At 44.6% G+C, this 144179-nt stretch overlaps 2 protein-coding genes and 1 pseudogene across 2 annotated transcripts in view; all 3 read right to left on the bottom strand.

Annotated features, from left to right (window-relative positions):
* LOC138429712 (frizzled-3-like) overlaps positions 1-3597 on the bottom strand; it is a gene marked incomplete at its 5' end in the record, with an annotated part of 15459 nt that extends 11862 nt beyond the window's left edge. Inside the window, 3 exon segments of the mRNA XM_069571442.1 lie at positions 2587-2817; positions 3099-3389; positions 3391-3597. Coding sequence (XP_069427543.1) covers positions 2587-2817; positions 3099-3389; positions 3391-3597 — 729 coding nt within the window.
* A 41777-nt stretch (positions 3598-45374) lies between these two features.
* On the bottom strand, positions 45375-125639 carry LOC138429711 (liprin-alpha-1-like). The gene is given in 18 exon segments (XM_069571441.1): positions 45375-45583; positions 46867-47039; positions 47883-48034; positions 53881-54103; positions 97197-97420; positions 100118-100253; positions 103157-103236; positions 104999-105475; positions 105709-105879; positions 105972-106235; positions 107427-107587; positions 107590-107694; positions 107738-107897; positions 107899-107931; positions 108403-108443; positions 108707-108776; positions 109561-109801; positions 125473-125639. Coding segments are annotated over 18 exon segments (2934 nt in total). The 3' UTR covers positions 45375-45527.
* LOC138429055 (frizzled-3-like) lies at positions 60640-64036 on the bottom strand (annotated as a pseudogene).
* Positions 125640-144179: the final 18540 nt, after the last annotated feature.

The raw sequence follows: 144179 nt of genomic DNA, 5'->3' as shown, positions 1-144179 counted from the left end.
GATAAACGGTTGCACCATTTATATGAAAAACTAAAATTGTTACTCATAACATAGATAAAAATTAATTTCAAGAGATTAGAGTCGTGAATTAAAAGATCAAATAGAAAAAACTGCTGGAAAAAAACGGCAGACCATTTTCATGATTTTTAGAGGCAGGCAGGGATCTCTGAAACACAAAAGGCAAAGAAAACACAAAGTGAAAAGACAAGCTAGGGAGCAGGAGAAGATAATGCAAGTAACTGAAGAAGAATTAAAACAAGAATAACAACAAAAGGCAAATAACCTGACAGAGCAGAGGACAAAGGCAACAAATAGGCCAATCACAGAAGACAAACCCCAAACAGCCAATAAACATATGCAAACACCGAGGCACAAGGGAAATAAAAACAAAAATCAAGACAGGCTTGAGATACTGTCTCAAAGGTTGACAAAAACTCAAAAGCCTGAGAACACCAAGATGGGGTGCAATGGGGAATTCCAACTCTATACTGCCAGTGGAAATTAAAAGGACCACTTGAGCTGAAGATGCCTGTATATTAAAATGCCACGACTACACTTTTAGGTGTACACCCCATGAACATTCTTGGTGATGTACAAGGAACATAGGTATCACAATAGTAAACCACTTGGAACTCTATGTCCCTCAGCAAAAGAATGAGTAAAGGCATTAAAGTACATTTGTCCATTAAATCTCTCTACTGCAGTTACAATGAACAAGTTGGTGGTACACACACTGTCATGTATATTCTCAGTAACTTCAACATGGCATTTGCTAAAGTTTCGTACTGAATGGTTTAAAAAACAATTTATGTACACACGTGTGTGTGTAAATACCAGTAACAGCAGCAACAATAAATGAAAAAATGAGTAACAGGACTAACAGTCGAGCACTTCTTATACAGAAGGCACTCTTCTAACTGCATGCAGAGGAGACAGATTCTACTACTGTTTCTATCTAACACGATTTCTCTTTTATTACTATGAGATTCCATTACTCATTCTACAGATGAGCAATTGAAGTGGAAAGAGGTGAAGCTGATCAAAAACTATAAAACTAGTAAATAATAAGAGTGAGATATGAAGCCAGGATTCCTGACCCAGACTTTATACCTTAATAACTCCGTTAGTTATTATACCATTTTCTATTCTTTCTAGGATGTTGGAAATCCAACATTATTTCTGTAAGTTGGAAATTAAAACCATTTATAGAAGCTATGACTGTAAACAAATGAATACACACACAGATTTTTATATAGCTCAAACTGGTTCTAAAGATGCTAAAGATTCTTAGAAAAGTCGTAGTGTCACAACTACTCCAATTTACTGATTTACATGTTTGAGGTCTGGTATTTTTCAGATCATTATTTCAGAGCCAAACATTATTTCTTTTATAGTCCTAAGATAATATATATTTGGAATCCTAGAAACCTTACATGGAGAAGCACATGATGTAATTCAATCCTCTCTTTCTCTCTCATAGAGGCAAAATTTGATTACTTAGCTTCAGGCCTGAAAACTCATATTCAGAGTTTTTAATAAGCAATTCTATCAAGAAATGTACTAAAATTTCAATTATTCATTTTTTCTGGTCCCTTAATTACAGGTTTTTTAAAAGCCAGCAGCGAATATTTGTAATATTATAATATTATATTATATATAATATAAATGATGATGATATAATAATTAAAATGCAATTTTGTGTAGAATTATTTATACCACAAAATGAAAAAGGAGATGGCATTTTCAGTCATGAAGTATTTACAAGAATTGACTATGTGCTAATCACACACTCCTGTTTCCAGGAAAACTGGAACGTTTCTGAAAAATGTCTTTTCTTCTCAATCTACACATTCCCATTCTCAGTGCCATCATCTACTAACCTATAAAACATGCTTTGAAAAACATGTTCTTGCGTTTAAAGAGTTCACTGTCTACTAGGGGAAAGAGACAAGTAAACAGAAGTTATCTATAATGCATAAGTACTTTAATAAAGTAAGCAAGCCACTTAACATTTCTAAGCCTCAAATGAGACAGATGTTTAAGAACTCTAAATTACAGAGGGAACTGGAATAAATCATCTCTCAGGTCCTCTCTAGATCTAAAATTCTATGATTATCCGATCTCTTTAAATTAAAAGGTAAATCACAAAATATTCAGTATGCAAAAAAGAAAAACTAAGACCAACTAAGAGATGAAACTGTTTGTACAAATGCATTCGAATGTTTTCCAAAACTGTTAAAACTCCTGTTCTAAGTATCAGTAAAATTTCCACAGACACTGTCTTTTAATCAACATCTTCCCCTCAAACCTGCAGACTTCTAAGTAATCAACAAGCAACTATTTTGTGATATCAGAAGTAAACTGCTTAAAAGCCCATGACTTGGACTCAAGAAAGTGATCTTTTGAAAGGAAGATGTTAACAGAAACGAGTGTATCACATTCTTACCACAATAAATTTGTTCATTAACTTCACTTTAAAATTTTAAAGTTCAGGTTTTTCATGAAGAGTTAAAAAAAAAAAAACAAGCTAAGATGAGCTCTGTTCACTGTTAAATATTTTGAAATTTAGAACAAGGTTTCCCTAACCTGATATGGACATGGAATGTGATCTTCTCTGCAGCATTCTTGTATCCATGTTGTTTCCCAGATGCCATGGTAAGTTTGCTCATAAAAGTAGCATCCAATTACAACCCTGAGTGGTTCAAGATACAGAGTGCTGAAAACACTAATCCGGATCAGAAACTTCACCAGTTTATCCTGGTTTTCCTTTTCTAATGGAATCTCAACTCGCACTCTATTCAGGGATATAATGCCGGAGGCAACGGCACCCCACTCCAGTACTCTTGCCTGGAAAATCCCATGGATGGAGGAGTCTGGTGGGCTGCAGTCCTCGGGATCGTGAAGAGTCTGACACGACTGAGCAACTTCACTTTCATTTTTCACTTTTACTTGTCACTTTCATGCATTGGAGAAGGAAATGGCCACCCACTCCAGTGTTCTTGCCTGGAGAATCCCAGGGACAGGGGAGCCTGGTGGGCTGGTGTTTATGGGGTCGCACAGAGTTGGAGACGACTGAAGCGACTTAGCAGCAGCAGCAGCAAAAGGAGTGAAACCCCAACTACCACACACAGGCAGAGGGGTGCAAGAACAAAATACCTCAGGGCATCAACATCGCAGAGGCCAACAAAACACATGCCACTGATACCGTCACCTTCAATTTTATTCATCGCTGAGAGGATGACGGTCAGCGTTCCAGGGATGCCCCACGCACTGGCATGAAAGAGCAAGGCTTTCTTCTCGATAGCTTCACTACACCACTTTGGCACAGCTGCCAAGAACCACGTGATGGTAAGAATCACCCACCAAATGCTGGCAGCCATAGTGAAAAAAATAGAGTATCATAAAAAGCATGATACAGGCTTTGTTATGAGATCCTTGAGTCACTGTGGAAGCCTTATACTGTGCAGGGCTGGATGCACTGGAAGCGACACGGTCCTCAAGCAAAAACCCAATAAAGAAAATTAATGACACCATCATGTAGCAGACGGCATACATTATAATGGGGCTTTCAGGATAATGGAAACTTATCACATCAATCAAAAATCAATAGATGTGTATATTCCATTATTTTAACTATTATTTGCCTGATTTTGTAACTGCCATTTGTCTGGGGTTCATCTTTGGTTTCTCATTGTTGGATATTTGTTTTAATCTCACTTAATGCCATAACAAACCACTTGTGGAATCTTTGTTTCTGACCAGAGATCAAGTCCTGAACCTCTGGAGTAGGAGCACTGACTCCGAGACCCTAGACTACCAGAGAATAGCCGTAGGGAGTATCAAATAGTGAGAATCACACACAGGAAACGACTTGAACACAAGATCCAGCATCGCCCAACCACCAGCAGCACCCTGTGCAGGACGCCTCAGCTAAACAACAAACAAAACACAAGTACAAACTCAATCATCAGCAGATAGGATTACCACCTCACTCAGCCTTACCCAGGAGAGGAAACACAAACAAACAGAAACTCAGCACAAATCTCACTCTACACAAAGCTTACACAACCACTGGACCAGCCTTAGGAGGGCAGAAACCAAAAGAAAGAATTCAACCTTCTTCAATGAAAGAATTCAACTTCGCTTGAAGCCTGGGAAAAGGAGACTTCAAACACAACAAGTTCAGAAAAAATTATGAAAAGGCAGAGAAATACTACACAGATGAAGGAGCAAACCAGAAACACAGAATTCCAAATAAATGAAGAGGAAATAGACAAACTACCTGAAAAACAGTTCAGAATAAGGATAGTAAAGAGAATCAAAAACCTTGAAAACAAAACGGAGAAAATGCAAGAATCAATTAACAAAACCTAGAAGAATTAAAAGAAAGAAAATAACCGAGGATAGTCTCGGAGACCTCTGGGACAACAGCAAAGGCACCAACATTCAAATTAGAGGGGCCCCAGAAGAATGAGAAAAAAAGAAAGGGTATGAGAAAAATTTTGAGAGATTATAGTTCAAAACTTCCCCAACGTGGAAAAGGAAACAGTCAATCAAGTCCAAGAGGCTCACAGAGTCCCATACAGGATCCACGCAAGGAGAAACACGCCAAGACACACACTAATCGAAGTAACAAAGACTAAACACAAAGAAAGAATATTCAAAGCAGCAAGGGAGAAGCCACAAGTAACATCCAAGGGAAACCCCATACACTTGACAGCTATCTTTCAGCAGAAACTCTGCAGGCCAGAAGGGAATGGTAGGATATATCTCAAGTACTGAAAGGGAAAAATCTACAACCAAGATTATTGTACCTGGAAAGGATCTCATTCAAAAGTGATGGAGAAATAAAAAGCTTTTCAGACAAGCAAAAGTTAAGAGAATTCAGTACCACCAAACCAGCTTTACAACAAATGTTAAAAGGACTGATACAGTCAAGAAATAGAACAGAAGAAAAAAGATCTAAAAAATCAACCCCAAACAATTAAGGAAATGGCAAGAGCAACATATAGAGCAATAATTACTTTAAATGTAAATGGATTAAATGCTCCAACCAAAAGACACAGACTGGCTGAATGGATAGAAAAGCAAGACTCATATATATGCTGTCTACAAGAAACCCACTTTAGACCTAACAACACATATAGACTGAAAGGGAGAGGATGGAAAAATATATTGCATGCAAATGGGAAGGAAAAGAAAGCTGGAGTAGCAATCCTCATATCAGACAAAGTAGACCTTAAAATAAAGACAAGTACAAGCGATAAGGAAGGACACTACAGAATGATCAAGGGATCAGTCCAAAAGGAAGACATAACAATTATAAATATCCATGCACCCAACATAGGAGCACCTCGATACCTAAGACAAACACTGACAGACACCAAAGGAGAAACTGACAGTAACACAATAGTAGTAAGACTCTAATGCCACACTCACACCAATAGATAGATCATCAAAGCAGAAAACTAATAAGGAAACACAAGTCTTAAATGACACATTACATGAGATGGATCTCATTGATATCTTCAGGACATTCCATCCAAATGCAGAAGAATACACGTTCTTCCCAAGGGCACATGGAACATTCTCCAAGCTAGACCACATCTTAGGTCACAAATCACACCTCAGTAAATTTAAGAAAATTGAAATCGTATCAAGCATCTCCTCCGACCACAATGCTATGAGACCAAATATCAATTACAAGAAAAAAACTGTAAGAAACACAAACACACAGAGATAAACAACATGTTTCTAAATCACCAACAGGTTACTGAAGAAGATAAAAGGGAAATAAAAAATTCCTAGAAACAAATGACAATGAAAATATGACAACTCAAAACATGGGATGCCACAAAAGCAGCTCCAAGAGGGAAGTTCATGACAAAACAATCCTACCTCAAGAAACAAGAAAAATACGGACTAGACAGCCTAACTTTACACCCAAAACAACTGCAGACAAAAGAAAAGCCCCAAAATTAGTAGAAGGAAGGAAATCACAAACATCCAAACAGAAGTAAATGAAAAAGAAATGAAAAAAAGACAATAATAAAGATGAATAAAACTAAAAGCTGGTTCTTCAAGAAGATAAACAGAATTGACAAACCTTTAACCAGATTCATCAAGAAAGAGACAGAGAAAAATCAAATCAACAAAATCAGAAATGGAGAGGTTACCTCAGACAATTCAGAACTACAAAGGATTATGAGACTATTATGAGCAACTATGGTCATGAAATGGATAACCTGGAAGAAATTAAAAGATTCTTAGAAAACTTCTATCTTTCAAGACTGAACCAGGAAGAAATAGAAATTATGAACAACCTAATGGCAAGCACTGAAATTGAACCTGAGATCAAAAATCTCCCAAAAAACAAAAGCCCAGGACCAGATGGCTTGAAAGGAGCATTCTATCAAACATTTTGAGAACATCTAATACCTATCCTTCTAAAATGCTTTCAAAAATTGCAGCGGAAGGAACACTTCCAAACCCATACTACAAGGTTACCAGCAACCTGATACTAAAACCAGAAAAAGACAATTAAAAAAAAACAACAAAACACTCTAGGCCTATAGTACTGATGAACAGAGATGCAAAGTCCTCAACAAAATTTTAGCTAACAGAATTCAGCAACACATCAAAAAGCTCATACACCATGATCAAGTTGGCTTTATACCAGGAATGCAAGGATTTTTCAATATATGCAAATCAATCAATGTGATACACCAGATTAACACATTGGAAAAAAGATCTTTATCTCAATGGATGCAGAAAAAGCCTTTGACAAAATGTAGCACCAATTTATGATTAAAACTCTTCAAAAAATGGGCACAGAAGGAACCTTCCTCAGCACAGTAAAGGGCATATATGGTAAGTCTACAGCAAACATTCTTCGCAATGGTGAAAAACTGAAAGCATTCCTGTCGGGAGCCGCGTTAGGCATTACTGACAAAATGGAGGCACAGCCCCCAGCCCCTCTCCTCATTCCGCAGGCACAGACCTGGGATGAAGGAGGTAGGCCTTGTCATTCTGACTTCTCTTTTCCTTTCCTCCGCTGAGTTGACTGAAAAGGAATATTAAGGTGCTTATTGTTCTTGAGAGGAGCATGAGAAGGCACAAAGCCTTCTGCAGCTGTGCTCAGAGAATAATTCATAAAGTTAATCATTGACATTTGTTTAAGGACTTACAAAAGAGTGTTCCAGGATGACCACATAGGCCGAGCTTGAGGCCATGGGAGGGATTGCTATCTGAAGCTTAATTGTGAGGAAAATGTTTATGGCAAAGGAGTTTACTGAATTTAGGGCTTCAGTTCAGTTCAGCTGCTCAGTCGTGTCCGACTCTTTGCCACCCCATGAATCGCAGCACGCCAGGCCTCCCTGTCGATCACCAACTCCTGGAGTTCACTGAGACTCATGTCCATCAAGTCAGTGATGCCATCCAGCCATCTCATCCTCTGTCGCCCCCTTCTCCTCTTGCCCCCAATCCCTCCCAACATCAGAGTCTTTTCCAATGAGTCAACTCTTTGCATGAGGTGGCCAAAGTACTGGATTTTCAGCGTTAGCATCATTCCTTCCAAAGAATTCCCAGGGCTGATCTCCTTCAGAATGGACCGGTTGGATCTCCTTGCAGTCCAAATGACTCTCAAGAATCTTGTCCAACACCACAGTTCAAAAGCATCAATTCTTTGGTGCTCAGCTTTCTTCACAGTCCAACTCTCACATCCACACATGACCATTGGAAAAACCACAGCCTTGGCTAGACAGACGATTGTTGGCAAAGTAATGTCTCTGCTTTTCAATATGCTATCTAAGTTGGTCATAACTTTCCTTCCAAGGAGTAAGCATCTTTTAATTTCATGGCTGCAGTCACCATCTGCAGTGACTTTGGAGCCCCCCCAAAAATAACGTCTGACACTGTTTCCACTGTTTCCCCATCTATTTCCCATGAAGTGATGGGACTGGATGCCATGATCTTTGTTTTCAGAATGTTGAGCTTTAAGCCAACTTTTTCACTCTCCTCTTTGACTTCCATCAAGAGGCTTTTTAGTTCCTCTTCACCTTCTGCCATAAGGGTCGTGCCATCTGCATACCTGAGGTTATTGATATTTCTTCTGGCAATCTTGATTCCAGCTTGTGTTTCTTCCAGCCCAGCGTTGAAGAGATAGGAACCTGGACTGTCAGGTCCATGAATTTAGGGCTTAGAAATAATTAAAACAGTTAGAAGTTAAAGATTTTAAGGAATGCTGTAAAGTTAGCACATTTTACTATCGCTGATAGAAGTTAGGAATTTTTAGAGACACTACACCTAGAAGCCTTTTTAAGAGATAGTGAGCTCAGGATGTTAGGGGCAAACAGGATTTAGGAAGATAAGTAGTAAACTGAGGAATGTAGCATGAGTTACAATGTAGCATGGGTTAACTTGTGATTAGCATGTAATCACACGTTAACTACAGGACATATTAGAGGAGGTAGATAGTAGATGATAAGCCTGATTCCCAGGGAATCACTGAAGCAGGACTCTGTTTGAAGAGCAACAATGATTTATGGAGATAATAATCTGGGAGAGGGGGATCTGAAAATGTCAAACCTCTGGTCTAATGTTTTTGTAAAAGAATAAAACAGAATCTTAAACTTGAAATAAACAGGCAGTCCAAAAGAAAACTGAGAGGCTGTCTCATTACTCTCCAACACCATCCATCTCTTCAGGTTGATTCCCCGGCACATTCCCCCTAAGATCACGAACAAGATAAGGGTGTCCACTTTCATCACTATTATTCAACAGAGTTCTGGAAGTCCTAGCTACAGTAATCAGAGAAGAAAAAGAAACAAAAGGACTTCAGATCAGAAAAGAAGTCAAGCTCTGTTTGCAGATGACATGATACTGTACATAGAAAACCCTAAAGACAGTATCAGAAAATGACTAGAGCTAATCAGTGAATTTAGCAAAGTTGCAGGATACAAAATCAATCCACAGAAATCACTTGCATTTCTATATACTAACAATGAAAAATCATAAAGAGAAATTAAGGAATCAATCCCATTCACCATTGCAACAACAAAAATTAAATATCTAGGAATAAACTTACCTAAGGACACAAAAGAACTGTACACAGAAAAGTGTAAGACACTGATGAAAGAAATCAAAGATGACACAAACAGAGGGAGCCATCTTCCATGTTTCTGGGTAGGAAGAATCAATATTGTGAAAATGACTATGCTACCAAATGCAATCTACAGATTCAACGTGATCCTTATCAAATAACCAATGGCATTTTTCACAGAACTAGAACAAGATATTTCACAATTCATATGGAAACACAAAAGATCCTGAATAGCCAACGCAGTCCTGAGAAAGAATGGAGTTATCAACCTTCCTGACTTCAGATTATACTACAAAGCAACAGTCATCAAGACAGTATGGTACTGGCACAAAAATAGACCAATGGAACGAGATAGAAAGGCCAGAAATAAACCCGTGCACCTATGGGTCCCTTGTTTTTGACAAAGGAGGCAAAAATTTACAATGGGGCAAAGACAGGCTCTTCAATAAATGGTGCTGGGAAAACTGGACAGCTACACGTAAAAGAATGAAATTAGAACACTTCCTAACACCTACATGAAAATAAACTCAAAATGGATTAAAGCCCGAAATGTAAGACCAGAAACTATAAAACTCTTAGAGGAAAACATAGGCAGAACACTCGATGACATAAATCAAAGCAAGATACTCTATGACCCACCTCCTAGAGTAATGGAAATAAAAACGAAAGTAAACAAGTGGGACCTGATTAAACTTGAAAGCTTTTGCACAGCAAAGGAAACGACAAGAAGGTGAAAAGACAGCCCTCAGAATGGGAGAAAATAATAACAAAGGAAACAACTGACAAAGGATTCATTTCCAAAATATACAAGCCGTTCATACAACTCAATGCCAGAAAAACAAACCACCCAACCAAAGAGTACGAAAAAGACCTAAAGAGACATTTCTCCAAAGAAGACATACAGATGGCTAACAAACACATGAAAAGATGCTCAACACTGCTCATTATGAGAGAAATGCAAATCAAAGCTACAATGAGATATCACCTCACAGCGGTCACAATGGCCATCATCATAAAATCTACAAACAAGAAATGCCCGAGAGGGTGTGGAGGAAAGGGAACGCTCTTGCACTATTGCTGGGAATGTAAACTGATACAGCCACTATGGAAGATGGTATGGAGATTCCTTAAAAAACGAGGAATAACACCACCATAGGACCCAGCAATCCCACTCCTAAGCATATACCCTGAGGAAACCAAAGTTGAAAGAGACCCATGTAGCCCACTGTTCATTGAAGCACTATTTACAAGCGCCAGAATATGGAAGCAACCTAGATGTCCATTGACAGGTGAATGGATAAGGAAACTGTGCTACATGTATGCAATGGAGTATTACTCAGCCATCAAGACGAAGGCATCTGAGTCAGTTCTGATGAGGTGGATGAACCTAGAACCTATGATACAGAGTGAAGTGAGTCAGAAAGAGAAAGAGAAATATTGTATTCTAATGCATATATATGGAATCTAGAAAAACAGTACTGAAGAATTTATTTATAGGCCAACCGTGGAGAGACAGACATAGAGAAGAAACTTATGGACACGGGGAGAGGGAAGGAGAGGATGAGACATTCTTCACCACTTCAAATCCTGTTTTATTATGCTTGTGTTAGAGCCCAAGAAATCTGCATTTTGACAATTTTCCAGACTTGACAAAGCATCACACGCACAGTACAGAAAAACCCAGGACGTGCTGCAGACACACTCACATGATCGGAAGTAGTGTTCTCATGAACTTCCTGCATTTTCAGTTTTCTTGGCAGCACCAGTTTCTAAGCCTTCAGACTCCCATCAACAAGATATTCAGTAGTTACATGCATCAAATAGTTTCCAAGAAACTGTCACTGATATTAAGTTTGCCAAATACAAGTATAAGCGTAGACTGAAGCCGATTAATACAAACCATTTTCTTCACAAGGCTTGGATTATAAAGCCAAATGACAGAAACATTGCACAGAGGCATTTATTAGAACTCTGCAGTAAGCCAGGGCTTTAAGAGAAAAACACCTAAAAAACACTCTATCCTTGAGTCCAAAAGAAGGCACCAACTTGGAACACAACACAAGATACAGCAGCATGATGTATGAAGCAATCAAGATTGCTGGGAGAAACACCAATAACCTCAGATATGCAGACGACACCACCCTTCTGGCAGAAAGTAAAGAGGAACTAAAAAGCCTCTTGATGAAAGTCAAAGAGGAGAGTGAAAAAGTAGGCTTAAAGCTCAACATTCAGAAAACGAAGATCATGGCATCTGGTCCCATCACTTCATGGGAAATGGATGGGGAAACAGTGGAAACAGGGTCAGACTTTATTTTCAGGGGGCTCCAAAGTCACTGCAGATGGCGACTGCAGCCATGAAATTAAAAGACGCTTACTCCTTGGAAGGAAAGTTATGACCAACCTAATAGCATATTGAAAAGCAGAGACATTACTTTGCTGACTAAGGTCTGTCTAGTCAAGGCTATGGTTTTTCCTGTGGTCATGTATGGATGTGAGAGTTGGACTGTGAAGAAGGCTGGGCGCCAAAGAATTGATGCTTTTGAACTGTGGTGTTGGAGAAGACTCTTGAGAGTCCCTTGGACTGCAAGGAGATCCAACCGGTCCATTCTGAAGGAGATCAGCCCTGGGATTTCTTTGGAAGGAATGATGCTAAAGCTGAAACTCCAATACTTTGGCCATCTCATTAGAAGAGTTGACTCATTGGAAAAGACTCTGATGCTGGGAGGGATTGGGGTAGGAGGAGAAAGGGACGACAGAGGATGAGATGGCTGGATGGCATCGCCGACTTGATGAACGTGAGTTTGGGTGAACTCCGGGAGTCGGTGATGGACAGGGAGGCCTGGCGTCCTCCAATTCATGGGGTGGCAAAGAGTCGGACACGACTGAGCGACTGAACTGAACTGAACTGAGGACTAAAAATATTGATCTAATACTAATAAATCATGTTGGTATGTGTGGTTGTCGGATAGGATTCTCGGGAGACTTAAATTCACAGTTGTTGACGTAAAGGATTAATTCTACTTAGCTTCTTCATGAATCTACACCATGAGTATTCCACTAAGGGAATGACAAGGATGATAGGCATCATACTATGCTTCCACTCATGGATTTCTAGGCATTGCTCACAATACAGATCTGATTTTCAACATTAGGATTCTTCCAGTGTTCTTCAACGGCATTTGTTTTTCTGTTCAGTTCAGTTCAGTCACTCGGTCATGTCCGACTCTGCGAGCCCAGTGAACCGCAGCACGCCAGGCCTCCCTGTCCATCACCAACTCCCAGAGTCTACCCAAACTCGTGTTCATTGAGTCGGTGATGCCATCTCATCCTCTGTCGTCCCCTTCTCCTGCCTTCAATCTTTCCCAACATCAGGGTCTTTTCACATGAGTCAGCCCTTCGCATCAGGTGGCCAAAATATGGGAGTTTCAGCTTCAACATCAGTCCTTCCAATGAACACCCAGGACTGATCTCCTTTAAGATGGACTGGTTGCATCTCCTTGCAGTCCAAGGGACTCACTCTCAAGAGTCTTCTCCAACACCACAGCTCAAAAGCATCAATTCTTCGCCACTCAGCTTGCTTCACAGTCCAAATTTCACATCTATACATAACAACTGGGAAAACCATAGCCTTGACTAGATGGACCTCTGTTGGCAACGTAATGTTTCTGCTTTTGAATATGCTATCTAGGTTGGTCATAACTTTCCTTCCAAGGAGTAAGCGTCTTTTAATTTCATGGCTAAAATCACCATCTGCAGTGATTTTGGAGCCCACAAAAATAAAGTCTGACACTGTTTCCACTGTTTCCGCATCTATTTCCCATGAAGTGATTGGACCAGATGCCATGATCTTCATTTGCTGAATGGTGAGCTTTAAGCCAACTTTTTCACTCTCCTCTTTCACTTTCATCAAGAGGCTTTCTAGTTCCTCTTCACTTTCTGCCAGAAGGGTGGTGTCATCAGCATATCTAAAACTCCATTAAATCTACACTTAAGAGGATCATTTCTTTATGTCAGCACAATCTCATTAATGAATTACACATGATATGCAGTTTAGGATCCATCTACATTATGCTTATAACTGCATGCTGCTGCTGCTAAGTCGCTTCAGTTGTGTCCAAGTCTGTGCGACCGCATGGACTGCAGCCTACCAGGCTCCTCCATCCATGGGATTTTCCAGGCAAGAGTACTGGAGTGGGGTGCCATGGCCTCATCCTGTAACTGCATAGTGATACACCAATTCAACTTACTGCTATGGGAGAAAAACACCATTTAATGAGACATGAAGACAAAGCACAGACCCGACAAGGGCACACACGCTGTGGACCATAGCACGGCCATGACCAGAGCAAGTGGGGGATGGGGGAGGGGAGATGGATGGGAAACTACCGCCTCAGCGGCGGGGGAGGGGTCTGGACTGACGACGACCAAGCAGACAACAGGATGAGACAGGAAATCTAAACCAATGATGAAAGCAGACACACCGCCAGAGAACTCCAACAGCGAGGAAAACATACAGAACTGTTCTGTAACAAATATTCCGAAAGAAATCAAGCATGAAACCACAGAGAAATCCTCAAAGAGTTTTAAATGGCAACTAATTAGCCAATGATGCAAATTATAAAAACAGTGTGTCAAAAGACCACAAAATGGACTAGTTACTTCACAGGCCGCTAAAAGGATTCACGGTTAATTTAATTATAAGCTGACTAACAATGCAGCTAACATGAAATGGGTGGTCACAGAAAAAAGAGATAATACAAGTCCAGTTACAAAGCAGAGTGTTGTACACATGATTTCACAGGGTAAACAGCAATGCACTTACAAAATCCAAGCTAAACACGCAAGAAACTAGAACACGTGCTTTAGAGCCACACACTCTGTCACCAAAAGCCCTAGGTCGTCATCCCATTTTTAGACTCAGAAAAGTGAGGCAGCCCAACCTCTTCCCTGGGGCCCTGGGGCACCAGGCTCTTAACCTGGTTTCACACGCAGGGCTGGCCTGAGCCCGCGGCCGGGTCCATCAGCAAGCAGACCATGGAGATTCTTGGTTTTGTTCCCACCGCATGCCCTGCACCCTGCAGCCAGGCAGCCCCAATGGAACATGTGCTGCACCGCTTTCCCACGCCATGAAGGCTGCCTATGGTTACTTTCACGAAGCAGTCTGCTCCCTGAGACAAAAACTTCCCTGCAGCTGCTGTGCCCAGCACAGGCCAGGCTCAACGTTACGGAGGCAGGCTCTGGCTGAGTTCATGATGTCGGGCTAAGCCCGTGGTCCAAATATCAAGAATAATTTGTCACTGTGGAATGACTAAAGACTAGGCAGTTTAAAAACTTTTAGACCTCTAAGTGTAGCAAGTGTACCTGATTTTCTTATGGGTAAAAAGAGAAAAACCAAAAAAACGAACAAACAAAAGAAAACCAGGTTCCTGGGGAAAGGATGCTGCAGAGAGGAGGCAGACACACACCACAGTCGTAATGCCCAGCTGGTCTCCCTCCCGGGCTGGGCTGTGCTGCCTCCTTCAGGGCTTGGAGTGCCCACTCTGGGGCTCCCAGGAGCCGGCAAGCAGGTTGAGGGAGCTCACCGATTTAAAACGACGGAGGCTGCCTAAGCTCCCCCTGCCCTCCCTGCTCTCAGTCTCCTCGGCCCGCTGCTTCGTGTTCTCCTTCTCTTCTTCCATCAACCTAAATAGAATAAAACCTGTCACCTGCCTTTGTCAGCAGAGGAACGTGTCCAGACAACAAATTTGGGCTGCCATTCTGTGTCACGATTAGCAAATTCCAGAAACACTTGCTCAATTAACATCTCAGCCAAAAGGTTCGGCTTTTCCTCTTTTGAATATTCTCAAACTTAGAACTAACTTAGCATTGAGTCTTACAAACTGGCCCCTGATCATTCACGCTTGATTTCACTTCTTTCCTCTAACATTCTGAAGGGGCCCTGGTGGCGACGCTCTTCCTGTGAGGAGATACCTGATGTTGACAACCTTTACCTCCCCGCTCTCAGGGCAGAGATGCACGTCAGTGCTGCAAGTCTTTTCCACTGGGAATCGGGAACTGGGTACAATCAAAACAGCAATTCACGAACAAGCTGGAGCAGACCAGATGAAGTGCTGAGTTGATCTTTTTTTTTTTTCTTTTTAATGCAAGGTTGAATATGAACAAACACATCACTTGAGGAAGTTCTGCACCAGCTTTGTGTGAGTTTCTGGATTCAGGTCAATGTGCTGCATTAACCTAGAACTCACGGTTTCTGCTCTTCTCCCCTAATGTGTCGTGGATGATTTTATATAGCAGTTTAAATACACGATGATGCAAATAAAATGATTTGCAAATTAAAATACAAGATTCTTACAGGAAGTAAACTCTCCAGCTTCACTTCTACTTATACATCTCAAAAGTTTTTCACTGTTGATAACAAGTTGATGGACAGAATCTAACATTTACATGAAGTCAACTTGTTGCATAAGGAAAAATCACATTTACATGACAACTTGCTGTAAAATAAAATATTAATATATAACTGTACCATACTTCCTGCGGGGACGCAGACAGACCATCTTTCTGAGCTTGTATGTGCTCCAACACGGCCTAGAAAGCCGTCTGTCTTGGCGTCAAATGGGCAGGTGGCACCAGCTGCGTTTGCTGGTTGTCCCATTCCCCCCCCCCTCGCCTTTTCCCCAGCCCGCCGCGCTCGGCTGACAGGAATGGGCACCTCGGCCTGGGCTGATGTGATGAGAACAGTCTGAGCAGCAGCTCTGCCTGGTCCTGTGCAGGGTCATCGGCCTGCGGCCACTCTGAACGTGGACTCGGGACACGGGCACAGCTGTGCGGGTGTGGCACCAGGCAGGCCTCCGGGCCCCCAGCCACCCGGCTGCACCCAGACCCAAGGACCCCTGCTCACCATGAGGCCAGCCATTGGATTCTATCCCATTTTGTAAATTGTTATAACTGCCAAGATGGTGTCTAAAGAAAACAACTTAAATATACTGATGAGATGAGAAAAACTCAAACACACGTCCTTGGACCACTGTCTTACAACAAACCAATCTTCACACTGTATTAAGTTAAAAAGGAAAATGCAGATCTGAGTGGAAATTTGCCAACCCCAAAACCCCAGCTTTCACTAGATGGCTTTTCACCAGAACATGGGGGACTCCAAGGGACACAGGAGGTTACACGGGCCACAGGGGACACCGCCTTGGCACCACACCCACCTTGGGGCTTAGAGCTGGGGGGAGCACCCCACAACACCGCCCCCCCCACAGAGTGCTGACATCACACTGTAGACAGAACCCCCTGGCTGACTGAGCTCTATAATCAAGGGCAATCGTAAAACTGAAAATTCCTGAAGCAGATCTGAGGTCATGTTTCTTACCATGGAACAATCAGACCTCTCTAGGAGAAGGCAGCTCCTGAGAGAAATCGAGTTTCCGGGGAGCTGAGTTTGGGATCACCCACCAGATCTCTTCGTTCATGGCGTCCAGCAGCTCCTGCAGCCTCACACTCAGAATCTTGGCATCGGCCTGCCCCCTGGGCGACAGCTCAGTGGCCGAGCTGAAGAGGGTGACCCTGTCGCCCTCGCTGTCAGACGTGCCCTCGTCACTCTCGAACACCCGGGCCACGTCGGCCAGCACGCTGGCTTGCTGCGCACGCTCCCAGTCCTGCTCCTTCAGGTCTGCACCTGGGCACAAGAGGACCATGTCTCATCAGCGACATTCAGGGCAGCTCAAGTCTATCAGGAACTGAACCCAATTTTACATGGAAGCCCTGACTGTGGATAAATGTGGATAAACCAAAAAACTGAATCAGACTAAACAAATAAGCAAAACTGCAACTGGAAAAACTCAACTCGAAACTGAAAACACAACATAAAAAGAAAATACATGGGGATGCTATCCATCCCGAATACCACCAGGTGATTAGAGTCAGAATTTGTCTTCTCCTGGACAAAGGGGTACTGAAGACATCCTGCAGTGCTGAGCCACAAGGCTAGTTTACTAGTCATTAAATAACCGAGGTGGGCGGGTCCTCAATCAGAAAGAGAAATAACACCTGGTGCCCACCACTACAGCCTTCATTCTTTCTTAAAATGAAAAGATTCAAACGACAAACCCTTAACTGAAATTACAGGATGACTGATCAAACTTACCTCTTTATGTGCGGGACCTAATTCTTCTTCTAACAAACTACATCTTTCAAGTGCTATGCATAACCGCACTCTCAACTCAAATAAAAGGGGCCGAGACACTGTGTGTTGATGTGTGTATATGCGTTAGTACACTCTTAGTGTATACTCACCCTAACACATGGATACTGTAACAGAATACCTTTAATGTCTCTCACTGATCTTAACGTCAAGAAAATCTGCTTGTTAACAGCTTTACATTCTAAGTTTGAGAGAACAAAATGTTATCCTAAACTAATTCTATTACCCAGTTTTTCACTGCAAGTTGATATACAGAATATAATAAATCTCGAGACATTCATGCCAAGTAATACTTTTTAACTGGGGGCATCCCAGGTGGCTCAGTGGTAAAGAATCTGCCTGCCAATGCAAGAGGGCAGGATCGATCCCTGGGTTGGGAAGATTCCCTGGAGTAGAAGATGGTACCTGCACAACCTCTTACAAGGTAAACTGCTGGGGTCGATCCTGCCCATTAAGGCCAAAACACCCTGGCGGTCACAGCCCACAGCATGATAACGAAATGAAACACAATCCCGACGCTTCACCGGGTGAGGGCCAATCCAAAGGGCCCAGCCCCAGGCTGCTCTCACTTTGTTGAGGTCCTTTAAGGACCGGAACCTGGTGGTCCAGAGTTGGCGATAAGAAGGTAAAGGAGAGAAAGAGGATGATATTCCTTGGTTTACGCGGAAAGCCAATAACGTCACTGACATGGGACTTGCTCTGTTCATGGAGGCCTCAGGCGCCCACTCGATGGAGTGAAGATGCAGAGCACCTTCTTGAGAGGGTCTTCGAAGCCCAGGCAGGAAAGTGAACTCAGAGATCCAAGGGATCAGCCTGAAAAAGAGAGACAGAGAGAAAGAAAGACACGGAACCAGAGCTCTGATGGAGCAAAGGTGTTTTAATCAACATGGTGTGGGCATATATACTGTCTTACAAGGTAGTTATTCTCAGCAAAGATAAAGATTAAAATTCCAGACTTACAAAACATAGGCGATCCATATTAAAGAGAGAGAGAGTTGAAAACAAATCACTTTTAGTGTATGGTTCACAAGAAGGAAGAGGGTACTAATCACTGTATAGAAAAACTAATGAAGGGAAATGCCTGGATTCTTCAACACCCGGGAGAGGCTTGCCTCTCAAGGAGCAGAGAATTTCTGACAGATCCAAAACAGCACACAGGAAGCCTCCTGTTACATGCTTCCTGACAATTCCCCATAGTTTATTACATTTGCAAAAAAAAGGTCTTGACCAAATAAGTTTGGTATTAACCTATCTTATAGAAAGGCAAAGATAAACAACAAATATAATTATCAAGACAATCACCAAAGCTACAGTTCTAGACTAGATACTGTGGGTAATACTTTGAAACCATCCTCGTGGATCTAGCCCAGGTAATTTGTTCAGCTAAAGTTTCCAAATTAGGGGAAGAGGGCAGGTTTTTAGAAAAAGTTTTAAAGATTTTCTTTTACAGTAATTGTACATCCAGAGAGGCATGATCATGTATATTTTGTAAATGAAATTTGATTTGTTCCCAGTCGTAGGCACAATGATTGAATTGAACAGGAATAACACAAAATCGAGTAGCTTAAAGAAATAGAGGAATTAATACAAGTATATAGCTTGCCAACATCTGCTGGATCATGGAAAAAGCAAGGGAGTTCCAGAAAAACATCTATTTCTGCTTTATTGACCATGCAAAAGCCTTTGACTGTGTGGATCAGAATAAACTGTGGAAAATTCTGAAAGAGATGGCAATACAAGACCACCTGATCTGCCTCTTGAGAAATCTGTAGGCAGGTCAGGAAGCAACAGTTCGAACTGGCCATGGAACAACTGACTGCTTCCAAAAGGGAAAAGGAGTACGTGAAGGCTGTATAGTGTCACCCTGCTTATTTAAATCCTATGCAGAGTACTTCATGAGAAACGCTGGACTGGAAGAAACACAAGCTGGAATCACGATTGCCGGGAGAAATAGCAATAACCTCAGATATGCAGATGACACCACCCTTATGGCAGAAAGTGAAGAGGAACTAGAAAGCCTCTTGATGAAAGTGAAAGAGGAGAGTGAAAAAGTTGGCTTAAAGCTCCACATTCAGAAAACGAAGATCATGGCATCCAGTCCCACCACTTCATGGGAAATAGATGGAGAAAGAGTGGAAAGAGGGTCAGACTTTATTTTGGGGGGGCTCCAAAATTACTGCAGATGGTGACTGCAGCCATGAAATTAAAAGACGCTTACTCCTTGGAAGGAAAGTTATGGCCAACCTAGATAGTATATTCAAAAGCTGAGACATTACTTTGCCGACTAAGGTCTGTCTAGTCAAGGCTATGGTTTTTCCTGTGGTCAGGTATGGATGTGAGAGTTGGACTGTGAAGAAGGCTGAGCGCTGAAGAATTGATGCATTTGAACTGTGGTGTTGGAGAAGACTCTTGAGAGTCCCTTGGACTGCAAGGAGATCCAACCAGTCCATTCTGAAGGAGATCAGCCCTGGGATTTCTTTGGAAGGAATGATGCTAAAGCTGAAACTCCAGTACTTTGGCCACCTCATGCAGAGAGCTGACTCATTGGAAAAGAGTCTGATGCTGGGAGGGATTGGGGGTAGGAGGACAAGGGGATGACAGGGAATGAGATGGCTGGATGGCATCACTGACTCGATGGATGTGAGTCTGGGTGAACTCCGGGAGTTGGTGATGTACAGGGAGGCCTGGCATGCTGCGATTCATGGGGTCGTGAAAAGTCGGACACGACTGAGCGACTGAACTGAACTGAACTGATAGTTTGCAATTAATACAAGGTACAGAACGTAAAAGTCTCATTAAATTGTAAATTTTCTATGGCTATAACAAAAGGAAGTGGGACACAGGCCTGTATTAAACATGACTGATTATAGTGAAATAGCCCATATTGGAATTTCTTCTTGCCTATGAAATGTCCGGTCCAAGTTCCTAGTTCTTCCTTGCTCTGGTGCTCGCAGCAGGTTTCCAAATGGCCCATTGTTCAGGCCCACTCTTTATCGAGGACGATCCTAGGACGAGGTGGGGCTAATCCATGGTCACGCCACTCAAGAAGTCCTTTGTCATAGCAATGTTCCATCGAGGGTCAGTGACCTTCCATATCACACACAGTGTTGTTAATATCATCTGAGCAGTCAGATAACCACATACCATGGGGTCCCCAATCAACAACTGTATGATTAGCCACAAACATTGTTTTTCTTGATTTGGTTTGACATTTATCCCAAGGAATGGGAGTATAAGTAAAGTTTTTATAAGTAAATCCTTTGCATAAAGTTCTTTGTTCTTTCCCTAACTCTTTCCCTAAAGTTTCAGTAGTATAAACATGGTTTACAGACAAAGAAAGGGCAGTAAGTAATCCAAGCAATGTCTGAAAGTCTTCTTTTGGAGGCAGGACGAAAGCCCAAATTTGTTGGCTGGCATTTATGCACAATTTTGCTGGGCCCACGCACAAGGGAAGGACTTCACAGCCTAAAGAAACGTTCATTAGTTTTCTTTCCTGCCCAGGGTGTGAGGGCCCTTTCATGTACTAGGGAGGAAGCATATGTATAGAGTCATTAGTTGAAATGATTGGTCCTCTCTCTGTCCATCCGACCACCTGTAATAGAGGGGGGTTGGGTATTAGTCCAAGCTCGAGCCGGGGGAGGTACTGGCCTAAAGACTAAACATTGCCAGGAGAATGTATTCAGGACTCGGAGGCAATCCCTGTTGAGAGACCAAATTTTCAGCTTGACTAGTAGGGTTTTTATTCGTCTCCAAGTGAGGAGATCATCGGGGTGATGCCGCCGAGGGTGGTGCTTTCTGGAGTTCTTTAGAGCAGACATAGCCCATGTTGGAATTTCTTCTTCCTAGGGTTCTTGTTTCATCTCCATTTTGAACGCCTGGGGCCCCCTTGGCTCGAATCTTAAGAAGAAGTTAAATTGAAAAATAAAGCTGTATTAACAATAGTTATAGGTTTAGAAAATATGTTAGAATCTAGTAAAGTCTGCTTTAGATAAGGAAGACAGTAGTGTACCTGTGTATTCCCCCTTTTTAAATTTTTTTATTTGTAACTTTCGTGTGTGACGTGTTTGTTTTGACTATGTCTTGTGTCTGTGGATTATAAGGAATACCTGTAATATGTATTTATTGATAGTATTACAACTTTATGAGGATCGGAGCCAATTAGAGTTTTAGTCCTAATTCTGCCATTGATAATGATTAGAGCAATTCAATCAAGGTAGGGTGTAAGTGACTTTATTTCCTTAAAACGGGTATACATCCATTCTACTGGGTGTTCTTGTTGGGCAATAAGTCCTGTGGGAGAATGAGAGGGGAGTATAAATAATTCTAGAGGTCAATCTATTTTGATGCGAGTAAGAAATTGTTTTTGTAATTTATTTTGCACCAAACAGAGTTCTTTTCATGCCTCTTGAGAAAGTGAACGAGGGCTATTTAAATCAGGATCTCCTTTTAAAGTATTAAATAGGTTATTCAGTTGATAATTAGCAATGCCTAAAGAAGGTCCAATCCAATTAATATCACCTAAGAGCTTTTGAAAATCATTTAAGATTGATAATTTATCAGCACGGATCTGAGTTAGTTGGGGAGTAATGCATTGCCTATTAACAATGAACCCCAAGTAATGGTAAGGTGTAGAGGTTTGAATTTTTTCAGGGGCAATGATTAATCTAGAGTGCCAGGAGCCAGCGTAAGGAAATCCACCCGTGACAAGGTCATGTGGCAGAGCTCTGATGGCAAGGCTAATCAGACCTCAGGTTTTTCCCCTGGAATTTCCTGAGCATCCATCCCCCCAAAAATCAGAATCTGCCTGCTTTTCCACTCTTCTAATATTCTCTGGAAAAAGTCAAATCAGGGCTTTAGTCTTCTGCATTTGAAAGGGATGTTTCAGTTAAAACTCCCTCTGATAACTCTCTAGCTTGCCTAACAGGTTCTCCCAGCCCTCTTACAGCTTGGGAATTGCTTTACAGCCCCCCAACCAGGAGAGGCACAAAGCTTCAAAGCATCTTAAAGATACAGAGCCTTTCTAAAGAGTTAAAAATCATTTTGGTGACGGGTTTTCACTGTTGACTCAATGAATGCCACCAGACCTCCATATTCTTTATCTTTTAGGCACCTGGGAGGATGTTAATCAATGTAAACGGGATATGGAAAAAGATATATAGTAGTTTTGATGTTAGCAACACTAGACTTTTGATTTAATTACTTTTCTCTTTGTTATATATCACTGCACTCCTCTTGTGTCCTCGCTACATAAGAATGTAACTTTATTTAGTGCTTTCTGAGAATGGCATCAGGCTTTGGGAAGATCAACACAAGTAAGTCTTCTGGTTGACAAACCCTTATCAGAAAAAAGGCTGTAAAATGTTAACTGGCCCGTTTTGGCCAGAAGATGATGTAAATCACCTAAGACTTGTGTATAAAATTAGGTATGCAGAGAGAAAAGCCTGGTTTTGATAAGAGTCTGGACTGCTAACACTGCATAACTTTCTGTTACCCATTGATCTCCATGTTTTATCAAAAGTATAAAAGGCCCTCTGAACAACGGAGGACGGAGCCAGTCGCTGGACTGGTTTCCCCCGAGTCTCCTCTTTACTCTAATTTCAGGCTGATTTCCCATCTGGAGCGGGGCGGCTCACTAAGTCTACTTACTTGCCCTGGCTTTTAAGACCCGCGCGAAAGGGAGCCTAAGGAGGGGCACCCTTAGATATTCAAGTGGGCGCCGGTGGCCCAACGTAGATGGTGCAAGCTCCTTGTCTGGAACTTTATTGGCCTTCCCCGTAAGCCAAGTAATTCAGCCTTCTTTGTCCACTTAATTTTCCTACTACACTATTTCTTCCTAATCTAATCTTATATTAATAAATAAATAAGTTTTCCTCGCCAACGCAGTCCCTGCTTCGAACTCCCTGGATCCACCGGGGCTGGACCCCGGCACTAGAGGTTTTAAAGCATAGCTGAGCTATATAAAACATGTGTTCTGTTTTTAAGATGGATGGAGCCGAAAACAATATATCATCCATATAGTGAATAAGAAGAAAGTTAGGAAATTGCTTTCGCACAGGCTCAAGGGCTTTGGCTATGTAGTACTGACACATGGTGGGAGAATTCATCATCTCTTGTGGCAGTACAGTCCACTGGTACCGTTTATGAGATCTAATATGATTAGGATGAGAGAGAGACAAAGAGAAAATCTCTCTCCGTCTAAAGGGTGTAAACGTATATTAAAAAAGCAACCTTGTCCTGGCTATAATGCACCCATAGGTTTCATAGATGCATTAACTTTTCTAAGGTCTGTTAGGAGACGCCATTTGTTAGATTTTTTTTTTTAATGACAAAAATAGGAGAGTCCCAAGGAGAACAAGATTCTTCAAGATGTTTTAATTCTAGTTGTGTATCTATAAGTTCCTTAGCCTCCTGTAATATCTCTCTTGTGAGCGGCCACTGCTCTGTCCAAACAGGCTCGTCATTCTTCCAAGTTATTTTAATAACTGTTGTTTGTTAAATGAGCAGTGGCCCCCAGGAAAAATGTGGAATGTATATCTGAGTATGTCATGATTTATATCTTTTTATTAAAAGCATATATCTTCCTTTTCCTTAGCAACAATAAAGGGTCTTGTATATTAGCATTTATAGATTGGGGGATATATTTATTATATCATAATATATTTATTACATATAAATATATATTTATATTTATATATCAATATATTATACTTTATAAAATATATTTATTAATAGTTTAAAATCCCTTTAATTTTTGTAAGAGGAAGTTAATGTTTAGTAATAAATGTTTTAAAATCTTATTTTATTTGGAAATGACCTAGCTATTTAATAAACTTATTATTTAGTTTAGTACAACGATAGAAATTTAAGTTATTCCAATCCTAAGAGACTATTTTAGATTGTAATAACAGATTGTAGTAAGAGATTATCCTATTAAAAAGACAATTATTCTTTTTATTTTTAGTTTTTTATTTTTTAAATTTTAAAATCTTTAATTCTTACATGCGTTCCCAAACATGAACCCCCCTCCCACCTCCCTCCCCACAACATCTCTCTGGTAGAGTTTATCTAAAAGTTTTAATCTCATTTATATATTTATATATATATATAAAGTTACCTTTTTGATGACAAATTTAGTTTACCATAAACCTAGGCATAATAAAAGTATTATACAATGTTGATGAATTAAGACACGTCTTAATTAGATTAGCAAAAAATTTATATTTAAATTATATTTATATTTCAATAATTATATACATAATATTTTTCAGTTCACGTGAATTTGAATTTGAATAGAGCTCATTAACTTCATAGTATCTAAAAACAAAGCTGGTATATCAATGGCAGCACTGCCAGATGTTGAGGGTTTCAGGTAAAAGATGAAATTTGTCCCAGGTTTTTTAACTCAAGGGCGTCCCGAGAACCTACCCGGCTGAGGAGGACTCACCACGCTAGCTGCCCCTCACTCTCACCCTGAGCTCCCTGTCGGACTCCCTCACTCGAGCTCAGCAAGGGCTTGACCAACCTCACTCCAGGCACCTAAAATGAACCCACAGTGGGTACAGGGGTTCATTCAACCTGCTGTGAACTCACCCTCTAAACTTCCATCCTGGGCTGCCAGACGACTCTGCCCCGTGGGGGCTGCACGGTGGAGGTTCAGGGGTGTCCCTGCCTTGAGCCGCAACAGCCAGCACCTCACAGACCCCGCCAGGTGCTCCCCACCCTCCGCCCCCGAGTCTCCCACCCCTCTCCTGGCCCCGCTCCCACCCTCGAAGCTCTCCACTCACCAAGGCACAGGCCCCACTGCTCCTGGCTCAGCCCGGACCTCTGCTGTCACTTCAGGGCATCGGTCCCCAGGGTGCTTGGGGTCCTATAGCCACCCATCTCAGCGATTACACACTCTGGGAGAGACAGAGTGCACTTTGGGGTCCCGCCCGCCATTCACCTTGAACACGTTCTCTGTTTTTGGCTTTATCTACTGGAGTTCTCTGAGATGTGTTTTTAAACCTCAACTGTTGCTTTCAAAAACACCATAAACCCTCTGTGCTCAACTTTAAGAATAAAATCTTCAGTTTCAACCTTAAAGTGAAACTGGAGGGACGACTAAAAGCAGTCATTCTTTCAAACTGAAAAAGAAAACCCACATGTGACCATGTCCCAGAACACAGGTCACGTCACCCCTCCCTCCTCAGCCTTCTCCTGCACCACCAGCAGCCTGGCATTGCAAGGCCTGCCCTGGGCCGGCAGGGGCAAGGGAAGAGGGCAGACCGGCTCCTCTGTCTCCAGGCCGCGTGGGCCGCTTGCCTTACCTCCTTCCCAAGTTCATGTGGCACTGAAACAGCCCAGGCAACCTGGGGGTTCTGATCAGAAACACAACCGTGGGTACCAAGCAAGGACCCCTGGTTCTTGTTTTCCCCCGTATCAAATAACCTTGATCAATACAATTGCTGGGCCTGTTACATGTGGCTTCAGATGACAGAAGACCCCCAGGGTGTCCCCACTTCCAGTGACAGACGCAAGTAGCTGGTAGGTCAGCCTACCAAGAGGTAGAAAAGTGAAATACCATTTAAAAGAGTTCCTTAGGCAGCCACAATCCAAGATTTCAAACAAAAGGGAAGCCCAGTGTGGGAGCTGGAGACTGAGAGGCCCACTCCTTCCCTCGGGGCATCTGAGCAAAGCCCACTCTGCGAAGAAAAGGCAGGGAAAAAGTCAAGGAGAGGGGGCTGGCTAACACAACTCTGGACGGTTCCTTGGGCTGGGGTGACAAAAATTCGAGTACTTGCCTGATGAGTCAGTCCGGATGTCAGAAAACGTACCCAACACTCTGACCAAACCGGCTGAGTGCTGAGTATCAGTCACCTCGTGGTGCTCAGGAGACAGACGGTGGGCTTCAGGACCTGCCGAGACGCTGGAAAGCTCCTCCCTGGGGTCGGGGGAGAAGTTGGCTGAAGGCTGCTGAGACTGAGCTTACAAGGACCCCCCAGCCTCAGGTCCCTCAGGCCCTGAGTGAACAGACAGCTCTGTCCCCACTGGAGGTCTGCATCAGAGGAAACTCTGGAGAAGGCAGCATCATTCAGAACCTCTAGGGTTTTCCAAACATAATGTCCAACAGGCAACCAAAAAAGCAAAAGAGGGTGTAACAACAAACAGGACCAAGAGAAAAAGAAGTGAACCAGATCCAGAGGCATCAGATGTATATCAGCATATCAGAGAATGCTAGAGGTATCAGATGGAAATGTCACCAGTTCAAAAATATACTGGATAAAAGGAAACATTTCTGAGAATCAAAACTGACTCTAGAACTTTACAATAACAGTGACTGAATTTAAGAACTCACTCTCTGGGCTTAACATCAGATTGGACGTAGCTGAGGAGAGGATCAGTGAACTGAAAGATCAATCGTTTAAAAAATATATATATAAGAGGGAAAAAAGTATAGAATATATTGAAGGAGCCTGTCGTTACACTACGTTGTTAAAAACTATCAATGGGGACCCTCATGGTGGAGAAAAGACAGAAAGGGGAATAAGAAATGCCTCCAGGGGTTGAAACTAAAGAGCTTCTTAATGAAAGTGAAAGGGGAGAGTGAAAAAGCTGGCATAAAACTCAACATTCAAAAAATGATCATGGCATCCAGCCCCATCACTTCGTGGCAAATAAATGGGGAAACAATGGAAACTGTGACAAACTTTATTTTCTTGGGCTCCAAAACTACTGCAGATGGTGAAATTAAAAGATCCTTGCTCCTTGGAAGGAAAGCTATGACAAACCTAGACAGCATATTAAAAAGCAGAGACATAACTTTGCCAACAAAGATTCATTTAGTCAGAGCTATGGTTTTTCCAGTAGCCATGTATGGATGTGAGAGTTGGCCCATGAAGAAGGCTGAACGCCAAAGAATCAATGCTTCTGAACTGGGGAGTGGGAGAAGACTCTTGAGAGCCCCATGGACTGCTAGGAGATCCAATCAGTCAATCCTAACACAAATCAGTCCTGAATATTCATTGGAAAGACTGATGCTGAAGCTCCAATACTTTGGCCACCTGATGCGAAGGACTGACTCATTGGAAAAGAACCTGATGATGGGGAAGACTGAAGGCAGGAGGAGAAGGGGACGACAGAGGATGAGCTGGTTGGATGGCATTACCGACTCGATGGACATGAGCTTGAGCAAGCTCCGGGAGTTGGTGATGGACAGGGAAACCTGGCATGCTGCAGTCCATGGGGTCGCAAGGGGTCAGACACTGAGCGACTGAACTGACTGACAGGGACAGTGGCAAGAGTTGGTTCAAGAATCAGACCAGTGACTCAAAAATGAAAACCACACATTGGTTTCAGCAGCTCTGCGGGTGCCTAAGGCAAAAAGAAAATGTTCAAGTGCTCAGAGGAAAAAAGGTGTGGCTTTGAATGGCACAACAACACTGAGAGCTGACTTTCCCAGAACAAGGAAGTCAGAAGATCATGGACTGGCATCTGTAAAGTGCTGAAAAACAAATAACCCCCAACCTGGAATTCTATACCCAACAAAAACACTCTTCAAACGTGAAAGCAAAAGAAAGACTTTTAGGGCAAATGGAAATGACACAACTCATCACCCACACACATGAACTAAAGAAAATATTAAGGCAGTGCTTTGGGAAAAAGAAAAGTAGTCTCTGACGGAAATAAAAAAAACAAGTAAAGACCAACAGTGAGGTAACTGTGAAGGTGAATATTAACTGTACAAAACAGTGATGTTAACGCCAAAAATATATCAACAGTTTAAAGGAGAACAGTGACAAGGAGGAAACAGCCGTGTCAGGGAGGCGGTAAGAGTACTAAGTTAGGCTTGAATGTAAAACACACGCCGTGTCTGCGAATGTGAAGCCAACAACCGGGCAGAGGAGCCCAGAACTAGAGAAACACCTCATACTTCTCAAAGAAGGCAAGAGCAAAGAGCACAGACTAGGTGGGACAAATAGAAAACACACAGCAACTGGGTGTCTACACACTGAAATATCAACATTATAAACACAGCAAATACTCTCATTTAAAGATAAAGTGTCAAACTGATTCCAGTGAAAACTATACGCTATACACAGAGGTCCATGTTAAGATGGAAGGTCTTTAAAGTAAAAGATACCCAGGCCAACCAGGACAGAAAACTGACGTAGCAACATCACTGTCAAATAGTGTCTAAAGAAAGAAGCATCTCTAGTGATAAAAAGGAGCATCTCATACTGATACAAGTGCAGTCTAGCAAGAAGATGAGGATTCTAAATTGGAGTGTACCTTGCCATGGGCGGAGTTCCTCACACGTGATCAAGTGTACCTAATAACATGACCTCAAAATATCAATACATAAAACTGAGAGAAACAGAAAAGGAGTAACAGCCGAGTTCATAATCCCAGTGGGAGACGTTAAAGACACATCTCTCGTGGAACCGGGCCCCCTGGTACGTAGTCACCTGCAGCCATGAAGTACCTGAAATGCGGCTGGCTCTACAATGAGATGCGCTGCAAGCCTGAAACACACACTGGATATTAAAGACTTGGTGTGAAAAAAAGAATGTGAACTATTTCATTAGGGTTTATCATGTTGATTACACACTGAAATGATAACATTTGGGGTGTGTTAAAATAAAATATATTACAGGTAATTTCACCTACTTCTGCTTTTACTCAGCGTGGCTGCCAGAGTCTGAATTACATGAGTGACAAACCTGATGTAACTGATACACTCGGAACATTGGATTTCCACGGATACATATTCTTTTAAAGAGCCCAAGGAACATATAACAAAAAGAATATGCATTGGGCCATTAGGAAAGCTCGAATTATTTCAAAGGACTGAAACAATGCAGGGTATACCTAGGCATTGCAATGGGCTGACGGTTTATGGGCCCTCAAACTTCACCCCACACGTGGTGATGATCCTAGGAGGCAGGCACTCTGGGAGGAGAGGGGTCAGGCCAGGAGGGAATGGGCTCCCGTGCTGCGAGGACAGGGAGAAGCAGCGGGCAGTCTAGGAACCAGGAAACAGGCCTCACCAGATGTGGCACCTGCTGGTGATCTTGGGACTCCCCAGCCTCCAGGCCTACAAGAAACAACTTTCTGTTGTTTATCAGCTAGTCTACAGTATTTACAAAATAGCCCAAAAAGACGAAGACGGGGCTCTTCATGGAACTAAGCTAGAAATCAAAAAGGGTCACTAGAAAAACCTCCCCAAACATTGGGAAGTTAAATCACATACTGCTTGGAAGAATTTCATGAGTAATAATTTAAGAAAACAATGAAAATGAGAAAATACTTTTCCATAAAAATAATGAAAAGCTGGCTTCTTCAAACTTGTGGGATGCAGCGAACTGTGTTTGAAAAGCTGGCTTCTTCAAACCTGTGGGATGCAGCGAACTGTGTTTAGAGGGTAACAAAGCCTTAAACACATATACTGGAAAAGAAGGAAGGCTAAAACTCAATTAAACCTCTATCCCTAGAAACCAGAAAAAAAGGCAAAGCAAACGAAACACAATGCAGATGGGAAAAAAGGAGCAGAAAATAAGGAAACAGAAAGCAAATATGAATTTTGTTAAAAACAAAGCCAAAAGTTGGCTCTTTGGAAGGACTGATAAAACTGATAAACCCCTAGAGAGACTTATTAAGAAAAAGAGACAAAGCACAAATCACCAGCATCGAGGAGTTTTAAAAGGGGAGACAACACATCTTGCAGATAAGAAAGATATTATGAACCACAGTTCACTTACTAACTGGAGAGTCTGCTCGCCTCAATAAATTCCTAGCAGGGGGGAAATGCTTTACTGAAATAGACCCAAGAAGACATACAAAATCAGAAAAGTTTATTTGCAGGAAAAAAATTACATCTGAAATCAAAAGCCTCCCCACAATGAAACCAACTGGTTTTGCCAATCAATTCTTCCAAAAATCTAGGGAAGAAAGTAATCTCACAGGAATTCTCAGGGTTAACAAGGAACACTCTCCAACCTTGTTTTGTAAGACTAGCATAACCTTGATACTAAAACCAACCAGGAAGAAGTACAAGAAAGGAAAATTACAGACTCTGAGTATGATGAAATAATCCTAAATAAAACACTAGCAAATAAAATGCAACAGAAGGAGAATGCATTGAGATCAGGTTGGGGTTGTTTTAGAATCACAGAATTTTTAACAGTTAAACCATGACATAAAAGAAAAAACACCTGTTTCAAAATCTGCAGAAAATAAACTTAAGAAAATTTAATGTAATAATTTTAGTTCATGACTAACAAAAAACTCTCAGTAAACAGAGAAGAATTTACATATTTTGATTAAAATATCTACAAAAAAGCTAATATCCTGTGTGATGGTGAAATACTGAAGGCTTTTCCTCTGATAATGGGACAGAGACAAGGATACTTATTCTCATGACTTCTGTTCACCACTGGACTGGAGATCCTAGTCCGCACAATAAGGCAAGAAAAAGGAAAGGGTTATCACAGTTGCAAAGGGCGGGGGGGAAAGCACTTATTTGCAGACATAATTGTGTATACATAAGAAAATACAACTAGAATGATTTGAAGTAAATGGACTTACCAAGGGAATATAGAAAAGTCAATTCTATCTCTATCTATTAGGAATTTATAATGGCACTGGAAATATAAAGATATCTAATTAAACGTGCAAGATATACAGTAAACTACAAACTTCTAAGATAAATTAAAGAAGATCTTAAAAAATGGAGAGCTATCTATATTGTGTTCATGGATTATAAGCACAACATAAAAGGCACACACACACACACAGAGTTAACCATGTGAGGCGATGCATCTGTTGGGCAATTATTCCAGGACATCTACGGGCATCAAGTCATCAGAGTGTAGACTTCAAATACACAAACGGTGTCCGTCAGTGACCCCTTAGTGAAGCTGGGGGTCTAAAATCAGCGCCTGGCACCTGGGAGCTGGCAGGTGAGGGAACCCGGGTTCACGTGCAGGCTGTACACACTCTTCATCACAGGTGAGACCAGAAGCAACCCAGCAACTCTCCATTTTTCTTTTCTGTTTTGCTCTGTTCCCCTTGCCATTTGTGTCTAACAGATTCCCAGCATCGAGTGAGCAGCGTCAATGCAGCAATGATGTTTCCCCATCTAAGGCAGGAGCGTGTAACATCAGCAGACTTCCCAATCGCCCTGAGATAACTGGGGTGCCCCATCACAACAGAAAGCAAAGAAACACGACATTCCCCGAGAGAGAGCTGCCCGATGGCAGCGGGAACTAGGTCCACCAGACGTCTCAAGGGGAACCCCGAGGCGTGGAGCCCACGCTGTGCCCCTCAGCTTGAGGCCACACTTGCCTTTCCCTCATTCTGGGGGTCCTGGCAGAAGAAAGCCAGGCCATGGGAAGGGGTGGTGTGGCCGGCCCGTGGGACTCAGGGCAGGACTGACTCGGGTCTGCGCTGGGCTCCACATCCAGTCACCACCCTTGGAGTGTACAAAGCTCTTGGGATCATTGTAGGTTTTTGGCAAAAAGCAATGGAGCCAAACTCACTAAGGATGCCTTTTAAGGAAAAAACCTCACTGAGGATTCCCTCAGCACCAGCCTCAGCCCCTAGTGAGATGCAGACTCCTGGTCATCCATGGCTGTGCCCACAACCCACCAGCTCCAGGGAAAGACTCTGCCTTCTCTTCTCTGTGCACCATGAACCTGCACACAGTGGGCCTTCAGAAGCTCAGGAGGCTCATCCCACCCACACGATAGCCAGAACCCTCCCGGGGCATTAAAACAGCTGTGGAGTCACTTTGGCCCAAGCCCTGGTTACGGATCCCTGGAGCCCACTACAGCCTCTACAGCGTGATTAGTCAGGTCCCTTCATGCACAGATTCCTGCCTCTCAGATCCGAGCTTTGGATTCATGGTCAGCTGTGTCCCTCCCGTGGCAGCCAGGTGGGCCACAATGCAGACAAAGGAGCTCAGGAGCTGAGTGTCAAGGGAAGCATTGAAAGGACAGCGATGGATGCGACCTGTTGCAAACTGAAGGCGGGTCCCTGCATGTCTCAGAAACGGCCTCTGGTGTGCAGGTGTGGAGGATGGCCCCCACGGTGCAAAGGAAAGAGAGGTACTCAGGGGCAAAGGCTCTTGGCCTCTCCGGCGGCAGCTCCAGGTGGTAGCTCGTGAACAGTGGACAGCCAATGTGGTCACATGAGCGTGACCCTTATTCCCTCACAAAGAAAGAGAAAGGGGGCAGAGTGTGGGAGTACCCGGAGGGTGTGGTGGGGAGGATGAAGAGAGGTGTCCCTCCTCTCTTCAGTCAAATTGCTTTTGTGAGTCTCAGAGCTGCCCGAAGGCAGTTACCAAGTCAGGTCCCCACAGTATCCAGTGTGCGCTGGTGCCTTAGCCCCTGTCACATGGACAAGCCGCACCATAGGCCTTCCCTGAGTTCTAACAGAAGGATCTGGGGGTTTTGTCTAGGTACACGCTCCCTTGCTGTAGCTGTGTTACCCCCTTCTTTGAGCCCCCATTGTGTCCTCTAGATAAAGGACATCGATTGCTACCTTAGCAGGTTGCCAGCTTAATCCCATGAAGACTAATTAGGGTAATCCTACAATGAATAGCTGGCCTTAAGAGATATCAATGAATAGCTGGCCTTAAGAGATACTGGGCTTCCCTGATAGCTCAGCCGGTAATGAATCCTCCTGCCATGAGGAGACCCCGGTTTGATTCCTGGGTGGGGAATGCTGACCTGCTACAGAAGGGACAGGCTACCCACTTCATTATTCTTGGACTTCTCGTGTGGCTCAGCTGGTAAAGAATCTGCCTGCAATGCGGGAAACCTGGGTTCAGTCCCTGGACTGGGAAGATCCCCTGGAGAAGGGAAAGGCTACCCACTCCAGTATTCTGGCCTGCAGAATTCCATGGACTGTATAGTCCATGGGGTTGCCAAGAGTTAGACACGACTGAGGGACTTTCATTTCACTTTCAAGAGATATGACCTGAATCCAGATTAAACTGGAGTCGCCCAGTGTCATCTGACATTTCTTCCCTGAAGCCAGCAAAACCCACACAGGAGCATTTCCAGGGTCTCCACGTAGCCAGCTGGACAGAAAATCCAGCGTGGTTCACACAAGCTGACAGACAAGCAGGGGAGGACTCACAGGCAGACGGCTTCCCTCCGGTCTCAGGGGGAGCTCCGGGACCACAGCAGGAACCGGCACTCTCACCCCCTGGGCTCAGCAGCGCCCTCCTTCTCAGGCCGGCGGCTCTGCCCTAAGGGGCGCGGGAAGGTCACTAACTGCCCCAGGCCGACCTCACGCCCCCTCCCAGGGCGGCAGCCTGACCTCACACGACCCCACCCTTTCCGGCAGACCCAGCCCTCCTCTTCCCTGGAATCCAGCGTGAGGCCCGGCCCTGGGCCCCGATTGGTCAACGGCCCAGTCCTGAGCCACTCACGGTGGCCAGGGAGGATGGAACACACCGATTGGCCAGGTCCAGGTCATGTGACCATACTCTCCAGGGTACGTGCGAGCTGCTCACCCTGTGTCAGGGGTAGAGATAGTGTGATGCCCCCAGAGCAGGGCTGGGAGTCCAGTCCACGTGTCCGTGTGCTCAGTGTCCTGGGACCTGCCTGCACATCCTCTCTACAGATCGCATTGTCCTCTGCAGACGAAATATTCATGACCCACCTCTTCCCTTCCCAAGCGCTGTGTCACACACCCGCATTCAAGGGAGCAAGACCTCCTGTTTGAAGGTAGGTTTGGAGATCCCCTCTTAACCTCTGGGCTTGTTTCTTGTATTGCTACCGCTGCTACTGCTAAGTTACTTCAGTCGTGTCTGACTCTGTGCGACCCCATAGACAGCAGCCCACCAGGTTCCTCCGTGCCTGGGATTCTCCAGGCAAGAACACTGGAGTGGGGTGCCATTGCCTTCTTCGGTTTCTTGTATTATGTTAGAATAATGTATTCAGCCTAAAAACCCCCACGAGCACCGCCATATTCAGCTTTGCCTATTCAGGATTCTCAGCTGTTCTGAGGGAGAAGGCAATGGCAACCCACTCCAGTACTCTTGCCTGCAAAGTCCCATGGGTGGAGGAGCCTGGTAGGCTGCAGTTCATGGGGTCGCAGAGAGTCCGACAGGACTGAGCGACTTCCCTTTCACTTTTCTCTTTCATGCATTGGAGAAGGAAATGGCAACCCACTCCAGTGTTCTTGCCTGGAGAATCCCAGGGACAGGGGAGCCTGGTGGGCCTGGTGGGTCTATGGGGTCGCACAGAGTCGGACACGACTGAAGCGACTTAGCAGCCCCAGCTGTTGTGAGGGCATGGCCCAGGGGCCTCCCAAAGGGAATGAATTTTGTCCAAGGAAGCACCTGAGAGGCTGAATCATTGAATCACTTTGCTGTACACTGTAAACAAACAAATTATTGTAAATCAACAATACCTCAATTTAAAGAAAAGATATTCCCTCATCAAAAATTTTTCACAATTTTGTAAAGTTTTTCCTTCAATTGTTGGTTTTTAGTATGTGTCTAATTGGTTTGGTGGTGTTTTGTGAGGTAGGGATCCAACTTACCTTCCCACGTGGATACAAGATTATCCCAATGGGACGATTCCTTTGTCCTTGAATAATTGAATATTTTTTAATTTAATAACTGAAATTATTAAATTAAATTATCAATTTAATTATTAAATATTAAATAGCTTTATTACATTGATATTTTAAATTAATCTATTGTGTTAAATATATTAATTTAATTAAGTATTAAATATTGCATTAATATTTAATTTAAATAATATTTCCATTATTGTGCTTGATTTATTCATATTTTCTATTTCTTCCTGGTTCAGTCTTAGAAGATTGTACTTTTCTAAGAATTTGTCCATTTGTTCCCGGATACCCATTTTATTGTCATGCAGTTATTTCTAATTGTCTCTTATGACCCTGTCTCTTTCTGTGTTGTCTGTTGTAACGTCTCCTTTTTCATTTCAAGTTGCTTTGAGTCTTCTCCCTGTTTTTCTTGATGAGTCTGGCTAATGATTTGTCAATTTTGTTTATGTTCTCCAAGACATATCTTATTCCTTTATTGATCTTTAGTGGTGTTTCCTTCATTTCCGTTTATTTCTGCTCTGCTCTTTATGATTTCTTTCCTTCTGCTAACTTGGGAGGTTTTGTGGCCATTTTCTTCTTTTTCTAGGTTCTTTAGGTGTTAGATTAGGTGTTTATTTGATGTTCTTTTCATTTCTTGAGGTAGGCTTCTTATATTGCTATAAACTTCCCTCTTAGCATTGATTTATTGCATCACATAGGGTTTGGGTTGTCATTTATTCATCGCCATTTGCTTTTAGGTATTTTTTTTTTTTAAATTTTATTTTTTTTTTAAATTTTAAAATCTTTAATTCTTACATGCGTTCCCAAACATGACCCCCCCTCCCACCTCCCTCCCCACAACATCTCTCTGGGTCATCCCCATGTACCAGCCCCAAGCATGCTGCACCCTACGTCAGACATGGACTGGCGATTCAATTCTTACATGATAGTATACATGTTAGAATTCCCATTCTCCCAAATCATCCCACCCTCTCCCTCTCCCTCTGAGACCAAAAGTCCGTTATACCCATCTGTGTCTTTTTTCCTGACTTGCATACAGGGTCGTCATTGCCATCTTCCTAAATTCCATATATATGTGTTAGTATACTGTATTGGTGTTTTTCTTTCTGGCTTACTTCACTCTGTATAATCGGCTCCAGTTTCATCCATCTCATCAGAACTGATTCAAATGAATTCTTTTTAACGGCTGAGTAATACTCCATTGTGTATATGTACCACAGCTTTCTTATCCATTCATCTGCTGATGGACATCTAGGTTGTTTCCATGTCCTGGCTATTATAAACAGTGCTGCGATGAACATTGGGGTACATGTGTCTCTTTCAATTCTGGTTTCCTCGGTGTGTATGCCCAGAAGTGGGATTGCTGGGTCATAAGGGAGTTCTATTTGCAATTTTTTAAGGAATCTCCACACTGTTCTCCATAGTGGCTGTACTAGTTTGCATTCCCACCAACAGTGTAGGAGGGTTCCCTTTTCTCCACACCCTCTCCAGCATTTATTGCTTGCAGATTTTTGGATCGCAGCCATTCTGACTGGTGTGAAGTGGTACCTCATTGTGGTTTTGATTTGCATTTCTCTAATAATGAGTGATGTTGAGCATCTTTTCATGTGTTTGTTAGCCATCCGTATGTCTTCTTTGGAGAAATGTCTATTTAGTTCTTTGGCCCATTTTTTGATTGGGTCGTTTATTTTTCTGGAGTTGAGCTGCATAAGTTGGTTGTATATTTTTGAGATTAGTTGTTTGTCAGTTGCTTCATTTGCTATTATTTTCTCCCATTCAGAAGGCTGTCTTTTCACCTTGCTTATATTTTCCTTTGTTGTGCAGAAGCTTTTAATTTTAATTAGATCCCATTTGTTTATTTTTGCTTTTATTTCCAGTATTCTGGGAGGTGGATCATAGAGGATCCTGCTGTGATTTATTTCTGAGAGTGTTTTGCCTATATTCTCCTCTAGGAGTTTTATAGTTTCTGATCTTACATTTAGATCTTTAATCCATTTTGAGTTTATTTTTGTGTACGGTGTTAGAAAGTGATCTAGTTTCATTCTTTTACAAGTGGTTGACCAGTTTTCCCAGCACCACTTGTTAAAGAGATTGTCTTTACTCCATTGTATATTCTTGCCTCCTTTGTCAAAGATAAGGTGTCCATATGTGTGTGGATTTATCTCTGGGCTTTCTATTTTGTTCCATTGATCTATATGTCTGTCTTTGTGCCAGTACCATACTGTCTTGATGACTGTGGCTTTGTAGTAGAGCCTGAAGTCAGGCAAGTTGATTCCTCCCGTTCCATTCTTCTTTCTCAAGATTGCTTTGGCTATTCGAGGCTTTTTGTATTTCCATACAAATCTTGAAATTATTTGTTCTAGTTCTGTGAAAAATGTGGCTGGTAGCTTGACAGGGATTGCATTGAATTTGTAAATTGCTTTGGGTAGTATACTCATTTTCACTATATTGATTCTTCCGATCCATGAACATGGTATATTTCTCCATCTATTAGTGTCCTCTTTGATTTCTTTCATCAGTGTTTTATAGTTTTCTATATATAGGTCTTTAGTTTCTTTAGGTAGATATATTCCTAAGTATTTTATTCTTTTCGTTGCAATGGTAAATGGAATTGTTTTCTTAATTTCTTTTTCTACTTTCTCATTATTCGTGTATAGGAATGCAAGGGATTTCTGTGTGTTGATTTTATATCCTGCAACTTTACTATATTCATTGATGATCTCTAGTAATTTTCTGGTGGAGTCTTTAGGGTTTTCCATGTAGAGGATCATGTCATCTGCAAACAGTGATAGTTTTACTTCTTCTTTTCCAATTTGGATTCCTTTTATTTCTTTTTCTGCTCTGATTGCTGTGGCCAAAACTTCCAGAACTATGTTGAATAGTAGCGGTGAAAGTGGACACCCTTGTCTTGTTCCTGACTTTAAGGGAAATGCTTTCAATTTTTCACCATTGAGGATAATGTTTGCTGTGGGTTTGTCATATATAGCTTTTATTATGTTGAGGTATGTTCCTTCTATTCCTGCTTTCTGGAGAGTTTTTATCATAAATGGATGTTGAATTTTGTCAAAGGCCTTCTCTGCATCTATTGAGATAATCATATGGTTTTTATTTTTCAATTTGTTAATGTGGTGAATTACATTGATTGATTTGCGGATATTGAAGAATCCTTGCATCCCTGGGATAAAGCCCACTTGGTCATGGTGTATGATCTTTTTAATGTGTTGTTGGATTCTGATTGCTAGAATTTTGTTGAGGATTTTTGCATCTATGTTCATCAGTGATATTGGCCTGTAGTTTTCTTTTTTTGTGACATCTTTGTCAGGTTTTGGTATTAGGGTGATGGTGGCCTCATAGAATGAGTTTGGAAGTTTACCTTCCTCTGCAATTTTCTGGAAGAGTTTGAGGAGGATAGGTGTTAGCTCTTCTCGAAATTTTTGGTAGAATTCAGCTGTGAAGCCGTCTGGACCTGGGCTTTTGTTTGCTGGAAGATTTCTGATTACAGTTTCAATTTCCGTGCTTGTGATGGGTCTGTTAAGGTTTTCTATTTCTTCCTGGTTCAGTTTTGGAAAATTGTACTTTTCTAAGAATTGGTCCATTTCTTCCACGTTGTCCATTTTATTGGCATACAACTGCTGATAGTAGTCTCTTATGATCCTTTGTATTTCTGTGTTGTCAGTTGTGATCTCTCCATTTTCATTTCTAATTTTATTGATTTGATTTTTCTCTCTTTGCTTCTTGATGAGTCTGGCTAATGGTTTGTCAATTTTATTTATCCTTTCAAAGAACCAGCTTTTGGCTTTGTTGATTTTTGCTATGGTCTCTTTTGTTTCTTTTGCATTTATTTCTGCCCTAATTTTTAAGATTTCTTTCCTTCTACTCACTCTGGGGTTCTCCAACTCTTCCTTTTCTAGTTGCTTTAGTTGTAGAGTTAGGTTGTTTATTTGACTTTTTTCTTGTTTCTTGAGGTATGCCTGTATTGCTATGAACTTTCCTCTTAGCACTGCTTTTATAGTGTCCCACAGGTTTTGGGTTGTTGTGTTTTCATTTTCATTAGTTTCTATGCATATTTTGATTTCTTTTTTGATTTCTTCTGTGATTTGTTGGTTATTCAGAAGTGTGTTGTTCAACCTCCATATGTTGGAATTTTTAATAGTTTTTCTCCTGTAATTGAGATCTAACCTTAATGCATTATGGTCAGAAAAGATGCTTGGAATGATTTCGATTTTTTTGAATTTATCAAGTTTAGATTTATGGCCCAGGATGTGATCTATCCTGGAGAAGGTTCCATGAGCATTTGAAAAAAAGGTGAAATTCATTGTTTTGGGGTGAAATGTCCTGTAGATATCAATTAGATCTAACTGATCTAATGTATCATTTAAAGTTTGCGTTTCTTTGTTAATTTTCTGTTTAGTTGATCTGTCCATAGGTGTGAGTGGGGTATTAAAGTCTCCCACTATTATTGTGTTATTGTTGATTTCCCCTTTCATACTTGTTAGCATTTGTCTTACATATTGCGGTGCTCCTATATTAGGTGCATATATATTTATAATTGTTATATCTTCTTCTTGGATTGTTCCTTTGATGCTTTTAGGTATTTTTAAATGTCCTCTTTGATTTCTTCAGTGACCTGTTTGATTTCTCCATGTGTTTGTGTTTTTTACAACTTTTCCTATAAATGATCCCTATTTCTTTGGAGGAATGAGGCTAAAGCTGAAACTCCAGTACTTTGGCCTCCTCATTCGAAGAGCTGACTCATTGGAAAAGACTCTGATGCTGGGAGGGATTGGGGGCAGGAGGAGAAGGGGACGACCGAGGATGAGATGGCTGGATGGCATCACGGACTCGGTGGACGTGAGTCTGAGTGAACTCCGGGAGTTGGTGATGGACAGGGAGGCCTGGTGTGCTGCGATTCATGGGGTGGAAAAGAGTCGGACACAACTGAGCGACTGAACTGAACTGAACTGAATCATGTATCAGTGTGATCAGAAAACATGCTTGCTGTGATTTCAGTTTCTTAAATTTGGCAAGGCTTGATATGTGACCCAAGATGTGATCCATTCCCTAGAGTGTTTCATGTGCACTTGAGAAAAAAAAAAAAATGTATCCTGCTGTTTGGTGGTGGAATATGCTAAAGATAGCAAAAGGTCCATCTAGTCTAGTGTGTGATTTAAGGCTTTTGTTTCTATATTCATTTTCTCTGTGGATGATCTGTCCCTTGGTATAAGTGGGGTGTTAAAGTCCCCCAGTATTATTTTCTTACTGTCGCTTTCCCGTTCTATGGTTGTCTGTGTTTGTCTCCCGTATTCAGGTGCTCCTGTGTTGGATGCGTGTGTCTTATTATTGCAATATCTTCTTCCTGGGTTGATCTCTTTATCACTATGTAGTGTCCCTCCTTATCTCTTGTGATAGTCTTTATTTAAAAGTCTATTTTATCTGATATGAGAATTGCTATGCCAGCTTTCTTTTGATTTCCATTTGCATAGAATCCCTTTTCCCAGGCCCTCAGTTTTAGTCTGTGTGTGTCCCTAGCTCTGAGGTGGATGCATTATCGACAACATTTATATGGGGCTTGTTTTTGTTTCCATTCAGCCAGTCTGTGTTTCAGTTGGACCATTTAATCCATTTATAGGTAAGGGAATTATTGATATGCATGATACTATTATTATTTACTTTATTTTTCTGTTCTTTTCCCATGTCTTTTCACTCCCTTCTATTTCCTGCCTAGACAGCATCCTTTAATATTTGTTGTAAAGCTACTTTGGTGGTGCTGAATTTTTTAACTTTTGCTTCTTTGTAAAGGTACTGAGTTCTTTGCTTCTGAGCGAGGTCGTAGCTGGTTGGAGTAATCTTGCTGGTAAGTGTTTCCCTTTCATAACTTTATCATGCCACACCCTTCTGGCCTGCAGCGTTTCTTTGGGAAGGTCAGCTGTTAAACTCATGGGGATTCCCTTGTTATTTGTTGCTTTTCCCTTTCTGCTTTTAATATTTTCTCTTTTTGCTGAGTTTTTCTTAGTTTGATTAGTATATGTCTTGGCATGTTTCTCCTTTGGTTTACCCTGTGTCGGACTCTCTGTGCTCTTGGACCTGGGTGTGTTTCCTTCCACAATATGGGGAAATGTTCAGCCATTGTTTCTTCAAGTGAGAGTTTATCTTTCTCTCTCTTCTCCTTGAATTCCTATAATGTGAATGTTAGTCTGCTTGATATCATCCACCAAATGCCTTAAACTATCCTCAATTTTTTGGCTTATTTTTTTCTTTTTGGTGCTCAGATCAGGTGATTTCCACTACTCTGTATTTCTTTTTCTTCTTTTAAATATAAATGTATTTATTTTCATTGGAGGCTGACTGCTTTACAGTGCTGTAGTGGTTCTGCCACACATTGACATGAATCCGCCGTGGGTGCACATGTGCTCCCCACCCTGAGGCCCCGCCCCTCCCTCTGGGTCAGCCGGTGCACCAGCAGGCACTGCTCTGTGTGTCAGCTTACTGATCTGTCCTCTGAATCATCCAATCTGTTGACTCATCTGCTGTATTTTTCATGTCAGTTATTGTATTCTTCCATTATAATCAGTTCTGTTTTATACTTATTGCCTCTTTGTGCAGTTCTCACTCCATTCTGTCATGCTTCCCCTGATAGAAGTAAATGTCTTTTATTCGTTTATTTACTGGGTCCACTGGGTCTTGCTGTGTCATTGGCTTTCTCTAGTTGCATAGAGTGGGGGCTGCCCTCAGTTTTGGTGCATGGGCTTCCCATCGTTCTGGCTTCTCCTGTGGTGGAGCACAGGCTCTAGCGTGTGTGAGTTCAACAGCTGTGACGTGCAGCTTTACTTGCCCCGCAGCCTGGGATCTTAGTTCCCAGACCAGGGGTTGAACCCTTGTTGGCTACATTGTCAGGAAAATCTTAACAAATGAACCAGCAGGGAAGACCCAGTAAATATCTTTATGACCCTTACTTCACAGTCATTTGATGTAGATTGCTTATCTCCATCTTGTTAAGTTCTTTTCCTGAGTTTATGTCTTAGCTGTTCCTTTAGCATAGATGCTTTGTCTCTTTATTTTGCCTTTTTGTTTTATGCATTAATATTAGGTAGATGAACTATGTCTCCATGTTGAATAAGTGGATTTTTATAGAGTGTCTCCTATGCAGCCGAAAGGAACAGTTCGCCCAGGTCACCAGAGACAGGAAATCCAGGGTGTCTCCTGTGCAGGCTGAGTGTGGTGTCCTGTTAGCTATACCCGCGTTGCTTTGGGCATGCTGGTGGGTCTGGCTGGCCCCCAGTGCGGCTAAATGTGAGCCCCACCTCAACAGTTGCAGATGTACTTCTGGCTGGAGCTGACCTGGAGTGGGAATCACCTTGAGGGGATGCAAGTCACAGCTGAGTCCACCCACTATGAGTGGTAGGGAAGGAGGCTATTGTGGGGGAATCCAGGCCTTTGGGGTGAAACCATTTTGGAGGAGCATTGTGGGCATGGCTGGGCTGGATATGTCTGTTCCACAGGGAATACAGAGACGTAGCAGGGCAAGCAGTGCTAGCAAGGTAAGTGGGGAATGTCAGAAAAGGCTCCTGCTAGCACTGGGACAGCTGGCTACAGGGAGGAGTTTTTTAAATGTCATCTATCAGTGATTTCATCCCTGGAGAAAGTTTCAAGAAATCCTTGCCCCTTTGGCTCGTGTCCTAAAATTAGTACATACTTCTCTTTCCCATGTGACCTGTGGCTACATTGAGCGTCATTACTGACAACATTCAGTGTCAGTAAATTTGGCACTAACCTGTTAAGCGTGGGGTCTTGGTTTACCACAGCCCCCTGCTCTCTCCCAGACGTAGCTCTGCTGGTTTCAAACCGAGATATGGGGGCTCGTCTTCCTCATTAGGGTCACCAGGGCTCAGGTGCTCAGCATGTCCTCCCAGGGAAGATACCAAGTTGGTGATGTCCCCTCCTAATTCTGGGTCACCCATCAGGAGTATGGGTCCTGACTAGACTCTATCTCTCCCTTCCAATGCATCTCCATATTGTTTTTTCTTTACATCCTTAGTTGTGGAAGAGCTAGTCTGCTAATTTTCAGGTTGGCATCTGGGTTTTCCATGTGAGGAAGCTCTCCGAATAGAATAGAATAAGTGTCTCAAAAAGAGCCATTTCAGTTTCTGTGGAAGCTCTCTCCTTGTGTAAGTCAGTGGGTCTCAGAGTGTCATCACTAGACCAGTGTGTTGGCATCAACTGGGAAGTGGTTAAAACTCGGGATTCTCAAGGTCCACCCTGATCTACTGTATGAGACACTCGGAATCATTCCCCCAAGCCTTACACATGCTCAACACTAAATCAACCGGAAACACATCTTGCCCAAGGTTCTGGGACCACTGTGCCTCTTAGCTTTAACCAGCTACTACTGTTTTGCAATTCTGAGGAGTTTTAGGAGTTTGAGGGGCATGTTTCACCACTCTCACTTGGAAGGTACTAAGGCATATCTAATAAGTTGGACACGATACTTCTCTCTCGTCACCCACTGTGAGAGTTCTTAGTACATAAAGTAAAACTAAAGGACAGTTTGATTGGTAAAGAAAATCCTACATCAGGTTGGAATGGTGCAGATGCCGCATTAAGATCAAGGACTTGTACAAGGTTCATGGGAGTACAGGATGTATGGATATTTTGTAAACTTCATGGAAAAGAAACAAGGGTGGGGCAGAGTAGCCACTGGGCTTCAGTGACCCCCTACTGCTTAGCTGGGCACCTTCGTGCAGGTGTGATCACCACTGGACCCTGGGAAGAGCGCTTCACCCCTTGAACTGTGAGGCTCCCCGGCAGGCTGGCCTGGGACCTCCTGGGCACCCTCACCTGCTGCTGCTTCCTGAACTGGCCACGTTTTCTCCCTCTGCCTTCATCTCCTCTGCCTTCATCTCCTCCTCTTTTGTGGGGTTGCCAGTACCTTGTGGTCTGTGCTGGGCCAAGGAAGACTCACCTTTGCCCTTCCGAACTCTACTGGCCACCTGATGGCACGTATCCTCCCATGATCGTGAATCTGCCCTGATGGGAGAGCACTGTGTTCACTCACCACTGATGTACTCTCTTTCAGCTAAAGAAGGAATCCGTTCTAACCATGCCTTTTAGGTGGCTGGGGAAACAATGAAAACTTTTTTCTTTTTTTCTTTTTAGTAAAAGTCCATCTCCTGCAATACCTGGGATGTTCTTATACTAAAAACTTATTCACTGAAAACCAAATTTAACTAGATGTCTTGTGTTTTACCTAACAGGCTTACTCCCAAGGTAAAGGGGGTTCCCATTTTAGCTTCCCATCCTAGGAGTGGCACTTTGTCTTAGAAAGGAATGTATTTAGTCCCTGAGGCGGACCCGAATGATGCCCTAGGGAGTGTGCGTGTGCACACTTGTGTGTGGGAGCTGTTCATGTTATGTTATCAGCAGCCTATTATTCATATATCCATAGAAACAAGAATGTAGCAAGGGGAGGTGGGAGGGAGAGTCAAGAGGGGCGGGACATACGTACACCTATGGGTAATTCAGATTGATGTATGGCAGAAATCAAGCGATACTGCACAAAATTATCTTTAAGTTAAAAAGAACATAGCAAGATGGTCAGGAAAGTATGAAAAAAAGATTTCTCATAGAGATTTATCCTCAACTCCATGTACATCTGGGAGCAGGCTATCCACCATCATCAGACCCTCCCCCAGCATCAGGCCCTCCCCCAGCATCAGCCCCTAGTCCAGCATCAGATGTGCCCCCCATCATCAAGCCCGAGTCCAGAATTAGACCTTCCCCCAGCATCAGGGCTTTCCCAAGCATCAGGCCCTCCCCCACCCTCAGACCATTCCTCAGTATCAGGCCCCCCACCTCCAGTATGAGGTGTGGGAGCCCCACTTGTCTGATGCTCCTGAGCACACTCAGGCAGCCCCAGAGCAGCAGGACAATAGCTCTGTCAGGAGGTGCATCTTTAGGAATCACCTGCGGAGCAGCAGCAGCTGGGGTCTGTCCAGGCCAAGGAGAGGCAAAGAGAGGCACTTGTGCAGGAGGCACTGGAGGCTATGGGCACGTTCCCCAGCTCTGCTTCCTCCCCGTGCGGGCTTTGCTCTCCTGCTCCCACGGCGCTGTCCTTCCAGATTCAAGGTCTCCTTGACATCTCAAGCCTAAGTCCTGAGTCGCGTCCCAGTCCAGCGTGGCAGAGGGCTGGGAACACCCAAGCTCAAGGGCTGAAAGGATCCCAGGGGGAGAGCCGGGCCCCAGCAGGTAGCAGGGCAGGGGATGAGGGTGGCCGCCCACAGAGGGCCCGCAGCAGCACTGGAAGGAGAGCAGTGATGCCTTAGCTCACATGGGGACGCTGCCCGGCCTGGCACTCAGAGATGTTACCGCCAGCAGCTGTGGGGATGCGGGAAGCCCAGTGAGGGACACCACGCCACCAGGGCCATGTGGGTGGGCACTGCTGACCATGGCCTCGGTTTTCATTCCGGTTCCAACTGTCCCTCCAAGGGCGGACGGGCCCCCTCTTCCAAATGGCACAGGTGTTTCCTTTATGTGGGACACCGCATTCCTGCCTATCTCTGTGGGCGCTGTTGTCGCTCATCCTGTGTCTTTGTCTTTACAACCTGTGCTTGCTGCTCTTCCAGTTTACCTTGGGAGCAGCCCGGATTTTCTGCATTTCTAGTTGTCAGCGTCCACTGGGGCTTTCCAGGTGGTGCCAGGGGTAAAGATCCTGCCTGCCAATGCAACAGATAACAGAGATGTGGGTTCGATCCCTGGGTCGACAAGATGCCCTGGAGGAGGGCATGGCAACCCACTGCAGTATTCTTGCCTGGAGAATCCCATGGACACAGGAGCTAGTGGGCTACAGTCCCTGGGGTCGCAAAGACTCAGACACGACTGAAGCAGGGGAGCACACACTCAGGTTTTAGTTCAGTCGCTCAGTTGTGTCTGACTCTGCCACTCCGTGGACTGCAGCACTCCAGGCTTTCCTGTCCTTCACTAGCTCCTGGAGTTTGCTCGAACTCATGTCCACAGAATCATCGTGCCACAGAACCGTCTCATTGCTGCCGCATCCACCAGAGAGGTGGCTGGGGTTCGGGAAAGTGCCTGGGCCCGCTGCATGGGTGTGAACCTGCCCTCACCACTCCCTGACTGCGTGACCGTCACTGCGTCCTCCTCTGTAAATTGGGAGGGGGCAGCATCTGCTTGGTAAGGGGCACACACAGCATCAGTGTAGAATCAATGCACCATCCATCTCAGCATTGTATTTATTAATACTAGGGATAGCATTTAATAACCTGCTCCTTTTGCTCTCTTGCCACTTAACTGTGCTCCAGACCACATCTGCTCCACTTACCCCTGCAAATCCCACACCCAGCACAAACAAGACTCAACACGTTTGTGGCTGAAGAGGCAGGAACATACTGTCCTCAGGGAGATGAAGCCAAGCGAGAGGAGGGCCTAATGATAACCCTGTGTGATGAGGGGACCCCAGGAGGACCTCCGTGGCTGTGGGGTGGGGTGGGGGGCATGAGAAGAACCCATGATGAGCTCCTGGGGAAGGTAGCAGCAAGGAGGGCAGGGTGTTCATTGTGGGGTGTCCACAGATTGTATTTCACCCCTCACTGATGAGCACTTAGGCCGTTTCCAAACACGTGTCACTGTTAGGAGGAAACAATCATTGCCCAGCTCCTACTCAATCAAATTCGTAGAATATGTTTCTAGCACTGGAGTACAATCATCTGCTGTATTCATTCCATGCTCCATTCATCCACCCATCCAGCCAGCCATCTCTTCATCCATCACCCACTCACTAATCCATCCCTCCATCCATCCATCCATCCACTCATTAACTCATCTGATCATCTCAGACCCACTGAGAAGACAGACACCTCCTCCTCTCTGGCTCCCAGGAGGACCCCCAGCGTGAGTGACAGGAGCCTCGTAGGGACAATGGGGGAGACACAGAAGGGACATGCCTGCAGGCCCTGCTCCCTCTGAACAGTGAAGCACCCACCTGGTGCTAACGCCTCCTTGCCGGGGTGTTCAGGCCGGCCCTTTTCCTTCCTATGAAACCAGCGGTGGATGGAGGACGTGATGCCCTTCTTCTTTGGGACTTTCTGCAGTGAGTCCTGCCTGCTGGTGGTATTGCTGGGGTTGTTCTCGGGGCTGTCCTCAGAGCCTGTCGAGCTTTGGGGAGAGAAAACAACCTTTAACAGGCACCCTCGTGCAAACACACACCCCTGCACAAGAGCTACTGAGAGAAACGGGTGTCCAGCAACACCCGCGCCTCAACCTCGCAGCAGACGGTGGAGTCTCCTTCACCAAACACACTTCACACGAGCAGTGCAGGCTCCCGGGCACAGACAACCACCCCAGGAAGCTGAGATTCTCTGCCTCGAGCTCTCCCCCGAGGAGGGCTTCACTCCAGGCCAGCTGGTGCAGAGGGCGCCCCGACCCTCCCTCAGGGTCGCTGCTCGGCAGGTGACAACGCTCCAGGAGAAGGCGAGCTCCCCTGCTCTGGGCGGTTGCCCCCGCCTCCTGCAGGGTGACGGGCCCTGGCCGTGGCAGGAGAGCGATGGTCACCGTGCAGGGCTGCTGGTCAGGTGACCACACGTGCCCCCGATCGCGTGCTGCCCTGCTCAGGACGGGAGCCCAGGTGGAGGTCTGAATGAGGACAGTGTCCGTCACAGGAGGGGACAGAGTCTCCTGAGACGAGACCCCTGAGGAAAAGGGAGGGACCCTCAAGAGCGAACCCGAGAGGCACGGGGCCGTCACCGGCAGGAACGTGCCCCAGGCCAGGCAGACCTCTCTCAAGAGCAGGAAGAAAGCTCCCACAGGAGTCAATCTCCAGAGAAGGACATTTTCTAAAATCACTGAGGTCACTGTGCTCTTCTTCCCCAGGACCTGAAGTTCACCACTAACCACAGGCACTGAACCCAATGGTATTCCTTTAAAATCATCCTTGCAACTCTTTCAAAGACAAGAGGCGCAGGGCTCCTGAAACTGACGACGCGCACACAGGCCGCTTACGTGTGGGCGTCCCTGATGTCCTCTTGGTTGGCTGTGCGCAGCGACCCCGTGTGCAGGCGGTCCAGCCGAAGGGACTGCGGCGTGGCGGGGGTCGAGGTTTTAGATTTGATAGCAGTCTCATCATCTCCTACCTCTTCCCGGAAAGCTGAAAGCTGAGGGAGTGAGATAAGTGTAACATTGGCTAACAATAGACTGTTTTGAAAATGGCAATCACACAGGCTTTACGTTATAACCAGAATCTTATCTGAAAATCTATTAGCTATGCTTTCCCACAATTACAAAAAGAAACCCTTGTTCTAGCTTAATGCCACCTTAAAGACTGTCTTGTTCAAGAGAAGCGGGGCTATGGGGCAGCGAGAGCATTTGACTGAGTGCAGAGACCCTGGACGGGAGCCTCCCTGCAGCCTGGCTCTGCCCTCCCTGGAATCCAGCGACCAGACCGCCCTGCCGGGCAGGACAGCAGAGCGACGCCGGCCCTGTGAACCCTGCATGGCATGAACTGCTCTGATGAAAGGACTGTCCTCATCACAGGATGCTGCTCAGAAGCACCACAGCGAGAGTACGAAACCTCTCAGCAAAGCCGTCCAGACCTTTCTGTTTGAAGGAGAAAAAGATACAGCTTGTGCCAACACCCAAGGTCATTTGGAGAGATGATGCAGGTTACTGGATCCCAGGACAACAAGAGAAACACAGAAAAGGTACCTACACCTCCACGCGAACACCACGCGCCTGGATCACATTTCTCGGTAACAGACAGACTGGGGGCCACACACTGAAGTACTTACACGCAGTTTGAGGGTCATGCGCTCAGAGTGGTTTCCATAAAGCACCCCCAGGTCTTCACTTCGAGATGATCCTGTATCACCCTAGAGGGTCGGAGGTTCAAAAGGGAGGAGATATATGGGTACCTATGGCTGATTCATGTTGGCGTTTGACAGAAAAGACAATTCTGTAAAGCAATTATCTTTCAATTAACAAATAAACTAATAAAAACCCAAATGAAGGTGATCTCTCCTCGACTCCTAGCTTTTCTGCTGGTCCTGGGTGTGAGGACAGGAAGGACAGTGTGAGGAACAGATTAACCCCTCAGGGTCCAGACAGGTCTCACTGATACATCTGGGTGTGTGGTTAAGCCAGGGAAAGTTTTGGGAAACACGCATGGCATGCATTTTTATAAACAATGAGTGTGTTGTTTAACCAACTAACCTGTGCCTTTTCAGTGGGATTCTGTAAAGAATACAGAAGAAGGCACCCCATTCCAGCACTCTTGCCAGGAAAATCCCATGGATGGAGGAGCCTGGTAGGCTGCAGTCCCTGGGGTGGCTAAGAGTCGGGCACGACTGAGCGACTTCACTTTCACTTTTCACTTTCATGCATTGGCGAAGGAAATGGCAACCCACTCCAGTGTTCTTGCTTGGAGAATCCCAGGGATGGGGGAGCCTTGTAGGCTGCCGTCTGTGGGGTCGCACAGAGTTGGACATGACTGAAGGGACACAGCAGCAGCAGCAGCACTAAAGAATACTGGTCCCGTGCAGCCCCACAGGAGCTTGGTAACAACAAAGTGACTTAGTGCAAAACACAGCTGAACTCGGTTAACAGCAGCTGGATAAACTGGGCACCCTCCCCTGCTCTCTAACAAGAACCCTCTGACACCAGAAGGCTACAGAGCCTAGAAATTATCCACATGGAACTGAACAGGGATCAATCTCAAATTCAAGTTAAAATAAGCATTTCTAAAAATCAGAAAACAACGAACAGAGCAGGGAAGTGATGCACCTGGGTTGACTATGGACTCAGTGGAGACAAACACCTGCCTCAAGGTCAGGGACCACGCCAACCCCTTACCCCGGGCCTCCTCCTGAGCAAGGCCTCTGGGTCCGCAGCCTGGCCGCCCTCCCCCAAGATGGGAGCTGCCCCACTGGTGCCCACGTGGCCAGGATGGGCAGCACCGTGTCCACTTAACAGGAGGGCAAAGCAGGCCACAGAGTGGGCGAGCGGCACAACCAGGTTACCAACCCCAGGGGGACGGCGCTGCTCTGCTGTGCCCAGCAGAAGGGCTCCCGGGCACTGAGTGGGGTGAACTGGAGCGCGGCCACCCCAGTCCTGCAGGAAGGCCCAGGAGTGCTCGGTCAGCGGGCTGGGAGCAGGAGAGGGACAAGGAAGGCCAGCCCGTGGGGCAGTGGACTCCAACAACAGGGGCTCATCCAAGTGACCCGAGGGGAGAGGCAGCGAGCTCCCTCCTGAGGCTCCCTCCATCATGATGCCATGATGGACACAAGAGCGTCTGGAGGAAAGTGGGCTGGACGGCACCACAGTTAAGTGTCCAGGCTCTGATCAGACCAGTCCGCATCACGCTGCTGGGTATGAGAGCCTGGGCAGGGTGCCCGGCCTCGCTAAGCCTCAGTGTCCATGTCTCCTGAACGGGGAGAGCAGCAGCCTGGACCTCACCTGGGGATGAGATGACAGACGCGGAAAGCACGAGCCTGGCACACAGAGTCTCCTGCACACTGCGACCCACCATCATTAAACTGGCTTCCCACAAATCTAACATCTATGGCTCTCATTCAGTCATTCCTTGTAAGAAAACACTAAGCGGAAATTCCATGGTGGTCCAGAGGTTAAGACGGCACGTTCACTGCCGGGACACTGGTCTGATCCCTGGCTGGGGAACTAAGATCCCATAAGCTGTGCAGCATGGCCAAAAAAATAACTAAAGAAAATTTTAAAAATAATAAAAAATACTATGTCTATTATAAACAACCATGAGATGATCAGAAGGCAAACAAGTGGGAGAAAGGGAAACTGTTACAATTGTCCCAACGAATGACCTATTTCCAACAGAACCATCAGCACAGTTTAAGTGGTGGGTCAGTTTCATTACTTCCATTAAAACGTCTGTTATTCACCAGGACATAACCACACGGTGTTCATTCATGTTAAACCATAAGGACTTTTAATACTTCACAGAGAAAGAAAGGCCTGCTAAATTACTGAATAGTTTACCTTTCGACACCGCTTCCTTAAATCATGAGGCTGATAGATGCATGCAAAGAAATGAAGAGAAACCAGATTCACTGCGACTTTAAAGCTAAAATTTCAAGCATCCGAATAGGCAAATACAGGAAAGCAAAAATGAGGGCAAACTTGTAAGTGACATGAAGATTCAGAGAACACGTGACTGGAAACAGATCATTTTTTTGACCACAGAAGTTAAATAAGCTATTCAAGATTTACTGGAGAAACACTAGAAATTATTACTCAGGAAGATACAATTCTATTACATCATCATGATTTATTAAAGCACAGGATTCCGTACAACAAAGGCCCTTAACACTTGTCTATTCTCAGGCAAACTTCTGTATAAGTTATTTTCCCTTAATAAAAACATCTTATACTTTAAATTAGTAAATTAACTGATGAGGAAGTTACCATAATACCTATTTTAACATTGAACAAATCTAACCACCTCTTGGACATTAATGTAAAATCCTGACATAGAATTTGATTTAAAACTTCTCAGAATAAATTCATTAAAACAGGCTTCCTGTGAAAATAAGAATGAAAGCTAGCATAATAGCAGGTGCTGTCTTTACATTTTATTAACCGTAAAAGACACGTTTCTAGAGTCTAATAGAGACATTAACTGTGCAAAAGCTGATGAGATTTACACTCTTAAATACAAGCACCAACACAGAAAGGAGATTGTGTCAGCTCAGTTCAGATCAGTCGCTGTGTCACGTCCGACTCTTTGCAACCCCATGAATCGCAGCACTCCAGCCCTCCCCATCCATCACCAACTCCTGGAGTTCACCCAAACACGTATCCATTGAGTCGGTGATGTCATCCAGCCATCTCATCCTCTGTTGTCCTCTTCTCCTCCTGTCCCCAATCCCTCCCAGCATCAGAGTCTTTTTCATTGGGTCAACTCTTCACATGAGGTGGCCAGAGTACTGCAATTTCAGCTTTAGCATCAGTCCTTCCAAGGAACACCCAGGACTGATCTCCTTTAGGACGGACTGGTTGCATCTCCTTGCAGTCCAAGGGACTCTCAAGAGTCTTCTCCAACACCACAGCTCAAAAGCATCAATTCTTTGGCACTCACCTTTCTTCACAGTCCAACTTTCATGTCCATACATGACCACTGGAAAAACCATAGCCTTGGCTAGATGGACCTTTGTTGGCAAAGGAATCTCTCTGCTTTTCAATATGCTGTCTAGGTTGGTCATAATTTTCCTTCCAAGGAATAAGCGTCTTAATTTCATGGCTGCAATTACCATCTGCAGTGATTGTGGAGCCCCCCAAAATAAACTCTGACACTGTTTCCATTGTTTCCCCATCTATTTCCCATGAAGTGATGGGACCAGATGCCATGATCCTCGTTTTCTGAATGGTGAGCTTTAAGCCAACTTTTTCACTCTCCTCTTTCACTTTCATCAAGAGGCTTTTTGCTCCTCTTCGCTTCTGCCAGAAGGGTGGTGTCATCTGCATATCTAAAAGTCCATTAATTCTACGCTTAAGAGGATCATTTCTTTATGTAAGCACAATCTCACTTATGAATTATACATGATACGCCGTTTAGGATCCATCTACATTATGCTTGTAACTGCATGCTGCTGCTGCTGCTAAGTTGCTTCAGTCGTATCTGACTCTGTGCGACCCCATGGACTGCAGCCTACCATGCTCCTCTGTCCATGGGATTTTCAAGCAAGAATACTGGAGTGGGTTGCCATTGCCTTCTCCTGTAACTGCATAGTGATTCACCAATTCAACTTACTGCTATGGGGAAAAACACCATTTAATGAGACATGAAGACAAAGCACAGACCCAAAAAGGGCACACACGCTGGGGACCACAGCACGGCCATGACCAGAGCAAGTGGGGGGACGGGGGAGGGGAGATGGATGGGAAACTACAGCTTCGGGGGCGGGGGAGGGGTCTGGATTGATGACAACCAAGCAGACAACAGGATGAGACAGGAACTCTAAACCAATGATGAAAGCAGACACACCGCCGGAGAACTCCAACAGCAAGGAAAACATACAGAACTGTTCTGTAACAAATATTCGGAAAGAAATCAAGCATGAGACCACAGAGAAATCCTCAAAGAAATTTAAATAGCAACTAATTAGCCAATGATGCAAATTATAAAAACAGTGTGTCAAAAGACCACAAAATGGACTAGTTCCCACTTCACAGGCCACTAAAAGGATTCACAGTTAATTTAATGATAACCTGACTAACAATGCAGCTAACATGAAATGGGTGGTCACAGAAGAATGTGATAATACATGTCCAGTTACAAAGCAGTGTTGTACACGTGATTTCATGGGATAACAATGCACTCACAAAATCCAAGCTAAACACGCAAGAAAGTTGGAACATCTGCTTTGGAGCCGCACACTCTGTCACCAACAGCCCTAGGTCGTCATCCCATTTTTAGACTCAGAAAAGTGAGGCAGCCCAACCTCTTCCCTGGGGCCCTGGGGCACCGGGCTCTTAACCTGGTTTCACACACTCAGAGCTGGCCTGAGCCCGCGGTCGGGTCCATCCGCAAGCAGACCATGGAGATTCCTGGTTTTGTTCCCACCGCATGCCCTGCACCCTGCAGCCAGGCAGCCCCAATGGAACATGTGCTGCACGGCTTCCCACACCATGAGGGCTGCCTATGGTTACTTTCACGAAGCTGTCTGCTCCCTGAGAACAGAAACTTCCCTGAAGCTGCTGTGCCCAGCACAGGCCAGGTCCAACAACACAGAGGCAGGCTCTGGCTGAGTTCATGATGATGTGCTAAGCCTGTGGTCCAAATATCAAGACTAATTCATTGCTGTGCCATTGTGGAATGATTAAAGACTAGGCAGTTTAAAAAAGTGTAGACCTCTGAGTGCAGCAAATGTACCTGATTTTCTTCTAAGTGAAAAGAGAAAAAGCAAAAAACAAACAAAATAAAGAAAACCCACGTCCTGGGGGAAGGATGGGCAGGGAGGAGGCAGACACATACCACAGTCATGATGCCCAGCCGGTCTCCCTGCTGCGCCGGGCAGTGCCTCCTCCTTCTGGGCTTGGGCAGGGGCGGGCAGGAGCAGGCAGCTGAGGAGCCAGCAAGCAGGTTGAGGGAGCTCACCGACTTACAACGATGGAGGCTGCCTAAGCGCCCCCTGCCCTCCCTGCTCTCAGTGTCCTTGGCCCGCTGCTCCGTGTTCTCCTTCTCTTCTTCCACCAAACTAAAATAGAATAAAACCCGTCACCTGCCCTTGTCAGCAGAGAAACGTGTCTGGACAACAAATTAGGCTGGCATTCTGTGTCATGATTAGAAACTCAAGATACAGTTGCTCAATTAACATCTCAAGTAAAAGGTTCGACTTTTCCTCTTTTGAATATTCTCAAACTTGGAATAACTTAGCATTGAGTCTTACAAACTGGCCCCTGATCATTCACTCTTCATTTCATGTCTTTCCTCTAACATTCTGAAGGGGCCCTGGTGGCGACGCTCTTCCTGTGAGGAGATACCTGATGTTGACAACCTTTACCTCCCCGCTCTCAGGGCAGAGATACACGTCAGTGCGGCAAGTCTTTTCCACTGGGAATCGGGAACTCGGTACAATCAAAACAGCAATTCACGAACAAGCTGGAGTTTCTAAACACAAGTCTACAGACCAGATGAAGTGCTGAGTTGATCTTTCTTTTTATTTTTAATGTAAGTTTGAATATGTACAAATGCATCTCTTGAGGAAGTTCTGCACCAGCTTTGTGAGTTTCTGGATTCAGGTCAAAGTGCTGCATTAACCTAGAATTCACGGTTTCTGCTCTTCTCCCCTAATGTGTTGTGGATGATTTTATATAGCAGTTTAAATACATGATGATGCAAATAAAATGATTTTCAAATTAAAATAAAACATTCTTATAGGAAGTAAATTCTCCAGCTTCACTTCCACATATACAACTTGAAAGTTTTTCACTGTTGATAACAAGTTGATGGACAGAATCTACCATTTATATCAAGTCACTTGTCACATAAGGAAAAATCACTTTTACATGACAACTTGCTGTAAAAATAAAAATATTAATACATAACCGTTCCACATTTCCTGAGGGGACATGGAAAGACCATGCTTCTGATCTCGTCTGTGCTCAAACACGGCCCACAAAACCGTCTGTCTCGCCGTCAAATGGGCAGGCGGCACCACCTGCGTTTGCTGGTTGTCCCGTTCGCCCCCTGCCTTTCTCCCGGCCCCCCGCACTCGGTGGACAGAAATGGGCACCTCGGCCTGGGCTGACGTGATGAGAACAGTCTGAGCAGCAGCTCTGCCTGGTCCTGTGCAGGGTCACCGGCCTGCGGCCACTCTGAACATGGACTCGGGACACGGGCATATCTGTGTGGGTGTGGCACCAGGCAGGCCTCGGGGCCCCCAGCCACCCGGCTGCACCCAGACCCAAGGGCCCCTGCTCACCACGAGGCTGGCCTTTGGATTCTATCCCGTTTTGTAAATTGTTATCATTGCCAAGATGGTGTCTAAAGAAAACATCTTAAATATACTGATGAGATGAGAAAAACTCAAACACATGTCCTTGGACCACTGCCTTACAACAAGCCAATCTTCACACTGTTTATTAAGTGAAAAATGAAAATGCACATCTGAGTGAGAATTTGCCAACCCCAAAACCTGAGCTTTTCTCTTCCAGGTGGCCTTTCACCAGAAATTGGTGGGCTCTGAGGACACAGGAGGGTGCTCGGGCCACAGCGGACACTGCCTCGGCACCTCACCCACCTTGGGGCTCAGAGCTGAGGGGGGACACCCCAAAACGCCTTGGACAGAACCCCCCGGCTGACTGAGCTCTATCATCAAGGGCAATCTCAAAACTGAAAATTCTTGAAGCAGATCTGAGGTCAGGTTTCTTACTATGGAACACTCAGACTTCCCTAGGAGAAGGCAGCTCCTCAGAGAAATCGAGTTTCCGGGGAGCTGAGTTTGGGATCACCCACCTGATCTCTTCGTTGATGGCGTCCAGCTGCTCCTGCAGCCTCACACTCTGAGTCTTGGCATCGGCCTGCCCGCTGGGCGACAGCTGAGTGGCCGGGCTGAAGAGGGTGACCCTGTCGCCCTCGCTGTCAGACATGCCCTCATCACTCTGGAACACCTGGGCCATGTCCCCCAGCACGCTGGCTTGCTGCACACGCTCCCAGTCCTGCTCCTTCGCGGTCTGCACCTGGGCATGAGAGGACCACGTCTCGTCAGCGACATTCAGGGCAGCTCAAGTCTATCAGGAACTGAACCCAATTTTGCTTGGAAGCCCTGAGTCTGGAGAAATGTGGATAAACCAAAAAATGGAATCAGACTAAACAAATAAGTAAAGACAGCAAAACTCCACCTGGAAAAACTCAACTCGAAACTGAAAACACAACATAGAAAGAAAATACATGGGGATGCTATCCATCCCAAATACCACCAGGTGATTAGAGTCAGAATTTGTCTTCTCCTGGACAAAGGGTTACTGAAGACATCCTGCAGCTCTGAGCCACAAGGCTAGTTTACTAGTCATTAAAATAACCCAGGTGGGTGGGTCCTCAATCAGAAAGAGAAACAAGACCTGATGCCCACCACTACAGCCTTCATTCTTTTTTAAATGAAAGGATTCAAAGGACAAACCCTTAACTGAAATTCCAGGATGACTGATCAAGCTTACCTCTTTATGTGTGGCACCTAATTCGAGCCTACGCGTAACCGCGCTCTCAACTCAAATCAAAGGGGCCGAGTCACTGTGTGTTGCTGTGTGTATGTGCGTTAGTACACTCTTAGTGTATACTCACCCTCATACATGGATACTGTGATAGAATACCGTTAACGTCTCTCACTGATCTTAACGTCAAGAAAATCTTGTTAACAGCTTTAAATTCTAAGCTTGAGCGAACAAAATGTTATCCTAAATTAATTCTATTACCCAGTTTTTCACTGCAAGTTGATATACAGAATATAATACATCTTGAGACATTCATGCCAACTAATACTTTTTAACTGGGGTCTTCCCAGATGGCTCAGTGGTAAAGAATCCGCCTGCCAATGCAAGAGGGCAGGATCAATCCCTGGGTCAGGAAGATTCCATGGAGTGGAAAATGGCCACCCACTCCAGGATTCATGCCTGGGAAGCCCCATGAACAGAGGAGCGTGGTGGGCTACAGTCCACAGGGTTGCAAAGATTCAGACATCCCTGAGCATGTACGCAGGCAATGCTTTTTAACCATATAAAACTCTGACTTCTTACAGAAAAAAAATGTATATACAAGAATTCAAGAAGCTCAAAAGTCAACTAGTTACATAAATAAGTGCATCACCCTCCAACAAGGCAGCAAGTGTACAAATCCAAGACGGCCGGGGGGCTGGTACCTTCTCATCCAGGGCCTTGTGGTGCTCAAAGAGCAATCTCAGCGCCCTGAGCACCTCCACCTCGCTGGTCATGCTGGCTGGGGACTGTGCCTGCTGCTTGCCCGCCGTCAACTGGAAGGATGGCTGGTACTGGGAAACTAGGAACTCCAGGTGGTCCAGCAGCAGCTGCAGGGTGGGGCCAAAGGAGCACCTTTAACCTCCTGCTCGAATTCAGGCCCGATAACTCCTCTCAGCCTCATGCTATAGCCAGAAACATGCTAAGGCACGTCAGAATCCCGCCAGTTCTGTCAAAATTTAGAGTGGACTTCCCCAGGGGCCCAGTAGTTAAGACTCCACACTTCTGCAGGGGTCACAGGTTTCAATCCCTGGTTGGGGAACTAAGATCCCACACAAAGTGTAGTGTGGACAAAAATCTAAGTTAAGAGCACTCCCCCCTCAAATGTACTAAAATTATATTAGCTCTCATCATAAATTTGAAACAAGGTATGAGAACCCCAAACTGATCCACCCAGGTCTGCTCAGTGGGAAGATGTGAAAATGACTTGAAAATCAGACAGAGGTTAAGGACAGCAACACGGAGGCTAGCGGTGACCCACACGGGGCAAATGTCAACACGTGAGAATCCCCATTCTGACCCTGGTGTTGTTGATTTCAGCCTTGAGCACTGATATTTCTTCTTCTCGTCTCCGAAGATGCTCCCTAAGTATTTGTATATTCTTCTCCTAATAAACAAAGAAATGAGAAACTAAATGCAAACATAATTTAAAAAGACAGTGGGACTGTGAAGACTGGCCCTGTCAAGTCTCTCCAGGCTCCACATAAAGGCTCTCCTAGCCCCTCCAGAGAAGAGGGCGTCCACTGACCCCAAGACCACACAGACCACTAAAATTCAGACCGGCCTTCAGCCTTCCCCTCGACCTGGCAGGCACACGGTAGGGGAGAACCCGGAATCCAAGCCTGCCTTCTCAAGGCCCAGGACGTCTGAGAAGCTTTCGAAAAGATAAACCTAACAACAAAGTGGATAAAGAGATTCTTAAAGGACACACAGACCAGTGACCTAGAGCCACTGGGGAGAAGGAAGAAAAAAGGGAAGCCACCAGGCTTTGGAGTGTCCCTCTGGGAAAAAGGCAGATGGCACCCCAAGGTTATCTGTTAGCCTGACTCCACGGAAGCCACCCAGTCATTCAATCCACTGATTAAAATGTAAAATTGATGTTATATGTATTTTGCCACAATTTGCGTGCACGCGGGGCGTCCACATGGTGAACTTGCTCAAGCTGACCACACGTTCTATTTTTCTTTGCAGAAATTAAAAAGTCCTGGGCTACGTATCCCCTACTACACACTGAGTGTGCAGCACCAGGAACAGTGCCCAGCACTTGTGAGAGGCATGTAGCAGACATGTGTAGCTATGAGGGTGTATGTCAGACACGGAAGCAGCAGGTACCCGTGATTAAAATACTGGACACACTGCTCTGTGCTTTTGAAGATGGGAGACCTTAATGCACTTAGCCTTTCTACTTCAAGGACTGACTCTCTAGCTCGATCCTCATGCCCCAGAGACTACTCCAGCCAGTATATGCTTTCTTTGGAAGAAGGGAATAGTTAAGGGGCTTAGCATTTCTGTGTCAAGGACTGACTCAGTAGCTCAGTCCACATGCCCCAGTGATTCCTCCAGCCAGTGTTTCCCTTCTTGTGGGTCCCCGCCCACCCTCCACGCAGCACCTGCACAGCGTCTTACAGGGTAAACTCCTGGGGTCAACACTGCGCACTAAGGCCAAAACGCCCAGGCTGACAGGGCCCACAGCCATGCTAATGAAATGAAACACAACCCCGACGCTTTGGCGGGTGAGGGCCAGTCCAACGGGCCCAGCTGCGGGCTGCTCTCACCTCAGGCCCCTCTCCTTCCAGGACTTGGGCGGAGGCCAAGTTCTTCTTTGTCTTGGCCTGTGCCTTGGGGTTGCAGCACTGGAATAATGCCCACAGGTGGGCCCTTCGGCGACCCATCCTCGCGGATGGGGGCAGCCCCCCACTCGGGGGCAACCGTTGTTTAACGGTAGGATACCTCGGCTCCCGAGCTAGCACCACCGATCTCTCACTGCGACCACCACTATTCACACTACGACCACCGCTCTCACACACACCACTCTCACACACCACTCTCACACACACACCGCTCTCACACTAGGACCACTGCTCTCACACTATGACCACCCGCACCGCTGTCTCAAGGAGAAATGGCACCAAGGCTCTGCCTCCAGCACGTCTCCCAGGAGCCCGGAACCGGAACCCGCTCAGTCACAAGGGGCTCCGTGGTAACAGGGGGCTGGGCTCAGGCCCACCATCAAGGGTGCAGAGAGGGGGGAGGGGCTGCCAGAAAGACGACAGGGGAGTGTGGGGTGCGGGAGAAGGAAGGCCGTGCCCACGGCTCAGGCCCCCTCTAAAACATGACCCTGCAAGATACTGGGTCACAGTCGAACCGACCAGTATAAACTGCTTTAGAAACCACCACCCCTGGGAATGAACACGTCTTCTAAGTGGGCTTCTGCCCCCTCTAACCCCCCAAACAAGCCTCCAGGGAGGCTACTGAAAGGCACCCCTGAAGTCAAGGGTGTCCCCAGATCCCACCCGGCTGAGGAGGACTCACCACGCTAGCTGCCCCTCACTCTCACCCTGAGCTCGGTCCTCCCTGTCAGACTCCCTCACTCGAGCTCAGCAAGGGCTTGACCAACCTCACTCTAGGCCCTTAAAATGAACCCACAGTGGGTACAGGGGTTCATTCAACCTGCCGTGAACTCACCCTCTAAACTTCCATCCTGGGCTGCCAGACAACTCTGACCCATGGGGGTAGCACGGTGGAGGTTCAAGGGTGTCCCTGTCTTGAGCTGCGACAGCCAGTGCCTCCCAGACACCACCAGGTGCTGCCCCACCCTCCGCCCCCGAGTCTCCCACCCCTCTCCTGGCCCCACTCCCACCCTCGAGGCTCTCCACTCGCCAGGGCACAGGCCCCACTGCTCCTGGCTCAGCCCGGACCTCCTCTGTCACTTGAGAACCTCAAGTCCCCAGGGTGCTTGGGGTCCTATAGCCACCCATCTCAGTGATTACACACTCTGGGAGAGACAGAGTGCAGTTTGGGGTCCCGCCCGCAGTTCACCCTGAACACGTTCTGTTTTTGGCTTTATCTAGTGGAGTTCTCTGAGATGTGTTTTTTAAACCTCAACTGTTGCTTTCAAAAAGACCATAAAGTCACTGTGCCCAACTTTAAGAATAAAATCTTCAGTTTCAACTTTAAAGTGAAACTGGAGGGAAGACTAAAAGCAGTCATTCTTTCAAACTGAAAAAGAAAACCCACATGTGACCATGTCCCAGAACACAGGTCACGTCACTCCTCCCTCCTCAGCCTTCTCCTCCACCACCAGCAGCCTGGCATCGCAAGGCCTGCCCTGGGCCGGCAGGGTCAAGGGAAGAGGGCAGACCGGCCCCTCTGTCTCCAGGCCGCATGTGCCGCTTGCTCCACCTCCTTCCCAAATTCATGTGGCACTGAACCAGCCCGGGCAAGCTGGGGGTTCTGATCAGAAACACAACCGTGGGTACCAAGCAAGGACCCCTGGTTCTTGTTTTCCCCGGTATCAAATAACCTTGATCAATACAATTACTGGGCCTGTTACATGTGGCTTCAGATGACAGAAGGCCCCCAGGGTGTCCCCACTTCCAGTGACAGACGCAAGCAGCTGGTAGGTCCACCTACCAAGAGCTAGAAAAGCAAAATACAGTTTAAAAGAGGTCCTTAGGCAGCCACAATCCAAGATTTCAAACAAAAGGGAAGTCCAGTGAGGGAGCTAGAGACTGAGAGGGCCGCTCCTTCCCTCGGGGCATCTGAGCAAAGCCCACTCTGCGAAGAAAAGGCAGGGAAAAAGTCAAGCATAGGGGGCTGGCTAACACAGCTCTGGAAGGTTCCTTGGGCTCGGGAGACAAAAATTCGAGCGCAGGCCTGATGAGTCAATTCGGATGTCAGAAAACGTACCCAACACTCCTCTCAAACGGGCTGAGCACTGAGTATTAGTCCTAAGATAATATATATTTAGAATCCTAGAAACCTTACATGAAGAAGCACATGATGTAATTCAATCACCTCTTTCTCTCTCATTAGAGGCAAAATTTAATTACTTAGCTTTAGGCCTGAAAACTCACATTAAGAGTTCTTAGGAAGCATCTATCAAGAAATGTAATAAAATGTCAATTATTCATTTTTTTCTGGTCTCTCAAATATAGGTTTGTGTTTTAAAAGCCAGTAGCAAATATTTATAATATTATAATATTATGTTATATATAATATAAAGAATAATGATATAATAATGAAAATGTAATTTTGTGTAGAATTATTGATACCACAAAATAAAAAAGGAAATGGCATTTTCAGTCATCAAGTATTTACAGAATTGACTATGTGCTAATCACACACTCCTTGTTTCCAGTGAAACTGGAACTTTTCTTAAAAATGTCTTTTCTTCTCAATCTACACATTCCATCCTCAGTGCCATCATCTGCTAACATATAGAACATGCTTCGAAAAAATATGAAAAAGACGTTCTTGCATTTAAAGACTTCACTGTCTACCAGGGGAAAGAGACAAGTAAACAGAAGTTATCTATAATGCATAAGTACGTTAATAAAGTGAGCAAGTCACTTAACATTTCTAAGCCTCAAATAAGATAGATGTTTAAGAACTCTAAATTACACAGGGAACTTGAATACACCATTTCTAACAGCCATGAAATTAAAACACGTTTACTCCCTGGAAGAAAATTATGACCAACCTAGATAGCATATTCAAAAGCAGAGACATTACTTTGCTGACTAAGGTCCGTCTAGTCAAGGCTATGGTTTGTCCTGTGGTCCTGTATGGATATGAGAGTTGGACTGTGAAGAAGGCTGAGCGCTGAAGAATTGATGCGTTTGAACTGTGGTGTTGGAGAAGACTCTTGAGAGTCCCTTGGACTGCAAGGAGATCCAACCAGTCCATTCTGAAGATCAACCCTGGGATTTTTTTTGGAAGGAATGATGCGAAAGCTGAAACTCCAGTACTTTGACCACCTCATGAGAAGAGTTGACTCATTGGAAAAGACTCTGATGCTGGGAGGGATTGGGGGCAGGAGGAGAAGGGGACGACCGAGGATGAGATGGCTGGATGGCATCACGGACTCGATGGACGTGAGTCTGAGTGAACTCCAGGAGATGGTGATGAACAGGGAGGCCTGGTGTGTTGTGATTCATGGGGTCACAAACAGTTGGACACGACTGAGCGACTGAACTGAACTGAATTGAACTGAAGGTCCTCTCTAGATCTAAAATTCTATGATTATCTGATCTCTTTAAATTAAAAGGTAAATCACAAAATATTCAGTATGCAAACAAGAAAAACAGACCAACTAAGAGATGAAACTGTTTGTACAAGTGCATTTGAATGTTTTTTCAAAACTGTTAAAACTCCCATTCTAAGGATCACTGAAATTCCCACAGACACTGTCTTTTAATCAACATCTTCCCCTCAAACCTGCAGACTTCTAAGTAATCAACAAGCAGCTATTTTGTGGTAACAGAAGTAAAGTGCTTAAAAGCCCATGGCTTGGACTCACAAAAGTGATCTTTTAGAAGGAAGATGTTAATAGAAACGTGTGCATGACATTCTTACCACAATAAATTTGTTCATTAACTTCACTTCAAACATTTAATGTTCAGGTTTTACATGAAGAGTTAAAAAAAGAATCTAAGATTAGCTCTTTTCACTGTTAAATGTTTTGAAATTTAGAACAAGGTTTCCCTTACCTGATATGGACATGGAATGTGATAGTCTCTGCAGAGTTCTTGTATCCACGTTGTTTCCCAGATGCTGCGGTAAGCTTGCTCAAAAAGTAGCATCCAAGTACAACTATGAGTGGTATGAGATACAGAGTGCTGAAAACACCAATCCAGATCATAAACTCCACCAGTTTATACTGGTTCTCCTTTTCAAATGGAATCTCAACTCGCACTCTGTTTAGGGATATAATGCCAGCTAAAAGGAGTGAAACCCCAACTACCACACACAGGCAGAGGGGTGCAAGAACAAAATACCTCAAGGCATCAACATCGTAGAGGCCAACAAAACACACGCCACTGATACCGTCACCTTCAATTTTATTCATCGCTGAAAGGATGACGGTCAGCGTTCCAGGGTTGCCCCACGCTTCGGCAGGAAACAGCAAGGCTTTCTTCTTGATAGCTTCACTACCCCACTTTGGCACAGCTGCCAAGAACCATGTGATGGTAAGAATCACCCACCAACGCTGCCAGCCATAGTGAAAAAAATAGAGTATCATGGAAAGCATGATACCAGCTTTGTTCTGAGATCCTTGGATCACTGTGGAAGCCTTATACTGTGCAGGGCTGGATGCACAGCAGGCGACTCGGTCCTCAAGCAAAAACCCAATAAAGAAAATTAATGACACCATCATGTAGCAGGCAGCATACATTATAATGGGTCTTTCAGGATACCGGAATCTTATCCCATCAATCAAAAAAGTGAAAAAAAGTAAACAACGTGGCAGAGAGGCAAATGCCTGAAATCAATCCTATGAAATACCGAGCAAATGAAAGCTCTCCTCTCCTAAAGTACATCTTTCGACAAGGAGGTGAACAATCACGCACGTGCAAAAAGGAACAGCCAAGATCAGGATCGATTTTCCACTCTCGGGGACACCAAAAGCCACAGTCCCTCTCCACTGTGGGAGAATCAGTAGGATCAGCAGGATCAGTAGGATCGCCAGCTAATTTCAGGGCCACCAGCCGAGGAGACGGCTCACCACAATCTGGGAACCTAAAAACACAGGACAAGAATCATTTACTCCTTGGGAACCAAATGATTTGGATTTCCACATTTAGCAGTTGTGGCTTATTTATGCTTATGTCCTTGGAGAACATTACCATATGTTGAACAAATCATGCAAATATCTTGCTTGAGGGTCATACAATGAGATATTCCACAGTTGGCAAAAAAAACAAAGAATGTATACTTAATTTTGTTTTGGCTTCAAAAATATCACTCTTTATTAAAACAGGCATAGCCATGAATAAATAGTGTAACTAATGCTATTTATTTAGGACACACAGTTTACAGGAAGATTTCAAACTATAAATAAGTATATATAAAGTAAGCATACATAAATAAAAAGCTCCAGTAGAATAGTAGCTAAAAGTTTTTTTTTAATGTTTAATTACAAGATAGTCCTCAATTTACCCTAGAACTTTCTTAAAAATAAGAGGTAAAAATCTTCCCTAGAACAAGAGGGCAGAGGAGTCGGTGGACGTGGGGTACATCTCTGTCCAAGGACACATCAGGAATCCACCTTCAGAGACAGAAGTGCAGGCAGAACACCAGCTAACGGGGCAAGAGGACCTGATCAGCGGAAAAGAAGATAGAGAACCACGCAAAGCTCGGTATGACGAAGGAACTAGGGAAAAACAGGAGTGTCAGAAGGACTGGACCTGCCCTCGGCGGGTGGGGGAACTGAGGCAGGGGTCCAATCCGCGCATGGGCCAACTGGCTGAGTCAGAGGAGAAACACTTAAGGCTGAGAGTGAAACAGCCGATCTGTGGCAGCCTAAATGGAATGAGAATCAGACAGTCCTTGCCGCAGCCATACACACCCCGGACAGGGACACTGGTCCCCTGGAAGGCGCAGCAGCCGGGAGCTGGAGTTTAGGGATTGTGGGGCCGTTCCAGGGCGAGGGCTGCTGTGGACTGTGGAGAGATGGACTGAGGGCATGTGAGGGAGAAGAGACGGACTTAGGGGATATGAGGGAGGAAAGCCAGGCAGCCACGGAAGCAAGGCGATACTGCTGAGTCATGGGTAGGGGACGGAGCCATCACCATAGCCTCTCTCTCCCCACACGCCAGCATTGGCAGCTGAACAATAGAGAGAGGCTGGCCCATCAAACGCCTGACACACGGCACTACAGAGCAGGACCCCTCTCAGGTGCCACTTTAAGTGCCAGGGGTGCCAACCTACAGACTAGGATCCCAGCCAGGAGGGCCCCTCTATGTGCCTGACACACCCAACAACAGAGAAGGACCCCAGGCAAGGTAGCCAGCCCTCTAAGTGCCTGAACAGGTGGAGCTACAGACACGCCTTTTGATCACCAGCTACAAGAGGCTTGAAAAAAGACTCTGATAGGGACGTAACTCCTGCAGCGGAGGCAGGCCGTGTCCTTGCACACTTGCTGCCAGTGTCCCCGAAAGCCAAGCAGCTGTGCCACCTTCATGCTCAACTCTCACTGGGGCAGAGCTGCCACAGGCAAAAAAAGTCTTGCGTCTATGCCCACTTCAGTCATGTGCAGCTTTTTGCCGCTCTCTTATCTGTGGCCTGCCAGGCAACTCTGTCAGGGAGGAGGGGGTTCTCCAGGCAACAACACTGGAGTGTACCGCCCAAGACTGGTTGCCATACCCTTCTAGAGCACTGTATTTCCTGCTGCCCTCTCAGCCAACTCCCCTGAGTATCTGGTGCTGCCAGAACCCCTGCGGACCAAGCAGCTGCACCACCTCCACACTTGGCCCTCACAGGGGCAAACCCACGTCCTCCAGGGCAGCCGCAGGAGCAAACCCCAGTGGATGACCCTCATGGATAGGTGGAAATGAAACCACAATTGAAACCCAGGGGCAGTGTGGCTAAGGAAGAAGACCTAAAACCTCACCACCAGCTGTACAAGCTGCAGATTAAATCCGCACGATCAACTAGGAAGACTCTATCTCTATGGAATAGATAAAAGGTCACTGAGAGCTCCCACAAAAGAACACTACTAGTTCTGATAGCTGTGGCCACCGGAGGCAAGAACACACAGGAGTAGGACCAGATTAGACTCTGAGCTGCCCCCGCAGCAGGTCCAGAGATCAGCACAGGGCTGGAGGGCATCCGAGGGAGGTAAAGTGGGCTGTGACCTCCAGTCAGGGAAAGGACGCTGACAGCAATGACTCGAGAAAAATATTTATTATTCTTATTTTTTGACTTGTTCTGTAGATTCTTTTAGATTTATTTTTTTCTATTTTCTCTCCCCCTCCCCCCTCTGTTGTAGCTGTTGATTTTACTGGCACTATGAAATCCAATTGAGCTTTTGAGCTTTATTTTTTCTAGTCACATTTTTTATTGCTATAAACCTCGGCCTCTACGTTGGGCTTCTGCAGTTCGGGGAGTTTTCCTTTTTCTTTTCTCTTTAATTTTTTAAACCTACTTTTATTTTTTCTATATTTATTCCTTAGTTTGCTTTTCCTATGGTTCTTTTCCCCTTGCAGTTAATCTTTAACATATATAAATCTTCTTTATCTCCCTTTATCTACCTTTGCACGTCCTTTTGTTTCTTTCTGTCCTTTCCTCTCAGCAGAGTTGTCACTTTTAGTTTCAGTGCTTTATTCCCCAGTCGGCACTGCGCTCTCGTTTTCTTTTCCAGTTTGTGCTTTGCCTAGTTTTGTTCTGGTAGATATAATTTTGGGGTTCTTTTGTTCACTGGGTCAATCTATTGTACTTTATTTTTGTTGGGCTTTTTGGATTTGGCCTGTGTGTGTGTGTGTGTATGTGTGTATATGCAGTCACACTTTTTAACATTGTTATAAGCCTCTGCCTCTACATTGGGCTGTTGCAGTTCTGTGGAGTTTTCCTTTTTTCTTTCTTCTTCCAGTTTTTTCTTTTCTCCTCTTGATAATTTTAATTTTTTTAAACCTATTGTATTTTTGTATATTTATCCCTTTCTTTGCCTTTCCTCCTGTTTTTTCCCCCTTGCAGCTAATATTTAGTGTATATAAATCTTCATCTGTCTCTATTTAAACCTGCATATCCATTCTTTCTTTTCTTTCCTTCCTTTCCTCTCAACATGTTTGTTAGCTTTCTTTTCATTGCTCTGTTCCCCATTTGGCACACTGCTTTAGTTTTGTTTCCAGTCTGTGCTTGAGTTAGTTTTGTTCTCACCTGGTAAGTTTAATTTTTTATTTCCTTTGTTTGCCGGATCAATCGACTGCACTTTATTTTTGTTGGACTGTTCTGACTTTGCTCATGGGTGTGTACGTATATGTGTATATTCCATGATTTTCGCTATTATTTGCCTGACTTTGTAACTGCCAATTGTCTGGGGTTCATCTTTGTTTTCTCAAAGTTGGATATTTGTTTTAATCTCACTTAATGCCATAACAAACCACTTGTGGAATCTTTGTTTCTGATCAGAGATCAAGTCCTGAACCTCTGGAGTAGGAGCACTGACTCCGAGACCCTAGACTACCAGAGAATAGCCGTAGGGAGTATCAAATAGTGAGAACTCACACACAGGAAACCACTTGAACACAAGATCCAGCATCGCCCAACCACCAGCAGCACCCTGTGCAGGACGCCTCAGCTAAACAACACACAAAACACACGTACAAACTCAATCATCAGCAGATAGGATTATCACCTCACTCAGCCTTACCCAGGAGAGGAAACACAAACAAACAGAAACTCAGCACACAAATCTCACTCTACACAAAGCTTACACAACCACTGGACCAGCCTTAGGTGGGCAGAAACCAAAAGAAAGAATTCAACCTTCTTCAAGGAAAGAATTCAACTTCGCTTGAAGCCTGGGAAAAGGAGACTTCAAACACAACAAGTTCAGAAAAAATTATGAAAAGGCAGAGAAATACTACACAGATGAAGGAGCAAACCAGAAACACAAGAATTCCAAATAAGTGAAGAGGAAATAGACAAACTACCTGAAAAACAATTCAGAATAAGGATAGTAAAGAGAATCAAAAACCTTGAAAACAAAATGGAGAAAATGCAAGAATCAATTAACAAAGACCTAGAAGAATTAAAAGAAAGAAAAAAACTGAGGATCGTCTCGGAGACCTCTGGGACAACAGCTAAGGCACCAACATTCAAATTAGAGGGGCCCCAGAAGAATGAGAAAAAAAGAATGGGTATGAGAAAAATTTTGAGAGATTATAGTTCAAAACTTCCCAAACGTGGAAAAGGAAACAGTCAATCAAGTCCAAGAGGCTCACTGAGTCCCATACAGGATCAACGCAAGGAGAAACATGCTAAGACACACACTAATCAAAGTCACAAAGACTAAACACAAAGAAAGAATATTCAAAGCAGCAAGGGAGAAGCCACAAGTAACATACAAGGGAAACCCCATACACTTGACAGCTATCTTTCAGCAAAAACTCTGCAGGCCAGAAGGGAATGGCAGGATATATCTCAAGTACTGAAAGGGAAAAATCTATAACCAAGATTACTGTACCTAGCAAGGACCTCATTCAAAATTGATGGAGAAATAAAAAGCTTTTCAGACAAGCAAAAGTTAAGAGAATTCAGTACCACCAAACCAGCTTTACAACAACTGTTAAAAGGACTGATACAGACAAGAAATAGAACAGAAGAAAAAAAGATCTAAAAAATCAACCCCAAACAATTAAGAAAATGGCAAGAGCTACATATAGAGCAATAATTACTTTAAATGTAAATGGATCAAATGCTCCAACCTAAAGACACAGACTGGCTGAATGGATGCAAAACCAAGACTCATATATATGCTGTCTACAAGAAAACCACTTTAGACCTAACGACACATATAGACTGAAAGGGAGAGGATGGAAAAATATATTGCATGCAAACGGGAAGGAAAAGAAAGCTGGAGTAGCAATCCTCATATCAGACAAAGTAGACCTTAAAATAAAGAAAAGCACAAGAGATAAGGAAGGACACTACAGAATGATCAAGGGATCAGTCCAAAAGGAAGACATAACAATTATAAATATCCATGCACCCAACATAGGAGCACCTCGATACCTAAGACAAACACTGACAGACATCAACGGAGAAACTGACAGTAACACAATAGTAGTAAGACTCTAATGCCACACGCACACCAATAGATAGATCATCAAAGCAGAAAACTAATAAGGAAACACAAGTCTTAAATGACACATTACATGAGATGGATTTCATTGATATCTTCAGGACATTCCATCCAAATGCAGAAGAATACACCTTCTTCCCAAGGGCACATGGAACATTCTCCAGGCTAGACCACATCTTAGGTCACAAATCCCACCTCAGTAAATTTAAGAAAATTGAAATCGTATCAAGCATCTCCTCCGACCACAATGCTATGAGACCAAATATCAATTACAAGAAAAAAACTGTAAGAAACACAAACACACAGAGATAAGCAACATGTTTCTAAATTACCAACAGGTTACTGAAGAAGATAAAAGGGAAATAAAAAATTCCTAGAAACAAACGACAATGAAAACATGACAACTCAAAACATATAGGATGCTGCAAAAGCATCTCTAAGAGGGATGTTCACGACAAAACAATCCTACCTCAAGAAACAAGAAAAATACAGACTAGACAGCCTAACTTTACACCCAAAACAACTGCAGACAAAAGAAAAGCCCCGAAATTAGTAGAAGGAAGGAAATCATAAAGACCCAAGCAGGAATAAATGAACAAGAAATGAAAGAAACAATAATAAAGATGAATAAAACTGAAAGCTGGTCCTTCGAGAAGATAAACAGAACTGACAAACCTTTAGCCAGATTCATCGAGAGAGAGAGAGAGAAGAATCAAATCAACAAAATCAGAAATGTAAATGAGACGTTACCTCAGACAATGCAGAAATACAAAGGATTATGAGACTATCGTGAACAACTATGGTCATAAAATGGATGACCTGGAAGCAATGGACAGGTTCTTAGAAAACTTCTATCTTCCAAGACGGAACCAGGAAGACATAGAAATTATGAACAACCCAACTGCAAGCACTGAAATTGAAGCTGTGATCAAAAATCTCCCAAGAAACAAAAGCCCAGGACCAGATGGCTTCAAAGGAGCATTCTATGAAACATTTTGAGAACATCTAATACCTATCCTTCTCAAACTCTTTCAAAAAACGCAGAGAAACGAACACTTCCAAACTCATACTACAAGGCCACCATCAACCTGATACTAAAACCAGACAAAGACAATAGAAAGAAAAAAACTCCAGGCCAGTATCACTGACGAACAGAGATGCAAAAGTCCTCAAGAAAATTTTAACTAACAGAATTCAGCAACACATCAAAAAGCTCATACACCATGATCAAGCTGGGTGTATACCAGGAATGCAAGGATTCTTCAATATATGCAAATCAATCAATGTGATACACCAGATTAACACATTGGAAATAAGATCATATCATCTCAATGGATGCAGAAAAAGCCTTTGAAAAAATGTAGCACCAATTTATGATTAAAACTCTTCAAAAAATGGGCACAGAAGGAACCTTCCTCAACACAGCAAAGGGCATATATGATAAGCCTACAGCGAACGTTCTTCTCAATGGTGAAAATTTGAAAGCATTCCCCTTACGATCAGGAACAAGATAAGGGTGTCCACATTCACCACTATTATTCAACAGAGTTCTGGATGTCCTAGCTACAGTAATCAGAGAAGAAAAAGAAACAAAAGGAATTCAGATCAGAAAAGAAGAAGTCAAGCTTTCACTGTGTGCAGATGACATGATACTGTACATAGAAAACCCTGAAGACAGTATCAGAAAATGACTAGAGCTAATCAGTAAATTTAGCAACGTTGCAGGATACAAAATCAATCCACAGAAATCACTTGCATTTCTATATACTAACAATGAAAAATCATAAAGAGAAATTAAGGAATCAATCCCATTCACCATTGCAACAACAAAAATTAAATATCTAGGAATAAACTTACCTAAGGACACAAAAGAACTCTACACAGAAAAGTATAAGACAATGATGAAAGAAATCAAAGATGACACAAACAGATGGAGCCATATCCCATGTTTCTGGGTAGGAAGAATCAATATTGTGAAAATGACTATACTACCAAACCCAATCTACAGATTCAACGCGATCCCTATCAAATTACCAATGGCATGTTTCACAGAACTAGAACAAATATTGGGAAAGAACAAAATGGAAACAGAAAAGATCCCGAATAGCCAAAGCAGTCTTGAGAAAGAATGGAGTTGTAGGATTCAACCTTCCTGACTTCAGATTATACTACAAAGCTACAGTCATCAAGACAGTATGGTACTGGCACAAAAACAGAAATATAGAGCGATGGAACAAGATAGAAAGCCCAGAAATAAACCCATGCACCTACCGGTACCTTATTTTTGACAAAGGAGGCAAGAATTTACAATGGGGCAAAGACAGGTTCTTCAATAAATGGTGCTGGGAAAACTGTTCTTTTCACATTGAAAGAAAAATTTAAAAACATACACTAGAGTTCTTTGACCTCTGAAATCACATGATGTAACCAGAGCTAACACTGTAAACTGATATTAAGGACACAGAAAAAATAGTGGCCCCAAACATAAAACCATACTAAAATTATCATCATAACCACAGGAATAGATCAATTATCCCAAAATGTACATCTGGGCTTTTGACTACCAAATATTGTTTTCACATGTTTATGTAACCAGTTTCAGAGTCATTGCTGATTTTTAACTAATAACATATTTTCACCACAAGGCCTTTCCACTAAGACTCAATCAATTTACTTCTACATTGATAGAAAACATTTTCCAGAAGACTTGTATACACAACGAAGTCACAAAACCAAGAGTCACTTAGAGAAACTGGTGTGAAAAGAAGTTAACTGTGTAAGGGATGTGATCACTGACACATAACTGTAGGTGACAATCACTTTACCAATTATATTAATATATAAAATAACACTACATATAATATTTTATATACACTACATGTAATAAATATAACATATATTTATATATAGTAACATAGAACTATACGCAACCAGCTCTTCCAAGCATGAAGAAATAATTTTAAATTAATAACTTTAAATTAAATCAATGTGCCCATCAAGAACAATTTCAAAATATGGGAAAAGTTTTAAAGTGTCTATTGAAGGCTACTAGAGAACTACTGAACTAGACAGACCAGGAATCAGACAGCAGGGAAGCATGCAGAGGTGGCCTGCCTAAGTGCAGCCACTTGTCCAAGGAGGCATCTGCTGAGCCTGGGTAGAAGGTGAGAGACTGAGAAGCAAGTTCTGCCCAGGCTGAGGCTCGAGAACCAAGAAACCAGCAGGGCTCTGGGAGTCGAGCAAGACCATCTGTAACGGAATCACCTTGCTTTCCCCCCTGAAACTAATACAACAGTGTTAATAGATGATGCTCCAATATAAAATGAAAATTAGAAGAAAAAAAAAGACTACAGACAAAATTCAAAACAAAAGTGACAGATGGGTGAACAGGGAAGTTCCTAGGTTTGGGCCCTTCAAGATATTTGAAAATTCTGGAGATGCACAGGGCAGGAGGTTAAAACGCTAAGCACAAAGTCTCTGAAGAGCAGAGTGGAGATTTTGGCAGTGTTATCAGTATGAGGAAACATAAATTAGAGGCTCAAGTCCAACTAGGGGAAATGAGCATAATTCACTTGCAGCTGGAAGCCCCTCCCCTGAGTGACCACCCTTCAGCAGTGGGGGCAAAGGACAGGGAGGCAGAGACCGATCAAAACTGAAACCCAGCCTCAACTCAGCTCAGTCCCAAGACTGTACATGACAAATATGTTTGAGAAAATAAAAGACGAAGGATTCCAGAAAATGGAATCTATCATAAGAAGGGCCAAAGGGAAATTCTGTAAGTGAAAGACATAAATGATGACATGAAGAGCTCATTAGATATACCAGAAGAAAGAACTGGCAAAATGGACAACAAGGCAATAGAAAATATCCAAACCAGAAGCACACAGATCAAAACCTACTGAAAAATACAGAAAAAAAGCATAACAGATGTGTAAAACACATGAAAAGGTTTAGGATATACATAACTGGAATCTCAAAAGAGGGAAGAAAGAATGAACAGAGGCAATATATAACAAGATGATGGTCAAGAATTTCTCAAAACTGATTAAAGACAACCCATATTCAAAAAGTTATGCAAATCCCCAGAAGAACAGATACAAAAAATACACCTAAGCCTATCACATTTAAATTGTAGGGGAAAAAAAGAAAAATATCATAAAAGCAGCTAGTGGCCGGGGAAAAAGATACCTTACCTTCAACAGAATAACTACTGCTGGACTTTGGAATGCTAGAAAACAGCAGAATGACTTATTTAAAGAGCTAAGAGAAAACTGCTCACCATAATACTATGGTCAGCAGACATACCCTTTAATAAGTGAAGGCAAAGTAAACACATTTTCAGACAGGGAAAAAACAGAAAAATTACTGGCCCAAACCTACACTAAAAGATAAAAATAATCTAAGATGAAAATTCAAAAGGAATTAAAAGCCACAAAAGAGGCAAATATGTGGGAAAACAGAAATGAACATTCTCTGTAAAAACAAAAAATAATGCCTTCAAAGACATATAAAATACAAAATAATTATGTGTAATAATAAAATGATAAAGACAGGGGTCAGAGGAACACTAATGGGAGAGTGACCAAAGTTATTATTTTTATTAGAATACTGTAAGTCAAGAGTACATATCATAATTTCTGGGGTAAGCAATAAAACAATGCACAACGAACTTGGTAATCACAGAGAGAAATACAATACTACAAAAGAAGTCAAGACAGCGGAGAGAAAAAGAAAAACAGCTTTGAAAAACTGAAATTGAATAATAAGATAGCAGATATTAACCCAAGTACATCACCAATTGCATTATATATAAATGAACTATTGACTACATAAGAGAGTAAGATTGCTGGACTAGGTACAAATATAAATTTGCTGATAGGAATGTTAAATGAGGCAACCACTATGGAAAACAGTCTGGTGACTGTTCAAGCAGTTAAACGCAAAATTGCCACATGATCCAGCAATTCCACTCCTGGGAATATACCCCAAATAATTTTAAATCATGTCTAAGCAAAAATAACCCTGCTTATTTAACTTCTATGCAGAGTACATCATGCAAAATGTCAGACTGCACAAAACACAAGCCGGAATCAAATTTGCCGGGAGAAATATCAATAACCTCAGATGTGCAGATGACACGACCCTTATGGCAGAAAGCAAAGAAGAACCAAAGAGCCTCTGGATGAAATCAAAAGAAGAGAGTGAAAAAGTTGGCTTAAAACTCAACATTCAAAAACTAAGATCACGGCATCCAGTCCCATCACTTCCTGCCAAATAGACAGGAAAACAATGGAAACAGTGACAGACTATTTTGGGGGCTTCCAAAATCAAAGCAGATGCTGACTGCAACCGTGAAATTAAAAGACACTTGCTCCTTGGAAGAAAAGTTATGACCATCCTAGGTGGCAAATTAAAAAGCAGAGACATTAATTTGCAACAAAGGTCCGTCTAATCAAAGCTGTGGTTTTCCCAGTAGTCATGTATGGATGTGAGAGTTGAACTATAAAGAAAGCTGAGTGCCAAAGAATTGATGATTTTGAACTGTGGTGTTGGAGAAGACTCTTGAGAGTCCCTTGGACAGCAAGGAGATCAAACCGCTCTATCATAAAGGAAATCAGTCCTGAATATTCATTGGAAGGACTGATACTGAAACTCCAATACTTTTGCCACCTGATGGGAAGAACTGACTCATTGGGAAAGACCTTGATGCTGGGAAAGATTGAAGGTGGGGGGAGAAGAGGACAATAGATGATGAGATGGTTGGATGGTATCACTGACTCAATGGACAGGAGTTTGAGCAAGCTCTGGGAGTTGGTGATGGACAGGGAGGCCTGGCATGCTATAGTCCATAGTGTCGCAGAGAGTCAGACACGGCTGAGTGACTGACCTGAACTGAAGCAAAAATGTGCATAGGAATGTTCGTAACAGAGTAGTGTTATTCATAATAACCACAAAGAGAAAAATAGAGCCAAAACAAGCAAAGGAAAGGAAATAATAAAGAAGAGAAGTCCATGACACTGAAATCAGAAAATCAATTTTTAAAAAAAATCACACAACCCAAGAGCTGATTCTTTGAAAACTTTAGTACAATTGAGGTTCCAGTACGAATGATTTAAAACGACAGAGAAACACAACTTAACCTGCCGGGAGCCAGCGTGAGGAATCCCACCTGTGACAAGGTCATGCGGAAGGAAGCCTGACAAAATGCAAGGACATGATCGGCTTCAGGGAGTCCCCCTGGAAATTCCTGAGCATCCACTCGCCAAGACCAGAATCTGCCTGCTTTACTGTGTTGTGCTTTCCACCTACTCTTCTGTCATTAACTGGGGACTGTCCCCCCACCACCTTTTTCTGGAAAAAATTAGAACTTTTAGATAATAAATCTCCTGGGCATAATACGAGTGTTTCAATCCAAAAACCCCTCTGACGGCTTTCTAGCCTGCCTGCAGGACTCATACAGTTGCACATGTGATTGTTTGAGGCCTCCTGACTGCGGGAGGCACAGGAAGCTTAAAGCATCCTAGGAATGTAGGGGCTTCTGAGGAGTCAAAATCATTAGAATAGGACTGATTAAAGGTTTCATTTGTTGAGCCAATACTTGCTGCCAAATTTTCATATCCTCTATTTTTAGATATAGTTGGTATATAGAAAAATAGTCAGCAGACCTGGTCTTAGTAACATTAGATCCTTGAGTTAAGTACTTTCTTTGTTATAACCCACTGCACCTTTCTTCTACAGGAAGGTAACTTGATTTAGTACTTTGAGGGTGATGCAGAGTAAAGAAAAAACACTTCTAGGGAAAAGGAGTTTTCTGGTTGATAGACAATTATCCAGGAAGAGAGCCATAAAAATGTTAACAAGCCTCTTGGCCAGAAGATAATGTCAACCACCTGAGACCTTTTGTATTCGGGAGGGTATGCAAAAAGAAAGCCTTGTCTCAATGAGGGTCAGGACTGCTGCCCCTGCATAACTCTATTACTTTATGAACAACTTGGGGTATATAAGCTGATTTTGAAAAATAGTTTTTGGAGTCTTCCACCGATGCTGGGCTTCCCCATGTCGTTCTTTTCTCTTACCGGCTGAATTCCCATCTGGAGCAGGGAGGCTCACCACATCTACTTATTTGTCCCGGCTTCTAAGATCCATCAGAGAGAGAGCCCAAGGCGGGGCACTCTCCGATATTCAAACGGATGCCGGTGGCCTGACGTGGATGGTGCAAGTTCCTTGTCTGGAGTTTTATTGGTTTTCCCCGTAAGCCAAGTTATTCAGCCTCCTTTTCTCGGCCTAAATTTTCCTACTAGACTATTTCTTTCTAATCTAATCTTATATCTCTAAATACCTAAGTTTTCCTCCCCAACGCCGTCCTCGCTTCAAATTCCCTGGATCCACCAGGGCTGGACCCCGGCATTAACCAATATCAAGAATGAAAAAGAAGATATCACTAGAGACTGTACCAACATTAAAAATGTAAGAAGGAAGGACTTCCCTAGCGGCCCAGTGGTTAAGAATCCGCCTGCCATGCAGGGGACACAGGTTCGATCCCTGGTCCAGGAAATTCCCTCATGCTTCACAGTGACATGCCCGTGTGCCACAACTACTGAAGCCCACACACTCTATAGCCCAGGCGCTGCAACAAGAGAAGCCACCACAATGAAAAGCCTAAAACAAACAGTAGCCCCCACACTCTGCAACTAGGCAAAGACTGCACGCAGCAATGAAAACCCAGCACAGCCAACACTAACTTTCACTTTCCAATAAAAATGTTAAAAATACCTAAGTAATATTACAAACTACTCTATGCATATACACCAGACAATTCAGATGAAGTAGACCAATTCCTCAGAAGTCAGACTGCCAAAACTCACCCAAGATGAAACTGATAATCTGAACAGTCCTATAACTATTCAACAAATTGGATTTGTAGTTTAAAATCTCCTGAAAAAAGATATTCACGCCTGATGTTTTCATTGGTAAAATCTAACAATTTTAAAAGAATACCAATTCTACACAATCTCTTCCAGAAAACAGCAGAGAACTAATCCAAACAAATTCTATGAAGTCCGGATTACTTAATACCCAGTTCAGTTTAGTTGCTCAGTCGTGTCCAACTCTTTGAGACCCCGTGGATTGCAGCAAGCCAGTATCCCTGTCCATCAGCAACTCCCAGAGTTTCCTCAAACTCATGTCCATTGAGTTGTTGATGCCATCCAACCACCTCATCCACTGTCGTCCCCTTCTCCTCCTGCCTTTAATCTGCCCCAGTATCAGTCTTTTCAAATGAGTCAGCTCTTTGCATCAGCTGGCCAAAGTATTGGAGTTTCAGCTTCAACATCAGTCCTTCCAGTGAATATTCAGGACTGATTTCCTTTAGGATGGACTGGTTGGATCTCCTTGCTGTCCAACGGATTCTTAAGAGTCTTCTCCAACACCACAGTTCAAAAGCATCAATTCTTCGGCACTCAGTTTTCTTTCCAGCTCAACTCTCACATCCATACATGACTACTGGAAAAACCATAGCTTTGACTAGAGGGACCTTTGTTGGCAAGTAATGTCTCTGCTTTTTAATACGCTGTCTATGTTGGTCATAACTTTTCTTCCAAGGAGTATGTGTCTTTTAATTTCATGGCTGCAGTCACCATCTGCAGTGATTTGGGATCCCCCAAAAATAAAGTCTGTCACTGTTTCCCCATTTATTTTCCATGAAGTGATGGGACCAGATGCCATGTTCTTAGTTTATTTTCTGAATGTTGAAATGATCTGAATAAGAAAATGATCTTCTTTCCTGAATGTTGAGCCTCAAGCCAACTTTTTCACTCTCCTGTTTCACTTTCATCAGGAGGCTCTTTAATTCTTCTTCAATTTCTGCCATAAGGATGGTGTCATCTGCATATTGGAGGTTATTAATATTTCTCCCGGCAATCTTGATTCCAGCTTGTGCTTTCTCCAGCCAGCGTTTCTCATGATGTACTCTGCATAGAAGTTCAATAACCAGGGTGACAATATACAGCCTTGACATACTCTTTTTCCCATTTGGAACCAGTCTGTCGTTCCATGTCCAGTTCTAACTGTTGCTTCCTGACCTGCATATGGATTTCTCAAGAGGCAGGTCAGGTGATCTGGTATCCCATCTCTTTCAGTTGTGATTCACATAGTCAAAGGCTTTGGCATAGTCAATAAAGCAGAAATAGATGTTTTTTTCTGGAACTCTCTTGCTTTTTTGAGGATCCAATGGATGCTGGCAATTTGATCACTGGTTCCTCTGCCTTTTCGAAAACCAGCTTGAACATCTGGAAGTTCATGGTTCACATACTGTTGAAGCCTGGCTTGGAGAATTTTGAGCATTACTTTACTAGCCTGTGAGATGAGTGCAACTGTGCAGTAGTTTGAGCGTTCTTTGGCATTGCCTTTCTTTGGGATTGGAATGAAAACTGACCTTTTCCAGTTCTGTGGCCACTGCTGAGTTTTCCAAATTTGCTGGCATATTGAGTGCAGCACTTTCACAGCATCGTCTTTTAGGATGTGAAATAGCTCAAGTGGGACTCCATCACCTCCCCTAGCTTTGTTCGTAGTGATGCTTCCTAAGGCCCACTTGACTTTGCATTCCAGGATGTCTGGCTCTATGTGAGTGACCATACCATCATGATTATCTGGGTCATGAAGATCTTTTCTGTATGGTTCTTCTGTGTATCCTCACCACCTCTTCTTAATATCTTCTGCTGCTGTTAGGACCATACCATTTCTGTCTTTCTGGAGCCAAACAATCTTGCTATTCCAAAGAATATCAAGGAGAGATAGGAAAGCCGTCCTCAGTGATCAATACAAAGAAATAGAGGAAAACAATAGAATGGGAAAGACTAGAGATCTCTTCAAGAAAGTTAGAGATACCAAGGGAACATTTCATGCAAAGATGGGATAAATAAAGGGCAGAAATGGTATGGACCGAACAGAAGCAGAGGATATTAAGAAGAGGTGGCAAGAATACACAGAAGAACTCTTTAATATTAAAGCAGAACGAAAGGGTGTTAATCACTCAGTCATATCTGACTCTCTGCGATCTCGTGGACTGTAGCCCGACAGTCTCCTCTGTCCATGGAAAGCTCCAGACAAGAATACTGGAGTGGGGTGCCATTCCCTTCTCCAGGGGATCTTCCTGACCCAGGGATGGAACCTGTGTCTCCTGCATTGCAGCCAGATTCTTTACTGTCTGAGTCACCAAGAAAGCCCAACAAAGATAATACCAAAGATGAAAACTATAGACTAATACCACCCCCTTAAAAAATGCAAAAATCCTTCATAAAATAGTAGGAAATCAAGTCCAAAAATATATTAAAAGAATTACACACCACCACAACTTAGTAGGATTTGTTCCAGAAATCCAAAGCTGGTTCAATATTCTAACATCAATGTAATCCACCAAATCAACAGGCTAACATAACGAAGAGAAAAATCACATGATCATACCAAATGATGCAGAAACAGCATTCATGATGTTAAAAGTTTTCAGCAAACTATAGAAAGTACCGTCTTCAACCTGATAAAGTATATATTAAAACACCCTATAGTAAACATCATACTTTGTGGTGAAACACTGGATTTCTATCTTCAATGTTGGAAACAAGGGAAGAATGCCTAGTCCCACCACTCATATTCAGCAGAGTACTAGAAGTCCCATCAGCACAAAACAAGAAAAGGAAATAAAAAGTGTAGAGACTGGAAAAAGAAACCTGTCCCTGTTTGCATGTGACATTACTGTCTACATAGAACATCCCAAGGAATCTCAGAAAAACATTTTTAAATTAATAACAACAACAAAAAACTAATAAAATTTAGTAGTCCTAGAATGAGTACGTTCAACAAGGTTGCAGAATACGAGAAAAACATACCTAAAACTTTAATTTCTGTACACAATTGTGTTTTTATATATCATGAACATGTAGAAACAAAATTAAAACAATACATTTATTTTTTAACAAAGGAACACCTGGGTATATACTTCACAAAACATACATGTCTTCTGTGCTGAAAACTATAAAATGCTGATGTCATTAAGGAAGATATAAATAAATGAACAGATATATGTTTTATTAGTTTGCTAGGGCTGTTGTAACGAAGTCCCTCAAACTGAGTGGCTAAACCAACAGAAATTGACTGTGTCACATTTCTGGAAGCTAAAAGTCTGAGATCAAGGTGCTACAGAGGATACGCCCTCTAAAGGTGATAGGGCAAGATTTGTTCCAGCTATCTTTCTCAGTGTCTAGTAGCTCCGTGCCTTGTGGCAGCACAAACCTGACCTTCACACAGCACTCTCTCCATGCTTCTACACGTATCTTCCCTCTATGTGCACCTGTGTCCAGAATTACCTTTTACAAGGACACCTGTCATCCTGGAACACGAGTCCCTCACTACTTCAGTATAAATCTATCTTAACTAATGACATTTAGAATGACCCTATTTTCAAATAAGGTCACATTCTGAGGTACTGGAGGTTAGGGCTTATTGGGGGGCTCAAGGGACTCCCCTGATGGCTCAGACAGTAAAGGATCTGCCTGCAATGCAGGAGACCCAGGTGCAATCCCTGATCGTGAAGATCCCCTGGGCAAGAGAATGGTTACCCACGCCAACATTCTTCCCTGGAGAGAATTCCATGGACAGAGGAGCCTGACGGGCTACAGTCCATGGGGTCACAGAGAGTCAGACACGACCAAGCGGCTAACACTTTCACTTTTCATGGGGACTCAAGTCAATCCATAACAGTACTGTTTATGGATTGGAGATTCAACATCTGACCTCTAGATTTAATAACATTTCTGTCAAAATTCAGTAACACTTTTAGTAGTTAAAGACAAGCTTAGTCTAGATTTTATATGGAAAAAAAAGTAGAATAAATGAAACAATTTTGAAAAATAACTAGGGAAAATCTTACTGTCCAATTTTAAGACTTACTGTATCAGTTCAGTTCAGTTCACTTCAGTCGCTCAGTTGTGTCCGACTCTTGGCGACCCCATGAATTGCCACACGCCAGGCCTCCCTGTCCATCACCAACTCCCGGAGTTCACTCAAACTCACGTCCATCGAGTCAGTGGTGCCATCCAGCCATCTCATCCTCTGGCATCCCCTTCTCCTCCTGCCCCCAACCCCTCCCAGCATCAGAGTCTTTTCCAATGAGTCAAATCTTCGCACGAAGTGGCCAAAGTATTGGAGTTGCAGCTTTAGCATCAGTCCTTCCAAAGAACACCCAGGACTGATCTCCTTTAAAATGGACTGGCTGGATCTCCTTGCAGTCCAAGGGACTCTCAAGAATCTTCCCCAAAACCACAGTTCAAAGGCACCAATTCTTCGGCACTCCAAAAATCAAGACACTGTGGATTGGTGGTGAAACAGGCACAAAGATCAACAAGAAAGAATAGAGAACCCAAATATAAACCTATACAAGGACAGATAACTGATTTTTGAGGAAGAAGCAAAAGCAGTTCAATGGTGGAAGAATAGATAGCCTTTCCAACAAATGGCGCTGAAGCTAGTGGATATTCACAGGCAAAGAAATGAAACTCACTTTATACAAATTAACTCAAAATTGATCATAGATTTAAATGTGAGACATAAAGCTATAAAACTTCAGAGAATTTGCAGTCCCACTGAAGAATTCTTATAAATGACACCAAAAACGCAGTCCCTAAAAGGAAAAAAAACTTGGCAAACTGGACTTTGTTAAAATGTAAGACTTCTATTCTCCTAGACTTTGTTAAAAGGATGAACAAGCAAGCTATAGACTAGAATAAACTATTTACAAACTACATTTCCAACAAAGGATTTGTATCTAGAATATATAAAGAACTCCCAAAGCTCAAATGTAAAAAACAATTCAACTGAAAATGAACAATAGACATGAACAGACATTTCATCAAAGAAGATGTATGAATGGCACATGAAAAGATGTTCAATATTATTAGTCATAAGGGAAATGCAAATTGAAATCACGTAAGATATCACATCATCTGAGAAAAGCTGAATAAAAAATAGTGAAAATACCAAATGGTGGTAAGAATGCTGAGAACATACGTCTCTCGTACACTGCCGGTAGAATGTAAAATGGTAGAATTTCTATGGAAAATAGTTGAGTAGTGTCTTAAAAATTCAAATACATGCTTATCATGTAACCCAGCAATCACACTCCTGGGCATTTATTTACACGAAAGGAAAATTTATGTCTGCACAAAAACCTGTACATGAATGTTCAGAGCAGCTTTATTTGTAATACAAAAGCCGGAAACAACTCAGTATCCTTCAGTGGGTGATTAAACAAACTGCAGAACATCTTTATGACGGCATACTACTCAGCAACTAAAAGCAGTCACTGCTGGTACACGAAGCAACTTGGATGGGTCTCCAGGGTATTATGCTGAATGAAAAAAGTCAGTCTCAAAAGATTATACACTGCATGAAGCTATTTATATAACATTCTCGACAAAATTATAGGGACAGAGAACAAATTAGTGGTTGCCTGGGAATAGGAAAGGGTGGTAGTGAGAAAGGAAGCACAAGAAAGATGTGGTGATAAAAACAGTTCTGAATCGTTTTGGTGTTTTGTCTTGTTTTCGCCATGCTGCGGGTCTTGTGGGATCTCAGTTCCCCTACCAGGGATCTGAACTCATGCCCCCTGCAGTGGAAGCACAGAGTCCTAATCACTGGACTGCCAGGGAATTTCCACAGTATCTTAACCAAAGCGATGGCTACATGAACTTATACATGTGATAAAAATGCAAAGACAATAAAAATGCATGTACATGTGCATATCCAGACACAAAAATGAGTACATGTAAAAACGGGTGAAATATGATAAAGGGCTAAAGAGTATACCTATGGTAACCGTCCTTTTTTTTTTTTTTTAGATCACCTGTGCCTTTAATTCTTATTTAATTATCTGGCCGTGCTGGGTCTTCACTGCTGAGTGCAGCCTTTCTGTAGCGCAGTGAGTGGGGGCCACTCTCTAGTTGCAGTGTGCGAGCTTCTCATTGTAACGGCTTCTCTTGTTGCAGAACACAGACTCTAGGGCACAGAGGCTTCAGTAGTTGTGGTACATGGGCTTAGCTGTCCCGAACCATGTGGGATCTTCCTGGACCAGGGATCAAACTGGTGTCCCTGTACTGGCAGGAGGATTCTTAACCACTTGACCACTAGGGAAGTCCAAGGTCCCAGGTTTGATGCTAATGGCTACATAAGATAGCAAGGCACCGTGCCCCCGCTCCCGCCCTCGCCCCTGGTGAAACTAGCTACAGTATATAGAATTTCTACACTACTTTACTTTCCTGAGCTGCTGCTGCTTCTGCTAAGCTGCTTCAGTTGTGTCCAACCCTGTGCAACCCCATAGATGGCAGCCCACCAGACTCCCCTGTCCCTGGGATTCTCCAGGCAAGAACACTGGAGTGGGTTGCCATTTCCTTCTCCAATGCATGAAAGTGAAAAGTGAAAGTGAAGCCACTCAGTTGTGTCTGACTCTTAGTCACCCCATGGCCTGCAGCCTACCAGGCTCCTCCATCCATGGGGTGTTCCAGGCAAGAATACTGGAATGGGTTGCCATTGTCTTCTCCCTTAAGGAGAAGCTTAGGGATTTTAATGCTTAGGGATTCCCTGGTGGTCCAGTGGTTAAGAATCCACCTCGTAATGCAAGGGACACCAGTTCAATCCCTGGTCTGGGAAGATCCCACATGCCACAGGGCAACTGAGCCAGAGGACCACAACTAATGAGCCCGAGCTCTGGAGCCTGCAAGTTGCAACTATTAAGCCCACGCTCCACGACTACTGAAGCCTACGCACTTTCGAGCCTGTGCCCTGAAACAAGAGAAGCCACTGCAACCGAGAAGCTCTTACACCACAACTAGAGAAAGACTCTGCACAGCAACAAAGACCCAGTGCCACCAAGAAATAAAAATGCAAAGCTTAAAAATGCATCATATTCACATGCTGATGAGATATGTATAGACATCATACATACAAGCATATGTATGCCTTAAGGAAGTCTCAAACTTGCTTAGTCCTCAACTAATCTGATATTGATATGTGACCACGTTAGTAAAACCTCCATTTGTGAGCCCCATCATGAATTCTAAAACTGACTTGAAGCACCATTTTGTGCTGCTTGCACTGAGTAGAAGGCTTTAAGTGTATGCTCTGTCACTCACTAGCTGTAAGTATCTTGTGCGTGTCTCAGCTGGCATTGGTGGACACTCACTACCGGCTGGGCAGTGCTGTAAGTGCCTCACACACCTAACTTAATCTTCTCAACAATCCCCGAAGGCAGGAACTATCATTAGTCATACCATTTTGTAATAAATGTGAAGAAAAGAAGACACAGAAAGTTAAGTAGCTCACCGAAGATCACATAGCTACAAAGACAGTCCCAAGAGCTAAACCTTGGCATTCTTATCCAGAGCCCTTGAGCTTATTAACCAGTTTGTTCTCTGTAACCTCTCTGAATTTCAGCTTTTCCTCTATAAAATGGTGTTAATATATATAGATGTATTAAGGAGATCAAACCAGTCCAGTCAATCCTAGAGGGAATTAGCCCTGAATATTCACTGCAAGGACTGATGCTGAAGCTGAAGCGCCAACACTTTGGCCACCTGATGTGAAGAGCCGACACACTAGCAAAGACCCTGATGCTGGGAAAGACTGAGGGCAGGAGGAGGAGGAGATGACAGAGGATGAGATGACTGGATGGCATCACAGACTCAGTGGAGATGAGTTTCAGCAAATTTCGGGAGATGGTGAAGGACAGGGAAGCCTGGCATGCTGCAGTCCATGGGGTTGCAAAGAGTTGGACACAGCTTAGCGACCAAACAACAACAACATACACAAATAAGAATATATGAAATAGGAGACAGCACCTAGTAAATGACAGCTTAAAAAGATTAGGAAAGAGTTACAAATTAATAAAGCTGCAGAAGGCCTATTTGATGGGCACCAGGAACCCTGCTCAATTCCCTGTGCTCAACTATCAAGTGAAAAGTCAATTGTCAACTGTAATGGTGTTTTTAAAAAGCAAAGTAAAACATGCATTAAACTCGAAATCACAATTCTGGGTGAAAGAAAGCAGACATAAAAACGTAGATACTATATGTACATTCATGTAAAACTCTAGCTGTCTGGGGAGACCTTACAAATAGCTGTGAAGAGAAGAGAGGCGAAAAGCAAAGGAGAAAAGGAAAGATATAAGCATCTGAATGCAGAGTTCCAAAGAATAGCAAGAAGAAATAAGAAAGCCTTCCTCAGCGATCAACGCAAAGAAATAGAGGAAAACAACAGATAGGGAAAGACTAGAGATCTCTTCAAGAAAATTAGAGATACCAAGGGAACATTTCATGCAAAGATGGGCTCGATAAAGGACAGAAATGGTATGGACCTAACAGAAGCAGAAGATATTAAGAAGAGGTGGCAAGAATACACGGAAGAACTGTACAAAAAAGATCTCCATGACCCAGATAATCATGATGATGTGATCACTAATCTAGAGCCAGACATCTTGGAAAGTGAAGTCAAGTGGGCCTTAGAAAGCATCACTATGAACAAAGCTAGTGGAGGTGATGGAATTCCAGTGGAGCTGTTTCAAATCCTGAAAGATGATGCTGAGAAAGTGCTGCACTCAATATGCCAGCAAATTTGGAATCCTCCGAAGTGGCCACAGGACTGGAAAAGGTCAGGTTTCATTCCAATTCCAAAGAAAGGCAATTCCAAAGAATGTTCAAACTACTGCACAACTGCACTCATCTCACATGCCAGTAAAGTAATGCTCAAAATTCTCCAAGCCAAGCTTCAGCAATACGTGAACCGTGAACTCCCTGATGTTCAAGCTGGTTTTAGAAAAGGCAGAGGAACCAGAGATCAAATTGCCAACATCCACTGGATCATGGAAAAAGCAAGAGAGTTCCAGAAAAACATCTATTTCTGCTTTATTAACTATGCCAAAGCCTTTGACTGTGTGGATCACAATAAACTGTGGTAAATTCTGAAAGAGATGGGAATACCAGACCACCTAACCTGCCACTTAAGAAATCTGTATGCAGATAAGGAAGCAACAGTTAGAACTGGACATGGAACAACAGACTGGTTCCAATTAGGAAAAGGAGTACATCAAGGCTGTATATTGTCACCCTGCTTGTTTAACTTATATGCAGAGTACATCATGAGAAATGCTGGACTGGAAGAAACACAAGCTGGAATCAAGATTGCCGGGAGAAATATCAATCACCTCAGATATGCAGATGACATCGCCCTTATGGCAGAAAGTGAAGAGGAGCTAAAAAGCCTCTTGATGAAAGTGAAAGAGAAGAGCAAAAAAGTTGGCCTAAAGCTCCACATTCAGAAAACAAAGATCATGGCATCCAGTCCCATCACTTCATGGGAAATAGATGGGGAAACAGTGGAAACAGTGTCAGACTTTATTTTGGGGGGGGCTCCAAAATCACTGCAGATGGTGACCGCAGCCATGAAATTAAAAGACGCTACTCTTTGGAAGAAAAGTTATGACCAACCTAGATAGCATATTCAAAAGCAGAGACATTACTTTGCTGACTAAGGTCCATCTAGTCAAGGCTATGTTTTTTCCAGTAGCCATGTATGGATATGAGAGTTGGACTGTGAAGAAGGCTGAGCGCTGAAGAATTCATGCTTTTGAACTGTGGTGTTCAGAAGACTCTTGAGAGTCCCTTGGACTGCAAGGAGATCCAACCAGTCCATTTTGAAGGAAATCAGCCCTGGGATTTCTTTGGAAGGAATGATGCTAAAGCTGAAACTCCAGTACTTTGGCCATCTCATGCGAAGAGTTGACTCATTGGAAAAGACTTTGATGCTGGGAGGGATTGGAGGCAGGAGGAGAAGGGGACGACAGAGGATGAGATGGCTGGATGGCATCACTGGCTTGATGGACGTGAGTCTGAGTGAACTCCAGGTGTTGGTGATGGACAGGGAGGCCTGGCGTGCTGTGATTCATGGGGTCGCAGAGAGTCGGACTCGACTGAGTGACTGAACTGAACTGATGGCTGATTCATGTTGAGCTTTGACAGAAAACAACAAAATTTTGTAAAGCAAAATCTCTTCAATAAAAAAATAATTAAAATTTTAAAACTGTCAAATCACTATGTTGTATACCGGAAACTAACAATATATATCAATTATAATTCAATAAAAATTAAATATAATACAAATTTAAAACATCTTGGCCCATGTGTATACCCATATGTATGGGAATGAATGTATCAGTGCTCAGACACACACATGGAATTTGCGTATGCATACAGCAAACTGTTAACAGTGTGTGCACATGTGCTCAGGCTCGTCTGACTCTTTGCAACTCCACAGACTGTAGTCCTCCAGGCTCCTCTGTCCATGGACTTTTCCAGGCAAGAATATTAGAGTGGGTTGCCATGCCTTCCTCCAGGGAATCTTCCCATCCCAGGGATTAAACCCACGTCTCTTTATGTCTCCTGCATTGGCAGATGGGTTCTTTACCAGCTGAGCCTCCAGAGAAGCCCAACTATCAATAGTGGTTTCCCCTAAAAAGTTGGACGACATGGAAGAGTGGGAGGGAAGTCTGTTGGAAGAGAGAGATTTTGTTTTTTTCCGTATACAGTACAATGATATTTAACAATTTAAAAAACAAATATAAGTAAAAGCGAGCAAAGAACAGTAATGCTGAGAATGGAAACACAGGTTCCAGATCAGCTATACTAAATAATCTCCTGCTGGACTTCTGCGAGTCTCTTATGCCTCTGATCTTTACTACCTGCCTTTGGAAATTGAGTGGCTTGGATCAGATGACCTCAAAGGCCCCTTCCAGGTCTAACATTCTGACACTGTGAAAGGGGTTCAAAATAGATACCTAAGTTTACAGCTGGACAGACCGTGTCCTTATGATAACTTCAAGGGCTTTTCTACACTTCTACAACAGGGCATTTGTCAATGATCAACATAATTTTGAGGTCCTCTTTTTTTGTTTTGGCCACACTGCACAGAATATGGGATTTTAGTTTGCTGGCCAGGGATAGAACACAGGCACCCTGCATTGCAAGCTCAGAGTCTTAAACATGGTACCACCAGGGAAGTTCCTGGTTTTAGTTTTAATTTTGCCTTTTTTCTATTCTGTAGTACAATGAAAAATATGAAACTGTTTCAGTCTAAAATAAACCTCATAGGATTTTAACTTCACAAGAGGCTTTAAGCAGAGAGATTGAATTCAAATGTAGATGCCAAAATTATAGCATCCTCAGATTACAAAATAATTCAGGCCTTGTGAAAACGTTGAGAGGAATGTTTTATAAGTATGTATCTCTTTGCTGTCTAGTGTAGGTTTTTTTTTTTTCATCTAGTGTTTTAATCAAAAGTGATCAACATTTTTTTTTAAAATATGGTTCACACATGTAGTACAGTCCACATGTAGTTAAAAGGGTGTTCTGAGAAAAAGCACCTAACCACCATCCATCGGTCATAATTCAGGAGCCCCAAATGTCTTACTCCTCCATGGTAATGATGGCCCTTGGTGAAATATGCAACCACAGCATCAACAGACTAAAATAACAACCGTGGGATTCTGACTTAACAGCAGGCTCTGAGTAAACTGTGATGTGAACAAACTGCGACATTCTGCAAGGAAAGACGATTCTCTCTGATGTCTTCCACTTGAAGTGATACTGTTTCCAGCTCTTTTTAAATTTTAATTGAAATATGGCTGATTTACAATGTTGCGTTAGTTTCAAGTGTACAGCAAAGGGATTCAGTTATACATATCTATTCTTTTTCAGAGTCTTTCCCTTATGGGTGATTACACAATATTGAGCAGTGTATGTCCAACAAGTAGGTCCTTGTTGGTTATTTATTTTGTATATAACAGTTTGTATATGTTTATCCCAAACTCCCAATTTATCCTTCCAACCCTCTTCCAGGTTTTTAAGATCAAAAATCTGATTGCAAATCCTTGGAATGAAGACTTGCTCCCAACCAGAGACTATAAGATTCTGAGTCTGCCTGAGGGCCTGACAGTTAAATAATTTGTTCCAAATTAAACTTCTTGTCAAGGGTAGAGTCAGAAGCAGATCTGGGTTTGTCTAGTGTTTCTCTTTCTGCCCCTCATGCCTATCAGTTCCTATCTGACTCTAATTGCCTTTTGGTGAAGAACTGCATTTGCTTGGACTCTGCTTAGACTTGGTCCTTGGCCCTCTAAAGACCCTATCTCCAACCCTCTTTATTTGATTTTATTATCAATGACTGACTTTATTATTTATTTATGTATTTATTTAAATATTTCTTTTCTTTATCTATTTGGCTGCACTGGGTCTTCGTTACGGCATGCAGGGTCTCTAGATGTGGCGTGTGGGATCTTTTTAGCTGCAGCAAGTGGAATCTAGTTCCCTGACCAGAGATGGAACTCGGGCCCCTACATAGGGAGTGTGGAGTCTCAGCCACTAGACCACCAGGGAAGTCCCCCTGCCACTTTCTTGCTGACTCTCCACACCCCGTCAAGTCAGTGCCCCTTTCTTTCTGATGCCTTCTGTTGTCATTGGACACCACAGCGGTCCTCCCAACCTCCTTTTGAAAGGAGATTGTCATCCTGGGACCTAATTGTTTTGTTTTTTCCCCCACTGTCAGGTCAAACCATGGGCAGCAATTCATTGAGAATGTAGGGCTTGAGGTCAGAATAGGGAAGATCAAGGTTGGGGGTCAGAATAGAAAGAGCATGGTTCTAGCAGGGTTTCCTAGGTGTTAGTGATGAAGAATCTGCCTGTCAATGCAGGACATGCAAGAGACGTGGGTTTGATCCCTGGGTCAGGGAGATTCCCCTAGAGTAGGAAATGGCAACCCAGTCCAGTATTCTTGCCTGGGAAATCCCACGGACAGAGGAGCCTGGCAGGCTACCGTCCATGGGGTCTCCAAGACTTGGGCATGACTAAGCATGCTTGCACCACATGGCTTTAATGAGGAACCAGGTATATTATTCAGCTGAACATACGGTCTGGAACCAATGGTTTTTCTTTAATATCTATAAAGGTAACCCTTTGGGCCTCTGCTTATCCTCTCTAAAACAGAAAAAGTGAACAAAAAGATCCTAAGAGTCCTTTTAGCCCTAAAATTCTATGACACGTGAATCTCCTGTTGTTGTTCAGTCAGCAGGTGTTTTGTTGAGAGCTTCCCCTGGAACCTGTGGATCATATAAGGGAAAGTAGCTGTAATCTACCTGGGAAGAGAAAATGAACAGAATGACCTGGCGGGCAATAGCGACTCCCAGAAAGGCCAGGTGGAGCATGGGCTGCAAGTGGAGGAGGAGTTGGGAAGAGTGAGACTAGTGGGTGCCAGAGAATTGCTGGTTCCCGAGACTTGGGAGGGGAATAAGAGGCTTGATAGGACTTTGTTAGACACATGAGAAGGGTTCAGGAAATGTATGAATCCTGATTTTTCTCTTTTTTTTTTGTTATTCTTTATTTTTTCTTCGTTGCACTGAGTCTTTGTTGGCACACGAGGGCTTTCTCTAGTTGCAGCAAGCGGGGGCTACTCTCTAGCTGCAGTCCATGGACTCCAGGCCGTGCAGGATCAATGGTTGCGGATCACTGGCTTAGCTGCCCCGAGGCATGTGGAATCTTCCCCGACCAGGAATGGAACCTGTATGTCCTGCATTGGCAGGCAGATTCTTAACCCCTATACCACCATGAAAGCCCTGAATCCTGATTTTTCAATCTTCTGAAAAATTCTATAGGTTTTTTTTCTTTTAATAGGCTCTCTTCTATTTTCTTTATCTTTGTTTGCTTGTTTTGACCACTCCATTGGCCTGTGGGACCTTAATTGCCCAACCAGGGATTGAACCCTTGCTTTCTGCAGCGGGAACACAGAGTCTTAACCACTGGACCACCAGAGAAATCCCCTCTTCTATTGTCATCTAGAAATTCTGAGATTATCTGTCACTCTTATTTGAGGGTCCTAGTAGCCCAGGGGGCAGTTAATTAGGAGGGAGGAGAAAATGGTATTCTTTTTCTTCTTCTCTAAAGTATAAAAAGTGTCTACCTGTGATATATGATCTTCCCTGGTTAGTAGCAAAGATGGCATTTTACAGGCCTCGAGGTTGTTGTTGAATCAATTATTTCAGTCTCCATTTTGCCTGCCCTTTGAAAGCAGAATTTGAGAGTCTAAACCAAGGAAGGAAAACAGATCTGTTGGAAGCATGAAACCAGTTCCTCATCCTCCTCCACAAAAGGGAAGAAATAACCCTGAGTTGGTTTCTAAATAGGAGTGTCCTGACAGTGCGAGAGAATTTACAAAGTGCCAGGAGGAAGGGAAAACATGGAGCCTTGTTTTGAAAGCCCACGGAGCACAGGGTGGGCGCCAGAGAGACAGTCACGCCTGTTACCTGCTGTCTCTTGCTTCCTGGCTCCAGCTTGCCCTCCTCTGCCAAACCTTCTCACTCGAGTTGTCCCTTCCTCACCCATTCAGATAGATACACAAATGACTGAAGCTCAGGGAAACACCTCTCCACTAATATGTAAATACACTCACATGGTAGCAATACATCCAAAGGATATTCATTTGTCCCAAGCGTATTCATTCCTTCCAGCAAGCTTGGGCACCTCTAATATGCCACATACAGCACTCTGCAGTGGAGAAGTCAAGGTGAAGAAGACATGGTTTCTGTCCTCAATGGTATATAACAACAAACCTATACAGATAAGCACTGAGCTGTAAGCCCAGAGGCGCACATACGCAAACGCATATGGAGTGTACACCCACTGGAGTGTGAACTCATGAAATTAAAACCAGAGCCACTCACTCATAAATTTCACAGGTTCTAACACCAGTGATGCTGGAATGTTTGGAGGCAGGTTCTCCGTTTTCCTATCTTTCCTCTGCCAGTTTTGTCATCGCTTTTCATATTCCAAAAGCGACTCCACTTTATGGTTCCATTCTGTTCTTATCTCTTGCCTTTAAAAAATGATTTATCCTCTAAGATGAATTGTCTCACATGGAGACACTGAGAAAAAGGAAAGTTTGCCCAAGTTATAAATAAAGCTACCCTTTCAGGTACAAAATCTGTCTCTTTATACTCAGTTGATAAAATGGAAAAGACTGGCAATATTTAGTGATTGGTCCTTTAATGATGTCTTTTTAAATTTTATTTATTTTATTTTTGACTGTGCTGGGTTTTCATTGCTGAGCACGGGCTTGCTTTGGTTTTGGCAAGCAGGGGCCCCTCTCTGGCTGCAGTGAGCAGGCTTCTCATTACGGTGGCTTCTCTGGTTGGGGAGCAGGGGCTCCAGGGCAGGCAGGCTTCAGTACGTGTAGCACTTGTGCTTAGTTGCACCTAAGCGTGTGGAATCTTTTGGAACCAAGGATTGAGCCCATGTCCCCTGCATTGGCAGGCAGATACTTAGCCACTGGACCATCAGGGAAGTCCTAATGATGTCTTTTTAATGAGTATTTTGAACCACAAAATATGAAATCATTCCATCTTTTTTTTTTTTTAATTGTAGGCATTTGAAGAAAGAAGAGCTCTGCTTGGAAAATGGGTAGCTGTTTAAAGTATACCTGATTCTAGCCAGAAAGAGAAAGACAAACACCAAATGGATATCTCCTGTGTGTGGGATCTAAACGGTGGCACCAGTGAGCCTACCCTCAAAACAGAAACAGACTCACAGACCTAGAGATCAGACCTGTGGTTGCCAAGTGGGAGGAGAGGAGGGAGCAGGACGGACCGGGAGCTTGGGGTTGGTAGATGCAAGCTATTACATTTAGAATGGCTAAGCAACAAGCTCCTACTGTATAGCACAGTGAACTTATCTAGTATCCTGGAAGAAACCATAATGAAAAAGAACATTAACAAAGGACTGTATATAAATTTGCTGCTGCTGCTAAGTTGCTTCAGTTGTGTCCGACTCTATGCGACCCCATAGACGGCAGCCCACCAGGCTCCCCTGTCCCTGGGATTCTCCAGGCAAGAACACTGGAGTGGGTTGCCATTTCCTTCTCCAATGCATGAAAGTGAAAAGTGAAAGAAGTCGCGCAGTCGTGTCCTACTCTTAGTGACCCCATGGACTGCAGCCTACCAGGCTCCACCATCCATGGCATATCTAAGTTACTTTCACACTTCCTCAGAGGAAACACAGTCTCAATGACCACTGTCCATGATCAGAGTGCAGTAAGTCCACTCTGTATGAATGAGTTCTGTTCCAAAAGTGAGTTCATAGGTCCAGTTTGATCGTAAATACAACACAGTCAGCCTCGGTACCCAAATAACACAACTGGCTACACCCCACTGTTTGTAAGCTTGCTTCCAGACATCTTGGGCTTGAAATTAAAAAACTGCTCTACTGTACTGTAAAGTACACAAAAGCACAGCCACCTGCAGAGGATGGGCACACGCGACCGTGCACGCCAGACACATGAACTAATGTGATTGGACATGCGAACACACATTCGCATCTTAGAAAGCTCAAAACTCAAATGTTTGCATGAGGGGACTTACTGTATCCATCTCTGGCTGATGTGTATTACTCATCAAATTCCTCTACCATCTCATTGAGAGTCTCTTCCACCCAAGAGAACTGGAAACATAGTCATACAAAAATGTGTACACTAATGTTCACAGTGGCATTATTCATAATCGTCAAAGTGTAAACACCCAGATGTCCTTTTGGTGAGAAATGGATGAACAAAATGGGGTCTAGCCAAACAATGGAATAGTATTCAGCCTTAAAATGAAAGGCAGTTCTCTTTCAAGCTACTCACATGAATGAACTTTAAAGACATTGTGCTACGTGAAATAAACCAGACACAAAAGGACCAATATTGTTTGACTCCACTTTTATGAAGTTCTTAGACTAGGCAAATTCATTATGACCAGAGCAAGTGGGGGGACGGGCGAGGAGAGATGGATGGGTAAACTACAGCCTCGGGGGCGATGGTGGGGGGGTCTGGATTGATGACGACTAAGCAGACAACAGGATGAGACAGGAAATCTAAACCAATGATGAAAGCAGACACACCGCCAGAGCACTCCAACAGCAAGGAAAACATACAGAACTGTTCTTTTACAAATATTCGGAAAGAAATCAAGCAAGAAACCACAGAGAAATCCTCAAAGAATTTTAAATATCAACTAATTAGCCAATAATGCAAATTATAAAAACAGTGTATCAAAAGACCACAAAATGGACTAGTTCCCACTTCACAGGCCGCTAAAAGGATTCACAGTGAATTTAATGATAAGCTGACTAACAATGCAGCCGACATGAAATGGGTGGTAACAGAAAAAAGAGATAATACAAGTCCAGTTACAAAGCAGAGTGTTGTACACGTGATTTCCTGGTGTAAATAGCAATGCACTCACAAAACCCAAGCTAAACACCCAAGAAAGCTGGAACATGTGCTTTGGAGCCTCACAGTCTGTCACCAAAAGCCCTAGGTCTTCACCCCAGTTTTAGACTCAGAAAAGTGTGGCAGCCCAACCTCTTCCCTGGGGTCCTGGGGCACCAGGCTCTTAACCTGGTTTCACACACAGAGCTGGCCTGAGCCCGCAGCCGGGTCCATCAGCAAGCAGACCATGGAGATTCTTGGTTTTGTTCCCATCGCATGCCCTGCACCCTGCAGCCAGGCAGCCCCAATGGAATATGTGCTGCACGGCTTTCCCACGCCATGAGGGCTGCCTGTGATTACTTTCACGAAGCTGTCTGCTCCCTGAGAACAGAAACATCCCTGCAGCTGCTGTGCCCAGCACAGGCTACGCCCAATGACACAGGCAAGCTCTGGCTGAGTTCATGATGACGGGCTAAGTAGTGGTCCAAATATCAAGACTATGTCACTGTGCCATTGTGGAATGATTAATGACTAGGCAGTTTAAAAAATTTTAGACTTCTGAGCAAAGCAAATGTACCTGATTTTCTTCTGGGTAAAAAGAGAAAAACCAAAAACAAAGACAAGAAAACCAGTGTCCTGGGGGAAGGATGCGGCAGGGAGGAGGCAGACACATACCAAAGTCATGATGCCCAGCTGGTCTCCCTCCTGGGCTGGGCTGTGCTGCCTCCTTCGGGGCTTGGAGTGCCCACTTCGGGGCAGGCAGGAGCCGGCATGCAAGGAGGTAGATGCAGGTTGAGGGAGCTCACTGATTTAAAACGACGGAGGCTGCCTAAGCTCCCCCTGCCCTCCCTGCTCTCAGTCTCCTCGGCTGGCTGCTCCATGTTCTTCTTCGATCAACCTAAAATAGAATAAAACCCATCACCTGCCTTTGTCAGCAGAGGAATGTGTCTGACAACAAATTTGGGCTGGCATTCTGTGTCACGATTAGCAAATTCCACAAACAGTTGCTCAATTAACATCTCAAGTAAAAGGTTCAACTTTTCCTCTTTTGAATATTCTCAAACTTAGAATAACTTAGCATTGAGTCTTACAGACTGGCCCCTGATCATTCATGCTTGATTTCACGTCTCTCCTCTAACATTCTGAAGGGACCCTGGTGGCGACGCTCTTCCTGTGAGGAGATGCCTGATGTTGACAACCTTTACCTCCCCCGCTCTCAGGGCAGAGATGCATGTCAGTGCCGCAAGTCTTTTCCGCTGGGAATCAGGAACTCGGTACAATCAAAACAGCAATTCACAAACAAGCTGGAGTTTGTAAACACAAGTCTCCAGACCAGATGAAGTGCTGATTTGATCTTTTTTTTTTTTTATGTAAGGTTGAATATGTACACACGCATCATTTGAGGAAGTTCTGCACCAGCTTTGTGTGAGTTTCTGGATTCATGTCAATGTGCTGCATTAACCTAGAATTCACGGTTTCTGCTCTTCTCCCCTAATGTGTCGTGGATGATTTTATATAGCAGTTTAAATACAAGATGATGCAAATAAAATGATTTTCAAATTAAAGTACAAGATTCTTACAGAAAGTAAACTCCCCAGCTTTACTTCTATTTATATATCTTGAAAGCTTTTTCCCTGTTGATAACAAGTTGATGGACAGAATTTACCATTTACATCAAGTCAACTTGTTATATAAGGAAAAATATCCTTTACCTGACACCTTGCTGTAAAAATTAAAATATCAATATATAATCGTTCCATACCTCCTGCGGGGACGGAGAAAGACCATCTTTCTGAGCTTGTCTATGCTGAAACACAGTCCACAAACCTGTCTGTCTCGGCGTCAAGTGGGCAGGCAGCACCACCTGCATTTGCTGGTTGTCCCGTTTACTCCCTGCCTTTCCCCCGGCCCCCCGTGCTCGGCCAACAGGAACGGGCACCTCAGCCTGGGCTGACGTGATGAGAACAGTCTGAGCAGCAGCTCTGCCTGGTCCTGCGCAGAGTCATCGGCCTGCGGCCACTCTGAACATGGACTCGGGACACAGGCATAGCTGTGCGGAGGTGGCACCAGGCAGGCCTCGGGGCCCCCAGCCATCCGGCTGCACCCAGACCCAAAGGCCCCTGCTCACCACAAGGCAGGCCTTTGGATTCTATCCCGTTTTGTACATTGTTATAACTGCCAAGACGGTGTCTAAAGAAAACATCTTAAATATACTGATGAGATGAGAAAAACTCAAACACACATCCTTGGACCACTGTCTTAGAACAAGCCAATCTTCACACTGTATTAAGTTAAAAAGGAAAATGCACATCTGAGTGGGAATTTGCCAACCCCCAAGCCCCAGCTTTCACCAGGTGGCTTTTCACCAGAACGTGGGGGGCTCCGAGGGACACAGGAGGGTACCCAGGCCGCAGGGGACACCACCTCGGCACCTCACCCACCTTGGGGCTCAGAGCTGAGGGGGGACACCCCACAACGCCCCCCCCCCCCAACAGAGTGCTGACACCACACTGTGGACAGAACGCCCCGGCGGACCGAGCTCTATAATCAAGGCAATCTCAAACCTGAAAATTCTTGAAGCAGACCTGAGGTCAGGTTTCTTACTATGGAACACTCAGACTTCCCTAGGAGAAGGCAGCTCCTGAGAGAAACCGAGTTTCCGGGGAGCTGAGTTTGGGATCACCCACTGGATCTCTTCGTTCATGGCGTCCAGCTGCTCCTGCAGCCTCACGCTCAGAGTCTTGGCATCAGCCTGCCCGCTGGGCGACAGCTGAGTGGCCGAGCTGAAGAGGGTGACCCTGTCGCCTTCGCCATCAGACACGCCCTCATCACTCTCGAATGCCTGGGCCATGTCGGCCAGCATGCTGGCTTGTTGAGCGCGCTCCCAGTCCAGCTCCTTCAGGGTCTGCACCTGGGCACGAGAGGACCACGTCTCGTCAGCGACATTCAGGGCAGCTCAAGTTTATCAGGAACTGAACACAATTTTACGTGGAAGCCCTGACTGTGGATAAATGGGCGATGCCTACAAGACACTGCCATCTCTTCAGCGAGCAGGCCTGAAGAAATGGGCAGGGGGAGAATCCAGTTCCTAGATGGCCTGGTGACACTCAGGTCTCAGCGTGGACGGCAGTCAAACCTGTGAGGTTATTCACAAGGGTGGGCTGATGGAGTCAGAGACAGAAACCGAAAATTACAAAAAGACATCCATGCCTCCACCAGCCAGGCTGGAGGAAAATAAGAAAAAAGAACCCTTCAGCTCGGCAGCCGCTGGGTCCCTATCAGCGGTCATCACTGGTACCAGTTCACCGGAGAGTGCCGTCCTCACAGGCTCCCAGCCCTCCGTTTCCCAGGCTGGTCTGAACACCCACAGACAGGAGCAAACACGCTCAGCCAGGGGACGGGAAGGCCAGCCGCCCCCCCAAACCCCGCGACTCTCCTCTCAGGGCACAGGCCCTCGAGCTGTTCTGGGGGACGGCCCCTCTCACCGCAAGGGCGGCTCTGTCATCAGAGACACACAGGAGAGTGCCCGCAGGGCCCCGCGCCGCCCTCCCACTCTCACACCTCACATCCTTCTCTCTGCAAACCTCCCCCCTGCCACACTCTCACCCCAGGTCCTGCCTTCTTTCTCAGACATGACCTCAAAGCAACCGAGGGGCAGCCTCCAGGTGCTGGCTTGCCGGCTCCCTGTCCCCCATGGCCAGTGTCCTCGCCTCCTGTCTTCATCACGACCCCGCCCCAGGGCTGGGCCACCCGCTGGCTCTAGGACTACCCGCCATCATTTCTGCTCCGCTCCAGCGAACCAGCTGCCTATGGGTTCACCCCCATCAGCCGGGTCAGCACGTCCTCTTCCTTCCCTCGCCTTCCAGTCGCACAAGGGGGAACCAGCAGATTCCTCCTCCAGGGCTCCCTGCAGCGCCCACTGCCGGTCTCTGAAAGCTCCCTGGGAGCGGCCTCTACAGTCCCCCTCCCCGCCTGGTCTCCAAGTCTCTGCCAGCAGGCGGTGTGCCCCACCCTGCAGGGCAGCTCCCTGGCAACTCCAGGAACCCATGTTACCAAGCCCCCTCCCCTCCTTGCTCTCCCCCATGCCCCCCCCAGCATGTCTCTCCCTGGGCCCCAGGCCCTGCCCTCCCTGCAGTTACTCCTCAGTCCCTTGCACCCCTTCTCAACCTTGGAATGCGGGGCGCCCCACGGCTCTACCGTGAACCCCATCTCTCTCCACCGCCACCCGCCTAGGCACCCACTTTACTGTGCTCGTGCCTTTCAATGCCATCTGTGTGCCCACGACCCCAAGTCCACCCTGAGCTGAGTGAGTCCTCTCCCGGATGCAGGCCAGAACACTCAGCTGCTCTCCTGACCGTCCCAGGGACACCCGATGGGCTCGTCCACATCAACAGGGCTGAGGCCCGGGTCTTAGCTCCTCGCCCCGGCAGCCCTCCTCACCTCAGGAAACAGGCTCCGGCCTCAAGCTGCTCAGGCCTGAGCCCGGGCTCCTCCCTGATGCGGCCCGCTCTCTCCCTCGTCCCTGCTGGTTGACACGACCCTTTTTCTATCTCCGAGTGGCTACTTCTCTTCCTGCCTCCGGGTCTCTGGTTCAAGGTCACCCTCCTGGTGTCACCTCGCTGGCCACCCTGTTCACACACAATCGTGCCCTCCTCCTCGGACAACTCGGGCACTCTGGTGTCCTTTCCCTTCTCATTACTGTTTGACAGGCTGCACAGGTTTAAAAAAGGGGCCACAAATTCTTCCATCATCCTCCCTTCAAGAGGCAGAAGGGGCGACTCCTGCTCAGCCCCTGAGCGAGGCAGGACTTTGCAGCTCACTCTCGCAAACAGAGGTGAAGGTGTCTGCTCTCGAGACCAGGGCACAAAAGGCCCAGGACTACACCCCCACGCTCTCGCTCTCAGAGGGTGCTCCGAGGAAAGCCAGGCCATGAAGAGGTGCACACGGCAGGGACCTGGGCCTGTCCCCAGCAGCCGGCTGAGTCTGAAAGCCTGCCATCCAGCCCTGGGGGGCCTTCCCGTGGCTGTGCCCTCAGGAGGCCCTGAACCAGGCCCGCCTGCTACAATGCACAGGAACTGTGGGCTGTGAGCTGCTCACGGGGAAGTCACTCAGCTTGGCAGTGATTCATTACGTAGTAGTGGGTAAAGAACGCACACGGTTTTTAATTCCCTGCTGGAGTCCTACTTCTGACCATGTCTGGCCCAAACTAACTGCTCACTGAATATGGAAGCTGAAAACACAGACATGTATGAAAAAATGCACGCCATGAATGAGGTGAAAATATAAAGGCACTTAAACTTCCAATGAGAATTCTTCTCACCATAAGCTGATGGATATGTGTATCCATTTACTTGTAGGACGATTTCAAAACTGTGCTAATTAGTACCATGCTGGGCCTCACAGTAGGCCACAAGTTATCAAAACTGGTTATTTTAAGGAAAAAAAGCATGCCTTAGAAGTAAACTCTTAGCCAGAAAAAGGAAAATGGGAAGACGTAAAGCGATCTATTAGCGCTGTGCTCCAAACCTACCTCAGGACCACAGTGTGAGGGGGCAGGTGCCTCACAAGGGGCCCACCAGGGACAGGAAGGGGGCGGTGGGGTCCTTGCCTTGGATGGCTCGTCGCACAGTGCTGCCAGCCAGCCTTTCTGGGGGTGCTGCAGCACCGCCCCACTGCCCGAGGAGTCTGCTGGCTGGTCCGCCACAGGGAACCTGAGGTCCGGGGCGCTGCCCAAGTGGGGTCGCCTGAAACACACAGGAAAGAAGAGGGCTGTTAGAAGAAAAAGAGAGCTCACTATGTCAGGCAAGCCACAGCCTGTCCATTTGGAAGATCGGCAATTTCACAGCAAAAGAGCCCCCGGGAGGGCACTGCCCTCCTGGCTCCAACAACAGCAACAAGCTGCCCACTGCTCTGCAGACACTCAGGCCTCATCCCCAGCAGCTGGAAAACTCCCGTATGTGGGGAAGGCAGCGCTGCCGCGAGGGCGTGGAGCTGACTAGGACAGGATCGGCTGTCTGGGGTTGGGAGGTCCAGAGTCCCGCCAGAGCCCACCCTCAGGTCCCAGGGCGGGGCCTGTACCTGCTCTGCTTTCTCCTTGGCACCCCAACTCCCCTCCGGCCCGCGCCTGCTCTGACCTCCCTCTCCCGCGTGAAGTCCGTGGATCACAATCACCTGTCTGCCTGGAAGACTGTCTGCACCGCTCTCAGTGTTTTTAAAGGCATCTCAGACAACCCGCAGCAGAAAGGCCTCGGACCCACAGCTCAGAGCTGAGCGCCACTGGTGTCTCCTATTAAAGCAGAGGTGAGCATGTCACCAGACTCTGGGCTGAACAAGGCCCAGCACAGATGCTCAGGCCCTGAGCACTAAGGCCTGGGCCTGCAGGTGCCAGGAGCTCACTCAGCAGGGGCCTGCTGAGAGGCAGGGCGGCCCCGCCCTGACTGTGAGCCGCCTGCACTGCAGGATCGCTCAGGCTCTGCTCAGTCTTGTCTCTGGGAAGAGGGTGGCACCTTCACATGCAGGAGTCCCTAAACCCAGGAGACACGGCCCTCCTCCGAGGACAGGACACCCCATCCATCTGCAGAGCGGCCAGGGCCAACCACCAGCTCAGGCTGCTCGGGGTCACACGCCGCCCTGCTCAAGGGTTTTGTGAGGAAAGCTGTGCTGCACAGGAGGTGGAGGGCTGGAATCTCCCCAAGCCACGCCTGTCTTCCCTCCCATACCCCCTCCCTCCTGACGGAACTGCTCCCTTCTCTGCTCCACTTCCACCCAAGGCCTGGGGCCAGAGCACACTTGGGAACTGGGTCTGGGGTACGACCCATTCCACCATGGACTGTGGACCCTGGTGGGTCCTCTGAGGGCCACAGAGGCCTCCGGGCTGGGTTGCCCCCAACCATCACCTCCCAGTCCCCTTGCGGGGTGCAGGCTCCATCTCTCTCCCTCTCCTCGCCTGAAGCTCTTTCCTCCAGGAGAAGGTCTCAGAGACAAGGTGACCAATTTCTCTGGGAGGTCCTGCTAAATACAACGTGCCTGCCCTGCCTGTGAGCCAGGTTTTCAGTCCCGACTCCCTCCCTCCTGAGCCAGCATAGTGCCCCCCACCCAGCCCGCACTGCCCACGAGCCCCACTCCGAGGCCCCACCTGTGCTGCTAAGTCACTGCCGTGACCCCTCGAGAGCTGCCTCCTAGAAACACCCCTCCCTCGCACCAGCCGCTGTGGCCCCTGTCTTCAGAGCACAGCGGCCCCTCCTGCCCCGCGGCTGCTTCCTCTTCTCGCCTCTCACTCTCACTGACACACAGGGTCCTGGTGACCAGGCTCCAGGCTTCTCCATCTGAACCCCTCAACTGTGCCAGGCCTCAGGTCCTGGCACCAGGGCCTGCCTCGTTACCCAAAACCCCCAAGAGCAGGAGGCCGTGTCCACCTCCTCTTCCTCCACTGTCTACGCAGTCCTCCTCACACTCACCTCATCCACCCCGGGAGCAGGGGTTCCCCACCTCTGACAGCACCAGCCCCTCACCCTGGAGGAGCTCTGCCACCAAGTCTGGCCATGTCCCCTATCCGTTCTGCAGGACATGTACTCTCCCTGACCTCCACCTGCCATGGTTTTGGAAATAGAGCCAGTTTCTGGCTCGGCCTTTGTCTCAAATGATATCCCCTTACTCTAGAAGAAGGCTGGGTGGGGGCCCTGGACTGCGAGGATCCCCTAAGCACACGAACACAGAAATATGTGTATGGGCTCCAAACTGTCTCCTAACTCCGGATTCAAGTAGTAGTCGATTTCCTACAGATGAATGAATGTCACCAGTTAAGCCCTTAATAACCTTTGCTAAAGTTGATCTCTCACTTGTGACCATTTTCTATGAAGAAGCCAAAGAAACATTTCAATACTTAATAAGAATTGCCGCCCCTATAACAACGAGTAAGAAAAAATCAGGATGCTCAGTAATCTGCCGGAGAAGGCGATGGCAACCCACTCCAGTACTCTTGCCTGGAGAATCCCATGGACAGAGGAGCCTGATAGGCTGTAGTCCATGGGGTGGCAAAGAGTCAGACATGACTGAGCGACTTCCCTTTCACTTTTCACTTTCATGCATTGGAGAAGGAAATGGCAACCCACTCCAGTGTTCTTGCCTGGAGAATCCCAGGGACGGGGGAGCCTGGTGGGCTGCCGTCTATGGGGTCACACAGAGTCGGACATGACTGAAGTGACTTAGCAGCAGCAACAGCAGTAATCTGCTTGCCTCATTCATAAGCCAGGTGATTCCTCCCACTGCAGTCAACAGCAAATCATGTCTCAGTCTCCATTCACGTAAAAAAGACTACAGGTCATCAACCTTCTGCGACTCTTCAGAAACATCAGTGTCACAGTCTGTCAGGCCCCTCAAATGAATATACCCAAATATCAACTGGTCGGCCCCCCATTTCCAAACCTCTGCCTGTGGTTTTCAGTGTTGTCAATCCTGTGACCACCACTCCGTGGTACCAAGTCTGACCCTAAGGAACGATGCTTGTCTCTTTCCTCCCGCTGGCCACGAAGCTACAGGCTCCTTGAGGTGCGACCATGAGCCACACCCAGTCATACTGTGCACACACCAGACAGGCCCTTGTCCCACTCAACAGCGCTGAGGGGAGCTGCCCGGGGGAGCGTCCTGCCCGTGGTGGAAGGGAGCCCCTCGCAGTCTCGTCTGCTCCAGTTCGGCTCTCAGGGTTTCCAGGTTGAGAATCAGCTGGTCCTACGGAACAGCAAATGACACAGCCTGCACCGCCTGCTTTCCGGATGTAAAATGACTTGCACCAGAATGTGCAGAATAGGTTACGTTAGTAGGTATCAACTCCGACCATTTTAATTCTGAGAAAATGTTCTCTAAGAGTCCCGTAGCAAATATAAACACTCAGAACAATATTAACCCATAAACCATAATGAAGAGGAAGTTCCATCTCAGGTGTAGAAAAGGTTTCTCTGGAGGAAACATGGCAAGCCATTAACAACGATGAAGTCTGTAGAGAGAAGCTGGACTTGGGGCGGGGGTTCAGGTCAGGGGGACACGACTCCTTCTATTGCCCTCGCTCCTCTCATTGCTTTAAACTACCTCCATGGAGCTCGCCTGCATTCCTGGGCATTCCTCACATTCATTCCTCTACAGCCCACTTCACTTCCTCACGGAGTAAAACAAGTCAAACGGGCCAAGTTTCCAAGTCACTCAACTCAACCTGGCAGCTCTGTGCTGTCGGCCACGGCAGTCACTCGCCTCGTGCAGCCCCTGAGCACGTGAGACAGGCTGGTGCAAAGCTCGATGTGGAAATCACACAGAAGATTTCAAGACTCGTGGTGAAAGAAAGATGTCAAGTAGCCCGTTGGTGTTTAGGAAATTTTAGATTGTGTATGTGGCTCCTATTATCTTTCTGACGCACAGCACAGTCCACATGAAAGGCTCACGCTTTGTCTCAGCTTTTGGGTGAACCCAGAAAGGACTAGTCAGATTTCTGAACCACACACAACCGCCATAGACTCTAAATTCATCTATAATGCAAACACATTCAGTGTTCAAAACCAGAAATGCTATACGTGTTACAGCAGTGGATTAGCCATAAGGAAAATGTAACTCGACTTCTGCTAAGCAGCTGCTCAAACTCATGTCCATTGAGTTGGTGATGCCATCCAACCATCTCATCCTCTGTCATCCACTCTCTTCCTGCCTTCAATCTTTTCCAGCACCAGGGTCTTTTCCAGTATGAAAATTCATATTAAAAAACTGGAAATAATTACCTCAAGCAATTTTTAAATGTAATAACAAAGTTGGCAAGTCTGTGTTTTATAAAATGAGCATCAATTTCAAGGTTTAAAAAGCTGTTTTAGAACCTACTGTATAAGAAAAATGGAAAGAAGACAAAAGAATGATCTATTTGAGATTGGCTCTGTGTTAGAAATTGCTGAGACTAATTGACTGGTCATGGGTATTTATTATACTACTCCATCCACTTTTGTGCATGTTTGAAATTTTCCATCATAATACATTTAAAAACAGTTTATTTTCTGCTAAAACAGAGTCTTCTCCAGCAACACAATTCGAAAGCATCAATTCTTCAATGCTCAGCCTTCTTTATGGTCCAATTCTCACACCCATCCGTGACTACCGGAAAAACCATAGCTTTGACTATATGGACCTTGGTAGGCAAAGTGATGTCTCTACTTTTCAATATGCTGTCTATGTTTGTCATACCTTTCCAACGAGCAAGGATTTTTTTAATCTCATGGCTGCAGTCACCATCTGCAGTGATTTTTGAGCCCAAGGAAACAAAACCTCTCACAGCTTCCACAATAAGGCGTCGGCATTCAAAGATTTTTAAAGCAAAACAAAAGTTGACTTTGAATTGGCTTAGTCATAAACAGCATCCCGATCTCAACAGCCTCTGAGCAGCAGTTCTGAAAGTAAGGAAGTGCACCCCTGATCGCGAGACACTGAGCTCTCTGCCTAAGCGGGGAGGGCGCCTCACCGCCGGTCTCAGGATGGGAGTCAGAACCACTGCCCCCTGGGGGCCCACCTGCGAGGCTCTGCAGTCCAGGCCCGAGAACGCAGGCATGGTGGGGACAGTACTGACATGTGAGGCTGGACCCGGGGTCCCCACTCCATTTCCTGGATGGTCTGTATCGCCGTGTGGCCAATCTTTCCAGAAAACTTCTCTCAGGACTCGGTGATGATAGCCTCCACCATCACCCCCTCCTGACGCGCCTTCTGTCGCAGCGCAACTACTGTTCTCCTCCTGCCTAGGAGCAGCCATGCTACACACACGCCGTGCCTGGACCAGCAGTTTGGCATGTGGTTTGGATGTGGCAGCGCCACATCCGAGGCAAGCAGGCTCCACAGCCGGGCGCCATGCCTTCCGCTTCATGGGCCCCAGGCTGGCACCCTCAGGTTTGTCTGAGGGGCAGTCGTGAGGTCCACCCGTATCCCAAGCAGCTCCCCAGACTGGCTGGTCAGAGCAACAAACAGCCTCTTTGAACGTGGGGATGCCCTGGCCCCTGCCCACCGCCTGTGGGCAACCACCTCTGGCCCTGCTCCGGAGGAAGTGGGTGCCCGATCAGCAGATGGGGACACACACGCACACACTGGGCGGCGGAGACGGGGGCGGCGGAGAAAGGCAGCGCTGGCCCCGCCCAAGCCGCGTCTCCCGCGCAGACGCCACCTCCCGGTCAGCACACGCACCTGCGGCAGCTCCTTGTTCTCCAGCTGGGCCTCCATCTGGCGCAGCCTCTCCTCGATGCTGCCCTGTCTCTCCTCCGCCTGTCGGCCGAGAACAGCGTCAGCTCCGCTCGCATCGCCCCTGTCCCGATGGCACGCGGGCTGTGATCGTAGGGGCGGCAAGCGGGCCATGCTCTGTGCGGACCACGGGCCCCGGGTTCGCGGGGAGCACGCCTGCATGCCTGCTCACGCAGCCTGCGCGGCTTCGTGTGTGACACGTGGCTCACGGCGGGTGCTGGTGACCCGCTCGTGAGAGGAGACGTGCTCCCCCTGCCCCGGGCCCGCACCCGGGGCCATTGCACCCCCTCCTGGGACTGCCTGTGGCGAGACAGCGCGGGCAGCAGGCAGCGGCAAGTGCGGGCCGCGCGAGGCACACGTTCCACCTTCCTAAGCTGGGAGGGAAGTTGGAACCGTTTAGCCTCCTTAGTGGCAGAGCTTCCGGAAGACAAACGGTCGGACCGCAAGGCCGACGGGGACGGCCAGCAGAGATGCTGGGGGAGGGGAGAAACCAAGCCTGGAGGGGAAGCTCACAGGCAGAAGGGCGCCCCCTGGCGGCGGCTCGTGACCCTGCTCTGGGAGGGTCTGCGAGCACCCGGCACCGCCGGCCGCCCGCCAACCGATGGTGTCTCAGCCGCTCCCTGAGCTCCCGGCAATGCTCCCGGCTGCCGCGCCAGCACAGGCCCAGCCCGACGCCCCATGCCCAGCCAGTGCCCACCGGCAGCGCGGGGCAACCTTTCCCGCCAGAAGAACGGGGTGGCTGGCTGGCTGGTAGTGGGGACGATGCCCCCAGCAACACCACATCCCCGGGATGTTTCTCAGAAATCATGACCCCCGCAGACACGACCGCCAGAAACATCACGATTCCACAGGGTCACACAGCTTGGGCCTGAGGATCTGAGGGTGAGCAAACGCCACTCGACTTGTCTGACCGCCGGCATCACTGTCACACATCCCTTCAAGGAGCGGAACCTCAGAAAACTAGAGAAGATGGCCAGGCAAGCTGCCTCAGCAGAGCCCACACAGCATGCTCCCATCTCTCCGAGAGAACAGGCTCCAGAGATGTCGCCAGACTCGCCTGAGTGAATCAGAAGGACATTTCGGCTTCATCAGGAACACATTGGACAGGCAGGTGGAGGCGGGGCTGAACTGGGAGACCGGCTCACACACACACAGCACCGATACTTCACATACAGTGAACGAGTAAGGACCTGGTGTCCAGCACAGGGGCGTCCACTCAGTGCTCTGTGGTGAAGTAAACGGGCAGGACATCTAAAGGAGAGGGGGATAGACGGACAGAGGACCGATTCACTTTGCTGTACAGCAGAAACTGCCACAGCAGTGTAAAGCAACTATACGCCAATAAATGAAGGGATGGATGGATGGATTTTTACAAAAGGAGCACAGTGGGCCCCTAGAACTTGTGGAAATGGGGAGTCCACACCCAGGCTGCAGCACAGCGCCAGGGCTACCCTCATGTTGGTCCACTGCCAACAGACCGCCTGGACCAGGGCTCTTCTACCCCAGAGACCTCGATGCAGAGGCGGGGAGGCAGCCAGCTGTGGTCTCTCCGGTGCTCTGCTCTTACTCACGCAGCCATCCCAAGGCTGAGTCCCTGGGAGAAGAAGGGATCCACAGCCCACCTCAGGACAATAGACACGGCGGCCATCACTCACTTCTCAGACGTCCCGCTGCAGTTTCACGTTCACGTCCTCGGACTTGAGGAGGTCCTTCCTGGCCATGTCCAGGTCCTCCTCCAGCTCTGTCACATGGGCAGAGAGAGCTGCCAGGCGCTCCTTCATCTGGCTCTGCTCCTGCGACTGCTTCTCTAGGACTTCCTGAGTGCAGTCACCTTAGCCAGGTCTTCCTCATGGCTTAGAGAGCCATCGGACGGTTTCTAAGGGGGAAAGGAAGCCTTAGGCAGCCTTGTTTTGAGAGGGAGGGAACACAGCACTTCCAGGCAACCGGTGAGGTCAAAACAAGGCACTAAGTGTACAAATCCAGGACGGCCAGGGAGCTGGTACCTTCTTGTCCAGGGCCTTGTGGTGCTCAAACAGCAATTTCAGCGCCCTGAGCACCTCCACCTTGCTGGTCATGCCGGCTGGGGACTGTGCCTGCCGCCTGCCCGCCGTCATCCGGAGGGATGGCACGAACCCAGGAAGCCAGGCACTCCAGGTGCTCCAGCAGCGGCTGCAGGGTGGGGCCAAAGGAGCACCTTCAACCTCATGCTCGAATTCAGGCCCGATAACTCCTCTCAGCCTCACGCTATAGCCAGAAACATGCTAAGGCATATTGGAATCCTGCCAGTTCAGTCGAAAGTTAGAGTGGACTTCCCCAGGGGCCCAGCAGTTAAGACTCCACATTTCTGCAGGGGTCACGGGTTTTAATCCCTGGTCGGGGAACTAAGATCCCACACAAAGTGTAGCGTGGACAAAAATCTAAGTTAAGAGCGCTCCCCCCTCAAATGTACTAAAATTACATTAAGTCTCATCATAAATTTGAAACAAGGTATGAGAACCCCAAACTGATCCACCCTGGTCTGCTCAGTGGGAAGATGTGAAAAATGACTTGAAAATCAGACAGAGGTTAAGGACAGCAACACAGAGGCTAGCGGTGACCTACGCGGGGCAAATGTCAACACGTGAGAATCCCCACTCTGACCCTGGTGTTGTTGAATTCGGCCTTGAGCACTGATATTTCTTCTTCTCATCTCTGAAGATGCTGCCTAAGTAGTTGTATATTCTTCTTCTCCTAAAAAACAAAGAAATGAGAAACTAAATGCAAACATAATTTAAAAAGACAGTGAGACTGTCAAGACTGGCCCTGTCAAGTCTCTCCAGGCTCCATATAAAGGCTCTCCTAGCCCCTCCAGAGAAGAGGGGCTCCACTGACCCCAAGACCACACAGACCACTACAATTCAGACTGGCCTTCAGCCTCCCCCTCGAGCTGGCAGGCACACGATACGGGAGAACCCAGAATCCAAGCCTGCCTTCTCAAGGCCCAGGACGTCTGAGAAGCTTTCCAAAAGATAAACCTAACAACAAAGTGGATAAAGAGATTCTTAAAGGACACACAGACCAGTGACCTAGAGCCACTGGGGAGAAGGAAGAAAAAAGGGAAGCCACCAGGCTTTGGAGTGTTCCTCTGGGAAAAAGGCAGATGGCACCCCAAGGCCATCTGTTAGCCTGACTCCACAGAAGCCACCCAGTCATTCAATCAACTGGATAAAATGTAAAATTGATGTTATATGTATTTTGCCACAATTTGCGTGCACGTGGGGCTGTCCACGTGGTGAACTTGCTCAAGCTGAACCACACGTTCTTCTATTTTTCTCTGCAGAAATTCAAAAACCCTGGGCTACGTATCTCCTACTACATACTGAGTGTGTAGCACCCAGAACAGTGCCCAGCACTCGTGAGAGGCATGTAGTAGACATGTGTAGCTATGAGGGTGTATGTCAGACACGGAAGCAGTAGGTACCCGTGATTAAAATACTGGCCACACTGCTCTCTGCTTTGGAAGATGGGAGACATTAATGGGCTTAGCGTTTCTGCATCAAGGACTGACTCAATAGCTCAGTCCACGTGCCCCAGTGATTCCTCCAGCCAGTGTTTCCCTTCTTGTGGGGCCCACGCCCACTCTCCACACAGCACCTGCACAGCGTCTTACAGGGTAAACTGCTGGGGTCAATGCTGCGCACTAAGGCCAAAACGCCCTGGCCAGCAGGGCCCACAGCCATGCTAATGAAATGAAACACAACCCGGATGCTTTGCCGGGTGAGGGCCAGTCCGACGGGCCCAGCTGCGGGCTGCTCTCACCTCAGGCCCCTCTCCTTCCAGGACTTGGGCGGAGGCCAAGTTCTTCCTTGTCTTGGCCTGTGCCTTGGGGTTGCAGCACTGGAATAACGCCCACAGGTGGGCCCTTCGGCGACCCATCCTCGCGGATGGGGGCAGCCCCCCACTCGGGGGCAACCGTTGTTTCACGATAGGATACCTCAGCTCCCGAGCTAGCACCACTGATCTCTCACTACGACCACCACTATTCACACTACGACCACCGCTTTCACACACACCCCTCTCACACACCACTCTCACACACACCGCTCTCACACTAGGACCACTGCTCTCACACTATGACCACCCGCACTGCTGTCTCAAGGAGAAATGGCACCAAGGCTCTGCCTCCAGCACGTCTCCCAGGAGCCCGGAACTGGAACCCGCTCAGTCACAAGGGGCTCCGTGGTAACAGGGGTGCTGGGCTCAGGCCCACCATCAAGGGTGCAGAGAGGGGGGAGGGGCTGCCAGAAAGACGACAGGGGAGTGTGGGGTGCGGGAGAAGGAAGGCCGTGCCCACGGCTCAGGCCCCCTCTAAAACATGACCCTGCAAGATACTGGGTCACAGTCGAACTGACCAGTATAAACTGCTTTAGAAACCACCACCCCTGGTTATGAGCACGTCTTCTAAGTGGGCTTCTGCCCCCTCTAACCCCCAAACAACCCTCCAGGGAGGCTACTGAAAGGCACCCCTGAAGTCAAGGGTGTCCCCAGATCCCACCGGGCTGAGGAGGACTCACCACGCTAGCTGCCCCTCACTCTCACCCTGAGCTCGGTCCTCCCTGTCAGACTCCCTCACTTGAGCTCAGCAAGGGCTTGATGAACCTCACTCCAGGCCCTTAAAATGAACCCACGGTGGGTACAGGGGTTCATTCAACCTGCTGCGAACTCGTCCTCTGAACTTTGCTCATGGTCTGCCAGATGACTCTGCCCCGAGGGGGCTGCACGGTGGAGGTTCAGGGGTGTCCCTGCCTCGAGCCACGATGGCCAGTGCCTCCCAGACCCCGCCAGGTGCTGCCCCACACTCCGCCCCCGAGTCTCCCACCCCTCTCCTGGCCCCACTCCCACCCTCGAGGCTCTCCACTCACCAGGGCACAGGCCCCACTGCTCCTGGCTCAGCCCGGACGTCTGCTGTCACTTGAGGACCTCAAGTTCCCAGGGTGTTTGGGGTCCTATATCCACCCATCTCAGCGATTACACACTCAGGGAGAGACAGAGTGCAATTTGGGGTCCCGCCCGCAGTTCACCCTGAACACGTTCTCTGTTTTTGGCTTTATCTACTGGAGTTCTCTGAGATGTGTTTTTAAAACCTCAACTGTTGCTTTTAAAAAGACCGTAAAGTCACTGTGCTCAATTTCAAGAATAAAATCTTCAGTTTCAAGCTTAAAGTGAAACTGGAGGGAAGACTAAAAGCAGTTTTTCAAACTGAAAAAGAAAACCCACATGTGACCATGTCCCAGAACACAGGTCATGTCACCCCTCCCTCCACAGCCTTCTCCTCCACCACCAGCAGCCCGGCATCGCAAGGCCTGCCCTACGCCGGCAGGGTCAAGGGAAGAGGGCAGACCGGCTCCTCTGTCTCCAGAGGAGACACCTCCTTCCCAAGTTCACGTGGCACTGAAACAGCCCGGGCAAGCTGGGGGTTCTGATCAGAAACACAACCATGGGTACCAAGCAAGGACCCCTGGTTCTTGTTTTCCCTGGTATCAAATAACCTTGATCAATACAATTACTGGGCCTGTTACATGTGGCTTCAGATGACAGAAGGCCCCCAGGGTGTCCCCACTTCCAGTGACAGACGCAAGCAGCTGGTAGTTCAGCCTACCAAGAGCTAGAAAAGTGAAATACGGTTTAAAAGAGGTTCTTAGGCAGCCACAATCCAAGATTTCAAACAAAAGGGAAGCCCAGTGAGGGAGCTGGAGACTGAGAGGGCCGCTCCTTCCCTCCGGGCATCTGAGCAAAGCCCACTCTGTGAAGAAAAGGCAGGGAAAAAGTCAAGCAGAGGGGGCTGGCTAACACAGCTTTGGACGGTTCCTTGGGCTGGGGTGACAAAAATTCGAGTACTTGCCTGACGAGTCAGTCCGGATGTCAGAAAACGTACCCAACACTCTGCCCAAACCAGCTGAGTGCTGAGTATGAGTCACCTCATGGTGACTCAGGAGACAGACGGTGGGCTTCAGGACCTGCCGAGAAGCGGGGGCCCTGGGAGGCACCCCAGGCTTCCAGACCGAGATGCTGGAAAGCTCCTCCCAGGGGTCAGGGTAGAAGGTGGCTGAAGGCTGCTGAGACTGAGCTTACAAGGACCCCCCAGCCTCAGGTCCCTCAGGCCCTGAGTGAACAGACAGCTCTGTCCCCACTGGAGGACTGCATCAGAGGAAACTCTGGAGAAGACAGCATCACTCAGAACCTCTAGGGTTTTCCAAACATAATGTCCAACAGGCAACCGAAAAAGCACAAGAGGGTGTAACAACAAACAGGACCAAGAGAAAAGGAACTGAACCAGATCCAGAGGCATCAGGTGTATATCAGCATGCTAGAGTATGCTAGAGGTATCAGATGCAAACCTCACCAGTTCAAAACATATACTGGACAAAAGGAAACATTTCTGAGAATCAAAACCGACTCTAGAACTTTACAATAACAGTGACTGAATGTAAGAACTCAGTCTCTGGGCTTAACATCAGATTGGACGTAGCTGAAGAGAGGATCAGTGAACTGAAGGATGGATCGGTTAAAACATATATATATATATATGAGGGAAAAAGTATAGAATATATTGAAGGAGCCTGTCATTACACTATGTTGTTAAAAACTGTCAGTGGGGACCCTAATTGTGGAGAAAAGACAGAAAGGGGAATAAGAAATGCCTCCAGGGGTTGAAACTAAAGAGCCTCTTAATGAAAGTGAAAGGGGAGAGTGAAAAAGCTGGCATAAAACTCAACATTCAAAACATGAAGATCATGGCATCCGGCCCCATCACTTCGTGGCAAATAAATGGGGAAACAATGGAAACAGTGACAAACTTTATTTTCTTGGGCTCCAAAACTACTGCAGATGGTGAAATTAAAAGATCCTTGCTCCTTGGAAGGAAAGCTATGACAAACCTAGACAGCATATTAAAAAGCAGAGATATAACTTTGCCAACAAAGGTTCATTTAGTCAGAGCTATGGTTTTTCCAGTAGTCATGTATGGATGTGAGAGTTGGCCCATGAAGAAGGCTGAATGCCAAAGAATCAATGCTTCTGAACCGGGGAGTGGGAGAAGACTCTTGAGAGCCCCATGGACTGCAAGGAGATCCAATCAGTCAATCCTAATGCAAATCAGTCCTGAATATTCATTGGAAAGACTGATGCTGAAGCTCCAGTACTTTGGCCACCTGATGCGAAGGACTGACTCACTGGAAAAGAACCTGATGATGGGGAAGACTGAAGGCAGGAGGAGAAGGGGACGACAGAGGATGAGCTGGTTGGATGGCATCACCGACTCGATGGACATGAGCTTGAGCAAGCTCCGGGAGTTGGTGATGGACAGGGAAGCCTGGCATGCTGCAATCAGTGGGGTCCCAAGGGGTCAGACACTGAGCGACTGAACTGACTGACAGGGACAGTGGCAAGAGTTGGTTCAAGAATCAGACCATTGACTCAGAAATGAAAACCACACATTGGTTTCAGCAGCTCTGCAAGAAGAAAATGTTCAAGCACTCAGAGGAAAAAAGGTGTGGCTTTTAATGGCACAACAACACTGAGACCTGACTTTCCAAGGACAAGGAAGTCAGAATATCATGGACTGGCATCTGTAAAATGCTGAAAAGCAAATAACCCCCAACCTGGAATTCTACACCCAACAAAAACACTCTTCAAACGTGAAAGCAAAATAAAGACTTTTAGGGCAAATGGAAATGAGACAACTCATCACCCACACACGTGAACTAAAAAAAAAATATTAAGGCAGTGCTTTGGGAAAAAGAAAAGTAGTCTCTGATGGAAATATAAAAAACAAGTAAAGACCAACAGTGAGGTAACTGTGAGGGTAAATATTAACTCTACAAAGCAATGATGTTAACGCCAAAAATATATCTAACAGTTTAAAGGAGAACAGTTGCAAGGAGGAAACAGCCGTGTCAGGGAGGCAGTAAGAGTACTAAGTTAGACTTGAATGTAAAACACACGCCGTGTCTGCGAATGTGAACCCAACAACCTGGCAGAGGAGCCCAGAACTAGAGAAACACCTCATACTTCTCAAAGAAGGCAAGAGCAAAGAGCACAGACTAGGTGGGACAAACAGAAAACACAGCAACTGGGTGTCTACACACTGAAATATCAGCATTATAAACACAGCAAATACTCTCATTAAAAGATACAGTGTCAAAATAATTCCAGTGAAAACTATACGCTATACACAGAGGCCCATGTTAAGATGGAAGGTCTTTTAGACAGGTCAAAGTAAAAGATACCCAGGCCAACCAGGACAGAAAACTGACGTGGCAACATCACTGTCAAATAGTGTCTAAAGAAAGAAGCATCTCTAGCAATAAAAAGGAGCATCTCATACTGATACAAGTGCAGTCTAGCAAGAAGATGAGGATTCTAAATTTGAGTGTACCTTGCCATGGGCGGAGTTCCTCACACGTGATCAAGTGTACCTAATAACATGCCCTCAAAATATCAATACATAAAACTGAGAGAAACAGAAAAGGAGTAACAGCCGAGTTCATAACCCCAATGGGAGACGTTAAAGACACATCTCTTGTGGAACCAGGCCCCCTGGTACGTAGTCACCTGCAGCCATGAAGTACCTGAAATGTGGCTGGCTCTACAATGAGATGCGCTGCAAGCCTGAAACACACACTGGATATTAAAGACTTAGCATGAAAAAAAGAACGTGAACTATTTCATTAGGGTTTATCATATTGATTGCACACTGAAATGATAATATTTGGGGTGTGTTAAAATAAAATGTATTACAGGTAATTTCACCTTCTTCTGCTTTTACTCAGCGTGGCTACCGGAGTCTGAATTACATGAGTGACAAACCTGATGTAACTGATACACACGGAACATTGCGTTTCCACGGATACATATTCTCTTAAAGAGCCCAAGGAACGTATAACAAAAAGAATATGCATTGGGCCATTAGGAAAGCTCGAATTATTTCAAAGGACTGAAACAATGCAGGGTATACCTAGGCATTGCAATGGGCTGACGGTTTATGGGCCCTCAAACTTCACCCCACACGTGGTGATGATCCTAGGAGGCAGGCACTCTGGGAGGAGAGGGGTCAGGCCAGGAGGGAATGGGCTCCCGTGCCGCGAGGACAGGGAGAAGCAGCAGGCAGTCTAGGAACCAGGAAACAGGCCTCACCAGACGTGGCACCTGCTGGTGATCTTGGGACTCCCCAGCCTCCAGGCCTACAAGAAACAACTTTCTGTTGTTTATCAGCTAGTCTACCCAAAAAGACGAAGACGGGGCTCTTCATGGAACTAAGCTAGAAATCAAAAAAGGGTCACTAGAAAAACCTCCCCAAACATTGGGAAGTTAAATCACATACTGCTTGGAAGAATTTCATGAGTAATAATTTAAGAAAACAATGAAAATGAGAAAATACTTTTCCATAAAAATAATGAAAAGCTGGCTTCTTCAAACTTGTGGGATGCAGCGAACTGTGTTTAGAGGGTAACTTGAAGCCTTAAGCACATATACTGGAAAAGAAGGAAGGCTAAAAGTCAATTAAGCCTCTATCCCTAGAAACCAGAAAAAAGGCAAAGCAAACGAAACACAAGGCAGATGGGAAAAAATGGAGCAGAAAATAAGGAAACAGAAAGCAAATATGAATTTTGTTAAAAACAAAGCCAAAAGTTGGCTCTTTGGAGATGGCTCTGATAAAACTGATAAACCCCTAGAGAGACTTATTAAGAAAAAGAGACAAAGCACAAATCAACAGCATCGAGGAGTTTTAAAAGGGGAGACAACACATCTTGCAGATAAGAAAGATATTATGAACCATAGTTCACTTACTAACTGGAGAGTCTGCTCGCCTCAATAAATTCCTAGCAGGGGGGAAATGCTTTACTGAAATAGACCCAAGAAGACATACAAAATCAGAAAATTTTATTTGCAGGAAAAAAATTACATCTGAAATTAAAAGCCTCCCCACAATGAAACCAACTGGTTTTGCCAATCAATTCTTCCAAAAATCTAGGGAAGAAAGTAATCTCACAGGAATTCTCAGGGTAAACAAAGAACACTCTCCAACCTTGTTTTATAAGACTAGCATAACCTTGATACTAAAACCAACCAGGAAGAAGTACAAGAAAGGAAAATTACAGACTCTGAGTATGATGAAATAATCCTAAATAAAACTCTAGCAAATATGTCCAACAGAAGGAGAATACATCGAGATCAGGTGGGGTTGTTTTAGAATCACAGAATTTTTAACAGTTCAACCATGACATAAAAGAAAAATCACCTGTTTCAAAATCTGCAGAAAATAAACTTAAGAAAATTTAATGTAATAATTTTAGTTCATGACTAAGAAAAAACTCTCAGTAAACAGAGAAGAATTTACATATTTTGATTACAATATCTACAAAAAAGCTAATATCCTGTGTGATGGTGAAATACTGAAGGCTTTTCCTCTGATAATGGGACAGAGACAAGGATACTTATTCTCATTACTTCTGTTCACCACTGGACTGGAGATCCTAGTCCGTACAATAAGGCAAGAAAAAGGAAAGGGTTATCACAGATGCAAAGGGAAAAAAAAGCACTTATTTGCAGACATAATTGTGTATACCTAAGAAAATACAACTAGAATGATTTGAAGTAAATGGATTTACCAAGGGAATATGGAAAAGTCAATTCTATCTCTATCTATTAGGAATTTATAATGGCACTGGAAATATAAAGATATCTAATTAAACGTGCAAGACATACAGTAAACTACAAACTTCTAAGATAAATTAAAGAAGATCTTAAAAAATGGCGAGCTATCTATATTGTGTTCATGGATTATAAGCACAACATAAAAGACACACACACACAGAGTTAACCGTGTGAGGCGATGCATCTGTTGGGCAATTATTCCATGACGTCTACGGGCATCAAGTCATCAGAGTGTAGACTTCAAATACACAAACGGTGTCTGTCAGTGACCCCTTAGTGAAGCTGGGGGTCTAAAATCAGCGCCTGGCACCTGGTAGCTGGCAGGTGAGGGAACCCGGGTTCACGTGCAGGCTGTACACACTCTTCATCACAGGTGAGACCAGAAGCAACCCAGCAACTCTCCATTTTTCTTTCCTGTTTTGCGCTGTTCCCCTTGCCATTTGTGTCTAACAGATTCCCAGCATCGAGTGAGCAGCATCAATGCAGCAATGATGTTTCCCCATCTAAGGCAGGGGCGTGTCACACCAGCAGACTTCCCAATCGCCCTGAGATAACTGGGGTGCCCCATCACAACAGAAAGCAAAGAAACACGATATGCCCCGAGAGAGAGCTGCCTGATGGCAGCGGGAACTAGGTCCACCAGACGTCTCAAGGGGAACCCCGAGGCGTGGAGCCCACGCTGCACCCCTCAGCTTGAGGCCACACTTGCCTTTCCCCCATTCTGGGGGTCCTGGCAGAAGAAAGCTAGGCCATGGGAGGGGGTAGTGTGGCCGGCCCGGGGGACTCAGGGCAGGACTGACTCGGGTCTGCGCTGGGATCCACATCCAGTCACCACCCTTGGAGTGTACAAAGCTCTTGGGATCATTGTACGTTTTTGGCAAAAAGCAATGGAGCCAAAGTCACTTAGGATGGCTTTTAAGGAAAAAACCTCACTGAGGATTCCCTCAGCACCAGCCTCAGCCCCTAGTGAGATGCAGACTCCTGGTCATCCATGGCTGTGCCCACAGTGCACCAGCTCCAGGGAAGGACTCTGCCTTCTCTTCTCTGTGCACGATGAACCTGCATACAGTGGGCCTTCAGAACCTCAGGAGACTCACCCCACCCCCACGATAGCCAGAACCCTCCCCAGGCATTAAAACAGCTGTGGAGTCACTTTGGCCCAAGCCCTGGTTACGGATCCCTGGAGCCCACTACAGCCTCTACAGCGTGATTAGTCAGGTCCTTTATGCACAGATTTCTGCCTCTCAGATCTGAGCTTTGGATTCATGGTCAGCTCTGTCCCTCCCGTGGCAGCCAGGTGGGCCGCAATGCAGACAAAGGAGCTCAGGAGCTGAGTGTCAAGGGAAGCATTGAAAGGACAGCGATGGATGTGACCTGTTGCAAACTGAAGGAGGGTCCCTGCATGTCTCAGAAACGGCCTCTGGTGTGCAGGTGTGGAGGAGGGCCCCCACGGTGCAAAGGAAAGAGAGGTACTCAGGGACAAAGGCTCTTGGCCTCTCCGGTAGCAGCTGCAGGTCGTAGCTCGTGAACAGTGGACAGCCAATGTGGTCACATGAGCGTGACACTTATTCCCTCACAAAGAAAGAGAAAGGGGGCAGGGTGTGGGAGTACCCGGAGGGTGTGGTGGGAGGATGAAGGGAGGTGTCCCTCCTCTCTTCAGTCAAATTGCTTTTGTGAGTCTCAGAGCTGCTCGAAGGCAGTTACCAAGTCAGGTCCCCACAGTATCCAGTGTGCGCTGGTGCCTTAGCCCCTGTCACATGGACAAGCCGCACCATAGGCCTTCCCTGAGTTCTAACAGAAGGATCTGGGGGTTTTGTCTGGGTACACGCTCCCTTGCTGTAGCTGTGTTACCCCCTTCTTTGAGCCCCCGTTTTGTCCTCTAGACAAAGGACATCAATTGCTACCTTAGCAGGTTGCCAGCTTAATCCCATGAAGACTAATTAGGGTAATCCTATAATGAATAGCTGGCCTTAAGAGATACTGGGCTTCCCTGATAGCTCCACCGGTAATGAATCTTCCTGCCATGAGGAGACCCCGGTTTGATTCCTGGGTCGGGAATGCTGACCCGCTACAGAAGGGACAGGCTACCCACTTCATTATTCTTGGACTTCTCTTGTGGCTCAGCTGGTAAAGAATCTGCCTGCAATGCGGGAAACCTGGGTTCAGTCCCTGGACTGGGAAGATCCCCTGGAGAAGGGAAAGGCTACCCACTCCAGTATTCTGGCCTGCAGAATTCCATGGACTGTATAGCCCATGGGATTGCCAAGAGTTACACACGACTGAGGGACTTTCGCTTCACTTTCAAGAGATATGACCTGAATCCAGATTAAACTGGAGTCGCCCAGGGTCATCTGGCATTTCTTCCCAGATGCCAGCAAAACCCACACAGGAGCATTTCCAGGGTCTCCAGGTAGCCAGCTGGACAGAAAATCCAGCGTGGTTCACACAAGCTGATAGACAAGCAGGGGAGGACTCACGGGCAGACGGCTTCCCTCCGGTCTCAGGGGGAGCTCCGGGACCACAGCAGGAGAGGACCACTCTCACCCCCTGGGCTCAGCAGCGCCCTCCTTTTCAGCCCGGTGGCTCTGCCCTAAGGGCCGCCGGAAGGTCACTAACTGCCCCAGGCTGACCTCACGCCCCCTCCCAGGGCGGCAGCTTGACCTCACACGACCCCACCCTTTCCGGCAGACCCAGCCCTCCTCTTCCCTGGATTCCAGCGTGAGGCCCGGCCCTGGGCCCCGATTGGTCAACGGCCCAGTCCTGAGCCACTCACGGTGGCCAGGGAGGATGGAACACACTGATTGGCCAGGTCCAGGTCATGTGACCATACTCTCCAGGGTACGTGCGAGCTGCTCACCCTGTGTCAGGGGTAGAGATAGTGTGATGCCCCCAGCGCAGGGCTGGGAGTCCAGTCCACGTGTCCGTGTGCTCAGTGTCCTGGGACGTGACTGTACATCCTCTCTACACACTGCTTTGTCCTCTGCAGATGAAATATTCATGACGCACCTCTTCCCTTCCCAAGCGCTGTTTCACACACCCACATTCAAGGGAGCAAGACCTCCTGTTTGAAGGTAGGTTTGGAGATCCTCTCTTAACCTCTGGGCTTGTTTCTTGTATTGCTACCGCTGCTACTGCTAAGTCACTTCAGTCGTGTCTGACTCTGTGCGACCCCATAGACGGCAGCCCACCAGGCTCCCCCGTCCCTGGGATTTTCCAGGCAAGAACACTGGAGTGGGGTGCCATTGCCTTCTCCGGTTTCTTGTATTATGTTAGAATAATGTATTCAGTCTAAAAACCCCCACGAGCACCACTATATGCTGCTGTGCCTATTCAGGACTCTCAGCTGTTCTGAGGGAGAAGGCAATGGCAACCCACTCCAGTACTCTTGCCTGGAAAGTCCCATGGGTGGAAGAGCCTGATAGGCTGCAGTCCATGGGGTTGCAGAGAGTCGGACAGGACTGAGCGACTTCCTTTTCACTTTTCTCTTTCATGCATTGGAGAAGGATATGGCAACCCACTCCAGTGTTCTTGCCTGGAGAATCCCAGGGACAGGGGAGCCTGATGGGCCTGGTGGGTCTATGGGGTTGCACAGAGTTGGACACGACTGAAGCGACTTAGCAGCCCCAGCTGTTGTGAGGGCATGGCCCAGGGGCCTCCCAAAGGGAATGAATTTTGTCCAAGGAAGCACCTGAGAGGCTGAATCACTGAATCACTGTACACCTTAAACAAACAAATTATTGTAAATCAACAATACCTCAATTTAACGAAAAGATAGTCCCTCATCAAAAATTGTTCCAAATTTTGTAAAGTTTTTCCTTCAATTGTTGGTTTTTAGTATGTGTCTAACTGGTTTGGTGGTGTTTTTTGTGAGGTAGGGATCCAACTGACCTTCCCACATGGATACCAGATTATCCCAATGGGACGATTCCTTTGTCCTTGAATAATTGAATATTTTTAATAACTGAAATTATTAAATTAAATTATCAATTTAATTATTAAATATTTAATAGCTTTATTACATTATTTTAAATTAATTTATTTTGTTGAGTATATTAATTAAATTATTTATTAAATATTACATTAATATTTAATTTAAATAATATTTCCATTATTGTGCTTGATTTATTCATATTTTCTATTTCTTCCCGGTTCAGTCTTAGAAGATTGTACTTTTCTAAGAATTTGTCCATTTGTTCCAGGATACCCATTTTATTGTCATGCAGTTATTTCTAATTGTCTCTTATGACCCTTTCTCTTTCTGTGTTGTCTGTTGTAACGTCTCCTTTTTCATTTCAAGTTGCTTTGAGTCTTCTCCCTGTTTTTCTTGATGAGTCTGGCTAATGATTTGTCAATTTTGTTTATGTTCTCCAAGACATATCTTATTCCTTTATTGATCTTTGGTAGTGTTTCCTTCATTTCCGTTTATTTCTGCTCTGCTCTTTATGATTTCTTTCCTTCTGCTAACTTTGGAGTTTTTGTGGCCATTTTCTTCTTTTTCTAGGTTCTTTAGGTGTTAGATTAGGTGTTTCTTTGATGTTCTTTTCATTTCTTGAGGTAGGCTTCTTGTATTGCTATAAACTTCCCTCTTAGCATTGATTTATTGCATCACATAGGTTTTGGGTTGTCATTTATTCATTGCCATTTGTTTTTAGGTATTTTTAAATGTCCTCTTTGATTTTTTCAGTGACCTGTTTGATTTCTCCATGTGTTTGTGTTTTTATACAACTTTTCCTATAAATGATCCCTATTTCTTTGGAAGGAATGATGCTAAAGCTGAAACGCCAGTACTTTGGCCACCTCATGCGAAGAGTTGACTCATTGGAAAAGACGCTGATACTGGGAGGGATTGGGGGCAGGAGGAGAAGGGGATGACAGAGGCTGAGATGGCTGGATGGCATCACTGACTGTATGGACATGAGTCTGAGTGAACTCTGGGAGTTGGTGATGGACAGGGAGGCCTGGTGTGCTGTGATTCTTGGGGTGGCAAAGAGTTGGACATGACTGAGCGACTGAACTGAACTGAGCTGAATCATGTATCAGTGTGATCAGAAAAGATGCTTGCTGTGATTTCAGTTTCTTAAATTTGGCAAGGCTTGATTTGTGACCCGAGATGTGATCCATTCCCTAGAGTGTTTCATGTGCACTTGAGAAAAAAAAAAAATGTATCCTGCTGTTTGGTGGTGGAATATGCTAAAGATATCAAAAGGTCCATCTAGTCTAGTGTGTGATTTAAGGCTCATGTTTCTATATTCATTTCCTCTGTGGATGATCTGTCCCTTGGTATAAGTGGGGTGTTAAAGTCCCCCAGTATTATTTTCTTACTGTCGCTTTCCCGTTCTATGGTTGTCTGTGTTTGTCTCCCGTATTCAGGTGCTCCTGTGTTGGATGCGTGTGTCTTATTATTGCAATATCTTCTTCCTGGATTGATCTCTTTATCATTATGTAGTGTCCCTCCTTGTCTCTTGTAATAGTCTTTATTTAAAAGTCTATTTTATCTGATACGAGAATTGCTACTCCAGCTTTCTTTTGATTTCCATTTGCATAGAATCCCTTTTTCCAGGCCCTCAGATTTAGTGTGTGTGTGTCCCTAGCTCTGAGGCGGATGTATTATCGACAACATTTATATGGGGCTTGTTTTTGTTTCTATTCAGCCAGTCTGTGTTTCAGTTGGACCGTTTAATCCATTTATAGGTAAGGGAATTATTGATATGCATGATACTATTATTATTTACTTTATTTTTCTGTTTTTTTTCCCATGTCTATTCACTCCCTTCTATTTCCTGCCTAGACAGCATCCTTTAATATTTGTTGTAAAGCTACTTTGGTGGTGCTGAATTTTTTAACTTTTGCTCCTTTGTAAAGGTACTGAGTTCTTTGCTTCTGAGTGAGATCATAGCTGGTTGGAGTAATCTTGCTGGTAAGTGTTTCCCTTTTATAACTTTAAGTATATCATGCCACGCCCTTCTGGCCTGCAGCGTTTCCTCGGAAAGATCAGCTGTTAAATTCATGGGGATTCCCTTGTTATTTGTGGCTTTTCCCTTTCTGCTTTTAATGTTTTGTCTTTTTGCTGAGTTTTTCTTAGTTTGATTAGTATATGTCTTGGCATGTTTCTCCTTTGGTTTACCCTGTGTTGGACTCTCTGTGCTTCTTGGACCTGGGTGTGTTTCCTTCCACAATATGGGGAAATGTTCAGCCATTGTTTCTTCAAGTGGGAGTTTATCTTTCTCTCTCTCTTCTCCTTGAATTCCTATAATGTGAATGTTAGTCTGCTTGATATTATCCACCAAATGCCTTAAACTATCCTCAATTTTTTGGCTTATTTTTTTCTTTTTGGTGCTCAGATCGGGTGATTTCCACTACTCTGTATTTCTTTTTCTTCTTTTATTTTTTTTTTAAATTTTTTAATTTTTTAATTTTTTTTAATTTTAGTTTTTTATTTTTTAAATTTTAAAATCTTTAATTCTTACATGCATTCCCAAACATGAACCCCTATTTATTTTCATTGGAGGCTGACTCCTTTACATACTGTAGTGGTTCTGCCGCACATTGACATGAATCCGCTTCGGGTGCACTGTGCTCCCCATCCTGAGGCCCCGCCCCCTCCCTCCCCGCCCCTCCCTCTGGGTCAGCCGGTGCACCAGCAGGCACTGCTCTGTGTGTCAGCTTACTGATCTGTCCTCTGAATCATCCAATCTGTTGACTCATCTGCTGTATTTTTCATGTCAGTTATTGTATTCTTCCATTATAATCAGTTCTTTTTTATACTTATTGCCTCTTTGTGGAGTTCTCACTCCATTCTGTCATGCTTCCCCTGATAGAAGTAAATGTCTTTTATTCGTTTATTTACTGGGTCCACTGGGTCTTGCTGTGTCATCGGCTTTCTCTAGTTGCATAGAGTGGGGGCTGCCCTCAGTTTTGGTGCATGGGCTTCCCATCGTTCTGGCTTCTCCTGTGGTGGAGCACAGGCTCTAGGGTGCATGAGTTCAACAGCTGTGATGTGCAGCTTTACTTGCACTGCAGCCTGGGATCTTAGTTCCCAGACCACGGGTTGAACCCTTGTTGGCTACATTGTCAGGAAAATCTTAACAAATGAACCAGCAGGGAAGACCCAGTAAATATCTTTATGACCTTTACTTTGCAGTCGTTTGATTTAGATTACTTATCTCCATCTTTTTTAGTTCTTTTCCTGAGTTTATGTCTTAGCTGTTCCTTTAGCATAGATGCTTTGTCTCTTTATTTTGCCTCCTTGTTTTATGCATTAATATTAGGTAGATGAACTATGTCTCCATGTTGAATAAGTGGATTTTTGTAGAGTGTCTCCTATGCGGCCCAAAGGAACAGTTCGCCCAGGTCACCAGAGACAGGAAATCCAGGGTGTCTCCTGTGCAGGCTGAGTGTGGTGTCCTGTTACATGTACCTGCGTTGCTTTGGGCTTGCTGGTGGGTCTGGCTGGCCCCCAGTGCAGCTGAATGTGAGCCCCACCTCAACAGTTGCAGATGTAGTTCTGGCTGGAGCTGACCTGGAGTGGGAATCACCTTGAGGGGATGCAAGTCACAGCTGAGTCCACCCACTGTGAGTGATAGGAAAGGAGACTATTGTGGGGGAATCCAGGCCTATGGGGCAAAGCCATTTTGGAGGAGCATTGTGGGCATGGCTGGGCTGGATATGTCTGTTCCACAGGGAATACAGAGACATAGCAGGGCAAGCGGTGCTAGCAAGGTAAGTAGGGAATGTCAGAAAAGGCTCTTGCTAGCACTGGGACAGCTGGCTACAGGGAGGAGCTTTTTAAATGTCATCTATCAGTGATTTCATCCCTGGAGAAAGTTTCAAGAAATCCTTGCCCCTTTGGCATGTGTCCTAATATTAGTACATACTTCTCTTTCCCATGTGACCTGTGGCTACATTGAGCGTCATTAACGACAACATTCAGCATCAGTAAGTTTGGCACTAACCTGTTAAGCATGGGGTCTTGGCTTACCACAGCCCCCTGCTCTCTCCCAGACATAGCTCTGCTGGTTTCAAATCAAGATATGGGGGCTCGTCTTCCTCATTCAGGTCACCTGGGCTCAGGTGCTCAGCATGTCCTCCCAGGGAAGATACCAAGTTGGTGATGTCCCCTCCTAATTCTGGGTCACCCATCAGGAGTATGGGTCCTTACTAGACTCTATCTCTCCCTTCCAATGCATCTCCATATTGTTTTTTCTTTACATCCTTAGTTGTGGAAGAGCTAGTCTGCTAATTTTCAGGTTGGCATCTGGGTTTTCCGTGTGAGGAAGCTCTTAGAATAGAATAGAATAAGTATCTGAAAAAGAGCCATTTCAATTTCTGTGGAAGCTCTCTCCTTGTGTAAGTCAGTGGTTGTCAAAGTGTCATCACTGGACCAGTCTGTTAGCATCACCTGGGAAGTGTTTAAAACTGGAGATTCTCAAGTTCCACCCTGATCTACTGTATGAGACACTCGGAATCATTCCTCCAAGCCTTACACATGCTCAACACTAAATCATCCTGAAACACATCTTGCCCAAGGTTCTGGGACCACCGTGCCCCTTAGCTTTAACCAGCTACTACTCTTTTGCAATTCTGAGGAATTTTAGGAATTTGGGGGGCATGTTTCACCACTTTCACTTGGAAGATACTAAGGAGTATTGAATAAGTTGGACATGATACTTCTCTCTCGTCACCCACTGTGAGAGTTCTTAGTACATAAAGTAAAACTAAAGGACAATTTGATTGGTAAAGAAAATCCTACATCAGGTTGGAAAGGTGCAGATGCCACATTAAGATCAAGTTCTTGTACAAGGTTCATGGGAGTACAGGATGTATGGATATTTTGTAAACTTCATGGAAAAGAAACAAGGGTGGAGCAGAGTAGCCACTGACTTCAGTGACCCCCTACTGCTTAGCTGGGCACCGTTGTGCAGGTGTGATCACCACTGGACCCTGGGAAGAGCGCTTCACCCCTTGACCTGTGAGGCTCCCCGGCAGGCTGGCCTGTGACCTCCTGGGCACCCTCACCTGCTGCTGCTTCCTGAACTGGCCACGTTTTCTCCCTCTGCCTTCATCTCCTCCGCCTTCATCTCCTCCTCCTTTGTGGGTTTGCCAGTACCTTGTGGTCTGTGCTGGGCCGAGGAAGACTCACCTTTGCCCTTCCGAACTCTACTGGCCGCATGATGGCACGCCATCCTCCCGTGATCGTGACTCTGCCCTGATGGGAGAGCGCTGTGTTCACTCACCACCGATGTACTCACTTTCAGCTAAAGAAGGAATCCGTTCTAACCATGCCTTTTAGGTGGCTGGATTTACCAAACAGAAATACAGGAATCCCAGTTAAATTTGAATTTTAGGGAAACAATGAAAACTTTCTTTCTTTTTTTTTTTCTTTTTAGTAGAAGTGCATCTCCTGCAATACTTTGGATGTACTTATACTAAAAACTTATTCACTGAAAACCAAATTTAACTAGATGTCTTGTGTTTTACCTGACAGGCTTACTCCCAAGGTAAAGGGGTTCCCATTTTAGCTTCCCATCCTAGGAGTGGCACTTTGTCTTAGAAAGGAATGTATTTAGTCATGAAAATAAGGTCAGACTTATGTGCACGCCAGCCATGACTTGTGACATATTGATCACATGTTGAAATGATAATATTTTTTTCCTTACTGGATTAAAATATAATTTGAAAATTAATTTCATCTACTTCTTTATGTTTTTCAATGTGGTTACTAGAAAATGTCAGGTATTATATGGAGCTTGAGTTTGTAGTCCACAGTACACTTCACTGGACAACTTTGGCCTAGAGCAAAAGCCATGTTGGGGGACCTAACGAAAATCTGGCTGGGAGTGGGGCACCCCTCTCCTCAGAAAGAATGAGACTCTCCCCTTTGGAGTCATTTGTGGCTGAACTGGTTGGGGGCATACAGATTCCTTGAGTGTAATTTGTCTTTACATAGATTTTATTATTTGAATTTTTCAGTTCTGACCAAATCTTGGTGGTTTTTGATGGATGAGAGACCAAACAGGCCTGGAGTGCATTTCCTGTTGAGTATATTTGTAGCAGGGTGCTTCCAGGTGACTCTGGTGGTATAGAACCCATCTGCCAACTTAGGACACACAGAAGACCAGGGATAACAGTGATCCCTAGGTCAGGAAGATCGCCTGGAGGAGGGCAAGACAACCCACTCCAGTGTCGTTGCGTGGAGCATCCCATGGACAGAGAATCCTGGTGGGCTACCGTCCATGGGGACACACTGAGTTGGACATGACTGAAGCGACTGAGCACACACGTGTATTTGCAGTTGAATTATGACAGCAGATTGAAACCCGTGGGAGGAAGCAAGATGGGTGTGGAAAGGGGGTGATTCGGGAAAGGGTCTGGTTTCTGGAAGCTGCACCGTGTTGTCTTTTTTTACTCCTCTTTTTCTTCCTTTGGTTTTATGATTGCATACTGGTGGTGCCAAGACAACACTGACTGCATTTGCTAGAAGCAGATGTCGCCTTTAATTTAGGTTTTGGAGACTGAAAGTGAAAGAGGACGCATTATGCAATAGGAAAGAAGCAAATGAAAATTTCTTTGGCAACATTCAAACTCTGAATATCTCCTGAGTGGGGTTCGTGGAGGTGGAAGTCTTTTTATAACTGACAATATCTTAGGATCATAGTTTAGTTTTTGGACTACAATTCTCCTTGATGATTCACTGCTTTCCTCTCCCTACCCCCTACCCTTCTGAAGTTGTTGGAAAGTCAAGAAACAGTAATGAGAGCAAAGCAAATAAAAATTCAAGAGCTTTCAGAGGCCAAGGTCTTGGTCTCTGGTCAAATAACCTGACCTTTACTCAGTTCCATTTACAATCTCTCTTTTGGGAAGGCTTGGATGGTAAAAGAATCTGCCTGCAATGCAGGAGACATGGGTTCGATCCCTGGTTTGGGAAGATCCCCTACTCCAGTGTTCTTGCCTGGAGAATCCCCATGGATAGAGGAGCCTGGAGGGCACAAAGAGTCAGACATGACTGAGCAACTAAGCAGAGCACATGCCAAGCACAGCCACTCGGAGCATCTGCTCTTGCTGCAGGATCCACCTTCTGTCCACTTCCACTCTTCCCGCCAGGTCTCACTACCTGCTCATCATGTTGCCAGAGTGTCCCTCCTAGGTGTCTTGTCACCAGTTTAGGACATGGCCTCCAAGATGTCAGGCCAGTGGGAGGTTGATGTCACACACCTTAGCAGCTGGCAATCTGGCACATCTGGTGATAATTTCATTAAGCTCAGCCCTCCCCCACCCTAGGTCTTCTCGTTGGCATCGTTGTTAATTTGAGGACTTCTATAGGACACGTGTGACACATGGCTCTTCAGTAAGAGGAGCTGATAGCCTTGGCTGGCAGAATGAGGCATGGGACTGTGTGCTAGTTTCCGTTTTCTGAGGAGAACACCTCAATTTTATGAGGCCTTGAGCTCTGAGACCCAAAGTAGAGAAACCAAGGGTGTAAAAAGTTGACAGGCGCTGACTGGAAATTTGTGTGAGAAGGTGTTGCTGCTGGCAATGCCCTGTATCTCATGCTGAGTGCAGAAAAACTGATGCTTTTGAACTATGGTGTTGGAGAAGACTGTTGAGAGTCCCCTGGACTGCAAGGAAATCCAACTAGTACATCCTAAAGAAAATTAGTCCTGGATGTTCATTGGAAGGACTGATGTTGAAGCTGAAACTCCAATATTTTGGCCACCTGTTGTGAAGAACTGACTCATTTGAAAAGACCCTGATGTTCGGAAAGATTGATGGATGGAGGAGAAGGGGACAACAGAGGATGAGATGGTTAGATGGCATCACTGACTCAATGGACACGAGTTTATGTAAACTCTAGGAGTTGGTCATGGACAGGGAGGCCTGGCGTGCTGCGATTCATGGGGTCGCAGAGTCAGACTTGACTGAGCGACTGAACTTACTGACTGAGTGACCACCACCATCACCATGCACGGTCACTGGCCCTTGTTCAAGTCCAGCAGGTCCAACTCCTCGTATCCCCTGGCAGCCTTATTCTACTTTGTGTTTGCAGTGGACTTATCTGGACATCTCACAGTGGAATCATAGATTATTTGTCCATTTCTGTTTAGCTTGTTTCACTTGGCATATGACTGCAAACTTTACGCACTTTGCAACACATGTCAGAATTTCCTTAGTGGTTAAAAATGATAACCCAGAGGGATGATATGGGGAGGGAGGTGGGAGGGAGGTTCAGGATTGGGAACATGTGTACACCCATGGTCGATTCATGTTGATGTATGGCAAAACTAATACAATATTGTAAAGTAAAAAATAATAATAAAATAAAAAATAAATAAATTGCACATAGGCTCACCATCATGTACAATCAGGGAATTACAAATAAAAATTGTGATATATCACACCACACCTCTTAGGACTGATAAACTCCAAATATAAGATAATAATAATTGCTGGAGGGTGAGGAACAACAGCAACTCCTCATTGCTGGTGGGATGCACGTACAGCCCCCATGAGAGACAGTCTGTCAGTTTTCCCCAAAGCTCAACAGGTCTCACCTTGGGATCCAGCAATCATGCTTTCAGTATTTAGAAAGTTGCTCTGAAATTCTATGTCCAAATGCAAACGAGGATGCAGTTTTGCACAGCAGTTCTATTCACAATGGCTACAAACTTGAAGAAATCAGGATATCCTTCAGCAGATGAATGTGCAAGCAAATTGGTGTACACAGATATCAAGGGACCAGAACACACCACCCCAAATTATGTCTGTTTGACATGAGTTATTTTAGTTTGATTAATTAAAAAAAATAATAACTGAGTAGATGTTGCCGCCTATTTTTTCTAAAGATGTATTCATGTCTGCATGGCCACACTGTGTCTTCGTTGCTTTGAGAGGCGTTCTCCAGTTGTGGAGAGCTGGTTCTGCTCTGGCTGCAGAGCATGGGCTCAGTGTGCAGGCTTCAGTAGCTGTGGCGCCTGCACGGAGCAGTTGTGGCTCCCTGGCTCTAGGCTCTAGAGTGCTGGCTCAGTAGTTGTGGTGCATGAGCTCAGCTGTTCTGTGGCAGGTGGGATACTCCTGGCTCAGGGATAGAACCTGTGTCCACCGCATTAGCAGGCAGATGTTTAGCAGCTAGCTCACCAGGGAAGACTGAAGTTGCCCTTTTGTGAGGTGCATTTACATTTATTAGGGAAATCTCCATTTGTAAGGCTGTCCCTTTTTGAAACTAGGAGAAGGATAATTACATCTCAAGGAAGGAATGCTTATCAGTGAAGATGTCAGGACTTAAATCTGCAAACAATCATCTGTATATTTACTGTGCTTTGCATGATCAGTTCAGTTCAGTTCAGTCTCTCAGTCATGTCCGACTCTTTGCGACCCCATGAATTGCAGCACGCCAGGCCTCCCTGTCCATCACCAACTCCCAGAGTTCACCCAAACTCATGTCCATCAAGTCAGTGATGCCATCCAGCCATCTCATCCTCTGTTGTCCCCTTTTCCTCCTGCCCGCAATCCCTCCCAGCATCAGAGTCTTTTCCAATGAGTCAGCTCCGCATGAGGTGGCCAAAGTACTGGAGTTTCAGCTTTAGCATCATTCCTTCCAAAGAACACCCAGGACTGATCTCCTTTAGAATGGGGACTCTCCATGGAAATTCTGGTTTCAGAATGAAGTGATTTGTTCTCCGCAGAATTTCCAAAGTATGAAATTCTGTTGGGTTTGGAAAGATAGAAAGATGCCATTTTTTTAAAAAAATCTAACATAGTTGAATAATGTCTCATTCTTACCTGCACCTGCTCTGCTTTCTCCTTGGCACCTGCAACCTCCCCTCCAGCCCGCTCCTGTTCTGACCTCCCTCTCTTGCGTGAAGTCCGTGGATTACATGGCCTATGACAGGTATGTTGCCATTTGCAACCCTCTACTGTATGCCATCGTCATGCCTAAAAAACTCTGCAATCGGATCATTGCTAGCACATATATTTGTGGATTCGTTGTGGGTCTTGCACAGACAGTCGCAACATTCCTTTTGTCTTCCTGTGGCTCCAATAGGGTCAACCACTTCTACTGTGATGACATTCCCTTGGCTGCGCTGGCTTGCTCTGACACTCACAACAAAGAGCTGATGCTGTTAACCATTGCTGGGTTCAATACCCTTTGCACTCTACTGATCGTGGTCATTTTTATATCTTCATCCTCTTTGCCATTCTGAGGATCTGTTCTGCTGAAGGAAGTGCAACCATAAAAAGCCATTTCTACCTGTGTTTCCCATCTCACCTCTATCACCATATTTTATGCAACAATCATTTTTATGTACCTCCTGCCCAATTCAAGCCATTCTGTGAACACACATAAATTTGCTTCAGTATTCTATGTGGTAGTGATTCCCATCATAAACCCACATAGCTTGAGGAATCAGGAAGTAAAGAATGCACTGAAGAGAATCATAGAAAAGTTCCATTTGGCTATCAAATAACTGAAAAAATCAAGGACGGGGAGGAATCAGAGGACCTGGAATTATGGCTTATCTAGAGTCAAAATGCTGATAAATGATAGAGTCAAATTCCTCACTTCCAGTGTTCACATTTACTTAATATGTCTTACCCACTGTTTCATTATTGGTGATTTACACGTGAAAGGCATTTTTAAAAAAATTGAAGGTGTTCAATTTTAAAAGGAGAAAGAGACAGACAACAAGGAAAGACAGAGAGAGAAACAGAGATAGAGTTTTCTTAACCTGTTTGAACAGACATGTTTAAAATCAAAGAAACGGAACATCGGGCATAATGACTTTATCTGAATTCTGTGTCATATGGGTCATACTAAGATAGATCAACATTTGGTATCTTATATTTCAAGTTTGCTGCATAGATAATCTGGAAAATAAGGCAAAGTTTAATAGCAAGACTTTTTTTTTTAACACTCTGAATATTCAATCTTCCTAACACTCCTCTTCTTGCATTCAGCTCAAAGAATAGCACCAGCAGAATAACCTTGACATTGAACCCTTGCTGACAACCTGATACTGACACTGTATCAGTTTAGTTCCCTGGAGCTCTTTCCTGCCATTATCATTCCTTGCTTGTTCTATATCAGTTGTGATTAGAAGCATGGACTCTTACTTCACACAGTTTGGCTAACAATTTTAGTCTTCCCAAGTAATAGTTGTTATCTTGGGTAATTATTATATTTCATGTCTCTTTTCCTTGATTTCTTCATCTACAATAGTAATAGTTCCTTTGCCCTGAACTGATTGTGAAGATTAAATAAGATGATGACTGTAAAGGTGTGTATAGTTCGTAGTACATGTCAAATGCTTCATGAGCGTTGATTGTTACACCTAATTAGTACAGTTATTTTCAGCTTTGTTATAGCATGCATAGCCTTGTTAGAAAGAGTTGGCAACATGATTTGCTTTATTTTAAAATCAACGAAGTGAAGACATGAAAGCTAGCAAGTTATTGTATTGTCATCATTAAAGCAATTTCATTCCTTTTCATTTTTGTTTCAAATTTATATAAATGACTTTTTAAAAGTGTACATATTTAAAGTACTCAATTTGATAAGCTTTGAAACATCACCACAGTGACAATGCTGAATGAGTTTGTCCCTTTCCCTGAGGTTCCTCCTCCACTGACCCTGGGCAACCACCAATCTGCTTCCTGTCACTATGGATTGCTTTGTGATTCTTATGTGCATGCTGCATGCTAAGTTGCTTCAGTCGTGTCTGACTGCTTATTTCCTACAGTTTCATATAAATGGAATCATCAATATGAATTCTTTAAGACAGAGAAATTTTATATTTCAGAAGTGCAAACAGCTTCATGTTGAACATTTGGCATAATTATTCTCTAAAAGTGCATTGCCCACACCACTGAGCTATTCTAAGGCCATTCTACCTCCCACGCATGCATGCATGCTGTCACTTCAGTCATGTCTTTGTGACCCCATGGACTGTAGGCCACCAGACTCCTCTGTCCATAGGATTCTCCAGGCAAGAATACTGGAGTGGAGTGCCATGCCCTCCTCTAGGGGATCTTCCTGATCCAGGGATGGAAGAGGGGTCCTGGCTTCTCCTGTACTGGCAGGCAAGTTGTTTACCACCAGCACAAACTGGGAAGCCCATCCTAATTGCCACTGCTCTTAAATGTCATCACAATTGCTTTTATTAATTTTGTTGGGGTATAGCTGCTTTACAATATTGCATTAGTTTCCTGCCATCAGTTCAATTCAGTTCAGTCACTCAGTTGTGTCCGACTCTCTGCAACCCCATGAACCACAGCATGCCAGGTCTCCCTGTCCATCACCAACTCTCGGAATTTACTCACACTCATGTCCATCGAGTTGGCAATGCCATCCAGCCATCTCATCCTCTGTCGACCCCTTCTCCTCCTGCCCCCAAACCCTCCCAGCATCAGGGTCTTTTCCAATAAGTCAACTCCTTGCATGAGGTGGCCAAAGTATTGGAGTTTCAGCTTTAGCATCAGTCTTTCCAATGAACATCCAGGACTGATCTCCTTTAGAATGGACTGGATCTCCTTGCAGTCCAAGGGACTCTCAAGTCTTCTCAAACACCACAGTTCAAAAGCATCAATTCTTCCATGATCAGCTCTCTTCACAGTCCAACTCTCACATCCATACATGACCATGGGAAAAACCATAGCCTGGACTAGACACACCTTTGTTGGCAAAGTAATGTCTCTGCTTTGCAATATGCTATCTAGGTTGGTCATAACTTTCCTTCCAAGGAGTAAGCATCTTTTAATTTCATGGCTGCAGTCACCATCTGCAGTGATTTTGGAGCCCCGAAAATAAAGTCTGACATGGTTTCCACTGTTTCCCATCTATTTCCCATGAAGTGATGGGACCAGATGCCATGATCTTAATTTTCTGAATGTGGAGCTTTAAGCCAACTTTTTCACTCTCCTCTTACACTTTCATCACCAGGCTTTTTAGCTCCTCTTCACTTTGTACCATAAGGGTGGTATCATCTGCATATCTGAGGTTATTGCTATTTCTCCTGGCAATCTTGATTCCAGCTTGTGCTTCTTCCAGTCCAGCGTTTCTCATGACGTACTCTGCATATAAGTTAAAGAAGCAGGGCGACAATATACAGCCTTGACGTACTCCTTTTCCTATTTGAAACCAGTCTGTTGTTCCATGTCCAGTTCTAACTGTTGCTTCCTGGCCTGCATATAGATTTCTCAAGAGGCAGGTCAGGTGGTCTGGTATTCCCATCTCTCTCAGAAGTTTCCACAGTTTATTTTATTTTTATTTTATTTTTATTTTTTTTATTTTTATTTTTTTTTAATTTTAGTTTTTTATTTTTTAAATTTTAAAATCTTTAATTCTTACATGCATTCCCAAACATGAACCCCCCTCCCACCTCCCTCCCCATAACATCTTTCTGGGTCATCCCCATGCACCAGCCCCAAGCATGCTGCATCCTGCATCAGACATAGACTGGCGATTCAATTCACATGATAGTATACATGTTAGAATGTCATTCTCCCAAATCATCCCACCCTCTCCCTCTCCCTCTGAGTCCAAAAGTCCGTTATACACATCTGTGTCTCTTTCCCTGTCTTGCATACAGGGTCGTCATTGCCATCTTCCTAAATTCCATATATATGTGTTAGTATACTGTATTGGTGTTTTTCTTTCTGGCTTACTTCACTCTGTATAATCGGCTCCAGTTTCATCCATCTCATCAGAACTGATTCAAATGAATTCTTTTTAACGGCTGAGTAATACTCCATTGTGTATATGTACCATAGCTTTCTTATCCATTCATCTGCTGATGGACATCTAGGTTGTTTCCATGTCCTGGCTATTATAAACAGTGCTGCGATGAACATTGGGGTACATGTGTCTCTTTCAATTCTGGTTTCCTCGGTGTGTATGCCCAGCAGTGGGATTGCTGGGTCATAAGGTAGTTCTATTTGCAATTTTTTAAGGAATCTCCACACTGTTCTCCATAGTGGCTGTACTAGTTTGCATTCCCACCAACAGTGTAGGAGGGTTCCCTTTTCTCCACACCCTCTCCAGCATTTATTGCTTGCAGATTTTTGGATCGCAGCCATTCTGACTGGTGTGAAGTGGTACCTCATTGTGGTTTTGACTTGCATTTCTCTAATAATGAGTGATGTTGAGCATCTTTTCATGTGTTTGTTAGCCATCCGTATGTCTTCTTTGGAGAAATGTCTATTTAGTTCTTTGGCCCATTTTTTGATTGGGTCGTTTATTTTTCTGGAGTTGAGCTGCATAAGTTGCTTGTATATTTTTGAGATTAGTTGTTTGTCAGTTGCTTCATTTGCTATTATTTTCTCCCATTCAGAAGGCTGTCTTTTCACCTTGCTTATATTTTCCTTTGTTGTGCAGAAGCTTTTAATTTTAATTAGATCCCATTTGTTTATTTTTGCTTTTATTTCCAGCATTCTGGGAGGTGGATCATAGAGGATCCTGCTGTGATTTATGTCTGAGAGTGTTTTGCCTATGTTCTCCTCTAGGAGTTTTATAGTTTCTGATCTTACATTTAGATCTTTAAGCCATTTTGAGTTTATTTTTGTGTGCGGTGTTAGAAAGTGATCTAGTTTCATTCTTTTACAAGTGGTTGACCAGTTTTCCCAGCACCACTTGTTAAAGAGATTGTCTTTACTCCATTGTATATTCTTGCCTCCTTTGTCAAAGATAAGGTGTCCATATGTGTGTGGATTTATCTCTGGGCTTTCTATTTTGTTCCATTGATCTATATGTCTGTCTTTGTGCCAGTACCATACTGTCTTGATGACTGTGGCTTTGTAGTAGAGCCTGAGGTCAGGCAAGTTGATTCCTCCAGTTCCATTCTTCTTTCTCAAGATTGCTTTGGCTATTCGAGGTTTTTTGTATTCCCATACAAACCATTAGCCAGACTCATGAAGAAGCAAAGAGAGAAAAATCAAATCAATAAAATTAGAAATGAAAATGGAGAGATCACAACAGACAACACAGAAATACAAAGGATTATAAGAGACTACTATCAGCAGTTGTATGCCAATAAAATGGACAACGTGGAAGAAATGGACAAATTCTTAGAAAAGTACAATTTTCCAAAACTGAACCAGGAAGAAATAGAAAATCTTAACAGACCCATCACAAGCACGGAAATTGAAACGGTAATCAGAAATCTTCCAGCAAACAAAAGCCCAGGTCCAGATGGCTTCACAGCTGAATTCTACCAAAAATTTCGAGAAGAGCTAACACCTATCCTCCTCAAACTCTTCCAGAAAATTGCAGAGGAAGGTAAACTTCCAAACTCATTCTATGAGGCCACCATCACCCTAATACCAAAACCTGACAAAGATGTCACAAAAAAAGAAAACTACAGGCCAATATCTCTGATGAACATAGATGCAAAAATCCTCAACAAAATTCTAGCAATCAGAATCCAACAACACATTAAAAAGATCATACACCATGACCAAGTGGGCTTTATCCCAGGGATGCAAGGATTCTTCAATATCCACAAATCAATCAATGTAATTCACCACATTAACAAATTGAAAAATAAAAACCATATGATTATCTCAATAGATGCAGAGAAGGCCTTTGACAAAATTCAACATCCATTTATGATAAAAACTCTCCAGAAAGCAGGAATAGAAGGAACATACCTCAACATAATAAAAGCTATCTATGACAAACCCACAGCAAACATTATCCTCAATGGTGAAAAATTGAAAGCATTTCCCCTAAAGTCAGGAACAAGACAAGGGTGTCCACTTTCACCGCTACTATTCAACATAGTTCTGGAAGTTTTGGCCACAGCAATCAGAGCAGAAAAAGAAATAAAAGGAATCCAAATTGGAAAAGAAGAAGTAAAACTCTCACTGTTTGCAGATGACATGATCCTCTACATGGAAAACCCTAAAGACTCCACCAGAAAATTACTAGAGCTAATCAATGAATATAGTAAAGTTGCAGGATATAAAATCAACACACAGAAATCCCTTGCATTCCTATACACAAATAATGAGAAAGTAGAAAAAGAAATTAAGGAAACAATTCCATTCACCATTGCAACGAAAAGAATAAAATACTTAGGAATATATCTACCTAAAGAAACTAAAGACCTATATATAGAAAACTATAAAACACTGATGAAAGAAATCAAAGAGGACACTAATAGATGGAGAAATATACCATGTTCATGGATTGGAAGAATCAATATAGTGAAAATGAGTATACTACCCAAAGCAATTTACAAATTCAATGCAATCCCTATCAAGCTACCAGCCACATTTTTCACAGAACTAGAACAAATCATTTCAAGAAATTTCCACAGTTTATTGTGATCTATACAGTCACAGGCTTTGGCATAGTCAATAAAGCAGAAATAGATGTTTTTTCTGAAACTCTCTTGATTTTTCCATGATCCAGCGGAGGTTGGCAATTTGATCTCTGGTTCCTGTGGCTTTTCTAAAACCAGCTTGAACATCTGGAAGTTCACAGTTCACGTATTGCTGAAGCTTGGCTTGCAGAATTTTGAGCATTACTTTACTAGCATGTGAGATGAGTGCAAAGTGAATTAGTTATTCATATACATATATCCACTCTTTTTTAGATTCACTTCCCATTTAGGTCACCACAGAGCACTGAGTAGAGATCTCTGTGCTATACAGCATGTTCTCATCAGTTACCTATTTTATATATAACAGTGTGTGTATGTTAATCCCAATCTCCCAGTTCACTTTCCTTGTCAATCATAAGTTTCTTTTATATATCTGTAATTCGATTTCTGTTTTGCAAACAAGTTCATCTGTACCATTTTTGTAGATTTCACATAAGGGATATGATATATTTGTCTTTCTCTTTTTGACTTACTTCACTCACTTCAACAGTCTCTAGGTCCATCCTTGTTGCTGTTGATAGCGTTGTTTCATTCTTTTTTTATGGCTGAGTAATATTCCATTGTACGTATGTACCACATCTTCTTCATCCCTTCCTCTGTTGATGGACATTTAAACTGCTTCCATGTCCACGATATTGCAAATTGTGCTGCAATGCACATTGGGGTGCATATATTCTTAGAAATTATGGTTTTCTTCAGATATATGTCCAGGTGGGCTTCCCCAGTAACTCAGCTGGTAAAGTTGCCCAGCAGACCTGGTTTTGATCCCTGGGTGGGGAAAATCACTCGAAGGAGGGCATGGCAACCCACCCCAGTATGCTTGCCTGGAAATCCCCATGGACACAGGAGCCTATGGGTGACACACCCTAGGATTGCAAAGAATCAGACATGAATGGGCAAATAAGCGCACACATGGCAGCTGTAGTTTTATTTATTTTAAGGAACTTTCATAATGTTCTCCATAGTGGTTATACCAATTTATATCCCCACCAACAGTATAGGAGGGCTCTTTTTTCTCCATACCCTCTCTAGCATGCATTGTCTGTAGATATTTTGAAGATGGATAGACATTTCCCCAAAGAAGACTTACAGATAGTAACAAAAATTTCATGAAAATATGCTCAATATCACTAATTCTTAGTGAAATGCAAATCAAAACTACAGTTGGGTTGCAATGACCACCCACTCAAGTATGCTTGCCTGGAGAATTCCATGGACAGAGGAGTCTGGCAGGCTACAGTCCGTAGGGTCTCAAAGAGTTGGACATGACTGAGCAACTATCACTTACTCTGCCACTTACCTAATTGGCCATTTAAAATTTATTTTTTTGTGTGTTTGTGATTATATTTGAAACTTAATTTTTTTGGTTCTTCCATTCCTACTATTAAAATAAGCATATATTTCCTTGAAACAAAATTTAAGCTATTTTTGTTGCATTTAGTAAGGATTGCCTTAATAAAATATTATTTTTTTCCAAACTTTTCAAAGTAAAACTGGGGATAAAATTAGTTGAATCCTGTTCTGTGTGTCTGGTGCTGGATGAAACTCTTTAAATGGATGGTATCAGCTAATTTTTGTAACACTCTACTGAGATGGGTATATAAAAAATAAAAAAAGTCCAAAACAGTTTATGTAGTTCTTTAATAAGCATGTAGCTAATAACTAGAGAAAAAAAATGAGTTTAATTTTGTTAAAACAGATTTTTAGTGACTATTTTAAACATTTTTAACTATGGCATCAGAGAAGACTCTCAAGAGTCCCTTGGACTGCAGGGCAATCAAGCCAGTCAATCCGAAAGGACATATCAGTCCTGAATATTCATTGGAAGGACTGATGCCAAAGCTGAAGCTCCAATACTTTGTCCACCTGATGCAAAGAGACAACTCATTGGAAAAGACCCTAATGCTGGGAAAATTGGAGGGCAGGTGGAAAAGTGGATGAGAGAGGATGAGATGGTTGGATGGCATCACTGACTTGATGGCCATGAGTTTGAGTAAGCTCCAGGAGTTGGTGATGGACAGGGAAGCCTGGCATGCTGCAGTCCCTGGGCTCGCAAAGAGTTGGACATGACTGAGTGACTGAACTGGTTTTGAACATTGATCGAAATTCATTTAAAAACTAAATTTAAATTATTTGTTTAATTAGAAAAATAATTTGAAAGATAGATGAGCCTGAATCTGGCACAATGACTGAATCTTTCAGGGGGCTCACATACTCTGGAAAAAAAAAATGAAGGGAAAAGTCACCACACTTGGGGAAAAGCTATTCAGGAAAAGATATTCAGGAGAAATGAACTCTAATGGTCCTCAGCCTGGGTTATTACTTATATAATAAAATATCAACATTTATGCTTATTAATTATCTAAAAACCAAAAGAAGTAACAAGAAGAAGGTCTGAGGCAAAAAAGTCCGTCTATAAATATATAATGACTAATGGTTTTTCTTCATAGATAACACTGTAATATTACTATGAAGCAGTCAAACTATATTAAAATATGGACTTCTCTGAACTAATAGGCAAAAAATTTAATTGAGGGGATACGAGGTACTTATACATAAGCAACAAAAAATTAAACTCATCAGAATAGTTACATTCTAAGCATATTCTTGGAAATCAAGCACTTCTACAATTTATCTTGTTAAAAATAAATTATACTTTCAAGAAAATATAGTTCTTTTAAAGACGATTTTAGGTACATTATATCAGTGGAATAATGAGCAATTGATGCTACTCTAACTGGCTTATTTTACATATAATATCCTCCAGGCTCATTTATGTTGTCCCATATGGCAGAATTTCTTTCTTTTTAATTCCTATGTAAGTACATGCCACGTTTTCATTTTTTATTTTTTTATTAAAGGATGGTTGACATTTCTACAGAGCAAAATGATTCATCTCTGTGTATCAATATATACATTATTATATATAATATATATCTTACTGTTATAATATATTTATATTAATAATATTATTTACCTCTATATATTATAGGAAATTAATTATAACATAAAAATTATACGTAATATGTAATATGTATAATATAAACATATATAACATGATTATATAATTTATATTTAATATAATCTATATTATATTAATATAATATAATAAGTCTAATATTTAGTAATTATGATAATTTTAATACAATGATAATAAATTATAATAGTAAATGATAATAAGAATACTAAAAATATAATAATAGTATAATTATTATAATAAAATGATATAAATATATAAGATAATATGTAATATATTATGTAAAATATATAAAATATATGTGTATAATATATATATTATAGATTAATTATAATTAAAATATATAATATAAAATATGTTATAATATATCAGTATATATTAGATTATAATTAATTATATTATATATTATATAAAATTATTATATAATATAAAATATACCACGTTTTATAATATATTATTAGATTATAATTATTTATAATATATTATTATATGTTACATAAAATTAATATATATTTTATGTTTTATATATATTATTTTTATATTATTATTAATATATATAATGTCTGTAAGGCTCAGTCCATGGGGTGCAAAAGTTGGACATGATGAGTGACTGAGCATGAATTATGTATATATACAAATATATCCTTCATGTTCATTTCTATTATGATTTATCATAGAATATTAAATATAGTTCCCTTTGCTATACAGTTAGACAAGGCTGTGGTTCTAGTGTGACTAGATTGACTAGTTTTCTGTGAGTATGGTTTCAGTGGGTCTGCCCTCTGATGCCCTCTTGCAACACCTACCATCTTACTTAGGTTTCTCTTACCTTGGGGGTGGGGTATCTCTTCACGGCTGCTCCAGCAAAGCACAGCAGCTGCTCCTTACCTAGGACGAGGGGTATCTCCTTACTGCCACCCTTCCTGACCTTCCACGTGGGATAGCTACTCTAGGCCCTCCTGGAGGTGATGGAATTCCAGTTGAGCTGTTTCAAATCCTGAAAGATGATGCTGTGAAAGTGCTGTACTCAATATGCCAACAAATTTGGAAAACTCAGCAGGGGCCACAGGATTGTAAAAAGTCAGTTTTCATTCCAATTCCAAAGAAAGGCAATGCCAAAGAATGCTCAAACTACCACACAATTGCACTCATCTCACATGCTAGTAAAGTAATGCTCAAAATTCTGCAAGCTAGGCTTCAGCAATATGTGAACCATGAACTTCCTGATGTTTAATATGGTTTTTGAAAAGGCAGAGGAACCAGTGATCAAATTGCCAACATCTGCTGGATCATGGAAAAAGCAAGAGAATTTCAGAAAACCATCTATTTCTGCTTTATTGACTATGCCAAAGCCTTTGACTGTGTGGGTCACAATAAACTGTGGAAAATTCTGAGAGAGATGGAATACCAGACCACTTGACCTGTCTCTTGAGAAACCTGTATGCAGGTCAGGAAGCAACAGTTAGAACTGGACATGGAACAACAGACTGGTTCCAAATAGGAAAAGGAGTACGTCAAGGCTGTATATTGTCACCCTGCTTCTTTAACTTATATGCAGAGTACATCATGAGAAACACTGGACTGGAAGAAACACAAGCTGGAATCAAGATTGCCGGGAGAAATATCACCTCAGATATGCAGATGACACCACCCTTATGGCAGAAAGTGAAGAGGAGCTAAAAAGCCTCTTGATGAAAGTGAAAGAAGAGAGTGAAAAAGTTGGCTTAAAGCTCCACATTCAGAAAATTAAGATCATGGCATCTGGTCCCATCACTTCATGGGAAATAGATGGGGAAACAGTGGAAACAGTGTCAGACTTTATTTTTGGGGGCTCCAATATCACTGCAGATGGTGATGGCAACATGAAATTAAAAGATGCTTACTCCTTGGAAGAAAAGTTATGACCAACCTATATAGCATATTAAAAAGCAGAGACATTACTTTGCTGACTAAGTTCTGTCTAGTCCAGGCTATGGTTTTTCCTGTGGTCATGTATGGATGTGAGAGTTGGACTGTGAAGAAGGCTGAGCGCCAAAGAATTGATGCGTTTGAATTGTGGTGTTGGAGAAGACTCTTGAGAGTCCCTTGGACTGCAAGGAGATCCAAGCAGTCCATTCTGAAGGAGATCAGCCCTGGGATTTCTTTGGAAGGAATGATGCTAAAGCTGAAACTCCAGTACTTTGGCCACCTCATGTGAAGAGTTGACTCATTGGAAAAGACTCTGATGCTGGGAGGGATTGAGGGCAGGAGGAGAAGGGGATGACCAAGGATGAGATGGCGGGATGGCATCACTGACTCGATGGCTGTGAGCCTGAGTGAACTCCGGGAGATGGTGATGGACAGGGAGGCCTGGCGTGCTGCAATTCATGGGGTCACAAAGAGTTGGACACGACTGAGCAACTGAACTGAACTGAACTTGCTATACAGTTGGCCCTTGTAATTTATCCATCCTATCAGTTCAATTCAGTTCAGTTGCTCAGTCATGTCCGACTCTTTGTGACCCCATGAATTGCAGCATGCCAGGCCTCCCTGTCCATCACCAACTCCCGGAGTTCACTCAGACTCATGTCCATAGAGTCAGTGATGCCATCCAGCCATCTCATCCTCTGTCGTCCCCTTCTCCTCCTTCCCCCAACCCTCCCAGCATCGGAGTCTCTTCCAAAGAGTCAACTCTTCGCATGCGGTGGCCAAAGTACTGGAAGTTCAGCTTTAGTATCATTCCTTCCAAAGAAATCCCAGGGCTGCTCTCCTTTAGGATGGACTGGTTGGATCTCCTTGCAGTCCAAGGGACTCTCAAGAGTCTTCTCCAACACCACACTTCAAAAGCATCGATTCTTCAGTGTTCAGCTTTCTTCACAGTCCAACTCTCACATCCATACATGACCACTGGAAAAGCCATAGCCTTGACTAGACAGACCGTTGTTTGCAAAGTAATGTTTCTGCTTTTGAATATGCGCTCTAGGTTGGTCATAACTTTCCTTCCAAGGAGTAAACGTCTTTTAATTTCATGGCTGCTATCACCATCTGCAGTGATTTTGGAGCCCCACAAAATAGTGTGACAGTTTCCACTGTTTCCCAATCTATTTCCCATGAAATGATGGGACCAGATGCCATGATCTTAATTTTCTGAATGTGGACCTTTAAACCAACATTTTCACTCTCTTCTTTCATTTTCATCAAGGGGCTTTTTAGTTCCTCTTCACTTTCTGCCATAAGGGTGGTGTCATCTGCATATCTGAGGTTATTGCTATTTCTCCCGGCAATCTTGATTCCAGCTTGTGTTTCTTCCAGCCCAGCGATTCTCACGATGTACTCTGCATAGAAGTTAAATAAGCAGGGTGACAATATACAGCCGTGACGTAGTCCTTTTTCTATTTGGAACCAGTCTGTTGTTCCATGTCCAGTTCTAACTGTTGCTTCCTGATCTTCATATAGGTTTCTCAAGCGGCATGTCAGGTGGTCTGGTATTCCCATCTCTTTTAGAATTTTCCGCAGTTTATTGTGATCCACACAGTCAAAGGCTTTGGCATACTCAATTAAGCAGAAATAGATGTTTTTCTGAAACTCTTTTGCTTTTTCGATGATCCAGTGGATGTTGGCAATTTGATCTCTGGTTCCTGTGGCATTTCTAAAACCAGCTTGAACGTCTGGAAGTTCACAGTTCACGTATTGCTGAAGCCTGGCTTGCAGAATTTTGAGCATTACTTTAATAGTGTGTGAGATGAGTGCAATTGTGCTGTAATTTGAGCATTCTTTGGCATTGCCTTTCTTTGAGATTGGAATGAAAACTGACCTTTTCCAGTCCTGTGGCCACTGCTGAGTTTTCCAAATTTGCTAGCATATTGAGTGCAGCACTTTCAAAGCATCATCTTTCAGGATTTGAAGTAGCTCAACTGAAATTCCATCACATCCACTAACTTTGTTCGTAGTGATGCTTTCTAAGGCCCACTCACTTCACATTCCAGGATGTCTGGCTCTAGATGAGTGATCACACTGTAGTGATTATCTTGGTCATGAAGATCTTTTTTGTACAGTTCTTCTGTATAGTCTTGCCACCTCTTCTTAATATCTTCTGCTTCTGTTAGGCCTATACCATTTCTGTCCTTTATCGAGCCCATCTTTGCATGAAATTTTCGCTTTGTATGTCTAATGTTCTTGAAGAGATCTCTCGTCTTTCCAATTCTGTTGTTTTCCTCTGTTTCTTTGCATTGATCATGAGGAAGGCTTTCTTATCTCTCCTTGCTATTCTTTGGAACTCTGCATTCAGATGCTTATATCTTTCCTTTTCTCCTTTGCTTTTGGCTTCTCTTCTTTTCACAGGTATTTGTAAGGCCTCCCCAGACAGCCATTTTGCTTTTTTGCATTTCTTT

This window comes from Ovis canadensis, chromosome 24 (assembly GCF_042477335.2).
Source record: "Ovis canadensis isolate MfBH-ARS-UI-01 breed Bighorn chromosome 24, ARS-UI_OviCan_v2, whole genome shotgun sequence".
In the NCBI taxonomy this organism is placed as follows: Eukaryota; Metazoa; Chordata; class Mammalia; order Artiodactyla; family Bovidae; genus Ovis; species Ovis canadensis.
This window is presented reverse-complemented; position numbering and strand designations above follow the sequence as displayed.